Source organism: Patella vulgata, chromosome 4 (assembly GCF_932274485.2).
Source record: "Patella vulgata chromosome 4, xgPatVulg1.2, whole genome shotgun sequence".
NCBI lineage: Eukaryota > Metazoa > Mollusca > Gastropoda > Patellidae > Patella > Patella vulgata.
In genome coordinates, this window is record NC_065882.2 from 69714336 (window position 1) to 69858514 (window position 144179).

The window sequence follows — 144179 nt, forward strand, 5'->3', positions numbered from 1 at the left end:
TATTGACAAGAAGTGCTACTGGGTGTTCCAGAAAGAGTATATATACCCTTCCTGGGATCATCGGGGCCTGTACCCGTCACAACTAGTAGTTAAGAAACTACACAATTTTCAAAAGAAACTCTTCACCATTTCTAAAAGTTTAACTCGTATTCTGCACAGATAAATCCTTTTTGACAAATTTACCATCCTACAATGATCTATGGGTGATTGTATTTCTTAAATCGGGTTTTGCTGCGAAAGATTTGTTGATGTTTAGATTTGTAATATCGTTGCTATTATTCGTTAATAAGCTCCATATTATAGTCTATTTACTGTAACATATCGGAATACAGTATAAATATAGCTTCAGTGAATGAAGACCATCAATATTTATATCGACTAAACCAATTTTATCTAAATACTGGGATTATCTAGATAGTTGAACCGACTACCGTTATAACAAGATTACAGGATAATAGGAGACAACTGCATAAATCTTGGAGCCAATACGAGTTGCTTCCCTTTTTACTGACCAATTCAAGACATTCCAGGGAAACCGCAAAACACTAGTCAATACATGGATCCAAATACTATTTTAAGTTCTCCTTAATTTGAAGTCTCCAAATGACAATTCATATCTTAGCCTGCACAAATCTTTACTGATCTTTCAAAAACAATTTCCAGAGCTAGAACTAAACTCAAATTGCCAGAATCATTAAAGGTTTAGGTGCTTTCCGAAATGGCCGAATTGAAACGACCGTTTCTTTTCCAGTCCCGAAAACCGGTCTGAGTAGCATTGTTACGTAATGACATGTTCCAGCTACGGAGATTAATAGAGACAGTATCATTTTCAGGTGAATTGGCACATGTCTGTTTCTGAAATTCTCTTACAACTTTATCCAACTTTTTAGTGTTAGAATTGGATTCCAGAACATTCAATCAAGTATCCCCATATAGCACAAGTCACTTTATATGCAAAATATATATCATCAATCCAAACAATATCAATGACTGAGGAACAGAAGAAAATACTTATATCTTTTATCTGAGATATTATCAATTTAACATAACAATCACATGATTAATAGTTTAATTATTAGAGACATTTTAAATGTCTTTATATACAACAAAATATATAAACATGTACATTAGACTATAACTATTATAACAATTTACATGCTGTCACCTCTCAATATCATTTAGAGACTAAAATCATTTAGTCATTTGTGCTTAATTAACTTGAAGACTGGGCGGTGGGGTGGGGTTGGGGGGAATAAATTGTTAAAAGAGTGACTACTCATATCTAATGTTTAAATATTTAAACTACAGATGATTCAACTTGTGATTCCTTCAATATGTAAACATTCCAGTGTAAAATATGGTAGACATCTTGTTTCTATAGTTGTATCACCGACATGAACATTTCTTACCTCCAACTCTAAAATAATTCAAATATAATAATTATAAATAATAACCTTAGATAGCAGTCCAGAAACATAATAATTTCATTACTAGACCAACTTACTGTCCATGCTACTACAAAACATCAAGTTAAAAAGGAAATTTTAAAACATTTAACCCCGGATGCCTCTTCGCCACATTTTAATTTTAAAAATTAGTTGACTAGATAATTAATGGCCAGGATAGCAACATCATATGAAGTCCATATCACTAAGGGGGTTTGGGTGGCCGAATGGTTAACGCATGCATGTTGGATCAGAGTATCAGACAATCTGTCCTTGAGTCAAGTGACGTGGTTTCGATTCCTCGCTTGTACGTGAGAAGGAGTAGGGTCGCCTGTAAAACATTGAGGGTTTTCTCTGGGTCCTCCGGTTTCCCCCCACTGCTAAAGACCCCTACACGCAAGCGATTTATTGAAATAAAATTGAAACATTTTAGTCCCGAAATGACCTAGTTTTTGTCGAGTGGATGTTACACCACATTTCTCTCTCGGTCTCATCTCACTAATTTAAGTTCAATATCATTTACTATCAATTGAATCACAAGTTAAACATACATTATGCAAGAGCTAAATCTGTTTATTGCAGGTCTTTCTTTAGGCCTGAAATGTTATCTAAATTATTAATTAGACATTAATTAACCTATCAAGATCATAATCTTTAGTGGATTATGAGCCGATTTACTGCATAACTTTCCGTCACGATTTAACGATTAAATGGATAATAGAGACTATGCTGTTTATCATACTGACTTTAGTAATGATGATCGAGGCTAGGCGGAAATTTCAATCGCTCAGTTCTCGGTTCATAGTGGATCAATTTGAATGAAATTTTCAGCAAGTTGCCTTTACATTATCTAGTTTTTAACTATTATAGTCAGAACTGCCAACTCGTTATCGAATCTCCCATAATGTATCTTTAATGGGTGTATATTTAACAATATTGTAATACCTTCTAAAGATACGTGATTGTAGTTTTGGGTATAAAATGGTTTTAATGTTAAACACCAAAGTCTACTTGTAATATAACCATTACACAATCTTTGTACAAAGGTGGCAATATCAGTATCCTGATAGACGACTGAAAACTAATTAAAACACAGATAAATTCAACTATTCTACAATAGACAACTATAAAATATACAGAGATGCAATTAAAACATACCACAGATTTAACTGGAAGTGCTAAGGAGACTTAACGCAGCTGAGATTTGTAGCGTCATTGTAGGCAGGATATATTTACATACACAAGAAAGTCAACAACATCCTAGGGAAGCCAAAGAGAAATTACTCTGCATGGCTTGGATGGCTTGCAGCTTTCTACCGACATATTTTAGATTAGATTTTTCAAAACATAGTGAATTTTTGTAACTCATTTATCTCGCTTGATTTGAGTTTCAAGGGAGTGATAGGTGGTTTGTTTACAACTTAGAAGATTTTGTAATAAAATGTACCATAATGCAGACTTTTTTAAATTTATTTCCAAAGATCTTCCATATGTTCCAATTGAAAAGCAACTGAGTAGATATTTCTAGGTATTTAATTAACATATTGGGCTGAATTAAAAGAACTAACTACATATCACAGAAAAGATAAGTTGCCAGGCAACCAACATGTGGACAACAGCTGAGTCATTAGAATCCATGCACTTTATATCATAAGATCTGTCATTGAATCAAGTGGTGTGGTTTCGATTCACCCACATGTACGTAGCAATCAATAGGGTTCTCCAGGTTCTCTGGTTTACTCCCACTGTTAAAGATGCCTACGTGCAAGCGGCTTATTGAAATAAAATTCTTTCATATTAGTCCCGGAATGATCTAGTTTGTGTTGAATGGACTTTAAACCTCATCTCTCCCTCTCTATACATATTATTCAGAACTATATTCAACTAAAATATAAATTAAAAATAAACATTACTTACATTACTGATGTAAATTTCACCAATGTCTTGAATTTCATCTAAGAAACTTTCAATTTCCTCTTTATTTAAATTAAAAAAAGTCTGTACTTTTTCATCTTCAAGTGTTAGAAATGTCTTGGCAACTGTACTTCCATCATCAATCAGAAAGCTATAAAAATTATATATACTTGCCTGCCAGATTACAAAACAATTTGGGTTGTTTATCTAAATTCATAAAATCTACTTTCTGTTAACAAATGAAAGGGAGTTAAATGTCCTACCTTTCTGCACCAACTGGGATAATGAAGGACATGTGCTATGAAGTCGTTGCAAGTGACATTTTGACTGGGCAGAGGCGTTTCCTGTTTGCCCACTCTTTTACAAACTCCTGCAAATTAGGATGTTAAACCCCTCTTCATTTTTTCAAATTCCAATTACACCCAAATATGCCCCTGCTTCAATTAGATTGTGCTGATATGGAAGCCAGCCAGTGCCAATTCCTAAATCAATATGATTTTCTGCTATTAACTACAGACAATAAATAACCATGGTTTGACCGCTGCAAAATTTTACACAAGTTATATGCTTCTCTACAGCTATCGAGTGAGCATAAAAGTTCAATTTTGTCACCAAAAAAAATCTATGAATTTGAACTAAAATAACATATTTAGCATAATGACCACTCAAATAAAGAAACATGGTAGTAATGGTGATAGTCAGTGGTCTTCTAAAGATAATCAGCATGAAATGACACACCAGATTTTTTCTGAACCTAAGCAAATGAAATGAATTTCATTCGATGGAAAAACAAAAACAATTTCATCTGATTTTGAAGATCAAATATTTTTTTGATTGATGCCAGTGAGAAATGGGTTTAAGTGTTGACTTACCTGATTTTACCAGTAAGTTTATATGCTGTGTTTTTACAACAAGGATTAGAACATGTTGATTGTTGTACTCGACTACCACATATACAACATATACTCTCTAATCTCAAATTTAATATCTGATAAATACGACAGCAACATTTAAATACACACATATCTTTCTTGTTAATGACTTCTAGAAGATATTCATATCTTATACAATTTATATCATCGATGCATTGCTTTTTATCCTCAAACCTGAAATAAAACAAAACATCCTTATTATAACCACATCATAATAGCAATGAAGTTGTATTTTGCACACTGGCTCAGTGAGTAAGACATTGACTCACTAACCAGGAGGTCCTGGGTTTAATCAAAGTGTTGGCCGAGAAAGTGTCTTAGGATTTTCCAACCTGAATTCAACTTGTCAAGTGAAGTGGTGTAGGATGCAGGACAAGAACAAAGCTCTCGGTTGTTTGCATGGGGAAAAACCCAGATTCAACCATGTACTCGTACAGGTATATATCATTCCATTTGTGCCAATATGGGGGGGGGGGGCGAACGTGTCACCTGTGACGAAGGATACTGTCATCACTTTATAAAAAAAATAAAATATCTATGAATGTGAAAGGATATTTTTCTACTTTGATGTAAGGAAGTATATTTTCTGACCTAGAGCACCCCCACCCCCGCTTAGAAAAGTACAGGTCACAGGTGCAGGGATGCGAGGATGAACAGAAGGCACATTAAGGAAAAAAAGGTACATTGTGATTAATACACACCCCTGTGACCTGTGTACTCGTTGACATGTAAATAAAACCTTGACAGTTGGAATTAGATGACAAGTAGGGGGAATGTTAATCTCCGGACAAAATATATCCCCCATGGCCCAGTTGGTGCATGCATAGGTAAACATACCACTAACAAACTAAGCATGTATTTATTCTAAGTTTCATCATAGTTATACTTATGTTTGACACTGACATATTGCCCAACCACATGTTTCACTTCTGTTGGTGTAAAAGAGGATGTAGATGGCACAGGAAGGTAACTGAACATGAATGATATTTCTATATACTCAAATAAGGATTCACTATTATAGTTCCTGGCTTGCTGAACTGGAAGTGTTGACTGAGAAAGTGCTTCAACTTTTTCTAGCATAGTTTCTGGCAAGGCACAGTGTCTGTCTATTTGTTCGGATGAGACGACAAACTTAAAGAGAGAGAGAAATGGGGTGTAACATCCACGACAAAAACTAGGTCATTTCGGAACTAACATATGGTTCAATTTTATTTAATTAATTCGCTTCGGCATTGGGGTTTTTAGAAGTGGGAGGAAACCGGAGGACCCGGAGAAAACCCTACTCCTTGTCATGTAAAAGTGGGGAATCGAACACAAACTTAAGGTCCTGTGCATATAAAAGAACCTTTAAAAGTTGGAATGCAGTTGTCCAGGCAAAAATTCCGCGGCCTGGTGTATGCCCATTTTCATTCACCCAGTTGGAGCAAAACAGTAGGATGTTAACCCCATTTCATTTTATTTTCATAGTTTATACGTACCTTGTGTTATGTGATGTAGATCTAACAGACAGTATTTTATAACTTGATACCATGATATATTGACAATACACTATACCACGTTTAGATACTTTTCTTTCTAATCTCTCAAACTTTACTACAGTACCAGGTAATAATCCTAGTGGATAAGATGTCCGTTCTAGTTTTAAATAAACAGTTACATCCGAATCAGAATTTAATGATTTTATCTGTAGTTGTACACATTGGTTTCCTACCATCGAAACACCTATAAAATATTAGAACATAAAAAAAAATTTTGAACATAATTATAATTTTTTCTACCTTGTTTTCAAGAAAAATATCTCAAAATTAAACAAAATTACAAAAGTATTTTATGGTCCACATATGTTGATTCTCAGGCGGTTATTTCTTAAAATATCACAAAACAGGTAGAGGTGGAGATTTACCCAGTTCGGAAATCTTGCTAAGCCTCTGTCACAAGCATGTGTTAAAAAAGTATACCATTCAAACACCAAAAGTGATCGCTAGATTTACTTACTTGTATTGCGTAACTCAATTAAGGAATATAATTTTTCGATTGTATGAGTTTTCTAATAATTGTGAAGATCAATTACCTCTAAAACTTAGACAAGTATTATATAGACATGGCTATATCCACTTTGGGATCAAATGGAAATTCGGAACTTATTGCCAAACGCATATGGAAACTGAAAGTTTTAATTTCTGCAAAAGAGCAAGAGAGAAATGGAGTTTAACATCCACTTGACACAAACTAGGTCATATCCGGAACTAACTTATGTTTCAATTTTATTTCAATAATTCGCGGGGAATCAAAACCATGCCAAGTGACTCAATGACAGACTTTCTGATCTAACTGGCACACGTTTTAACCATTCAGTCACCCAAACCACCTTTAGGCAAAGAGGTACATTACTTAGATAAAGGTAGTTGCCGCTGTGGCTCAGCAAATATGGCAATAATTTACATAACAGATCCCAGGTTTGATCCTGGTGCTGGCAGAAAAAGTTCAGAAATGAAATTAAATGAAATGAAATGGAATGAAAGGGGTTTAACGTCCTACTGTTCTGCTCCGACTGGGATAATGAAGTCGGGCATACGCCATACATATGCTATGAGGGAAATTTTGCCCAGACAGCTGCACTACGGCCTACTCTTATATTCCAGCTGCCAATTGATTTTTACGTGCATGCCAATGTGTTCACGGGACCTCAGATTTTCCTCCCATCCGAACGACTAGACAGCTGTCCTTGTCAGACCCTTCGTCCTGCACCACTGATAAGAGAAAACCACACCGGAAAATCACGATGAACTTTCTCGGCCAACATCGAGAACCTTTTTAGAGAGGTCTATTTATTTCCATGCACATAAAAGAATCCTTGCCGACTACGAATTTAATGAAGAGTACATAGAAATGTTCTGTTCAGGCAAAACTTCCCTCATAGCACACTACACTACATAAACTGTTCTTCATTAGCCCAGAAAACTATGTAGGACATTAAATCAAATTTTATTTCAAGAGTCTTTCACATGGAATTAACACAGATCCAATTTCCTTTCATTTTTTATAGTTCAAATTTTGTTTTACTTGTCTTGACTACACTAGGATCTGGAAGAGTTGTTATATAATGCACGTTCTGGTTGATGTGAGGGATTAGCCAAAAACACAGTCTGTTGCAGCGAGTTCTTGGCGTTCAATGCACAGACATGTGAGTATCCTACTAGAAACATCAATGCTGATGTCATAGGGTCAAAAGCCGCTGGTATGACCCCTGACGTGACCTCCCAATACAAATGGTCAGATCTTCATGTACTTTTTTAATCGAAAGTTTAAAAAAACGAAACGAAATATAAATCTGTATTGTAATCAGATGGGAATTAACCAGTTGTATTCATTAAGATATACCTGGGACTACTCCTTTAAGGATCCATGATAGAAGATACTTACTAAGAAATCTCTGAGTTTCAGTCTTTAGCTTCTTGTCATTGAACCCAATACCTTTTGGTGGTAGACCAGAATCACAATGTTTTCTACCAGATATAATACCAACAACTGATACTAAAGCTTCTTTACAACTTTAATACAAATAAATAACATGTTACCTTTAGTGACAAAAAAACAATCTAATTTCAATTGCAAAGTGGGTATCTATTTACATTAAAACAATGAAAAGTCTAAATTCAATTGAAAAGTAGAAACCAGTATCGGATTGCATTAAAAAAAACATAGCCCTATGTTGTCTTAGTGGAGTATGGCACTGTCCTGTCACAGCGTTGGCTGAGAATGCTCTCCATAATTTATAAATGGTGCACTGAAAAACGAGCTCCATGTCCATACATAAATCAGAGGTTCTGACCCTTTCAACTGATTCGAAGTCAAAGATGGACACAAGATAGACTGAATACAGTAGCTAGGGTAATAAAAAACTTACCCACAAGACAAAACCTCCTCAATATTTTTAACACTATCTTTTTCAAGCTACAACATAAAAGTATATTATTAGTAAGCTTGAAATAAATTAGAATAATATTAAACTAAGAATTCATCATTTATATACTCTTCAAAAAAAGTAGGGGATATTGAAATGCAAATACCTATGCAAGAGAGAGAGAAATTGGGTTTAACGTCTACTCGACACAAATTAGGTCATTTCGGGACTAACATATGGTTTAATATTATTTCAATAATTCGCTTGCACGTAGGGGTATTTAGCAGTGGGAGGAAACCGGAGGACCCGGAGAAAACCAACGAGGTTGGACAGGAAATACCTATGCAGGTTGTGATATGACATGGACATTTGACATGCTTTGAGAGTATTTTCAGTTTATACACAGATAAAGAACTTATCGCCCTAACAGAACCACTGAACTGCACGTGCAACATGCAATAGTGCCATACAAATGGGAGGGGTTCGTTGTCAAATTTGACACTTTAGGGAAGGGTTGATGAAAACTGCCGTGTGCTGGTTTATCCTATCCATGTTTGCTTTCCTATCGGTTCTTGCATAAGATTTACTGTTTAGCGTATCTTTGCTTTAGTGTGTTACATTTAATTTGCAATGAGACGTCTTCAACCTGCTGTACGTCTACATGCTATTAGCATGCTTAAAATGGGTTCTACACAGCGAGCAGTAGCCAACATGCTTAATGTGTCACAGTCTGTGATCAGCAGACTGTCGAACCGTTACCAACAAACACACAATGTTGATGATAGACCTTGTTCAGGTTGTCCTAGAGCCACTACACAAGCCCAGGATCGATAAATTCGTACACAGGTCCTGTGAAATCGAGGACAAACAGCCAATCAGCTTTCTGTATACTTGTAACAAGTTACAGGAATTCGAGTTACACCCCAAACGATTAGAAATCAACTACATGCAGCCCATTTGCATGCGCGACGATCACGTGTTGTGCCTCCATTAACTCGCCAGCACATGGCAAACAGGCGTCAATGGTGTAGGCAGCATAGAAATTGGGGTAATCGTCGATGGGCGCATGTAATGTTCTCAGATGAGTCCAGATTTACTCTGGATTTCACCGATAGACGTGCTCACGTTTGGAGGCGTGTAAATGAGCGTCATGCTAACGTTAATGACAGATTCGGGTGTGGATCTGTTATGGTGTGGGGAGGAATCACCATGACTGGCAGAAAGAAAGAAAAACGCATTATAATGTATACCTCACGAGTAATCTTATCAAAGATTCTTATAAAATGGGCATCTGAAGGTACAGTAACTGTTAATCTGGCTTTAGAGTTCTTTATTGAATTCTTCACACGTCTACCCATAGCGGCGGGAACATTGTAATTGACATAATTTAGGTTACTAACTTCATACATTGATCCTGATTCCAAGATATTATACCATTTAACAGAAACATCTTGAAATATCAGTTCTACGGGTTCATACTTTGTATTAATATTATTTGTCGTGAGGTGATCGGAATTAATATTCTCGACAATACAACCCAGAATACTAAAACGTAAACTAAATTCTGTTTTCTTGGTCTCTGTTATTAACGATTCTTTATGACTAATCCATAAACATTTATGTCCATTCACAACTTTGTCTTCCTTTTTTCTCTTTGTTTCATCAGTTGAGTCTTCAGAATGACCAGAACTGCCTTGCACTTGGGAATGTTTGTTGGTTGGTGGCCCGTTTAGTTTATTTTGATTTTCATCTCTCAATTCACAACGTTCGTCTCCTATTCCTTTTTTGACTTCAGTAATTTGTTCAATACTTTCTGTAAGAAATTTACAGTCCATCATGGAAAATTGGAGATAAGCGAAGTGCTGAAATTCCTCAATGTTCTCTTTGCAAACAGATTCAATGTTTGAAAAGTGTCCTGTTAGAAATCGTTCGTTGACTATAGAATAAGAACAAATCGCTATAATCCGATTCAAGTTTTGTATTTGAACAAAAGGACAGTTTGACTTTGTTTGAGTTAAACACGTTTCATCACAGACATGAGTAGAAGTTTGTTCCGAGCTGGAAATAATAACATCTATTTTACTGCGATGATCTCTCAATAGCAGACGACCAGTTGTTTTACACAGATCTAGCCAACCAATAATTATCTATAAATAAACATGAAACATTTAGTGATATTCTTCATATAGAATATAGGACCATTTTACTACAGAGACTGAGCCAGCCTTGAGATTAGAGAGCCTAACTTGTGACAATATATTTTTGTTAAAGTAACAAAAATTATATCAATTCGGGACTAACATATGGTTCAATTATATTTCAATAATTCGCGTAGCAGTCTTTAGTTGTTGGACAGGTAACCATACTCCTCGCCATGTACAAGCGAGGAATCAAAACCACGCCACTTGACTCAATGACAGACCTGATTCAACATGCATACGTTAACCATTCGCTCCCGCTGCCCTCAGTGAACATGGCACTGACTTACTAACTAGAAGTTTAACATCCACTCGACACAAACTATGTCATTTTGGGACTAGCAAATTTTATTTCAATTATTCGAGTTTGTGTAGAGGGCCTTAATGGGAGGAAACTTGAGAACCCAAGTAAACCCTACTCCTTTTCATGTATAAGCGAGGAATAAAAACCATGCTACTTGACTTAGTTACAGACCTTATGATCTAAAGTGCACGCATTAAACCATTAAGCCACCCTACACCCGACTCAGTCTAAGAGACAAGTGCATATATCTAAAGCAGTTAAAAAATGATTGATGCATACAGCCCTTAAAATCATATTAAACATATATTATGCAAGAGCTAAATTATTAATTAGACATTAATTAATTTATCCAGGCTATAATCAACTCTCGATGGCATCAGATTTGTCCGATATTAAATAGATTAGAACAGTTTAGCCATATTTTGAAATTATTGCACATATCTTTTCAAACCTTCAAAGGCTAATATCTTCGCTCGCAATAGAGTAATTTGAATGAAATTTTCAAATTATTCATTTTACATCATCTATTTTCGAACTATTATAGCAAGAATGGCTAGTTCTTTATCTAAATCTTACATATTGTATCTTTAAGTTCAAAATATTAAAGAGTATAATAATTACCTGTTGATTGTTATTGGTTTGTTGATTATAATTCCAGTATAAGAGATCACCAAGATCTTTACCTATCAGATTACTACTTTTATATTTATCTTTTAATCTATCTAAATCACCTGCTTCTTCATAAGCTATTTCTATTAATCTCTCTACGGTTAAAATACATGCTATTCTATTTTCTTTACTCTACAAAAACATTGTAAAACTTTGATCAGAAATGAAATGAAATGAAATGAAATGAAATGGGGTTTAACGTCTTATAGGGATAATGAAGAAGCCATGCAGTCTGCTATGAGGGAAATTTTGCCCAGACAGTGTTGCTACGGACTACCCTTATTTCAAATTCCAACTGTCGAGGGTTCTTCTACGTGTACGCCAATGTGTACATAGTACCTCGGTTTTTCGTACTATCCGAACGATTATACATTGTCCCTTGCCAGGCCCTCCGTCCTACATCACTGACAAGAAGGAACCATGCCGGAAAATCCTGATGAACTTTCTCGGCCAACTCAAGGATCCAACATGGGACCTCCAGGTTAGCGAACCAACGTCCTACCCACTGATCCACCGTGGTTCCATGCAAGAGGATTAACACTATGAACACCATATATATGCTCCTGTATACTGCAGTGTACCAATTTTAATAAAATACCTCAAACTTCAATAAAAAGAAATTCCAGAACACAAAAATAACAGAAAACGAATGGTTGACACACTGGTGGGGGACGAATAATAAACGTTAATTGTTCGTCAGCCATTATTTGAGCAACTTGATCCAACCAGGCAACCACATTATGGTCACACAAGGTGTAAAAGAGATTAATTTGATCTTCAGTATTACAGAAAGTGATGTAATATTCCTAATTGTGAATATTGCTAGTTTTTCATAGCAAACTGAAACTAAGATGAATACTTACTGTCTGAGAATAAAAACAGGAATGAGGATCCACAAAAAACTCTTCGGTTATATTTCTAGGGGAGAACTTTATCCAAGGACAACATTCCTCAGACAATATGGCTTGTAATATTTGAACAATGTGACATCTTTCCCTAAGGAGAAGAACAATATGTGAATGTCAGTAATGAGAATGAAATGTATGAAATTTTTTTTTATGGTGATGGAGGGAGTAGAATTCACACTCTGTGTTTTGGTCAGAGGTTAGACAGAAATGACAATTAGGTACTTCATGTAAATAAACTTATAGAAAGAGAGATGGGGTTTAAAGTCAACTCAACACAAACTAGGTCATTTCGAGAAATAAAACTATTTAAAACTATGTCTAGGTTTAGTGAATTTACCCTTTGAATGCCTTCCAAACATTATAAACTGTTTCATATAACTGTTTTAGATGCTCTGTTTCTGTTTTCTGTAGATTATATGAATTAATCATATGACGAACCCAAGTTTTACAATCTTCAACTTGTTTTGACTAGATAGAAATATAAAATATAAATAGCAATGTAACAAACAGATATCAACATCCAGTGATATAAAAAGGGTTGAATATTTCGTACCTTTAAAGATAATAAGCCTTTACAAAATTATTCTCAACTTTACTTATAATGAATAATTCAGTTTTAAATATTGGTGAGATCTGAAGACAATACAAACGCTCTATTTACCGATTTATGGGCAATTGATAATGGCTGATCAACTATCTTCAACGTAGTCTTAGCACAGCAGTACAGACGAATTCTAGGAAACTGAAAATAACAATTGATTTATGTTGAAAGGTGTCAATACGTTTTTTTATCTCTATTATGTTTCTTTTTCACTTGCTCACAAAAATATTAAAATCTGAATTCAAAGGCTATTCAAACTGAATATTTAGTTTCTGGTATTCAATGTCAATTAAAATTAAAGGAATTTGTGTAAAATGAAATATATGCTACTACTCTGTATTAATTCAATAAAATCTATTAATATTCAAAACTGAACAAAGAAATAAAGAAAAATATCTTCATTTGAATGATTTAGTTTCTAAAAATGTTTAATATGCATTAAAAAGGCTCTATACAAACTGAAGCTAGGTTCCCACTATCAGGATTCGTGCTGCAACTGAAATCGTGATTTTAATCGTGGAGTAATTGTGGTGATCCCATCAGGACTTACCATATATTGAGGTCAGTCGTAGCAATCGTGGTGATCATATCGAAACGTATCCGAAAGTATCTGAATGTACTAGATCGTGGACTCAATAGGGACACTCCTATTGTAACACATCACACGACAATGGGAGAGAGAGAGAGAGAGAAATGGAGTTTAACATCCACTCGACACAAACTAGGTCATTTCGGGACTAACATATGGTTCAATTTTATTTCAATAATTATTTTGCGCGTAGGGGTCTTTAGCAGTGGGAGGAAACCGGAGGCCCCGGAGAAAACCCACGAGGTTGAACAGGCGACCCTACTGCTTGTCACGTACAACCGGGGAATTGAAACCACGCCAGTTGACTCAATGACAGGCTTTATGATACAGCGTGCATGTGCTAACCATTCGGCCATCCAACCCCCCTCACGACAGTGGGAACCTAGCTTTATGATTTTAATTGAATAGATTGACTGAATGCTTTTCGAATAATGCTTTAGAATAGTTTAATTTTCACTCAACACAAATGAGATCATTTCGGAACTAACATATGGTACAATTTTATTTCAATAATTATTTTGCACAAAGGGATCTTTAGCACTCGGAGTAAACTAGAGGATCCAAAGAAAACCCACAAGGTTATACAGGCGACCTTACTCCTTGTCAAGTACAAGTGTGGAATCGAAAAACTATGCCACTTAACTCAATGACAGACCTTATGATCTAAATATCTCATGTAGTTTAGGCCATTAAATAAGCCCCAACTCCAGTGAATAAGATAATGGGGTTACATATATATCCACACTAGTGGATGACCCGGTGCTGCACCCGGTTGAAAGTAGTATAAGTAATACTACCCGGTACAAGCTACCCTATACACCAAATTTCAGCCTCGGGACAGCCCTAGTGTAGCCACCAACCCTGAACAGACAGACAAACGACAGTCACAAATATTAGTATAGATTTACCTCTGTACCACCACCATGGTGTACATTATGTACCACTATTTTTGAACCAACTTGTAAAGAAGGTTTGTTTTCAGCAGATGGTAAATAGCTTGTATATAGCCTGAAAAAAAAAGTTTGAGAAATCACTGATGACATCTTAAAAAACTGTTACGAACAAAAAATGTACAGGGAGATCACAATATACACTTACAAATAATTCAACACAATAATTACATCCTACTGTTGTGAACCACCTAGGATAATACAGACATGCATACTCCATGCAGTGTACGATGAGGAAAAATTTGCCCAGATAGTAGCATTTCTAGCACTTGAACATGTACACAGGAGCTTGGTTTTGTCATACCATCCAAATGACAAGACACTGTACCTTGCCAGTCCTCCATCCTACACCACTGACAAGGACAGAAAGAGAGAAATGGGTTTTACCGTCCACTTGACACAAACTTGGTCACTTCGGGACTAACATAATATGGTTCAATTTTATTTCAATACTTCGGTTGTGCATAGGGGTCTTTAGCAATGGGAGGAAATCGGAGGACCTGGAGAAAACCCACGAGGCACCAACAAGGAGAAAACACGCTGAAAAAACCTAAGGAACCTAATCAACTTCAGGAATAAAATAAAGACTGTAGAGCACAACAGATAAATAATGCTTACAGAATATTGCCATCTAAATTATATATACCAAATTCAACACTTATAACAGTTTCTATCACTCCCTAGAAAATATAACAAAATTAAACAAATTAAAATGGGCTGAATTATGAAGCTAGTTTATTCATAAATATTGTAACTAATACTTTTTATTTTCATTTATATAATTTCAATATAATATTTTATTTTGTTTCATTATTTTATATTCCCAATTCAAGACTTTTGACAAAGAATAAAAAAGTTAAAAGACTTTTTCATATCAAATAATTATGTGAAGTGTAAAAGAAAAAAGTTCAATGATATTTGAAAACTATGAATTTCATGGTCATTCACACGAATCATTGTCAAATATAAGCGTAAAATTTTACTACGAGTTAAAATACTGACCTGATATGACACAAATTTACATGATGATGTTACTTCTGGAATTACAACCGATAACAATAACCTGTCTTCATCGACCAAGTTCTCTTTTAACCATTCCTATATATATGGAAATCAATAAATGTAATGAGGATTGTCTCCTTAATATGCCCACCAGCAGCAAAGTCATCTTTGCTAGCTCTATCATCATATACAATGAATCAACCAGGAGCTAAAAAAAAATTCCAGTCCAGTCCTGCACCACATTCACAAGTTTATGGAATCAAAACATAATCAATGATATAACTCTGCAGTTAACAATTCTGAATTTCGATCATAGCCTGGATTTCTTCCAGCAATTCACCTTCTATCACATTTACAAAAAATAAAATGAAAATCAAAAAACAGCACAGCAAAACTCTTTCATTTTCAATTCCTTATGCCCCTAATCACAATTGCATCGACAACTCTATCATGTATCTGGTTCACAAGATTTAATAAATTTGGGCGTAATGAGAGGGATAACTTGAAAGGATCAAAATATTTCTCTAGATTGGCATAAGATAAGTTTGCTCCTTATGCACGAACCAAACTACAGACCATATTAAAAATAATGACAATGCTCCCTTCCTCCGGATCAATCCATGTCTAACATCTATAACAACATTTTAATTACACAGGTTTATAACTTAAAGATACATTATGGGAGATTAGATAAAAAGCTGGCACTTCTCAATATAACAGTTAAAAACTAGATAATGTAAAGGGAATTTGCTAAATATTTTAGTCAAATTGATCTACTCTGAACCGAGAATTTAGCAGTTGAATTTTAGGCCTAGCCTTGATCATCATATTTTTTATTTAATCATCAATGAGCGTTGAGCAGCAGATCAGATTCCAATCCAGTAAATATCGCAGTTATGGTCTGGATAAGTTAATTAATGTCTAATTAATAATTTAGATAACATTTCAGGCCTAATGAAAGACCTGCAATAGGCAGATTTAGCTCTTGCATAATGTATGTTTAAATTACAGGTTTAAAATATAATATTTATCTTACTGTTAATTTGTATGTGCTGATATGTTCTTCAATTCTGTAAACATGACTTTTAGATGATGGAAGGTAAATATTAAATGGTATTTCAACACCCTATCATAAAATAAAAACAACCAGGATTATGTATTTTGTTTTATTTTATTATGGCTAAATATGCAATTTAGAAAAGGATTTTAGCCTTCTGTTCTCCACATTCTTTTACCTACACTGACGGAGTTTACAAAGATGATATTTTCTACTGTATCTAATCCAGACAATTAACATATCCTGTAAAGCTTGAAAATATTACAGGCAGGAGCAACATATGTTATAAATTTAAAGAAGCAAAAATAAAACCATAAATATACCTTCTTCAGTGATGCCGGCTTAAAAGAAATGAAGATATAATCATTACCAGGTATTAACCATTTATGACAATTTATAAGTTCTTCTCTCTGAAAATTAAAATTAAAAGTATATAAATTATTTACAAATCAAATTCCCATTTTAATCTAATATGTATATCTTATTGCAGTGTTCTCTGAATATAAATTTGATGAATTGTTAAGTAACACTTACCATTATCATTATCTTCAATATATCATCTAATAATATACAATAAAACTGATCTTTTCTTACCCTGAAAACAAAGAAAATAAATAATGTAAAGTGTAGTTTGTAGGTTACCTACAATAGTTTAATCAACATTTATTATAGTAATTAATAAACATTTATTATATTAAAGGGGAATTATGGAAGATTAGATAAAGAGCTGGCAGTTCTCAATAGGCCTGAAATGTTAAATAAACTATTAATTAGACTTTTATTAACATGAAAAAACTTTAATCAACTCTCGATGCCATTTTATGTGTCGGATTGTCACCGGATTTGAATCCGATCTGCTTCTCAACGCTCATTAATGATTAAATCAAAAAATGGATAATCAAGACTATGCTTTTTATCGTACTGACTTTAGAAATGCCTAAAATTCAATCATTAATATCTCGGTTCAGAGTGGAGCAATCTGACTAATCTTTCATAATGCCCCTGTAATGGTCTTTACTGCAAATAATGAACCTGATCTGAACGGTTTATACAAGTAAACAGATTTTTACAATCACTTTCACATAATTTCTTATCAAAGAAAAATAGATAATGTAGATCATGTATACTTTACCTGAATACTTCACTTAAAGATGTAATACAGCCTTTTATATTTACTGTTCCATGTTTGATATTGTGTCTGAAATAGAATATTTAAAGTCCGAAAAGAAATCTACAAACTACAGTTGTTGTTTCTTTTCTCATTTTAAAAATCAATCGTATCTGGTTCCCCATGACATTATTGCAGAGTGTAGACTGTCATGTCCAAATTAAGCTTATTTCTATTTTTTTTTTAGTTAATTTTCATAACTTTTTTTTACCTATTTTGTAACAGTATGTAGGCATCCTTAGCTGACAAAACATTTTTAGGGCAATTTGATAGTAAGTTTGAGTCAACCTCCATTTGAAAATTATGGTCTTTTTATCACAAATGAAGGAAAGGATCTTCAAGCTGTGAACCGGTCATTTATCCATTCTGAAAGAGAATTTAACAATTGGTGTAGCAAGATTTTTAAATGTTTAAAAACATTTATATTTATATGTTGGGCTCCATTAAGAAGTCCATCAATTGTAAAATTCTCTGCAACATATATAAATGGGTAAATTTTGAAACATAAAAATGTCTGTCAAAAGGGCCGACATAAATTATGTTTGATGCAGGTGTCTATTATTCATGGCTGTGTAGGCCTAGGTATAAAAATTAAGTTTGATTTCTTAATTGCTGTTTAAAACGTTTATTTATTTCGTGGCTGCATAAAAAGTTTGTCTTTTTAATGGCTGCATAAAAAGTTTGTCTTTTTAATGACTGTATAAAAAGTTTGTCTTTTTAATGACTGTATAAAAAGTTTGTTATTTATGTAATCACCGAAAGGTAATTAAATACTTTCATTACTTTTATTGTAATGGTGGTAATAATGGTACCATAAGTAATTAGGGCTGTGGTCATAACGGACATAAACCATATAATGGTCAAAATTCACTTTGGTCGAAACGATCATGATTTGGTCTTAACAGAAAATATTTTGTCGTAATTTGGTTATAACGGCCAAAAAATATTAATATATTGCTAAAACAATACATTTTACAAAGTCTTAATTTTTCTTTAAAGATACTTTCCCACGAATAGACTGGGTAATATAATGGTATATATGGACTAAAAACATATTTAAACTAATTAATTTGTCATAATTTTGCTTCAAATCCTTTTCAAACATTGTAATTGCGAAGGAATGCCCTGCTATAAAAATTCGATCAAACCAGGTCATGTTTACGTCACGTGACTTAGGCCTACCTCTCTTGGAAGTCAGAGGAGAATTCATTGAATACATAAGACGATGTTGTCTTTAATCACTTACTATTTATTACAAATATCGAATCCAATTAAATTATCGGATTATCCACTACCCACTTCTTTTTCCGTCATTTTTATCTCAGAAAGTGTTGTACGTCTAACTCTTCATAAAGTTTATCAACTTGTACATCAAGCGCTCAATGTTCGCGTGTGACCTTTCACATCACGCGTGCAGAAATTCCTAACCGTCGGGCTGTCGATTATGGGAACCCTTACATTTTTGTCCTGTATACGCTCCATGAGTGTTTTTCGGGGAATCCAGTATTGGATATCTCTACTTTCCATATATACCAAAATTGCCAAAGGGCCCACTTTTATTGGAAATAACCACCCGATAAATACTTTTCTGGGAACCCATCTTTAATAGAAATATCTAGATCCACTGACTCTTTATTATTTATTTCAACATTTGATAAAAATAACAATTTTGAATATGGTTTCAACTACTGTGTGAACCGTCATAAATTCTAAATGGATTTCTTTGATTATGAATGAACTGTATACTTAATAACAATAATCAAAAAGTTGTCTATGTGTTAAAATCACCTCCAGTTAAATAAAGTCCATTGTACAATCAAATATCCCAATGAATAAATAAGTTATCTCTTGAAAAGTCAATGTGTTTGCTTGTATTTTCGACGAGTTCATCAAAATATTGAATATGTTATGTGGTGAGCAAAACCATCGTAAGATGTTGAAGGAGGATAAAGGATGACACATTTTGACAAGTTCCATATATGTGTTGCAATCAAAACAAAACGTGATCATTTGATTTTTGGCAACAAAAAATATCAACTAAAGGCTATTAGGCCTACCGTACAATGGAGATTAATTTTGAAACAATTGATTGTCAGTCTACTAAATTTTATTGATACTTATGGTATCATGTCGTGATGTCGGGTTGTCGCCTTATGAAGGCATTATAACCCGACACCACGACAACCCGACCTCACAACTTGTTTAACCCGACACTACGACATTTTCACCTGACATCACGGCATTAAGAATGTCATAATGTCGTGTAAAAATGTTGTATTGTTGCTTAAAAATGTTGTGATGTCTGGTTGTCGTGGTGTCGTGATGTCGGGTTGTCGACTTTATTTATCAATGTTGAAGCGGCCACGAGATTAAGTCAGCCCTCACTATCTTATCCTTCACTAAGAATACTTACCCTTTACTAACTGCGAATCAAGCTGGCCCTCACTACCAAATTACGGGTCTTAATACGAAATTCAAGATATCATGCTACATATCAGTAGAAAGCACGTTCACCCTTCTTTTCAAATATATAAATAATTTTCTGGCACATTTATATGTACTTGCCTTGAGAGGTGATCAAAGAAGAATGGTACAAAAATCTATTAAATGATGGGGGCTAAGGGTATTCAAAGTAAAAATACGGGTCTTAATACGCAATTCCAAATATTATGTTATATATCACTGAAAAGCACCTTCATTTCTCTTTTCAAAGATATAAATAATTTTCTGGCACATTTATATTTACTTACCTTGACAAACTATCAAAATTGGATAATATTGAACGACATCATGACATGATACCAATCAGCCACTAATAGATACTGAATATATCACAGATAACTTACATGGATACTCGTATAATAATGCTTATCACATCATTATCATAGCATAATTGTACACACCCTGTATATTAAAGCAAGAATTTCAAATTTTCTAAGAAAGTCAAAACATAATTATTTCTATGTCTTTTGCTCAATAGGTTATCAAATCACTATTATACGATCATGGGCATTATTTCCCACCCTTAAATATCTATGACACAGAAAATAACAACACAATTACCTCCCCTGTTTTGCTATTGACATGGGGCAGCCATTTTCCAACGTTGGAATTTGAAGTTAAAAATGATATTTTTGCCAATTTTTCAGCTGGCAATAGCGAATTATAGGATTAATAGGATTATTCTTTAACAAGGTAGGACTGTTTATGGATACCATCTATTTTAAGGCTTTATTTTAATACATTTTAAAAATATAACTTGAAAATTTGCAATTTCCGCTTTAATAATATATATTATTATAAATATTACATCCCTGATTAATTAGGCTACTTTGTGGCTAAAAATTTGAAATAAACACACATTTCATAAATAAAGGTCCACAAACAAATTGTGGATGGACGAACGGACAGGGGCGACGACAATATATGTTCTCATGCAGGGGCGGATTGGGGCCGGGAACCGGCCCGGGCTCCCGTGTCGGAGAGGTCCCTTTTACCGACCGCGGAGCGATTTGGTGGCATATGCGATTTGGTGGCATATCTGATTATAATCTCTGTCAAATTCAGCCAGCAGACCAGCTATCACCAAAATTTGCTGGGGCCTTAAAATTGAATTTTTTGGGATATACGAACCATTGGTAGACGTTTCTGGCGTACCCGCCCAAACAGGGTGCAGGTGATTTAATAATTAGTAAATTTGCGAGCGACAGTGTCGGCTGAATCCGATGAAATTTTCGGATGAAATTCGGAATCCCCATTGCAGGATTCCGAATTTCGGCCCACACCCAGCAAACCCGGCCCAGAAAGTCTATTATACCAGCCCATTCTAGACTCCAGTGATGGCGTGGCGGCCCGTTAAAGCCACCGGCCACATACAACATGATCATCATCGCTCCATGGCCGGTCCACTACCCCCGCCCCCGCTCCCCCCCCCCCATAATGTTCAGCAGAAAAAGGATTTTTAGACGAATTGGGCTAAATTATTTTTTTCATTTTTTGTCCGATCGCCCTATGGCCCAATCCTCCCCTGTTCACATGAATGAAAAGAACCACAGGTACCGTTTCGATAGACATGCCCACATCCCGATTCTAACATGTCACATGGTAAAGAAAGGTTATGTCAGTTTAAATTAAAATAATTATAATAATGACATAATAATTAAGTAGTAATCAACACAATAAATTAAACAGCTCATTATTGAGATAACCCAGGGGTCAGAGGCAGAAAGTTGCATGCTGATTTGGTCAATGGTGCCAATTCTCATAGCATAAACTATAAAAATTGATAAATGTCAAAATATGGTTCTAGTTCTCAAAAAATATTTAATTTTACCGCCATCTTCAAATGACAGTTACCTCCCCTGCAAATTATTAAATTGTTTTATCTTTTATATTAATCGAGACTTCATACTTGACATTCAGGTCTATAAAACTACTTCCGGTTCCTGACGACGTGTTAATCTCGAAGGAAGAAGTAAACCACTAGGAGAAAACGAAGTTGATTATCGAGATAATTATGTGGTTATAGCAGCTGTTGCTTATTATTAATACCATACTGTCTACAAGTCTTTAATAATGAGGCTATTTATCGCTTTAAATTTGTGTTTATTTGTATGCTTTGGACACTTGTTTGTGCCTATAAATTCTGATTCACAATCACATTCACGTGATGACAACACGTTACCAGTCGTTGTAAAATCTATTGATAATGCTAATAACAAAGACGTAGCGGAAACAAAAACTGTTAAACCTGAAAATCCTACTGATAATTTGAATCTGATTAATGGCACGACTGACAATAACAAAAACTCAACAGTTGACTGTAAAAACGGTCAAACGAACTGTACTAATGACAAAAAAACATTATATGGTAAATTCATAACCAAGATTACCGAAAACAAAGGCATGTTATTAAGGACTATGTATGTGTTAATAGCACTCACGTCAATTGTTGTCATATATTTTATGGTAAGGTCATTTAGGTAAGTTTTGACTTTTTATATGCTTTTATTAGTCTCATGAAATATTTCCAGTTTTCATCCATATATGGAAATGATTTACTGAATTTAATAACAGATTCTTATCGGTTCTGGCCTCTGTCCGTTACTGCCTCATCCTATACACAACTAATATGAAAATAAGGCTCCGCCCCCCCACCCACCTCAGTTCTAAGACTCAACGTCTATTCTTCACTGTCAAAAGGAATCATTTCTAGCGACATGCGACACAAATTTATAATAATCCAACACTATTTGCATGTAGAATTTAGCAATCCAAAAACACAAACTAAGATTGGTTTGAATTGATCCAGCATTGTGAAACTCAAGGTGGGGGGGTGGCGGTATTTAGTCAGAGTTTGCAGCCAAAACTGTATATGGTGCAAACATTCTGCCGACGAAGATGTGTTTGGTCTCCATGGATCTATTTATTAAATATAAATTGGGTCATTTTTGATAAAAAGAAAGTGTTTTATGGATGGGACAAGAAATAATCTCAGATTGCCTGCCCATATCTCATTTATTTCTCAACGGTTCTTCGTCAGGTTTTGATTTTTGGATTCTTTGGACAAATCCCATGGGCTCTGACTGAGGCTTTTTCGAAATTCTGAAGTTTTATCTTCAAAGATTTGCAAATATTTTCCTCAGCATTTTTTCGATAGTATTTGAGGTACTCTCCGTTGAGGTAAGTTGAAACTTGGCAGGAATACGGAAAACATTGATCCCTTCAAAATGACATATTTATAACTTTTGTGGCTGCTTCCGTAAATGACCGCGGCCCTCCGATTTTTCACGAACATGAATAGTTTTCTCCATATTAAAAATATACTAATGACATATTATGGTGGTGTTAGCTCCAGATATTATCTTTCATTTTCAGAGACCTTGTTCCATAACATTTTTAACCACTTTACAAAAATCTTCAAATCGATATTCAACCGCCATTTTGATTCCGATTTTCGAAAAAAAAAATTGTTTTGAACCTACTCCAAATGGCAACAATTCTTAGTGAGCCGATTTTTTTATTTAATTTCGATTTTTGTTTAACTTCGAAATTTTTTCAACTTTTGGCCTATCTGGTGTCCTAATATTAACCATTCAATGACCCCTGACCTTAGCATATACATGTACATGGTAAATCTATGCCCCCCCCCCATACATAGTGTATCAGTGTATTTAATTGCATTTATTCTGACATATTTTCATATTTTACAAGCATTTTTGACCTTTAACGCTGGTAAAATATTATAGCAGGTTTTTTGGGGGTTTTTTGAACAGAATTTGTTTTTGTTTTGCATTTATATCATAAACTTGGGGAGCAACTTGGATATACATGTACTGGATAAAATATTCAATATTTTGATACACACTAAAAGACAATAATATTTGTAAATTTCTGGTACTTTTTCTGCTGGTTTTCTATTTAACTATGGTCCTCCTTCTCTTAATATTACAAAAACTGAGATTGGCATGGGCCAGTGTTACCTAATTTTCACATGGAGCATGTAGGAACCAAAATAGCCAAAGTTTTACATTGAAAATTAGTATGAACAGGAGTTAGTATTGGCGACAGGTACATTTAGGAACACACAAATTGGGTTACTTCATTAAACCCAAATAAATACAGTAACAGTTGTTGTTTGCATTTTAATGTGACTTGCAATATTCACTGCACACAACTGTGTTTATTGCAACAGGTGGTCCAGCATTTTTATAAACTGTTTAGTTACCCAAGCGTCTATAATGGACAATTGGTATAAATTACACATTTGAAAGGACACTCGTACTGATTAGGCTTTTATTTAATTCAGGTGTTAATTTGATTTGCTGTTATAGATAGAATGTGGATCTTTAATAGAATATTGAAATTTTACTCCAATACATGTAGGCGTACATTTAGCTTAAGCCATTGTTAGTGTGTACTTGTAGTCTTGTAATGCAAACTGTAAATAGTTTTTATTTAAAGAAAAAAAAACTGGAATTAGTGAAGAAACTTAAATCCTGTTATAGATAGAACATGTATCTTCAATATTCTTCAATACATGTAGACTCCAATAGTATAAGCCATTGTTGGTGTGTAGTCTTGCATTGCAAACTGTCATCAGTTTTTATGTAATGAAAAAAAAAATGCTGGAATTAGGGAAGAAACTTAAATCCTATTTACTATATCAAAATTGAAATTTGATCATACATAATGCAGAGTAATCTTAGTCACCGTGGTAAATCAAGTTATATATGGTACATAATATGTACAACATATGAACACAATTTCCAAGGTTATATGTTCCACTTCTTTTAAAAATATATCCTACATTTATTTACTTGGATCATTCGTTGTTATCCAGGCTGTTCAGTTAACATATTTTGAAGGTTAGCCCAGTGGACTGATTTAATGTCTTGTCTGAAAACAACCTATATTCTATTTCAGTTTAGAATATTTCATTATCTAATTTGTAGAAAAATTGTATCAGACATTTTCTTCAAGAAATATGCATGAGCCAGTTTATCTGCTAGTCCCTCAGAAATTTTATTGATGAGATTAATGAACTAATGGTAATTTAGAACAGTGTTACCTGTATTTATGCAAATATATATTATATTTTATAGATCGAGACATAAAAGGAATAAGTCTCGTAAATATGGTTTGATAACCACACCTAATGATTTGGAAATGGCACCATTGGATCAAGATGATGATGAAGATGATGATATGACAGTGTTTGAGATGAATGGAATGAAGAAATAGTTTATATGCATGTAAGTTGGGTATTACATGCAAGTAGAAATGGTTTTCAAAGGGTGATGTGTAAGAAATATTAAATGTCATTTTTTTTCACTGAACTGGATAGGTATGACTATGACATGTATGAGAATTCAATAAAAATAACAGATTACTTGCACAAAATGTTTTTTCATGTAGCCGTCAAATGCAGTGCCTCATTTTGTGCAAATGAATAAATATTCTGTCACTAAATTAGATTTGCAGAGCTGTGTTATCCCATTCTGTTAAAATTACGAGCACATGAAATTATGTATACATAAATAAATATTTTTGGTTTGATTATAATAAGGTGGGTAAAAAATTCGATCAAAGATTTAATGTCCTTTAAGTGTAAATTTACAGTAAAAAGTATTTGCCCTAGGCAGTAGGCACAGATCAGATACTTCGGATTTATCCATTGTTAGTATTTAGTGAGAAAAGACGAATGTGGCTTTTAATTGTATGGTAGAATAGATTTTGAAAACAGAAACATTTACAGTTGACTAATCATAGCATTAATGTGAACATTTCAGTGCATAAACATAATACAGTCAAATGATAGGTTGATAAGAAAAATGCTGAGCAGTTCAGGGTTGGTTTTTTTTCATGTCCGTACATGTATCTTAATCTTGTATTGTATAGTAAAGTGAAGAGGGCATGCATGATTTCATCTCCACAAAGAACACAAATATACCCACATACATTCATAAATAGTGCCTGGGGAAATGTTAAATCTTCACAAACAACTTCATTACAGGACACAGAAACTTTCATCTACGTGTCCCGTTATATCTAATATATTTCATATACACCCACATATTAATATTTATAATTTAATAATTAAAGATACATTATGTAAGATTTAGATAAATAGCTGTCTGTTCTTGCTACATGTATAATAGTTCAAAAATCATTAAATGGCCAAACCGTTCTTATCTAGTCAAAATTTCAAGTATTCGATGGCATCACAATTTGATTATGGTCTTGTCATGTTAATAAATGTCTAATAATTTATACAACTTTTAAGGCCTAAAGAAAGGCCTGCAATGTGCAAATTTAGTTCTTTAATAATGTATCTTTAATAGTAATTTATTCATATATACAGCCAAACAAAATCTAACCAATGGCTGCTCTAAGACGCCTTACAAAACTTTGACATGGAATTGTTATTTCATTAAAACATACTTTAAAATAATTAAGATAAATTGTGCATGCATACATGTATATAGAGAACATGAAAATAGATATCAATAAATCACAGATCTATATATGAAACAATTTTAAAAAAAGAGATCACCTTTTTTTCATCACTATGTAGAATGTAGGGCTCACTGGAGAGGAGTCAACAAAGGTCTAGCCTGTTCCCCAAACCATTTTCAAATGGAATAAAATATTGTTTATAAAAATGTAGAACTCAGACTATGTGGTAAATGTGGAATTGACCTCCAGAAGCCAAATTTTGTGTTTTGAAAGAAATTTATCAAGTTTGTACTGCGCATTTCAATGTGAATGGCAATCAATTGCTCCTTATTAGGTACCGTAAACCATGTTTTGGTGCAGGCATTGATATGTTTCCATTGTAGAATATTTACTACACCAAAAATCAACACTTGCATCCTTCCAATAAAATCTTATGAGAGCATTATATTTTAACAATTTCTTTCTCACACCACCACACAAAGACAGTAAAGTAAAAGTTAGACAGTGATTTTTCACCTTTACCCTTAAACACATTGGGAATGATGTATTCTATAAATTCATAAATTGTTATTATGAATGTGAAGCTACAATCAAAAACCATTAGACCCCAAAACATAAAGTTTTACAGTTTTATTTAAAAGCCATCACAGATTTTATCAGTGTAATCATTTAGATCAAAGCCATACTATATAATAGGGAAAAAAAACAGAATTTACACATCCTTGAATTGACCTTCTCCTGAAACTCATCAGCCCTAATGTCGCTTTATGTTAATCAGACCAATCTATTACTTATTAATGTAATATATTTGTTAATTATAAGTTTGGGAGATCACGTGGCTAAGTGGGTAAGACACTGGCTCGCTAACCTGGAGGTCGGGTGTTCAATCCCTGCATTGGCCGAGAAAGTTCATCCAGATTTTCCGCCGTGGTTTCCCCTTGTCAGTGATGCAGGACGGAGGGCCTGACAAGGACAGCTGTCTAGTCCTTCGGAATAATGCGAAAAACTGAGTTCCCATGTATACATCGGAATGCACGTAAAGATCCCTTGGCAGATGGAATTCATTATAAGAGTAGGCGATAGTGCCGCTGTCCGGGCAAAATTTCCCTCATAGCACACTGTATGGCGTATGTCCGTCTTCATTAGCCCAGTATAGGAGCAGAACAGTAGGACGTTAAACCCCATTTAATTTCATATTATAAGTTTAAAAAATGTGACAATATTTTTATTATAGGTTCAGTGTTGGGAGTGACAAGTAAAACAACAAGTTAACAGATATCATCAAGTACAGAGTGTCTTTATTTCTGTCTCTTAACTCCATATTCAGTGTGTTTCTAGGATTCAGAACTCTTCCTTTAAAAGCCTTTCTTTTACAATAGCATATTTATTTAAACCAATTCTTGTCCAAACTATTCCAAAATGTTCATCAAGATAAATTTATATTTTAACTTTATTCCACAATTATTTATTTCACTTCAATTTTAGGTGCTTCACAAACTCATCAGTGACTGTTTAACATGTCACTCACTTTAAATTGTCATTTGAGCATTCTTTACATTTACGTAAGTTAAGTATTTGATTTTAAAGTGTGCAAGAAATATGCCCTAAAAACAAATTGAAATCTGTATATAATATTCGTAACACTTATGAGCTTATATATCCGGTTTCATTTTATCTGTATTAAGAGATTGAATGGAAATATGCTTAAATTCAAATAAGAACCACGGATGCACATGTGTTTAGTCATCATCATAACGTCGAATGATCATCGATGCTCATTTTATCTCTTGATTAACAAAACTCATTGTCTCCTGCAATTTTATCTCGTCAGTCAGTCTGTCTCTCCTTTTTGGCAGCAATCAAACTAGAGCTAAAATGTTAAAACTTTGTGTTTGTGTTTATTAGGAGAATGCCTTGACTGAGTCTGATGTTTAGTACTTTCTGCTCAGGCAAAGCAGAGATAAGCAATTTCATTGATCGATGCTTTGATTCTATTTAAATGACAGTAATGCAACTTGGTGTAGAGATTCGTCACATCAACACCTTGACTAAGTTAGTGAAGTGTATTTTCTGCTTAGGCTAAGTAGAGACTTCAATCTGATTGGTTGAGACTTTAGAAATTAATATGTCTCCACCTAAGATTAAGCAGAGATAAATAATTTAAATGGTTGCGCTTGAGACCATGACTAAGGTCGATCATGAGAATTTTCTGCTAGGGTTAAGTAGGGATAAGCTTTACAAAAACAAAAATATACAATATGTGTCATCTATTTATTATGAGATTGAAGTAGGGGACATCAGACTCACTGCTGGCTTGTTTCATGATTAGTGAGGGAGTATTTTGTGACTCCCAGAAGATATCTGGACCATAATTTTCTGACTAATGCTGTAATTGTACTATAAGTAGGTGCACTGTAATTATTTAGAAAATGATTTAATCTCCTCCACCTTATTTAGAAAAATTAAGTGATATAATTGCTCTACCATAGTGATTGATATGGTTATTTCATTTATTCCTTTATATTTAAAAATGCTCAATTTATTATTTTGTTTTAAAATTGGGTTGTATTAATTGATATTTAATGTTATAACATATATAAGATGTGTATATTGAAGTAATTGATGTATCTATATATATATATGTAAAGATTTATTATATATGTATAAATCGACCTATTTTTCTAATCAACTCCTATTTCATTCCATTATGAATCATTAATTTCTATCATTTATAATCATTATTGTATTTAGAAATCCTTGGCCCTGCTAATTTAACTCTTGGTACCCTATTTGTGTTCTTTTAAATAGACCACAGCTTTAGGGGTGTGGAAGTGTGCCGGCATCACTATGTTAATAGTCCTTCACGTTTAAAGTGCGCTTTCGCTCCAGCTCCTTTCAACACATCTCGACTTTCCTTTGCTGAAGTCATTAAATGCTCCTGCAAATTAGCTAAATCGCTCTACTAAATAGTGAGATTAATAAACTACTTTCGGTTTTTGTTTATTTTTAAACTGCATATGTTGGAGCTATCAGTTTTCATGATGATAATTCTGTCCAACCATATTCACCAAATATTAAACAAGACTTAACCATAAATACAATTTGACTCTCCCTAATTCAAGAAAAAGTAGAAGTACTCTTGCCATATAAGTACAAAGAGTTTTTACGGTAGCTTTTTTCTCATTTTTGAAATTGACAACTTTTTATGGCTGGCACAATTTTATAAACGTGAAGGACTGTATCTATCCACTAGGTTAAGAGTTAATAAGCTGGGTCTATTAGTTGATAACTTAGATGTATTAACAGTATTCTAACAATTGCTTCCAGTAAATTATTGTACTTTTATTTATGTTTTATAATCTATATATTGGTGTACATGTATGCATGTTTATGATTATTTGCAATCGTCAAACATCTTCAAATTTTAAAAGAGTTATGTATTTTTGAAATGTGGTTGTGTTGTCACCCCTGGCCGTAGGAAAACAATTCTTTGTGGACACTAAAGCAAGACGAGAAAGCCTTTTGATTTTCAACGATTTCCAATAATTACATTCAGAGTTTTGGCCCTTGATCAGTTTAGAAATTTTTAAACTCCTAGATGGGCATCCCCTCAAGTATTAGTGATGGTCATATTTAACATAGTATTATTAATTAATAAGAGTTGTATAGGGTAAATTTTGTCTATACTACATATAGGCCTCCTAGTCTTATTACAAGCAGATATTATATTTGTAACCCGGTTTCCAACATTTTTAACCGGGAATGTCTTTCATTGATGAAAACCACAAATCTGGTTAGATAAACAAAAAGCACAAATCTGATTAGATTTACCACATAAATGAATAACTGGACTGTATTTATTATTAGAGAAATCCATAGCATAAAATCTTTAACATAAATTATTGGTGCATGATTAACTTATTTCTGCCCATATATATGAATGTAAAAATATGTAGATTAACAATCTGAAAAGCATTCCAATCCTTGGACCACGATTTAATTGTAGATTTCTATGTATTGATGAATTAATTTTATATAATTTCTTTGCATAATTATTAATATTTGGTAGTACCTGCCCAATTGTTACCTAAATACATGTGGCACAACTGTTAAGATTTTCAATTGAATTCGGTCCACCATAATTTTATATTTGTTAATTAATATTGTGTACTTTTGTTAATGACTTGTATTACCTTGTCTTTATTTTTTCTTTTTTCGTTTTGTGCAATACATTGTAATAAAATTTGGTTAATTTCATGAAAGTGTTCTCAGAGGTTTTTCCCACCAGATGACTATGCACACTTCCCGGTGGGTTAGGCATGAAAAATCCTAATAGTTCTTGCATATCCCATGCTGGGATCCGGCCCATTCGACCAATATTACAGATACCACTGCATTTGTCAGTTGTAATCTGATTAAAACACAGATCCTATTTTGTTTCTTTTTTATACACCCACATGGAAATCTGGACGTATATTGCTGTCGTCCACAATTTCTTGTAAATGCTCTAACGCCAAAAGTTATCATCCGATTGTTTTAAAATTGATATATACTATTCAAAAAAAGTAGGGGATATTTGATTTTTAAGTGTTATTAAAGTCACCTAATGAAACTGACGAAGAAACAAATGACAAAATGAAATGAAGTTCACATTCATCGATTTATTCCAAATGATCGTTAGACTAAGTAAGGCACAAACTGACCATTATAAGGGTAAAATGATACCCGGGGTCAAACAGCAAAGTTACCACAGCATCACAACCAAGTCAGTAACGGGTAAATCCTCCTCTGTTTGCCAAACAAGCATTGATCCGACGTGGCATACTCCTAATGAGACGTCTACGGTCATTTTGGTCCAGATTGTCCCATTCCTGTTGCAACGCAGCAGCAAGTTCTTGGACATTGGCAGGACGTTGTTGACGTTGACGTAACCTCTGTCCAAGCATGTCCCAGACATGCTCGATGGGGGAGAGGTCGGGACTCAGTGCTGGCCAAGGTAATGTGGTGATGTTCTGTTGTTGGAGGTAACCTGTAACGATCCTGGCCCTGTGACATCTTGCGTTGTCATCCTGGAAGATGAAACGGCGGCCATGACGTCGTGCGAACGGCACAACATGGACTGCCAAGATGTTGTCCCGGTAGTACTGGCCTGTAACACGCACCCTGCAACAACATGTAAAGCCGTTCTTCCAGCAACAGTAATGCCTCCCCACACCATAACAGAACCACCCCCAAATCGATCATGTCTGATGACGTTAACGTCTTGGAAGCGCTCGTTTCGACGACGCCACACCCTCCTACGTCTGTCCAAAAAATCAACAGTGAACCTTGACTCATCTGAAAACATCACATTGCTCCAGCGTCGATTATCCCAGTGTTGACGATCCCTACACCAACGACGTCTTGCCTGAATGTGATGATCTCTCAAACAAGGGATCACGCGAGGACGTCGGGCGCGAAGGTGACCCCTATGCAGTCGATTCCGAATCATTTGGCCACTCACTGTCACACCAGTGTCTGTTTGAAGACGAACGCTGATCTGATTTGCTGTGATGACACGATTTCTCAAGGCCAAGGTACGGATAAATCGATCCTGGGCTTGAGTTGTCGCCCTGAGCGTGGTCTGTCCTGTACAGATTGTGTATCACGGTATCTGGACCATAGCCTGCTTATGACAGACTGAGAAACATTCATCGTCCGTGCCACAACCGCCTGTGTTGTGCCGATCTGTAGCATGCCAAGGGCACGTAACCTTTCATTTTGGGTAAGCCGACGCATATCAAAATTTGTTTTCTGGTCACTAAAACAATTAAACTGATGTTTCCACCATGGAATTCAATGCCACAATGACTAACATTCAAAGTCAGAGTCGTGCAAATCTTGGGTTGGACCCCCATGATGATCCCAAGCATCACCTGCATTCCATGCGGTAGCTATTGGTGCGTTTGGGCGTCACATGTAACTGGAAATGTTTCTTCTGTTAAGTTCTATAGTGACTTTTTTCGTAGTCATTTGCATATTTTAGTATTATGCCCCCAAAATCAAATATCCCCTACTTTTTTTGAATAGTATATGTTGAATTTCAGCAATTCCCCTTAATTACTTATAGAGTTAGACCCTTGTTTCAATTTGTTGCACCTTGTAAACGCTCTAACATCCAAAGATATTTGCCGATCTGTATGAAATTTATATGCGTCATTTAAATTAGTGAAAAGTAGAATTCTATTGAACGTCAGCAATTTCTGTTAATAACTTCTAATAACCCTTGTGAATGCCGATCTGTATGACATTTGTATGCATCATTTAAGTTAGTAAAAAAGAAATATCCTATTGAATTTCAGAAATTTCCGTTAATTTCATCTAGAGTTCTGGCCTTGTTTCACTTTGTTGAATGCTCCAACGCCTAAAGTTATCATCCCATCTTCGTGAAATTTATACACATTTAAATTAGTGAAACGAAGAATCCTATTGGATTTCATCAATTTCTGTTGATTACTTCTAGAGTTATGGCCCTTGCTTCACTTTCTTGCACCTTGCGAATGCTCTATCATCAAAAGTTATTTACCGATCTGTATGAAATTTATATGCAGCATTTAAATTAGTAAAAGGAAGAATCCTATTGAATTTCAGCAAGTTGAGAACGGCAAGAGGAACTTGTCGAAACTAGTGTGAAATAAACCCAGTGATTGTTTTCCATATAAATTTGTGTTTTATATCATGCTCAATTACTAAATGCCGTATAAGGATTTAATTATCTTTCTGTCACTGGAACTTGTATCAACCACACCTACAGATCTGAACCCCATTTGCACAGTTAAGTTGTCAGTGTTTTCCGCCGTATAGTAGTTTGCCCTTATTAGTGGCACAGGACAGGGCTTTGCAAGGAAAACCTGTACGCATTTGACAGCATGTAAAATGATCTCGGGATTACCGTCCTACATCAACTGGGATTATGAAGAGAGACATACGTCATAGAGAGAGAAATGGGGTTTAACGTCCACTTGACACAAACTATGTCATTTCGGGACTAACATATGGTTTAATTTTATTTCAATAATTTGTTTGCGCGTAGGGGTCTTTAGCAGTGGGAGGAAACTGGAGAACCCAAAGAAAACCCACGAGGTTGGACAGGCGACCCTACTCCTTGTCACATACAACCGGTTAATTGAAACCCCACCAGTTGACTCATTACAGAATTGTATGATACAGCGCGCACATGCTAACCCATTCAGCCATCCAACACCCCCCCCCCCCCAATACGTCATAGAATGTGCTATGAGGAAAGATTTGCCCCGACAACGGCGCTACAGCCTACTCTTATATTGAATTCCAACTGTCAATGTTTCTTTCACGTGTGCAGGACCTCAGTTCTCCATCTCATCCAAATGACTATATGTTGTCCCTTGCCAGGCTCATTATCTATTTTGTAACTATTTAAGGGAGAACTGTGAGCTCTTTATCTAAATCTTACATAATGCATTTTGAAGCAAACGTTACTTAAGTTCCAGGATCATTTCAATTCAAAGGAAAAGACAACTGCATCTTTCCAAAAGGCTTTTATTTAGAAGTCAAATGTAATCAGACATCTATTTTTTTCCTTTAGCAGGTGCTGCTTTTTTGGCGGGTGCCTTCTTGGCTGCCTTCTTTACTGGCTTCTTGGCCTTTGGAGCTTTTGGCTTTTTCAAACCCTTCTTTGCCAAAAATGCCTTTCTTTTAGCAGCATTCTTCTGAATCTTCTTGGATTTAGGGGCCTCTTCCACTGGTGGTAACTGTAACAAAATGAAATTCTATTCAACAACAGATCTATTATATCCATTAACTGATCTTATAAATATAAAATTCTATCTTTAGTTAATCAATTCAATACTATTTAAGATCAAGATATACTTACACCACGTTTCTTATTCAAGATATTGGTTCTTTCACGTTCACGTTTTTCTTCTATTTTCATCTGGACTTTAGCATAAGGATTAAGACGAATCATAACAGAACGATTTTTCAAAGGATTCTTTTTCAAAACTCGTCTTCTACGATTATGACTGAAATGAAGCAATAGAATAAAAGTTCTAGATCTGATATTAAACTGGAGTCTAAATATTTGAAAATATATAATAAACAAAATTGAAATATTTAAAAGACATTCCTTTCAGAATATATCTAAATGGTCAGAATTTTGATCCTTCAGGGCAGAATTGTTTAATAATATGGTTTAAATAGCTATATCATTGTATTGGTCATATAAATATTCAAATGTGAATAAATTTTCAAGGCTATGCAGACATGTCTTCTTCAATATCAATTAAAACTGATGGAATTCAATCTATTTTTGTCTATGAAATATTTATTAATACTAATTAAATGAAATAAACAGTATTAAAATATACTGATTTGAAACATTTATGTTTCTAGAAACATAATCCAGAAATTGATAATTTGAATAATATCTGAGAAGTAAAACCATTATCATGTTTGACCACCAAGTAACTGGTTTTGACAAATTCGAATAACATTTAGAACTTGTTCAGTGTAAGACTTTGTTTATGCTCATTTCATGAAAGGAATTAGATTTGCAGAGATGGATGACCTAACTACCCTCAAAAGGGATATATCTTTAAAGTTAAAATAAAACTTACATTGCTGGTCGTACAACTGATGTTATTTCATCACTCCTCAATAATCGCATAAGATCAGTATTTGTCATTTTAGTTGATGGTAAACTGAAATGCATTAAAACAGAAAACATAAATTGTTTGTTCTATTTCGAAATATATTTTGATCTGCATTAATAACTACCGCACATAGAATTATATTTTGTTGTAAATGCCAAGATTTGCATTAATAATTATATCATTTTAATGCAAGCAAAGAAACCTACTTAAAATGTTTTTTCTCGGTTGATGATTTTTTCCATGTTCCATATATATTATCTAAAGCTCTGAATGCTCCTTCTGTCCAAATAGTGAAACGACCAACATGTCCACCAGGAGCAACTTTTAAAAGATTTAGTCTAGAAACATCAAGTAATGTGACACCTGCAATAGATAATTTATATTGTTAAACCATACACTTTTTGATAAAGATAGCATCAACAAGCATAAATTTAATGACCTACAAAATTAGAATTTCTTTTGCTATGGCACCAACAATCAGAAAATGCTGGGCGCAACAACATGAAAAGACCATAACTGAAATTTCTTCAATAAGGCCAATATTTTCAAAACTGAGCCTTTGTCAAAATGTGTATGAAATACCAAATTATAAAGGTAAACAACTATAAGGGTTTTGCCATAGATCGTTAATTCCGCGAACTGTATCCCATTAAAATCAAACAATGAAACTTTGGCAACGTCCAAATTTAACAAAGATCAAAAGCAATTTTGATCTGTGGCATAATTCAACCAATTTACTAACCTGGAACATTTCTAAATGCGCGACAGATACCATTATTTTTATTAAAAACTACAAGTGGACCTTTTCTCATAAGTTGACGTCTGTTCCTCAATTTACCTTTACCTGGTCGCATACGTTTGGATGCATAAACCTTTAAGATAAAATTAGACAATCATTAACTAACAATTTATAAGAGAGAGAGAGAGAAATGGGGTTTAACGTCCACTCGACACAAACTAGGTCATTTCGGGACTAACATGGTTCAATTTTATTTCCATAATTCGCTTGCGCGTAGGGGTATTTAGCGGTGGGAGGAAACCGGAGGACCCGGAGAAAACCCACAAGGTTGGAAAGGCGACCCTACTCCTTGTCACGTACAACCGGGGATTCGAAACCACGCCAGTTGACTCAATGACAGACTTAATGATACAGTGCGCACATGTTTACCACTAAGCCATCCAACCCCCCTACAATTTATAAGCTTTTTTAAAATACATACAACACAATTTATCAAACTACTTCAGTAAAACTTATAACAAAAAGTTATTGCAAGTTTAATTTTTTAGATAATATTTTTATTTCCAAGACAAAAACTTGTCTGTTTGAATGCAAACTAAAAGTAAGCAGTAGTATCGCTGTCAATGCGAAATTTCCCTGTAGGTCAAAGCATTGTGTATGCCCATTTTCATTAGCCTGGATGATGCATAAACCCCACTTTATTTCATGTAATACAAATGTCTTCACGTATTATATTGTGTCCTGTCCACAGGTTTCTCTTGTGTAACTGTTAATGTGTGTTGCAGTCCTCCTGCAATTACTATTTATTAAGACATTAGAATTACACTAGAGAAATCAATGTACATTAATATACCTTTTGAATGTCAACCCAGGCCTTGAGTTTTTTCATCAGTTGAACTGCTTCTTTTGTTCTCTTGAATTCTTCAATTTTGTCAGAAATAACAAGTGGTACTTCAGAAATCTCTTCAATTCTGTGACCTGAAATGTTTTATCAGAAGAAATAAGAGATTATCCCTATTACTTCTATATGTAGATCTGTTAACACTGGCTTTTTTTTATGATTAATTCCTTTTTAGAAATTTCAAAATGGGTTATGTTTAAATGACGTGAAAAGTATTCTTTGGACAAAATTAAGTAAACTGTACCTTTAGACATAACAAGAGCTGGAATTCCAGTAGCAGCAACAGCAGAACAGATGGCATATCTTTTCTGTGTCACATTGATTTTACGGTGCCATCTTCTCCATGTCTTGGTAGGAGCAAACATTCTACCACCTCGGCACATGTTTCCAAATGCTCCCTGACCTGAACGGTGAGTACCACCTCCACGGACACGAGGAATACGAGCGACGGCTCTACCAGTACCCCAAGATTCAGCAGATGTTTGATGACCTGCAAAATACGTAAACACAGCAAATGTTAATGAAACATTAAAAATAAAACAATTAGCTCAAGTATGAAATATTCAGAACTTTATTATACTGACAATTAAAATTGATCTTTTACCTGCTTTCTGGGAGACGGCATATGGTTGCCTTGTGTTCTTCAGCATTTCAAAATGCACAAAGTTGACAACATCTGGCCTTATAGGAGCTCGGAACACAGCTGGGAGAGCAATATTGGTACCAGTTCTCTCTCCCTTTTCATTGTAAACAGACACTAAAGGTCTTGCCGCCGACTGAAATACAGAAATATTCATTGTTAAGTAAACTTTCTGTCAATTACAAGGGGAAGAATTTTCACGCTGCTAACTTCCATGCTGCTGCTAATTTGAGAGGTCAGTGCAGACATTGTTTGTTACAGACTAAGTCCCAGACATCCTGCCTTAGATGGACCAATCAGAGAGAAGTTTTAGCATCCACTCAACATCCTAGGCAGAGGTCACAGTGGATCAATTTCGAGTTCCATAAAAATATGAAGACATTCCAAAATTTTGCGTTTTTGCCCTCTACATATGCTGGACTTGCAGCCCCTCAAAATACTCAATATAAGTAAGTTTAAGTATTGAATGTCTGGATAAAAATACCTATTGACTGATTGAGACTACAGTAGCAGTGTGTAAATGCCGCATAAAGCAATTAGATTGATGATGTGTAGCATACATGTACCTACATGTACAACAAAGATATAAATTATAATAATAATAGAATAACTTTATCGGTAATCTACTTAGGCCACCTAAAAAAAAATAGTTGGTGATCGTCCTTTTTTTCAAAAAATGTGGGAGGGAGGGAGGTTTTTATTTCTTTCTTTTTTTAATGAATATACAGAATAAGCAATATACTTCAGGAATATTAACCTTTTATTTCATGTCAACACATAACTCATCTGCATATAAAGCCGCTGATCGTCATTTGAATTGTTCAGATTAATTATTTAAACTTTAGATATTCCGGCTTGGGTTTAATATCAGATAATATAAAGAGATTTATAACTGAATAGTGTTGTCACGATTACAAAATTCTTGAATCGGTTAATCGGCCAGCCAAATATCGTATCGGTGTCGATTAATCGGATGTCGTATAAATCTATAATGGCATTATGTCTGTACTGCGCTCCGTGGTTTTTTTCTTGTGATTTTTTTTTAATAAGTAAATTATAAAATGGCGCATGAACACTGAATAGCTGATTGTATATCAATGTAGTACATTTCGTTGAGTTTGTCCTAAATAGATGTTGGAATAAATTGTTTAAATTGGCAATAAACAACATTTACTAAGTCATTAGTTTTGATATTTAATTACGCGATTGAGATGAGTAAGACAGTCCTGTGTTCTGACTTACCCCCACAGCTTTAACTACTAATTAAATATCCAATACTGGCAATAGATTACAATTCACTAGTACAACAATTCCCGTACATAATATTTTAACATATATAGCGATAATCATATTGACGAAAAACAACAAGAGAAGCCGCGGAAGACAGCAAAAATAGAAAAGAACACGTGTCATTTAAAAAGACGGCAACATATGCCGAGGGGGGCGAATAGAAGATCCTCGTACACAGGATAGAGGAGTCTCGTACACAGCAACGGCACATTCTGATTGTGAATTAAATAATAAATTACAGCTGGATTTAAAATTAATTTATACTGGAGCAGTGTTTTCTTCTTTATAAAACGGTATTTTATTAAAATTACATTGGCAGTTTATCACTCATAAAAAGGCATAGCCAACTTCCCTGTCTCGAGCGGCATGCATTCAGTCCATGTATTATAATGCCAATGATTATCATGTCCGTTGTTGACAGCTATTTCGTGCCAAAATCAACCATTTTACACATTTCGTAGTAAGATATGCCTAATATGGTAGGCGAAGAATTCCATGCGACATTGAGATCGTGCCACTGTAAATGGGAATTTCTGTATAGTCTCAAACGACGTACTTACGTAGGGCCCTACTTTCTATACGGTTTTAATAGGCAGCAATTTAGCAGTGTGTTTAGCAGACAGTAAAAGTCAAACATTATATGTAATTGTATAAATATAAATTGGATGAAACGACAAACGATTTTTCAAAATGTGAATTGGTTTGAGCTAGAAACCGAATCGACTACGACTAAACCAATTAATCGTGACAACCCTATAACTGAACACTTAGGCCTATAGGTGGTGCTGACTGGTTTAATGTTGCAGGATATCAAATGTTGCAAAATTTTCAATTCATATCATGTCTTTGGACTGATATTCTTTGTAGACATTCAACTTTCATAATATTGTATTTTGTGAAAAGTAAGACCAGACGAACCCGTAAAGTGTGTGAAAAAAAAAACTGAAAAAACAAGCCAACAGTGAGGCTGATGTCCCCCGCCAAAATACCAAAATAAATAGATGACACATTAATTTATCGCACATTTATTTTTTTTAAAGTATCAAGCAATCAAACTGATTATCAACTATACACTTAAGTTTCATCACTCTCTATCAAAGTTATCTTGTCCTAAAGCATCAACCAACAAGGCATTGACCTAAGGCTGACCTTAAAAATATCTTTGTTTCGCCTAACGCGACCGACTAACTAAAACCACCCCCGACTTAAATTATTTTATTGCACTTTTCCACGATCTTTTTATTTTATTTTGTGTGTCAACCTGAAATATATCACGAGAGTTATTTCCCTTTACTATGGCTATGGTTTGATTCATTATTGAAACTGGTTGATCAAGACGAAAGCGTCATAGGTGTCGCTTCTCAACAAAATGGTTGCAGACGAATACACGTCCATTCCCACGAAATGATTCTGCTTCTATGTCTGTGGTGCGTAGTTTTAAACATGACGACGATATTTTCAATATCCGTTTTCGAGAAAAATGAAGGCACAACCCGCAGTATCGTTAAAAACGTGTTGAAGGAGTTTCACACTTCAAGTTCGTGGCAAATCGTTTGCGAGTCGGGCATCACGAAAAATTCCCGATGTCATTCACTCATTTATTTTTTTGCCAATTGAATAAAGAAGACGAATGTTTCCACCCGGAAAATTATTAAGTTCGTTACTTTTTACGTCAGACCCCAAATTCATTAAACAAAATTAATGAATCTGTAGTATACAGCTAATAAGTTTTCTGTATTGATTTTACTAACTTTAAAAAAAAAATCTGAAAAAAAACCGACCTACCGACCCTTCTCCTCGATTGTGGGTCGGGTTTGGTGAAACAAAGATATTTTTAAGGTCAGCCTAATCAACACATACACCAAGTTTGAACATTCTAGCTCAATTAGGAAGAGAGTTATCGTGCCCCAAAGTATCAACCAATCAAATTGCTTATCTCTGCTTACCCTAAGCGGAAAATGCTCATCTAATCAAATTGCTTATCTCTGCTTACCCTAAGCGGAAAATGCTCATCTTCGAACTCCATCAAGGCATTGACCTAATCAACACATACACCAAGTTTGAACATTCTAGCTCAATTAGGAAGAGAGTTATCGTGCCCCAAAGTATCAACCAATCAAATTGCTTATCTCTGCTTACCCTAAGCGGAAAATGCTCATCTTCGAACTCCATCAAGGCATTGACCTAATAAACACATACACCAAGTTTGAACATTCTAGCTCAATTAAAAGTTATCGTGTCCCAAAGCATCAACCAATCAAATTGCTTATCTCTGCTTACCCTAAGCGGAAAATGCTCATCTTCGAACTCCATCAAGGCATTGACCTAATCAACACATACACCAAGTTTGAACATTCTAGCCCAATTAGGAAGAGAGTTATCGTGTCCCAAAGCATCAACCAATCAAATTGCTTATCTCTGCTTACCCTAAGCGGAAAATGCTCATCTTCGAACTCCATCAAGGCATTGACCTAATAAACACATACACCAAGTTTGAACATTCTAGCTCAATTAGGGGGATCACGTGGCTAAGTGGGTAAGGCGCTAGCTCGCTAGCCTGGAGGTCGGGTGTTCGATCCCTGCATTGGCCGAGAAAGTTCATCCAGATTTTCCGGCGTGATTCTCCCTTGTCAGTGATGCAGGACGGAGGGGCTGACAAGGAAAGCTGTCTAGTCGTTCGGATGGGACGAAAAACCGAGGTCCCGTGTACACATTGGCGTGCACGTAAAAGATCCCTTGGCAGTTGGAATTCGATATAAGAGTAGGCCGTAGTGCCGCTGTCCGGGCAAAATTCCCCTCATAGCACACTGTATGGCGTATGCCCGTCTTCATTAGCCCAGGTTAGGAGCAGAACAGTAGGACGTTAAACCCCATTTCATTTCATTTCATTTCATAGCTCAATTAGGAAGAGAGTTATTGTGTCCCAAAAAGTGTGACGGACAGACAGACGGACAGACGAACCCATTTTAATAGTCCCCTGCTTTCTTCGAAAGGCGGGGGACAAAAAACATTTTGCATAATGACTTACGATCACTAGATCTAATGATCAGTCGATTTAGTCATTCATACCACCAATGGCCATTCCTAAAAATCTGTTACATTTATTCGAGAGACTGTTCCATGTCATTCAGAATCGGCGAGACGTATTCCCATCTTAACATATAGTTCCAGGTTGTATTGTATTCAAATTATTTTATTTGGTGCTGTACGCGTGCAAACGAAAATGTCGGCCATTTCATTCAGTCCTACGCATTTGAACACGTGTCAATAATTATATCCACTTCATTAATTCTTGCGCTTAGGAATTTCTTAGTCTGGCTACATTTTGTAACTTTAACCATTGGTTTTAACCATCGTAAGAAGGTAAATTTTGAAAATAAAAAAAAATTCTGGTCGGGTAGAATTTTCTGGGCGGGCGGGGACGATCACCAACTAATTCATTTTAATATCGCCTTATCTAAACATGATTATTCTCATATTGGGGAAATTTTCTCTGCATGTGAATTATGCAGCATCCCCAACAATATTTGTGTTTATTTGGAAGAAATTGCACGAAAAACACATATTACTATTAGTATTAACGCGACTGTGACCTGGTCCTAGGTCATTTTGGGACTAACAACACATAATTTGGTTGCACGTCAGTGAAACCGGAGAAAATCCCAGAGGTCGTTCATGCGACCACAGACCTTGTCCCTTACAAGCTTGGGCCTGGAACCATCACACCTGACTCAATGACAGGCCCTGTGATCTAAAGCCATGGCGCGGACACACATTCTCTTAATCCGCCCTGCCAACCACGACCCACGTGCCAAGGAGTTTGCTGAACTGTTACAGAGAAGCAATCAGTGTCGATAAATAAGCAATTACCTACACCGAAACGGGCTATATTCATAAATATTTATTTATTAAAGAATACGAGTTATTATTAACCTCACCATTATTAATTTTGCGTGTTGCTTTATTCAACACGTTGTGTTTCAATGGCCAATAATATGTAAAAGGACGTGTTTGAGGATGGTGGCGGATGAATTTAAAATATAACACAATCCTGATTATATTTAATTTAAAAATAATAGTTTGAATTTTCCATTAAATATAAGTTGAAATCAATGACCTTAATACTTTTATTTGTATCGAACATATCATTTTATCAGTTTTGAAGATTCAATATATTGAATCTACTTTTGAAGCGAATGTATAATTTTAAGGCGTAAACCGTTTGGTCGGTTCACATAATATTTACTACCCATACAATATTATCCGGTGCCGCATCATTCCCATTTTGCCTCCATTCCATTTTATATTTTTAGCTCTAGTGAAAGCAAACCAGATATTTATCTATTTGGTTCTCTGTTTTCATACGGTACCTATTGTCTAACAGCCAAGAATCATTTTATGAAGATTTATTTATTTTTTTATTTTATTTTTGTCATTGATATCGTTCTAGTGGAGTAGATATAGACCTATGCTTATTCATTACTACGTCGTCTATAAGTTCTTTTGAGTCCCGTATTGAATATAGATATGCATTCCCGTCGACGCGGATACAGTAGGGATCAGGGGTGACGGTTCTTTCACTAATGGGGACGAATCTTGGCATTAACATTGTTTACGATATTATGTTTAAATAGATTAGTTTGTCAATTCTCTTTAAACTTGCTATATCCCTATTCTTCAATTATATTTATCCTTTTTTGGTTCTCGTAGGCCTAATACTACACTTGCCTAACTTTTCTGTAGTGGTGGAACCATGGACCTTATAATACATTTATAAGGTCCATGGTGGAACAAAGGTGTTGAGATTTGTGGTTTTGATTTTTCTAGTTTGGGCCTTTCTTTGGGGGTTGGAAAATTAAAATGTAACTATTATTTTGGGAAATTAATTTTGTCCTTTATTCACATTTACATATATTGTGCAAACATATGAAGCGGAGATAAGAAACTCTCTTAATGTTACATGTAACAAATTGTAGGCTACCCTTCTATGCCGTATTTTTTTTGGGGTTTTTTTTTTTGGGGGGGGGGGGGGTATTCTCCGAATAATCAGAAGCAAAGTTCAAAAATAGTGTTTTCTTCACTGCCTGTCATTGTTACATAATTACAAAAATATAAAGTCGCATTTTATGTTTTTAAATTGTAAAAAAGAACAAATTAATACGGTGCGGTGTTTAATGATGAACTTTGCCATTATTAAGTATAATTTACAATGTGGATGCATGTATCTTACCATAGTAGAACAATTTCATTTTTACCAGCCACCTTAAGTGACTGACCCTATCAATTAAGATAAGGCTGTTGTATCTAAGGTATGTAACTCCCCAGAAATCTTATTGTAATTGAATGTACCCCCCCCCCCCCCTCCTGATCCACCTGTCCCCTGGGTTATTTTTATGAGGTATCCATTGTTCTCGTCACCGTTTCGTAGAAGATGGCAGATAACTCTAATATTTAGCGCCATAAACAAACTACGGTAACTTGTCATGTTTTACAAAAGTGAATAATTTGTTTAACGTCCCACAGAAAACAAAATGTACCATGAAATTTTATTAGCACTGTCTGGCAACACCGGTGGTATATTTAGAGACAAAGGAGACGGCATCAAGGTTACCTTTATCCTTTATTAGTAAATATTTATTAGCGTGGAAACTGAAACTTCGTCGACTTGTTTATTTTACTTTACAATAACAATTTCGACATACCGGTAACAGAAATGAAATGAAATGGCGTTTAAAGTTCTTTTCTGAATCAAATGCAGATGGGTAGGCTCCGTGCAGTGCCAGGATAGCGACATTTCCGCATACCAGTATATATACTGTCTGTCATTGAGTCAACTGGCGTGGTTTCGATTCCCCGGTTGAACGTGACAAGGAGTAGGGTTGCCTGCCCAACATTGTGAGTTTTCTCCGCGCATGTGAATTATTGAAATAAAATTGAACCATATGACGATATGTTAGTCCTGAAATGACCTAGTATGTGTCAGAGTGGATGATAAACTCCATTTGGCATTTTTCTCTCTCTTTGGGTGCAAGTCAAGTTGTCCACAAGCAAAGCCGTCCACAGTTAGTTAAGTTGTCCACGCCCGTTGGTGGAGTCGTCCACAAGGCATTGGTGATGTCGTCCACAAGTAATACTAAGACTCAAACACAATTTAATTGTATGGAAGAAATAGCTAGTACTCGTTGACTGTTTTGTTATTTGATTTTAGATCGAATCACCAATGTTTTAGTAATAAACTCAATCGGATTGTTTGTTAATTGTATGGAAGGAATAACTTTTTCTCATGCCAACGAGTAGCCTACACGGCACTTCAGTTTTTCGTCTCATCTGAAAGGCCCCTTGTCCTGCACAACTGACAAGGGGAAAACACACTGAGAAATCAAGTGGAAGTTTCTCTGCCAACATTTGGATCAATCCTATGACCTCCTCATTAGTGAGAAACAGTACCATATAATATATAATACTCATAGTTTCTCTTGTTACCCTAGGACATGTTCATCTTCTTGTCCTATTTAATGACCAAATTTTGTAGATACTTATTTGTGCACTTAAATCAGCCATTTTCGTATTTTAATCTGACTTATCTACAGATAATAGACACTATTTTCATCATTGTTATATTTATCTTGCAGGTTATAGCTGATCTTCCATTCATTAATCCTTCAGAAATCAGCATCTTGAATGAATTGGGTAAACTAGGAACATATTACAAACACTTTCAACAATTTATTGCAAAATATAGCAATGCATTATCAGTACATCACAGAAGTAAGTATAATTTATTTTGTTAAAGATGCGTTATGTAAGAGCTAAATCTGCCTAATGCAGATCTTTCATTTGGCCTCAAATGTTATATAAATTATTAATTAGACATTTATTCACATGCCAAGCCCATAATCAACTCTATAGACCAATGAATCAGTGGCAATGTTAGCCGCTGGTGGATGGAGGGGCACAGTCGAATCTTGAGAGCACCAGTGGTGCGAGCCCCAACAGGGAGGTATGGGGCGTCTGTTAATAATTTAATTAAAAAATGGATAATCAAGATGTTGTTTATTATCACAGTAGCAATGGCAATCAAGACTACACTGTTCTTCAAATGGTCATAACTCCGCTGAAAATGAAGCAATTATAGTGAGAACTGTCATTTCTTTAATCTTACTTGCATCATTAAGGAATGCTAGCTTAATACTGATTTTCAAGGGCTAATTTTTTTTATCATGATGGCCTGCTACCAGCTAGACCCACTTGCCTGGAAAAGAACTGGCTAAGGTACTTACATATCTGCCTTGTATTTTTTAGCACTGAAATCGGAGGAGGATCTGCATGGATTATATTTGAAAGCAGCATGTCATGGTATTGATATTGTGTTACAAGATTATCGTCAGTCTCTGTTGAGTTTAGAAAAAGATTTTATACAAGACCCATATCTGCCTGTTTCACATCTTTTATGTACTTTAAAAGAGGTATGTACCACCTTGACAACACAAATTATATTTAAATCAAGCAAACTATTCCATACACTGCACAGCAAAAGAAAGATGGCACAGACAGTACAAATTAAGAAAGAAAACAAAAAAAAGCAAAGTGCACACACTAGGTCCAAATGTCAAAGTGAATGAGGCAAGTGGTATCAGTTGTTTCAGAAAGTGTAATGGAATATATACTACCTCCGATCAAGCATCAAGAAATTATTTCATGCACAATATAAAACAATATATTATAAGTACTTTACTTTCAGTTTTGTCATATTTTCAGTATGAGTTGTTGTTTCCAGAATTATCTGCAGTTATTGAACAAATCAAATCACACAAGGTAATTATTTATAGATTTTATTACTATCTGTATTTGTTATAATTTCTTCAATAACCAACATAATGCCTGCACCCCCCAAAAAAAACATGCTGAATAAATAGATAATGCTAATTATGGTATGTTTATCATTTTATAAAGCATCAATCAATCAATTTGCTTATCACTCTGCTTAAAGATAAAGTATTCAAGAGCTAAATCTACCTATTGTAGGTCTTTCTTTAGGCCTTAAATGTTATATAAATTATTGATTAGATATTTATTAACGTGACAAGACTATAATCAACTCTCCAGGCCATCGGATGACTCAAATTTTAAGTAGATTAGAACAGGTTGGCCATTTAATGATTCAGTTTAAAAATGGAGAAGCGAGGCTAAGTCTTGAATATACCAGTACCATGGTACAGTGATAACTTGACTCAGAATAAAGTATAAAGTAATTTGAATGAAATTTTCAATATACCGTATTTTTCGGTGTATAAGGCGCACTTTTTTTACCAGGTATTTTATTTTCTAGAGGGGGTGCGCCTTATACATAGTATTAAGCAAATCTTGGCTTTTCTGTGTGTCAACATCGAGGTCTGAAGTTGATCATATCGACAACAGCAATAAAGATGGCGGCCATTTCCCATACCGATATCCCGTATACCGTTAGTCATAGACGACAGTGGCAACAATATGGGTCAATAGCGGTTTAGTGTTATTAAAATATCTGCAAAGATATCGTAAATAATTAGATGACATATTTTTCTGCTATTCCGACATTCCGATGTCGTCTTTTCTCGTGCAATAAATATGGCGGCCATTTAAGATACGGTATCGGCTTTTCCGTATACCGTTAGTCATATTTCTATTATTCCGGCTTTTCCGTATACCGTTAGTCATAAACGACAGTGCTAACAATATCTGCAAAATTCTCGTTAATATTTCTATTATTCCTGCGTATTTGATGACATATAATTCTGCTAATCCGTTTACCGGTACAGTTAGCCACTGTCGGCAATCCAAACAGTGTGTCGTCAACGGTGATATCAGTCAAGTTGACGAAAAGGCGGGGCTTTCGACAGACAAAGAGTTTTCATTGGCTATTAGAAGGGTAATTTCCATTGAGCACACGCTCATTATACCATAGGCTATGGGTATTGTCTGTTACAATGACAGCGTTAATGGGCGGGATTACAGTTAAACTGGCAGAATATATCGAAGAACAGAACAAATTTAAGCCATCGACTAAAATATATTTTAACACAAGTATAATAAAAACATATAATAAAAACAAACAGGTTCACCAGTATAGCACAGCATAGTTATAGGCACAGTATAGATATAATAAAATATGGATATAAGAAAAACAAAACGTCTCACGTTTGACTCCCCCAAACTAAATTCACGACCCGCGGCCCTATTACCGTGTGCTTCAGCGTAACTAATTACCCTCAACTTCTCCTTAGCGGTATAAGCGGTTCGTCTCGTAGCCATTCTGAATAATTAATTTTTAAGAATGATGGAATGTTCACTGGTGTTTTATATACATCGGGGTGTTTTCTTTGAGCAAGACTGTCTTTTAGTAACCGTTTTAAGTTACCGACGGTTTTCATTCAACATGGATTCAGTGATTGGCCCATTGTTATAATTTACCGGTATAGTTAATTATCTACCAGTGAGTTGTTATCGTTTTCTTTATGAAGTCGTTTGTAGTTGACAAAATCATTGTTTCTTTGATTGGTATTAAAAATGCTATTGTATTATTTTACCGGTATAGTTAATTATCTACCAGTGAGTTGTTACCGTTTTCTTTATGAAGTTGTTTGTAGTTGACAAAATCATTGTTTTTTTGATTGGTATTAAAAATGCTATTGTATTATTTTACTGATAGATCTAAATGGCTACAATCTGGGTATTGTCATGACGCGTGGAGTGGGCGGGGCAACAGCTGACGCTATCGTTTGATTGTCAGTTGTTTGCATAACTTGGAGTAAACTGGAATTGTTGTTTCTCTTTTACCGGTAGTCAGGATTTAAGTTGTGAGTAACTGATCATGATATATTATTTCTACAGGTATTATTTAATTTGTTTATCATCAAAACCGATTCATTTATCACAGACAATTACTCACGAATTTAACACGATGTAATAGACGGCCATGTTTGTTGTGGGCGGGCTTTGAATGACAATTTCACTACCGTACGAGCAACAGAATTACAGCTGAAAGTTATGCAATAATGCAATTGCGTGTTATAATTAATATAAACAAATGTAACAAAAGCAATTTATTTCATAAAGAAATATAATTATATAAAGCTTGATACGGCTAAATATCGGTAATTATTATAACTGTAAACAATAGAGTTTGACCTAGTTACTGGAGATCGCAGGTGGATTTGAGTCACATATGCTATGGCACGAGTTTCACACGCGCTGGGAAAGGGTGCGCCTAAACCACGCATATTTTTTTTTTCCTGAAACACCTCTGCCAAAGTCGCCCTGCGCCTTATCTACGCATGCGCCTTATACACCGAAAAATACGGTATTCATTTTGCACTATCTTTTTTTTGAACTATAATATACTATTCAAAAAAAGTAGGGGATATTTGATTTTTAAGTGTTATTAAAGTCACCTAATGAAACTGACGAAGAAACAAATGACAAAATGAAATGAAGTTCACATTCATCGATTTATTCCAAATGATCGTTAGACTAAGTAAGGCACAGACTGACCATTATAAGGGTAAAATGATACCCGGGGTCAAACAGCAAAGTTACCACAGCATCACAACCAAGTCAGTAACGGGTAAATCCTCCTCTGTTTGCCAAACAAGCATTGATCCGACGTGGCATACTCCTAATGAGACGTCTAAGGTCATTTTGGTCCAGATTGTCCCATTCCTGTTGCAACGCAGCAGCAAGTTCTTGGACATTGGCAGGACGTTGTTGACGTTGACGTTACCTCTGTCCAAGCATGTCCCAGACATGCTCGATGGGGGACTCAGTGCTGGCCAAGGTAATGTGGTGATGTTCTGTTGTTGGAGGTAACCTGTAACGATCCTGGCCCTGTGACATCTTGCGTTGTCATCCTGGAAGATGAAACGGCGGCCATGACGTCGTGCGAACGGCACAACATGGACTGCCAAGATGTTGTCCCGGTAGTACTGGCCTGTAACACGCCCTGCAACAACATGTAAAGCCGTTCTTCCAGCAACAGTGATGCCTCCCCACACCATAACAGAACCACCCCCAAATCGATCATGTCTGATGACGTTAACGTCTTGGAAGCGCTCGTTTCGACGACGCCACACCCTCCTACGTCTGTCCAAAAAATCAACAGTGAACCTTGACTCATCTGAAAACATCACATTGCTCCAGCGTCGATTATCCCAGTGTTGACGATCCCTACACCAACGACGTCTTGCCTGAATGTGATGATCTCTCAAACAAGGGATCACGCGAGGACGTCGGGCGCGAAGGTGACCCCTATGCAGTCGATTCCGAATCGTCTGGCCACTCACTCTCACACCAGTGTCTGTTTGAAGACGAGCGCTGATCTGATTTGCTGTGATGACACGATTTCTCAAGGCCAAGGTACGGATAAATAAATCCTGGGCTTGAGTTGTCGCCCTTGGTCGACCTGAGCGTGGTCTGTCCTGTACAGATTGTGTATCACGGTATCTGGACCATAGCCTGCTTATGACAGACTGAGAAACATTCATCGTCCGCGCCACAACCGCCTGTGTTCTGCCGATCTGTAGCATGCCAAGGGCACGTAACCTTTCATTTTGGGTAAGCCGACGCATATCAAAATTTGTTTTCTGGTCACTAAAACAATTAAACTGATGTTTCCACCCTGGAATTCAATGCCACAATGACTGTAACATTCAAAGTCAGAGTCGTGCAAATCTTGGGTTGGACCCCCATGATGATCCCAAGCATCACCTGCATTCCATGCGGTAGCTATTGGTGCGTTTGGGCGTTACATGTAACTGGAAATGTTTCTTCTGTTAGGTTCTATAGTGACTTTTTTCGTAGTCATTTGCATATTTTAGTATTATGCCCCCAAAATCAAATATCCCCTACTTTTTTTAAATAGTATAGCAAGAACGACGACCAGCTCTTTATCTATATCTTACATAATACCCCTTTAATATGAGCAAAATATACTCATTATAGAATTTAGTCCAGGTACTGATGTAATGAAACTATACACTCTTATGTATACAGGCTCATGGATGTTATATATTAGATATTGTACAGAAACGTTCTATTTGTGGATTACCAGTGGTAAAACAGGCTTTTAAAAGGTAAAATTTATACTATAACTATTATTTCTTTAATAAACTACATGTTTTAGAATTAAACTTGCCGAAGAAAAAAAGTTAATATCAAGGGCTAATTAAATTAACTCACGCAGATGACATCCCTATCAGTCATATTGGCAGCCAATCGAATATTTACTGCTGATCAGTTTGGTCGGTGATGTGCAGCCATTTTGGAGGCATTGGTTAACTGTAAAGTAAGACCTGTCCCCAAGTACACAAAGCATTTTCAGGCTTTATTTAAGAATTTACTCTACTTTTAATCACTGTATAGAGGTAATATCTTTGATCCAGAAACACAAACTTTGCACATAGTTTCTTATTGATGTATTTGATACATTAAGACAACAATAATTTTATAAAGGGCTATATTTTAGTTAAAATAAGGCAACAGTTTTGAGAATCCTTTGTGAACTCGGGGCCTGGACCACCAAAACTTGAGTAACTCATATTCATCACAATTTGAAATACATTCTCAGATTGGTCTGTGTAGTTGTGAAGTATTTTAGTTGTTGTATATTACAGAATTCTACATGTGTGTCACAATGTGTTTTATAAACAGCTTTGTGCCTGGTTATTACATGGTACGTTAGTTGACTCCTACAATGAATTCATTATACAGAAAATAGATGAAAACTCACAAACACTGACTTTATCTAAAACAGAACAAGAGGAAGATGATTTAGGTATAATGGGTATTACTGGTCGTCAGATGAAGGTTAGCAATATTACTACATTCTGTAGACGATTTCTTCACATATTGAAGTAAAACATTAAACAACATAAAACTTTAGTAAATGTTTACTTACTGTACTGAGGATATCTGGACAACTCTTATACAAGCCTGGAAATAAGGCACCTGTCACAAATTCTGTTCTTTAGGCACATGTTGTTTTTGATATTAGTAATACATGTCTGTCACAAAATTAGTTCATTAGTGAATGACATTTTGTCAGATACATCTTAAAGATACATTCCCACGTACAAAGTGGGTGATTTGATGATATATTTGGACTCAAAACATATTCAAACTAATAAATGTACCAAAAATTTGCTTCAAATGCCTCTTAAAACATTGTAATACCCCAAGATATAAAAAATATATTTTTAGAAGCCATGCTTGTCATGTAACTTGATTCAGGGAGGGCCCATTTTCAGAATGTATTTGTCAATACTTAGCGTCCTTTTGCCATACATTTTGAAACCTAAGTAAATTGTTGGATTATCCTCTGCCAACTACTTTTTCGGTCGTTTAATTGCTGTCTTCTGTACGTTTAAACCCTCAATGTTTCCAAAACCACATAACCAGTCGATCAAGAAATAATAACCACTCCCTAAGTTACACTGGCAGACAATATTTTCCATATATACCAAATTTGCCATTCTTTTATTGGAAATAACTACCCTATAAATCCTTTGGGACAACGTATCTTTAAATTATTATTTCCAGGCCTTGGTAAAATTTCTATAAAATTTACAGTTACACATCCATATTTAAATAGTGTATACCCACGTTCATTTTCTTATTGGTATATTCAAAATGTTTTATTACTTTGCTAAGATGATATCTTCATTTGGCTGTATGACCAATACCTTTCTTATTTGATTAGACTCTATGACATATTTTTTTTTTCAGAAAGCAATGACTATATCTACACCTAAATATGTTCAACCAAAAGAACATTTATATGGTATACAAGCTAATTTACTCCCTGCTTACATTCCTATTAGAGTAGCGTCTAAAATACTGTTTGTGGGCGAATCAGTTCAGATGTTTGAAAACGAAAAACAGAATTCAAAGAATATAGTATCCGGTAAATTTCTGATATTTACGATTTTTCACATAATTTCTGTCCTTAGTTTTAATGCTTCATATGTTAGTCTCACATTCGAGTTCGTTAATGCTTAATATGAAATTTTATGAATATGGCCAGCATTATTAATAAACATTCTTTATTATGAAAGAATTCACAAAAATATTGTAGCCCAATATGTTAATTATGTTGATATCATAAATAACATTATTTTGAAAGAGAAATTGACTTTTGTTGGAATCGTATAAATTGGTTTTAGATTCTTTACATAAAGAATGGTATTTATGCAATGCTAGTCTGATTATTAATTAGTTCTTATTTCATATATACTTTATATTTAAGATCCAATATTATTAGTTAAAGACGCATTGTGTAAGAGTTAAAGATGCATTGTGTAAGAGCTAAATCTGAATATTGCAGGTCTTTATTTTGGCTTAAAATGTTATATAAACTTTTATTTAGGCATTTATAAATATGATAAGCCCATAATCAACTCTGTAGATGGCAGATATTTATAAGGATTAGGTATTACAATGCCCACTAGATTTTAAAGTTAAACGATGAAATGGACAAACAAGACTAAGTCATGATTGTCCAATACCGTTGCTATGATAATAAACAATCTGCGATATATCTTCCAACACCCATAACTTGATTTGAATGAAATTTTCAATATATTCATTTTCTACTTTTTAACTATTATAGTAAGAACGACCAGCTCTTTAATCTAAATTTTACATAATGCATCTTTAATTCTTAATTTATATATTTATAAGTTAATTCTTAATTCACATACTTTATATTTAAGATCCAATATTATTTGTTCATTCTTATTTACTGTATATTTAAGATCCAATATTAAGAAGCCGAGTTGAAGAATTTACTAAAGATCTACATGAATTATCTAAGCAAGAAGAATTTAATCTCATGGTGTTCGATAAAATTATTGATAAAATTAGAACATTTGTCGCTGAGGTAAATACAGCTTATTTAATTATATAGTATTTGTTTGGTACTGGACATTGAACATGAATCTGTCATGATGGATTTTCCCCGGGCATTTGGATAATGTCTAGTTATTTGGATGGTACAAAATATTGATTAGAAATTAAACTAGATCATTCTATTCTATACCCCTTATTCACTATTATGTCTGTTAATCAGCTAGACTGAAAATGTAATGAAAGCATACAGTATATAAATGATTTTATAATAATTATAATAACTTTTCTAGAATTTATATCATTACTCATCCATTTTGTTTTTTCTGTGCTGGCGGCACCATCTATTATTATACTATGTTTTGCTATCATGATATATGTTGGTTTTTTTTAGCGGTTATGGGTGTTAATAGTAGAAGAATCTGATTTACGGAACCAACTAAAAGTTATAAAAGATTTTTTTCTGCTGGGAAGAGGAGAATTATATTTAGCCTTTATAGACCAAGCTCAGCATTTATTATCTGGTCCAGTTACGTCAACAACACAACATGGTAAATATAACATGTAATTTCACTTTTATCATAAAATATCAAATGTCTTGTTGATTGATAAAACACAATCTGATTAAAATACAGATCTATATTTCGTTCCGTTTTTTTTATACTTTCGATGGCCTCTACTACATGGAAATCTGACCGGTTGTAGTGGAGGGTCGCGTCAGAGGTCATACGAGCAGATTTTTACCCTATGACATCAGACATTTGATTAATCAATCAGCCTTAATGTTTCTAGTGGGTTACCCACAGTTCTGTGCATGGCACGCCAAGAAGTCGCCGTAACAGACCGTTTCATTGGCTTATCCCTCACTTCAACCAAAACGCTGGTTATATAAAAACTCTTCCAGATCCTAGTGTAGTTAAGACAAGTAAAACGAAATTTTGAACTATAAAAAAACCAAACGAAAAAGGATCTGTGTTTTAATCAGATTGGACAGAACACAAGAGAACTTCACAAGAAATCAGTATAATAGTATCAGGACTGGATAGATTAGGTTATATTATTGTATAGATTTACTGAGTGTGTTATTATATATGTTAATTACAGATATAAATATGGCGTTTCAACAGGCTGCTAGAAATGTTCTCCTACAGAATGAATCTCTTTTGCAGAAGTTCCAATTGACAATAACTCGAAGTAAGTATCCTTACATTACAATATCCAAGTTCTTTTAGTTACATGAAGTCAGATTACACAATTGTTAGGAATGGTGTAGAGTTTGATAAATTATAATGAAATGGTGTTATAAGATCTACTTTTCTGAACCAACAGTATGCAGCTAATGTTCTATGAGGAAATTTCCGGCATGTTTTCCCCTTGTCATTGATGCAGGACGAAGGGCCTGACAAGGACAGCTGTCTAGGCGTTCAGATGGGATGAAAAACTGAGGTCCCGTGTACATATTGGCGTGCACGTAAAACATCCCTTGGCAGTTGGAATTTTATATAAGAGAAGGCCATAGCGCCGCTGTATGGCGTATGCCCGTCTTCATTAGCCCAGTTTAGGAGCAGAACAGTAGGACGTTAAACCCCATTACATTACATTTCATTTCATTTCTATGAGGATATTTTGCTCAGACTTTCTTGACCAACACCAAGAGTAAACTTGTGACCTTCTAGTTAGTAAGTCAGTGCCATGTTAACTGAGACTGGGGAGGGGAGGGGGAATGTTTAACATATGCATGTTGAATCAGGTCTATCATTGAGTCAAATGGCGTGGCTTTGATTCCCCGCATGTACATGACCAGTCCAACTAAAGACCGCTACAGCAAGCGAATTATTGAAATAAAATTGAACCATATGTTAGTCCCGAATTGACCTAATTTGTGTTGAGTGGATGTTAAACTCTCTCCATGTTCATTCATTTGTAAAACTTCATCTGAGATAAAGAAAATAAATGTTTTCAATATGAAGAATTATTAATGTGATATAATATATTGGTGAATTGTTTATTTATTACTAGAGAGTGGAAGTGGTCCGACAGGTTCGGCTGTAGAAAATGGTTGGAATTGTCTAGGATTACAACACACGATACACTGGCCTTTACATATATTCTTTACTTCAGCCATGTTAGAAAAGTTAGTATTTTATACCGTGTCCGTTAAACTTTAAAGATACCAATCGTCATTTTTATTTTTGAGATAATACTTAATTTTTTGGGACTTGTACCCAAATCTAACATTTAATTAAGAAAAACAAAATAGCAGTGGTAAATAATCTGCCTGCTTGGATTCAGTCGGATTAAAATGAGGCCCATCAAAAGATTTATACAACTTTTATAAGTGGCACTAGCTTGTTTATATCGCCTGTAAATATTTGGACTGATATTCCTTCTAGAGTTTCAATTTTCACAATATTGTACTTTTCAAGGACAAAACACCCCGAAATTAGAATGAGCAGCTTTAATACTGAAATTTCTACTTTAGGTACAATAGAATATTCACGTTTTTATTGGCTATTAAAAGAGCACAACTTGATATTCAGTCATGCTGGACAATACAGATGATACATAAACAAAAACCATCACATCAAGAAGAAATGGCTAAATGGCAGCTTAGAACACATATGGGATTCTTAGTTGATAATTTACAATATTACCTACAGGTAATTGATATCTCTTTATCATTGTTTATAACAGGGATCTTCAACGCGTCCCGCTACCCCATCCCCGCATGGGGGGTTGGATGGCCGAATGGTTAGCACGCGCGCACTGTATCATACGGTCTGTCATTGAGTCAACTTGCAGGGTTTCGATTCCCTAGTTGTGCGTGACAAGGAGTAGGGTCGCCTGTCCAACCTCATGGGTTTTCTCTGTCTCCTCCGGTTTCCTCCCACTGCTAAAGACCCCTACGCACAAGCGAATTATTGAAATAAAAATCAACCATGTGTTAGTCTCGAAATGACCTAGTTTGTGTCTAGTGGACGTTAAACCCCATTTCTCTCTCTCTCTCCATCCCCGCATAGCAGTGTGTTCCGGCCCACTAGAACCTGTTGTGTTTTGAGTTTGTTCGTTCAGAGTCATTAATATTGATGTGCTCTTTATGTCTGCCTCTTCCTCTAGCCGTGATATTACATCCCCTTGTGTTTTTTTTTGTTCATTTAAGGTTGTGACCCCCGGGCCCTCCTTAGATAAGTTTGTGGTCATCGGGTTTATAAGATAATCATACTTCTAATTGCATTTACAGTTTCATAAAATGTTTAGAATTAAATATCATTTCTGCAAAAACAAAGATGTTTTGATTACCTTATGAAATATTTAGAATTATTTTTGATGTATATATATATAACAGGTTGATGTTATAGAATCACAGTATGGTATATTACTAGATAAAATCAATTCAACCAGAGATTTTGAAGCAGTTAAAGTAGCACATGAAAACTTTCTTTCTGCTTTGTTAGCACAGAGTTTTGTTCATATGAAATCTGTAAGTATTAAGATGAATATATTACCTTTATCCATTATTGTCAATATATTTTGGGGTTATTCAAATAAACCATGAAATGAACAGTGTAATCTGTGATAACCACGAAATACCCACCAGAGAACTTTTCAATGTCCTTGAGTAATAAACGTAAACAGTAATTCCAGTTGACAAAACGTTATTTTTTAAGTTAATTAAGTTTTGATTATTTTACCAATAACAAGCCTGTCTTCATTAGCCCTGTCAGAGCAGAACAGTAGGACGTTAAACCCCATTTCATTTCATTTCTAAAGACAGGTAGGCTACACCCAACCATACTTGGGTCATTATTTAAATGTGTGTGTGTGTACCTTTATATATTATTTGAAGGTATATATATGTATATTGTAGGTATCCCATTGTTTAAGAGAAATATTAGATTTATGTACAGCTTATAGTCAACTGATGACATCATCTGACATTCAATTACTTCCACAACAACTTCAACAATTAACAGACATAGCACAGGTAAATTATACTGTATTTATATATTTAAATTATTGTATAACACAAATTTTTTATACCAATAGCAACATCCAAAATTCAACATCTTGCATTGATTTAAGAAATGTACATGTGAACTGTGAAATTTTTTTTATTAATATGAAAACATAAATTCTTCTAAATTTATCTTTCAGAAATTTCAGCGTCAATTTAATCTTTTGTTCAAGATATTATCCAGCGTAAAACATCATAATGCCAGTCCATATTTAGCCCAGTTATTATTACGACTTGATTATAATAAATATTTTACTTGTACTGGTGGACAAATAGGGTAAATATTTAAAACTGTTTTTACATTTGGGAATGAACTAAAGTTTTAATTTTAAGTTCTCCAAAGAGATTAGCAGCATGTAGTGTAAGGGGAGATAATATTGCATTCAGGAACTTTCAATCCAGTTACCTCCCTTTATATTAAACAACTTGCTACCATTTTGTAAAGTTTAACCAAATGGCACCAGAAACTGTATTGCCAATTCATTTTGATCTCTTTATATAACGAAAGTATGAACTGACTAAGACCATTAAAATGGTCAAATGAAAAACAAACATAAGATGGCCATAACTCATGTTTTAATGTTTGGACCAAATTTGCTTTTTGATAAGACTGCTTATCAAAATATGCCATTTAGTCAGAAATATTGGTATCTTATTGATAGCAACAAATAGCATTTAACATCCACTGACAATAATCAGGTCATATAGGGACTAAGATATGATATTTTTTATTTTGATAATTAGTATGTGTATAGCGGAGCAAACTGGAATACCCAGAGAAACCCCACAAGGTTAGGCATGCAACCCTATTCCTTACTTACTGTCCGCGAGATCAAACCCATGACTTGCATAGATAACAGGCCTTATCATCTACTGCATGTTTATTAGACCACTTGGCCACCACTGTTTTATTAATAATCTGCGCACTTAAGATTTATTGAAAATGTATTTTATTTTTTCTTTCAGGATTTGAGAAATCATGATTAAAGTGCTATGTATAAAATGTAGTCATGATATTTGTTTTGTACAGTGTATTAAATTATATTATATTTAAAGTTTTAGTTATTTATATATTGTACTTAAACGTGGGTGAGGTGGTGGCTCAGTGAGTAAGGTGCTAGTTCACAAACCAGGAGGTTCTGGGTTTGATCCCAGTGTTGGCTGATAAAAGTCAGTGGTCCGTGACTTCAGGCCTGTCACAGAAAAGCCTCTAAAAAAACCTTTGACGTTGGAAATTGATATAAGAGTAGGCCGTAGTGCTGCTATTCGGGCAAAATTTCTATTGTAGCACACTGCACACTGACAGAGCAGAAAAGTAGGATGTTAAACCCTATTTCATTTATGGTAGTTGAACTCAAGACTGTCCAGACATATATATGCAACTGATTAAGACAGATTCAGTGTTTTCCTAACAGTGCTTTCTACCTCAGATGTATATAACACATATTTAGCTGCTTCGATTGCTATATTTCCTTGCTACATTTTTCACCCAAAACTCAATATACTTCTACCTTAAATTTATCCTTCTTCTGGAAAATTCTGCTTTGAAAGTGTACAAGATAAAGAAGGTTAGAGAAATAATTTATCAACTTACAATTCATAATGAAGACAAATCAGACAAGAAATGGAACTCCAGTATATTTGGGGCAACATTCCTGGTAAATGAGTATGGAATGGGACCACTATCAAGTTTCAGTTATGTTTTTTAAAGCATTGAGAGAAAAAAAGGGGAAAATTATTTGCACCCATAAAAAGTCAAATGATCAATGTGAAATTAAATCATTATTGTTGAGCAAGGGAGGTAACTACAGCTGTGTTCCCCAACACACTATTATCTCCCCTTAGACCACAAATTGTTTCTCTTCAGAAGACTATAATTAAAAATATTATGAAGGAGTACAAACCATAATATAAATACAGTAGAAACACGTTCATAACTCCTCTCTCATGTCTGCTTATTAGTTTATCAAATGTCTTAATTGACATTTAGTAAGGCAACAATACAAAACCAACAAATGATTAAAATTTATTTCTTTTTAAAATAACCAAGAATACCATTAGTCTTTTTCTGTTTATCTGAATTCAGTGATATTTTAGGTTTATTAGTATGTTTCCATTCATTAACTAATTCTTGTTGAATGTCACTAGGTAAGTTTATAAAAACACTCTTGTCTATATTCGGGGGTATAAAATTATTACACTCATCAACATTTGTGTCACAAAATTCAGTGGATAATGATGATGATGATGATGATGATGGGATAATTATAGATGACACACAGAGTTCTTTATCACTTTCCTCTGAATTAGCTGAATGTTTATTTTGGATAGGAGATTTAGTCACTTTAGATTTTGTTTCAAATAGCTTCGGTGGTGTGGTCTTTAATTTATTAGTCATACTGCCCTTACCACTGAAGAAAGATTCTAAAGAACGTTTTCTCTTTGATTCAGTATGTATAGATTTTGAAGTGCTTTTTGATGAATTGGAATGACTTGTATGGCTTTGTAAAATTTCTTTCTTAATGTCTTCTGGCAACTGGTTATAAACGTCTAAATCCACATCCAGATCAACAAGTCTTTTATCAGTCTCTTGTTCTAACGAAAAACTTGTATTTGTAGACACACTATTTCTATCCAATTTTGATCTTTTATTAACTAATTCAGATGGAGATGTTCCTTTCCGTTTCGAAGAACTAGTTCCGAAAAAATCTTGTATTCCTTTAGTGGGTGATGTCAACGACATGTTCAATGCAGGGCTACTTTGGTTTTGAACTTTAGTTTCCACAGGCTTCATATCTGAAATAACTTGTTTTTCATCTTGCCATGTTTTGTGTTGAAAGAAGGAAGAGATATCCTCACCAATAACTTTAGTAAATTTAGTAACACAGATATTAATAAGAGTTAAATGGAATGATTTAGTGATGTCCACCATTTTCTTGAAAAGAGTCAATGACATGTCGACTAATGAGTTTATCACAACAGATTTATCTGAAAAAACAAAACAAACAATAATACGATATTGACATTGCATAAAGAGTGAGAGAAATGGGATTAACGTCCACTTGACAAAAACTATGTCATTTCGGGACTAACATATGGTTCAATTTTATTTCCATTAATCGCTTGTGCATATGGGTCTTCAGGACACAGAGAAAACCCACGACTTTGGATAGGCAACCCAACTCCTTGTCACGTACAAGCGAGGAATCAAAACCACGACTTTTGACTCAATGACAAACCATGTGATAACCCATATGCCCCCGCACCCCTTTTCCTCATTGCATCAAGAATAAAAATCTTAATATGTTGTGCACAAGAACCAGGTAAGATAGAAACCCAATTACAATAGCATATCCACATGGGGGGGGGGAGTGGAGAGACACACAATGGTTAGCGAGCTAGATCTGTAACACTACTGCTGCATGTTCAATCTTCACAAGGGACCACTGTGGCTCATTGAGTATTTTCCAACCTAGTGTTCCCTTAACAGTGGTGTAGGACGGATAGGCCTGGCAGGTAAAAGTATCTAGTAGTGGGGTAGACAAATTTTCCTTAAAGCACACTACACAGCATATGCATGATTTCAATAGCCAAGTTCAATTTAATCCTCACTCTAGCTGTGCCCTTGAATAAGACACTGGATTCAGTCTACCCAGCTGTAAATTGGGCACCAGCAGGATAGTGTAAAGAGGCATGAAAATTCTGTATGTTGTAGAGAAATAACCTATCAATGGGGTAAGGATATCACAGTACATGACATCATTATATGGAATACCAAGATACCTAAAAGTTTACTTCTGGAGATAAATAGACCATTTGTTAAAGTACACTAAGGTGAGTGTGATCAATAATGAGTCGATTAAGATTCCTGGTGTGACGTCACTACTCAGTCTGTCAAAAGATAATTTGACATTCTTTTTTTAAAGTCTAATCATGTCAATAGTATCTGAGTGGTGGATCTGTAACTTTGAGTGAAGATGTCAAACATCTATATTGTTTGACAAGTTTGAATGATATAGGTTAAACACTTTTTAAATCATTCCACCTTAAAGATACATTATGGGAGATAAGATAAAGAGATGGCAGTTCTCGCTATAATAGTTAACAAGCGGTTGCCATGCAAGATACACCCACATTTTGCAAGAGATGGACAGAGAACAAGCTCAAAAAAAGAAGTGATTTTTTCGTACAATCAAGGGCCATAATTCAGGAAGTTACAATCCGATATGCATGAATACCGAAAGGAACCAAGATCTTTGGGCTATAAACATGTATTTCAAGTTACATCAAAATCGGATCAAAATTGTGTCCACTCTCTAGAGGGTCCAAAACCTTGATATACAATATATTTAAAATATTTGCGTACGAGGGGCAGCCATTTTGTCCGGCAGTTTTGGTGCGATTTGTACGAAATGACCTCTATAGGGTCCACAAGCTAAAAAAGCGATTTTTCGTACAATCAGGGGCCATAATTCCGGAAATTACGGTCCGTTATGTGCGAATATCGAAAGGAACCGAGATCTTTGGGTTATAAACTTACATTTCAAGTTTCAACAAAATCGGATAAAAATTGTGACCTCTATAGGGTCTACAACCTTGATATACCATATTTTTATGCTATTTGAGAACGAACGGCAGCCATTTTGTCTGTCAATTTTGGGCTGATTTTCACGCAATTCAAACTCAGTCGTCCTTAGGGTGTAACGGTGATATAATAATACGGTTTTTTAAATCGGATAAAAATTATGACCTCTATAGGGTCCACAAGCTAAAAACGCGATTTTTCGTACAATCAGGGGCCATAATTCAGGAAGTTACAGTCCGATATGCGCGAATATCGAAAGGAACCGAGATTTTTGGGTTATAAACTTACATTTCAAGTTTCAACAAAATCGGATAAAAATTGTGACCTCTATAGGGTCCACAAGCTAAAAACGTGATTTTTCGTACAAACAGGGGCCATAATCCATGAAGTTTCGATCCGATACATGCCAATATCGAAAGCAGCCGAGATCTTTTGGGGATAAACCTATATTTCAAGTTTCGTAAAAATCGGACAAGAATTGTGACCTGTAGAGAGTCCACAAACAAATTGTGGACGGACGGACGGACGTCCGGACGGACAGGGGCGACGACAATATACGTCCACATGAAAATGTGGGCGTATAAAAACTTGATAGTGTAAAGGTAATTTGCTGAAAATTTCAGTCAAATTGATCCACTATGAGCCGAGAACGAAGCGGGTGAAATTTTCGCATAGTCTCGGTCATCATTACTAAAATCATTAATATAAACAGCATAGTCTTGATTATCCACTGTTTTGATTTAATTATCAATGGCCGTTAAGCGGCATATAGGAATCTAATCCAGCCAACATCGAAGGCTAGCCTTGACATCGAGAGTTTATTATGGTCTGGTTAAGTTAATTAAAGTCTAATTGATAATGTAGATAACATTTCAGGCCTAAAGAAAGACTTGTAATAAGCAGATTTTGCTCTTGCATAATGCATGTTTAAATAGTGTACTCATTTTTTTCTGGACCCCCCAATATACACCAAACACAGAAAATACATAAACATCTACACCAAACACATAAAAACTACAAACTAAATGTTAAAACCTACCTTTATTAATATGTTGAAACAAAGATGTGGATATAGGACATTGTCTACTTTCTCGACCACCATTAGAATAATCTTGTCTAGGTGTAAACTTCCTTATTGTAACTCGTAATGTTTGGGGATATCTACCATCTTCTTCAACTCTAGAAACAAAATTTAAACACAACTAAAATCAAAATAGATCTTCTTCAATTCTTATAAACAAAATTTACAACACATCTGGCTGTTTGGCTGTTTATGAGCTTGTATGTATACTGTTTACATTTATGATTCATCTTTCAATTATTTCTATATACTGAGTGACATTGAAATATAGTTCTACCAACCTTTTAACAACATTAGTTACAAGTCCTTTTATTTCTTTTTCAACTTCTGACATTAAACTTAGTTTTCTATGTGAATCTTCATCTGATATTGACTGAAAAAAAAATATGTTGTTTGTATGTAATATTAAAAGAATTTCAGACAGGACATGGCTAGAAGAATATGTTTAATTTTAAATAACAGTAATCACAGGATAGGTCTTATTTCAAGTTCTTATTATCTTTCATTTGTATTGCTTTTGTTGCACAGTTAATGTTGCCCTGTCCCTGTAAATACATTGACTCTGACGCTTTTGGATATAATACAAAAAAGATTAACAAAATGTATTAATTATGTGAACTTTACAATAAGTGTGTAGTGTTATCAGGTGTTTTAGAACTTGTAAGCATAAGCATACCCTGTCTAGTGTACAATGCCAATCACTACATATTGTTAAATAGATATACATGTATGTATATTAGTTCTTGATTGCACATATTACATACCCTAAGTAAAACCTGCTCTATACCTGTACATCTATACCCTGACTGCATAAGCTGTCTTGTATGCAGGGGGGTTGGATGGCAGAATGGTTAGCATGTGTGCGCTATATCATAAGATCTGTCATTGAGTCCACTGGCGTGGTTTTGATTGCCCAGTTGTACGTGACAAGGAGTAAGGTTGCCTGTCCAACCTTGTTGGTTTTCTCCTGGTCCTCTGGTTTCCTCCCACTGCTAAAAACCCCTACGCGCAAGCAAATTATTGAAATAAAATTGAACCATGTGTTATTCCCGAAATGACCCAGTTTGTGTCAAGTCAACATTAAACTCATTTCTCTCTCTTTCTTTCTGTCTTGAATGCCAGAAACGTTCCAGCAACTCTTCCAGATTACATGACCTAACACAGTACATAAGTTTGGTCCTGGATTTCAGAACCAAAGAAGCTACTTGAGGGGTATTAAAAAAAAAGTTATTTTGAATGTAGTATATTACCTGTGGTAGTCCATATTGTATTACAGGTGTATTATCTATACCAGCTGATAAATGTTGTAATAATATAGCTGTTTGTTCTCCTACTTCACTAACTAGTTTATCTTTACTACAGTTAAATAGATCACACACAGAATTAACACCAATACCAGCTAATCTCTTAGCCATTCCATATCCTATACCTAAAATAATACATACATTTATACATTTACCCAATACTAATTAAATACTACCTCATTATTGTGAAACACTAACATAATACTTCAATTATATAAACAAAATTGAGTTTTTTAGACATAAAGCATCATACTTAACAACATTTGCCAACTTTAAACCACAATTAGTAAATAAGCTAACTTTCACTTAATCATTCCAAATAAAATTTAAAAGTACTGTTAAGTCTTTATTTTGATCTAAACCAAAGTGGTTTAGCTTTTTTAACGTATTTAAAATAAGATTCATTCAAATTTTGAAATAACGTCTATGTGTTGATTACCTGGTATATTTTGAGCTTTAGGTAGAGAGTTTACTAATTGAAATGACTGATCAGGAAAGAGTGTAGTTTGTTGATTAGGTTTATGTATACCAGCAACAAGTTTAGCTAATAGTTTATTATATGATATACCAGCACAACATGTTATTCCTAGTTCTTGTAATAAACTCTGTCGTATTTCACTAGCTATCTGTGATCCTACAGTAAGTCTCAGATTACATCCACATGAACATTGTTTATATTCTGTAAAATATAATATCATAATACATGTATACAGTCTCTCTAGATGGATTAAATATCACTGTTTTCTTCTCTGTTAAACAATCATTAAACATATAATGTTATTGAGTATAGCACTGGATCATGAGGTCCCACCCATGTTTCTTTGGAATTTTTTCAGTCTGGTTTACCCTTGTCAGTGGTGTCGGACAGACCGTTTAACAAGTAAAAAGCATCTAGTCTTTTAGATGGGCTAAAAAACCATGTCTCACCTGTGTAAAAGAACCTTTGATATTTGTCATTTGATGAAGAGTAGACTGAAATGTTACTGCCTGTGGTGCATTGGTGCCAGACATTGTGCCGGTATCAAGGACATTCGGATAGCAATTTTGTGAACAACCAAACCCTTAAAGCTTTGGCTATCCAGACAAGATATATTTAGTGCACCCTTTTTGGAAGATATGGCACAAGTATACTTTTAAGATGTTATAAAGAAATAGTGAGTTATTCTTGTTTTGATTTAATATCAGTATTACCATTAATATTGACATCTTTATCATCTGATCCATAGGTATATCCAGATACCAGATGAAGTGTTTTCTCCTTCATTCTTGTCCCTACTAGATCGGATACATCTAAAAAATTCTCATCAAAACCTAGACGTTCAACTTTCTTAGTATATTTCAACAGATGTTCTAAAAAGAAAAAATATAAACTTGATAATTTGAAAATTCCAAAGTATAAAAAACACAAGACTTGAATTAATAAATAATAAAGAAATCAGAACACAGCATCTTTAACGTTTTTTCAAACTAGAATCAATTATCATCTTTTTAAAAAAAATCATTAAAGTTTATAGTTTTACTGTCCAATATGCAAAAGTTAGCTATTAAAAAACATTAGATGAAATGAAATGGGGTTTAATGTCCTACTGTTCTGCTCCTAACCTGGGCTAATGAAGACGGGCAAAAGCCATACAGTGTGCTATGAGGGAAATTTTGCCCGGGCGGCGGCGCTACGGCCTACTCTTATATCATATTCCAACTGCCAAGGGATCTTTTACGTGCACGCCAATGTGTACACGGGACATCGGTTTTTCGTCCCATCCGAAAATGACTAGACAGCTGTCCTTGTCAGGCCCTCCGTCCTGCATCAATGACAAGGGGAAACCACGCTGGAAAATCGGAATGAACTTTCTCGGCCGATGCAGGGATCGAACACCCGACCTCCAGGCTAGCGAGCCAGCCTCTTAGCCACGTGATGAAAAAAACAAAAAAAAAAAAAAACATTAGAAATCTATGATTTCTCTCATGTTTTAGGATATGTGTGCTGACAAAAAAAACCCCAATGAACACAATAAAAAGAACCAACCAGATATCCTATAGGACATTTTACGATAATCTGTTAAATCTTCTCCACTAACTAATACCAATGATGGACATTTAGCCCTGGCATCTTTAATGGACATCAACTTATTAACACCTAGAGCTCTAGCTGGATAATTACATGTGACTATAATATACTTCTGCTGAATACCTAAACAAAAAATCATTGAATTTTAAAGAGGGAAAATAGCATTTGTTAGCAAATGGTTGCAATCTAAATTATGCGTCAAGTTCTTGTTTGTGTCCTAGAATAAGATAATTCATCTCTGTAATTCTACCCAGCTGTAAATAGGTACTGGTAGGATGGTGCCATCCTCGGTTACCCAGTGTACTCATTCCGTTCTACTCCACTATACCCTGAGTTAATCCATAGGGTTTCCACGATTTCAAATTATCTGCCCTGGCCTAGAATGTAGCTACAGTCTACGAACCAATCAGAAAACAGTTTACAAACCAATCGTTTAGCCTTCGTTTTTATAAGGGTAGATAACCATATTCATGTCCATTTACTGAATGATTTATGTAAATGATGTATATATTTATAATTTATTTGATAAACACTAACTTGTCAACGATTACGTGGACATAAAATCCCAAGAACGAATGAAGGATTCTCAATAAAACTAATGACCCTACATTGTTATATGTACCTCTGGTCTTCATTAACATAATATATAGTGGGTTGTTAATAATTACGCATTTAGAATAGGCCAACTCCTAACATTGTCCGATGAGAGTAACTTCCCTTTGCCAACTTCCTTTTCAAATAATAATTTATTGAATTGGTCGATAAAAATAGCACAATCATCAGGGGCGGATAACTTGAAAACATGTCTCCCCCATAGATTAACCCAGGGTATAGTGGAGTAGAACGGAATGAGTTCAAGGGTAAAGCAATCTGATGAAAATACAGATCTATATTTTGTTTTGTTTTTTATACTTTCGATAACCTACACTACATGAAGATCTGACCCTGTGACGTCAGACATTGATTTATCAATCAGGTGTGACGTTTGTAGTGGTTTACCCACAGTTCTGTACATTGCACGCCTAGAAGTCTCTGTAACAGATGGTTTCATTGGCTAATATCCCTCACGCCATCTAGAACGCAGGTGACATAACAACTCATCCAGATCCTAGTGTAGTCAAGACAAGTAAAACGAAATTTTGAACTCTAAAAAACAAAACGAAATAGGATCTGTGTTTTAATCAGGTTAATGGTAAAGGCTTTACCTGTACGATATCTTAGAGATTGGGATATTAATTGTATCACACTTTGACCACAACCCTTGTAGATAAAGTGCATTACAAATATATATACACATATTATTATAAAACAGGATTTCTTGAAATGTACTGCATCTGCTAAAAACATGGAATACTGAAGTCATACTTCAGTCACACCCTCACAGCCACAGGCTAATGGTTTCCATGTTTTGGTAATAAGTCTCGAATTACTTGCATAAGTTAATAGTGGTAAGTGATAATTGAACAGTGGAATCCCTTAAGGGTTATGTAACCCTAAGCTATCTGACCTATTTCTTCCCAATATGGCATTTCATTTGTATACTTATACCCTGATTTGTCAACAGTAACATTGTGAAATCTGGGACTACCTTAATACATGAAACCTCACTTTATCATTTATCAACTGAATTTTACACTTGCCAGAAGTAACAAAATGAAAACTCACCAAGAGGTATATTAGCAAGGTTTGGATTTTTAATCATTTCTACTTGAGCATAAAAACAATCCATATCAATATGTATGATGGTTCGGAGGTGTTGTGCTTCAATGTTTGCATGTTCTGAAACAGATCAAGATAATTCTGATTAATTAAAAATTGGAAATTGACAATTTGCAATAGTTTATACTTAGGGTTGTAAAAATAAATCAATATATTGCAACGCAATCTACAAATGTATACACGTTTTGTGGATTTGATGCTATATTTATATACAGAGTTTTCCCAATATGTTTTTCAAAACTGCATTTGGCATATCAATGTTTTCACCTTTTTTTAAAAATAGACTGTTTGATTTTTAAAAATAATTTAATTGTATGGAAACACACATTCCTACATGTACAATACCATAATAAAAGGATTTTTGTGCATTGGATTTTTTTTTTTTTTTTTACTGTATTGAAATTTTCCTTTAAAGTAGCTAAGTCTCTAATTCAATATCATCCAAAATCTTCAACATTGCAAACACGATTCATTTGTCAAATTAAATCAACATTCATGTTGTGATCTTACCGGAAAAAGATGGGCTTTTGATATCCAATATTTAAGACAAAATAAACATTTTACCATTGGTACACGAATCGTGTACCATAATGCGCTTCAGCCCCAGTTGTATCAAGAGACTCGAGGGACGAGGCTAGACACATTGCACCAAATCAAACGGCGTATGTAGACTGGAATAACCAGACGCTAGAAATTTGCACTCGCTTGAGACTGCTGGCTTATTTCGCCGAACATAACTGATTTGAAATTGGAGTAAAAATGGAAACCATTGAATGTAAATCAGTTTATATACATTTATACTACAGTATTATATGTGTTGCGACCTACTCTTGTCAATTTCTAGGTCCCAAATGTTAGCGATTTAGCTCCTTTAAATGTCTTTAAATGAAATGCACCAACCAAACTAATAAAGAGGGTTATACGCTATCATTGCTATGTGGGAAATTGTGCCCGGAGAGGAGCCACACTACAGCTTACCCCATCTCTCTCTCTCTCTCTCTCTCTCTCTCTCTCTCTCTCTCTCGTTGAAACAAGGTAGTGCAGCTTTATGGTTGTTTATATGGAGTTGTGTCTTGCTATTTTTCCAACAGAGCTTGGATCGTCTAAAACCACAGGCTGTAAATAGTGCTCCTTAGAACGCACATTTTACCATTGGTACACTAATCGTGTACCATAATGCGCTTCAGTCCCAGTTGTATCAAGAGACTCGAGGGACGAGGCTAGACACATTGCACCAAATCAAACGGCGTATGTAGACTGGAATAACCAGACGCTAGAAATTTGCACTCGCTTGAGACTGCTGGCTTATTTCGCCGAACATAACTCATTTGAAATTGGAGTAAAAATGGAAACCATTGGATGTAAATCAGTTTATATACATTCATACTACACTATTATATGTGTTGCGACCTACTCTTGTCAATTTCTAGGTCCCAAATGTTAGCGATTTAGCTCCTTTAAATGTCTTTAAATGAAATGCACCAACCAAACTAATAAAGAGGGTTATACGCTATCATTGCTATGTGGGAAATTGTGCCCAGAGAGGAGCGACACTACAGCCTACCTTAAACTTGATTTCAAACCGTTTGTGGGCGATATTTAACATTTTATAACAATGATATACACAATTATATAGATGCCTTTCCTTTTCAGCGTCTGCCTATACACCACTGACAAGTTGAAACTAGACTGGAAATTCCTGGGTAACTTTCACAGTCAACACCTGGATTGAAATAAGACCGTCTGGTTCCTGAGACATCCCCCGTTTATGATGTAAAGAAAAAAACGGAAGTACCCAAGTGGTTGTGGTGGGAGATTTAGGCTACTTACTGTTAGTTACACTTGTAGTACCGGTACCGGTACTTGGTTTAGGTGATGTATAAACCTCTGATTTACTACCATCATCAGATAAACTAACTGGTTTGCTCCAATCTTCCTCTCCATCACTATAATCATCATTGTCATCTTTCATTTTATCCTGGCAGGTAGCCCACTACAGGCCTAGTAGAGCAATCTGTAACAGTGAACGATTTGGTGATTTAATTAAACCCAAGTGCATTTTATCATAAAGAGAGGTAGCTCTGGGGCGGGGGATGGGGGAATGTATCCTTAAATAAGGACACACCTTATCCCTGTGCTCATGATTGATATTGACATGGTTCCAGGCTACATAATTTAAAGGGAACAGCGCAATTTTTCCCTTGGTGTTGGGCTCATCTCATTCTCAGTTATAGACTACCGGTACCCTATTTGGCCTGGGTTATACTTAATCTTATAGGCTATAATTATATAGTATAATATTATTTATTATTATACTACTACTAATAGGCTTTCTTTTAGTTTCAATAAAACTAATGATTTTTGTCGATGTTATCAACACTAGAAGATGCTACACTGATTGTCAAGCTGTATTTATTAACTGGTCGATGATATAGACCTACTTTGAAAGTCTACCGTTACTAAACTAGAAAATGCAATAATATTATGCCCGTTTGCCGTTTAGCTGTCAAAAAAGAGTTTCCTTTCCCCCGCGAGTTGAAGAAGTTGGTTTGTTGTTAGAAGTTAGTTATTCGTTAAATGTATTGAAAGACCACAAATAGGACAGGGTTCATTTAAAAGGCATACCCAAATGACGTATGGGTGTAAATTAAAAAATAAATTATATGACTAATATCTTAAAGTTTTTAATGTTGTGTATGAATAAATTATTGGTAAAATGCAGGCTTTCGCAATACCTCTGTGAAACAGATTGGGTAGTAGAATATTCAAAAACGGAGTTAACTCCCTTTAATTGGACATGAAATTAGTTTGCGGTTAGTCATTTTGTTCTGTATTCACCGAACGAGAGAGAGAGAGAGATAGAGAAATGGGGTTTAACGTTCACTAGACACAAATTAGGTCATTTTGGGACTAACATATGTTTTTGGGGTTTTTTTTAATTTTATTTCAATAATTCGCTTGCGCGTAGGGGTCTTTAGCAGTGGGAGGAAACCGGAGGACCCGGAGAAAACCCCCGAGGTTGGACAGGCGACCCTACTCCTTGTCACGTACAACCGGGGATTCGAAACCACGCCAGTTGACTCAATGACAGGCCTTATGATACAGCACGCACGTGCTAACCATTCGGCCATCCACCCCCTTCACCGAACGAAGTGTACGTGACTGAAATATTTTAGACTTGGCTATAGCCTACAAATCAAACCCGTCTTTTGATGCTTTCTTTATAAACTGCTTTTATCTGTGGGCGCCTATAGATCGACGTAAGAAATAATATGATTCTTCGCGGCGCACCCCCAATTTAGCTCACCCCCACCAGTTTGATTCCAGGAAGTGTGGACCGTTCTGGATATGGACACGCGGGATGTGAGTGCGGTTAAGGCTAAAAGCTAAGAACCATTGAAGATTTCGTCATAGCTTACGAGATGTTAGCCTATTAGGGTTAGGGCACGGGTTGGGATTACGGATAGCCCACAATCACGTGTCCTAACCCTATTTACACCCCGTGACCTATGAAGAAATCTACAATGTTTCTTAGCTTTTAGCATGGCTTTACTTTTAGCCTTAAGCGAGCCTAAAGAGTAGCCCGAATAGATACTGAATCAGTCATAATCATATATATAGTATTAGTAATAGGCGAAGCAGTAAAAGTACATGAATTACTAAGCCAAAATTATCATTTATATTGATTATTCGGATTAAATAGTGGATGCATGCTTTGATATCTACTTCCAAAAGACTATATTAGATGGTATACTCAGACGAACCTTTCATTATGATCTAGAAAATTGGGAAGCGGGGTGGTTCTTTATGGGTTTAACACATGGCCCTGAAACTAATCAGCGAACAGACCCAAATGGACACATGCTTTCGCATGAACTAGGCCTACCTGGCTGATATGATCATTTTTTTTCAGAAAAATGTTTTGCCTTGAATGGGGGCTGCATTTTACGAATATTTCCCCCGAACACCCGAACAACGGCATTCATGGTTGATGTCACTCCCATTTTTGTGTGAAAAGATTAGTTCTTTCATGTGTGAGGGTCTGGCGAGATACAACGCATAGTCTTTCGGATGTACGAAAAACCGACACCCCTGGTACACATTGGCGTGCACTTAAAAGATCCCATACCAGCTGGAATTCGATATAAGAATTCAGTAGTTCCGCTGTCCGAGCAAGCTTTCCCTCGTATAGCACAATGTATAGCGTATTTTCGTCTTCAACCCAGCTGGAGCAGAACAGTGGGACATTAAACCCCATTTCATTTCATTTATTATATCATGTTCAGTAAATCAAAACTAAACGTAACCTCGAGGTCATGACGTCTGTCAGTGTTGCCGAACGACCAGCCAGATTTTCTTCCATGTCGGAAACATATTTTTTGGGCAAAAACAAATTCACTTTGACGTAGAGCAATGGGACCCCCGAAAATGTTTCATCACAAAAATTGAGAGAGAGAGAGAGAGAGAGAGAGAGAGAGAGAGAGAGAAATGGGGTTTAACGTCCACTCGAAACAAACTAGGTCATTTCGGGACTAACATATGGTTTAATTTTATTTCAATAATTCGCTTGCGCGTAGGGGTCTTTAGCAGTGGGAGGAAACCGGAGGACCCGGAGAAAAATCCACGAGGTTGGACAGGCGACCCTACTCCTTGCCACGTACAACCGGTGATTCGAAACCACGCCAGTTGACTCAATGACAGGCTTTATGGTACAGCGCGCACGTGCTAACCATTCAGCCACCCACAAAAATTGAGATTTAAAACCCCGTTTTCAACTAAGAAATATAGTTTCATGGTTCTATTTTAGTTTGTGCCCGCCTTGCAGTCTACACAGCGTTCTTCCCAATACTGTCAGAAACGCATTCGCTTCAGTGAAAGTTGGATGACAAGATTTAGGTCTCTAACAGCAAATTTATGTCTCTCATACAAATCAACAAAAATTGACCTCAGAAATCTTCGGTGACGTGCGAAACCCGCAAATCATCACATTCAGTGTTTTTCTTCTCTTCCAGACGCAGTAAAATGGGTTTATTTTTTTAAATCAATCAGCCCGCATTCTACGACGGACTACCAAAGAGTGGTCCCAACACGTTTCAACTCATTTATGTTTGTCGATTTTGGAACAAGTGTTCTGTTGTGGTAATCTACACGTGCCTATGTTCCTTTCTGTGTCTCGAAAATCCCCAGCTACGGGACAGACATTACTTGAACAAATAAAAATGTTTACTAACTTGCGGATGTTTCCGGTGGATGAACGTAACGCAAATTGTACTCTTGGTAATTATTGACTAGGGATCAAAGGTCTTCGTCGCGCGCATTTGGTGATTGGGATACCGGTTCGGCCAAATAATTGATCATGCAATGACATCGGGGTATTAGGCACTTCACCCTAAACTAAGGACACAACGATTTTTTGACAGGACAAGCACTGATCACTCCTGAACTTTGTCCACTTTAACAAAAAACATACAGTATTTGGCACTATATAAAAGTCTTTGTTATACCTGTGGAATTAATCTTTCTTGAAGATAGTCTAGTGAGGTTCTATTCGATATTTAATCAACTTTAGCCATAACATGGCTACGAAAAGTTTAATCTTATTATTGGTTTGTTTGATAAGTTTGTACTTAGCATGTTGCCAAGAAGATATGTTCGATGACACGTTTGGCGCTGATCCCGGCTGTAAAGATCCTTGGTCAACGGAATGGACGCGCGATGGTGCAGACTGCACGAAGGTTCATTTCTGTGTCCAAGGAAAGAAATACTGGACCATCACTTGTAACGATACACGGGTGTGGTCTAATACTGGGCATGCCTGTGTTTTGCCATTCTCACAATGGGATGATTGTAACCAAGTTATGACGACCCCAACTATAAGTAAGTATGCTTTTATTTTGACTGTTCCAACTGTCAATGATTCTTTTACGTGCACATACGGGTGCACATATATGAAGACTAGATCTATTTGTTACGGCCAACTCATTTTTCGTCAAGGTCGCTGAGATAAAAATAAGGTTAGAGCACGTAATTGTCGGCGAGATTGTAGGCAAGAGTTAGGGAAAGCGTTAGAGTTAGGTCCAGACTTAGGGCTAGGGTTGGGATTATCGCTAGCCCTGTTTACATCTCGTGACCTTTGAACAAACTTGAAGTTGACCTTAACAAATAGATCTAACCATATATGAACTTGAAACATGTTCTGACATGACAACAGGGACGGATTGGGGACGGGAAAGGGCCATCACCCTAGAAGGGAATCCGGTGTGGTTTCTCTATCCCGGCTGCGATTAAATCATTGAACAGATGACTGTAAATGGTGCCCTCTTCTAGAGTATTTTATGATGTTTCCGGGTTATGCACAAATTAAGCAATCTTACCAATTCATCCAAAATTTAAGATCAAAAAGGTCTCCCAGACTTAAACAAAATGACGCCAAAACTAGGTGAGATCATTCATTTCTTTAGGGGAAACCGAGCCTACCTTATTCGCAAGCTCCTTCTCTGTCCATCTCTGCACAATAGAGTCTTATAACATTTTATTCTTTCGATTTTAATGAATGCTTGATATTGGAACTATCTTTCATCGCGCCTACTACCGCCTGTGTTTACGATCCAGGTGAGTGTTCAAAAGGACACAAGGCTCACTTACCTTTGGACATAAGCATAAGTGTATTACGAATTGTCTTGGCGTTTGATCGATACGGATTGCTCTCACTATTGTAATTATATTGGGTATTGATTAGAATCCGGAATTATTCAGTTTACTTTTACTTTTTAGATGACGAAAGATGTATAGAACCAAGTGGAATGAACCCTGATCCAGACAACTGTGCCCAATTTTTGGCATGTACCAACAGAACTGTAGTAGCTACCATGTCCTGTCCTGAAAATACTCTATTCTCTACCAGAAATAATACATGCGAACTTAGTTACATGGTTGCAGATGAATGTCGTACCAGAAGTATTCCTAGTCACATCTCCGTCAGTAAGTACACCTTTGGTTTTAATAGTAGGCGTAGGGAGAGGGGTGGGGTGGGGAAAATATCTGTTTTGGTGGTGGAGATGGTGGTGGTAGCGATACTTTTCGGACCGCGAATAAAACCAATTTTATAGACATTCCAGATAACAACATACTAATATGTTGAATGTAACACGGTTATTTTCCACTATTCGTATTTATATTGATTCTTATAAACGGCGTTTTAAGCCAAGCTTACAACTCGCCGTACGTCCTACTACGGGCAGTCTACTTGGGGAATTTTAGTAAACCCGTGCGTGAGACTTACGCGTCAGTCGTCTGTGTTCGGCACCGTAGAAGAACGCAGACTGGCCGTAGAGACCTTTGGTCCTGCACATACAAAATGTTCACCTGGTGTCTTGCGGCTGGTCTGCGAGCTACCAAACCCTACGACCCGTGCGTGTCAAAACACTTAAGGCGGGTTGTGAGCTAGGCTTAAGTGATTTAGGCGTTGGTTCACTAACAATAAAGTCCCGGGTTCGACCTCGCTGTTAGCTCAGACAGTTCCTCTGAATTTACGAGCGTGGCTTCCTCATACCAGTTGTACAGGAAGGGGGTCTGGCAAGAAACAGCCTCTACTCCTTCGGAAGTGAGCGAACGCTGAGATGCCGTTCACATAAAAGTACCCCTGACGCAGATTTGAAGAAAACGCCGTTTCCTGGCCAAAATGCCCCCATACAGCACACTTCATGGCGTATGTCCATATTCATTATCCCGGTTGATGCAGAAAAGTAGGACGTTAAAACCCATTTCATTTCCGTAGAGCCCCAGCGTCTCGTCGTTGACGGTTGGAATTCGAATAAGAAAAATGCCGCTGCCCGGACAAAAATGCCTTCATGGCGTATGCTGTATTTGTACGGTTGGAGCAGAAAAGAAGGACATTAAACCCCATATCCTTTCCGTGATGGACTTATCAAACTATCAATCTGTTGTCATGATGTTCATTCGACAATATTTTGTGTTCCTTATATATAGTTGTATAAGTTTGCCGTTATAAAATACATCATCACCTTCGGTTCGTCGTTATTGATTTAATGATTGTCATAATTCTGTTTCCAGCAACTGCCAGTCCTATTATTGATAAACCATGTGAAGGAACAAAGAACGGTGATGTAGCTGATCCACGGAACTGTGCCAGATTCTACAAATGTAACTATGGTCGTGTAGTAGCTAGAGTCAAGTGTCCCAGTAACAGCCATTTTTCAGATATTAAACACAAGTGTGACTGGAGAGCTAATGTTGAATGCGGCAGCCGACCCGAGGCATAAAATAAAACTGTTTTAGAATGCGGAAGTCAACCCGAGGCATTAAACAAAACAGTTGCAATTGCTATGACGTTCTCGGTGAATAAAACTTGCTCAAGTTAAAATTTGCAGATTAATGAAAAGCATCCATAATTGAGCACACACTTTATAAACAAGACGAGTCCATTGCGAGGAACAATGGCCTAGTTTCTATTTATTAAAGGAACAATAAAACATATGGTTCTTTTTTTTAATTTAAAAACTGTTATTACAATCTAATTTTAACAATTATTTTATAAACCTCAGATAAATAAAGAAGACCGTGGGTTCTAATGTAAAGATAAATCCTCCATAACTTATACATTAGAATTGAAAAATCTGCATGATTTGCACAAATGTTTGAAGTCTTTATTCAGATACGATGCCCCTTTAATATAATTTAAATTCAAACTAACAGTATTACTTTTTACTAATGTTACCCTGTATATACATTTATATATTTCAAGTATTAAAGTTTTTTGTTTATTTCAATGTTTTCATGTAGATCTCAAAAACTATCCTTTCTTACTCTTCCCTTTCGTCGGTGTTCACTAGGATAATAGGTGATAGAAAATGTGTTTGATGTATATTTGTGAAATGTTTTTTAATAAATACACTGAATACAATTGTTGTGTTCGACCAAACTAAAGAGCGTAGTATTATCGGGGTGGTTCTCCTTCCTTTGGCGCCAAGAGGCGCGGTTCGAGCGGTCCGAATCCCGGTTGGGAGCCAGAAGAACCTTCGGTCGTGTCCATAGCAGAGAGAGGGGTGGCTTATAGTCCACTCGACACAAACTATGTCATTTCGGGACTGACATATGGTACAATTTTTATTTCAATAATTAGTTGCGCACAGGGGATTTAGCTGTGGGTGGAAACCAGAAGTTCCGGAGAAAGTTAGGCAGACAACCCTAATCACAAACAAGTTTGACAGAATGACAGAGCGAGCTTAATGATGTAAAAATCACGCATGAGACCATTCGGCCATCCCAACCCAAATCTGCCACTGGTAAACATTGTCATTCTTAGAAGCCCACATCACATATCAAGCTGGTTACATTGCCTTTCGACCTGTATCTAGAGTTTGTTTCAAAATGTTTGCTCCTTAGGCTACTTCACTCGTCTGATGTTTTCCTGCTAAATCCTAATTTTAAACGTTTGATGTGTACACCAATGAATATACCGGGGTTTGGTTTTGTTATTTTTTGTCCCATCGACCACTAGGCAGCATTACCCCTGACAAATGGGAAGTGAGCCCTTGTTCTTACTAAAACACACGTAATACACCGATCAAAGGTGTAATTATTACCTCTCCAAATAGGTGTCCCTAAGGTCTGGTCTCAAAACCTCCCGTACCATCGAAAGTTAGTGGGGTGGGGAGGACAACTGGGTCTTATATTATGCTTTCTAACTTACTCTTGGTGATTAACTATCATGATATCAACAACGCCAATAACGACACAGCTAGATGTCCATATGGAGACAAACAACAAACCCTCCCTCTATCTCTCTCTCTCTCTCTCTCTCTCTCCTTAGTCTTTTTTTTTGCATTGATATGGTTGTTGACATTTTGTTCTATAATTTGAAAAAGAGGGGTTGCAATGACATTTTGGGTCAGGTTATTGTAAATATTCAGCCTTCAAGATCTATCGCATTATTTCTGTTACGTCTTTCTTGTAAATCTTTTTTTCTTTTTTTTAAAATTTTGAATGAAGCTTGTTTATATCATTACAGGCCCAGGGACCGTACAGCTCTGTGGACGCTTACTGCCACTTGATAGGTGTTGATTACGGTGTTAGTGTATCACAAAATCTGTAGTGGAAATCGTTCAGTCCAACAAAAATGTGGGGAAAAGTAGGAGGCGGACAAAGAGACGAGAATTAAAGGAGCCAAGTCTCTAAATCAATATTTTTCATAATATTCGAAATTAAAACACAAATTAGAATTCAATATTGTTCCATTTCTATCCATATTGATGTTTTGATGTTGCCGTGAAATTGTGAGATCCTAATATCCAATATCTAAGACACAATGAACGTTTTAAAATATGGTACACGACTCGTGTACCATATCGTTTCGGACGCAAAATCAATGAACAAAGAAAAACATATCCTAAATTACAATACGACAGTAACAGTAATGGCTGATTCAGAAATGATAAAAGAATAATAAAAAAGAAACATTTAGAACATTTAGGCGTAAACACTGTCGTTTAGTTTGGGCTGTTCAAGTATTTCATAGAGAGAGGGAAAGAGAAATGGGGTTTAACGTCCACTCGACACAAACTAGGTCATTTCGGGACTAACATATGGTTTAATTTTATTTACACAATTCCCTTGCGCGTAGGGGTCTTTAGCAGTGGGAGGAAACCGGAGTATTTCATAGAACATAATTGATTAGAAATTACATTTTTTTTTAAAAAAAAAAAGTATAAAAATCACTTTATATACATTCATATTACATTAATATGTGCTTTTAGACCCATTTATGGTTCCAAAAAATAGAGCCTATGGGGGAAATAAATTGTGGTCTGTACCCATATGCGGTTATTCGTTTAATCGGTTATCGTTACCCCCACCTTCTTATATTGTCATCCAAGCCCGCGACCAACACCAGTTTTAAATAGAAAAAAAAATGACCGAGTATGTGGTTTGGAAGTTTGACCAAGTGTCAAGGGTGTTTGTCGAGGAATTGTATGCCGGATTTAATAAATTCATTAATGTATAAAATAATATTAAATGATAAATTTTGATACATAATGAAAGACACCGATGCCATTTAAGCAAAATGATTTGTACATAATTTTGACGAGTGGCTGCATCATAGCATCTCGCTTGAAAATTCTAGAGGATGTACAGTGATGCTTATGCCTCCATCCATGGCCGGTTAGGCAGGGACGCACAACAGCCCCTCCCCCCCCCCCCGGAGCTTAGTCCAGATATACAAATGGGCCGATTTTTTGGCCGAGTGGGCTAGGGTTTTTTGTTGTTTTTATTTTTGTTTTGTTTTGTTTTGTTTTTTTGTTGTTTTTTTTTGGGGGGGGGGGGGGGGTAATGGGCCGGTTTGTCGGAGTTTCTTACACATTCAATCAAACAAAAATCTGGCCTACAAATCAATATTCTATGGAGTCATTTAAAAATTACATAATGCTATACTTACTAACTACTATTCGACCTAACTGGGGGTAATAATTGATTTTCTAATCCTGAGTGGGCCGAATTTTTATGAGTTGGCCGTAAGGCTCAAAGTAAGTAAATCCGGCCCTGCACCCACGCTACTGACTGACTGAAAAGATGTTTTAAACTAAATGACATTTCTTACACGGTCGTTCTCTTCACTTGTCGATTTCGGTGTGAAATTGGTTTAGTCGCACTTTCCACTTTTTTTTTTAACAATGTCAAATATCACTCGACAACCTCTGTCCACGTTTCTGTCATCATCATTTGGACACAGTCACGTGACATATGTGTGACATTTGATCAGTCGTAAAATCGTGCAGAGCGAAGAAACTGTCCCGAAAAGTAGAACAGGAACAACTATTAGCAGCCTGTAAAATATCAGTTTTATCCAGTTGTAAGAGTGCGTTGACCGACTGTTGGTAGCCCCCAGTTGCACCCTGCAATCACTCACAAATTTCTTGCACCTACATAATATACCCTTTCGGAAGCTCGGTCTACGCAAGTATTAATTCATAACAATAATGGATCCATATTTGAGGGTCCATAGCCGAGGGTCCTGATCCTTGAATTTTACTTGAGAAAAAGGTCATTCGACTAAACGTGGAGGATTGGATGGCCGAATGGTTAAAACGTGCGCGCTGTATCATAAAGCCTGTCATTGGGTCGACTGGCGTTGTTTCGAATCCCCGGTTGTACGTGACAAGGAGTAGGGTCGCCTGTCCAACCTCGTGGGTTTTCCCCGGGTCCTCCGGTTTCCTCCCACTGCTAAAGACCCCTACGCGCAAGCGAATTATGGAAATAAAATTAAACCATATGTTAGTCCCGAAATTACCTAGTTTGTGTCGAGTGGACTTTAAACCCCATCTCTCTCACTCTCTCTCTCTCTCCTAAACGTTGTTTTAATTACTCCCGTAGAAATATACATATTCATATTTTTTAAAACATTTTGTTGTGTTGATATTTATTTGTCTTATCACATCGTACATGCCAAAATCATACTTATATTAGATGGGGTTTAACGTCCTAGTCTTCTGCACCAATCAGTCTACTCGGGTTTGTTACGCCAACTCAACGACTAGACGTTTCTTTTTTCCTGGCCAGGCCTCCCATCCCGTACAATCGACAAGTGGTAACCAAGCTAGAAAATCCCTAAGACTTTCTCGGCTAATACCGGGACCTCTTCGCCTGTCCAACCTCGTGGGTTTTCTTCGGGTCCTCTGGTTTCCTCCCACCGCTAAAGACCCCTACGCGCAAGCGAATTATTGAAATAAAATTACACCATATGTTAGTCCCGAAATGACCTAGTTTGTGTCGAGTAGACGTTAAACCCCATTTCAGGTTCATCCAGATTTTCCAGCGTGGTTCCCCCTTGTGAGTAATGCAGGACGAAGGGCCTGACAAGGACAGCTGTCTAGTCCTTCGGATGAGACGAAAAACCGAGGTCCCGTGTATACATTGGAATGCACGTAAAAGACCCCTTGGCAGTTGGAATTCGATATAAGAGTAGGCGATAGTGCTGCTGCCCGGGCAAAATTTCTCTCATAGCACACTGTATGGTGTATGCCCGTCTTCATTAGCCCAGCATAGGAACAGAACAGTAGGACGTTAAACCCCATTTTATTTCATTTCATTTAAATCCCATTTATCTCTCTCTCTCTCCCCCGGGACCTCTTGATTAGTGAACAAACGCCATACTTATACTGGGTTCCCACTGTCATGCGATGCGTTACGATAGGATTGCCCCTATTAGAGACTTTTGGCAAGCGGATTTTTCCCATCCGTATCCCGTATCCGTATCGTATACGTGATACGCTGCGTCAATGTAGTTTTAGAGTTTTGGCAGATTTTAGAAATTTTTGGTTTCACTAATGTATCATTTCAGAAAGTTTAGCCCGTAGATCAACCAGTATGCAGACAGGCGGGAAAAATATGAAAATTTCGAGAACAACCCATCGAAAATAATGATTAAATTGCAGTCGTTATCACTGTTAAAATCACATCAAATATACACCTTCGTGTTCTAGGATACACAAAGATTCATAAAAACGCTATGATGCAACATTTCAGAGTCTAAAAGTAGCAAAAACGACGGTAAAAAGACGACAGTGTTATACGGACCATTTCCGTATGAAAGCCGTTCCATACGTGCTGCCGTATCCGTGTGCCGTATCACGTTTGAGAAATACACAGACATTGATGACGTCACACGCAAAATCCATACGGATACGCGATACGGACCAGGAAATTACGCTTGCCAAAAGTCTCTATTGAGTCCACGATCTGGTACGTCTAGATATGTTCGGATACGTTTCGATCAACACTATTGCTACGACTGACCTCAATGTATAATAAGACTGATAGGATCATCATTATTACTCCACGATTAAAACCACGATTTCAATCGTAGCGGGAATCGTGATAGTGGGAACCTAGCATTACTAAAGTTTCATATTAGGGAAGAAATCCAAAGATAAGCTTGGATGAGATTTGAAAGTTTTTTGGGTATGTTTTTCAATTACTTGTCAAATGTTCAGAGAGAAAAAAAATAACGGTTCGAAATCATTATTTTCTTAGATGTCACGATTAACAAAAGTCCTCAAAATGTCATTTGTCAAGTAGTTGATCCGCGCGTGCTATAATCGAGGCTTACAACAGGCAACTTGTTTTAACATCATCAAGCGTGTTTACTGTAATGGCAGTGACAAGTCACAAATAATCGTGGCTTTAACAACTTGTTTAATTTTTTCTTAGTTAAATCAACATATTTTTAAACACGGGGTATCATTTTCGATTACCAATGAATCCACAACATAGGGATTGTGTAGTAAATTCGCCTTTTAATGCCAAAACCGCTGACACAGCGTAAAACTGGCTTTTGGTGGGATAAGGAATATGGTTTTATGTAAAGTAAACTTTATCCAATCCCAGGTGCCGTTCCATTGCAGTATTTGTACTATTGGTGTATTTCCTTCTCATTGCTGACTTTGCTTAACATTATTGATAACATTGTCTCTACTTATCATCCATGGTGTCTGCTTGTCATGCATGTCTCTGCTGATCGACAATGGTGTCTGATTATCATCGATGTCTCTGCGTATCATCGATGTCTCTGCATGTCATCAATGTCTCTACTTGTCATCGATCTCTATGCTTGTCATCAATGTCTCTGCTTATCACCAATATCTCTATTTATTAACGGTGTCACGGTTTGTCATCGATGTCTCTGCTTGTCATCAATACCCCTGTTAATCATCGATGCCTCTGCTTATCACCAATGTCCCTGTTTATTAACGATGTCACGGCTTGTCATCGATGCCTCTGCTTGTAATCGATGTCTCTGTTTATCAACGATGACTCTATTCATCATCAATGTCATTGATTATCATTTATCATGGCTACCCTTGTTTGTCAGCGCTCGTTATGCTGATCACTAGTGCATTGGACATTATCGATGCTCATGCGTATCACTGTATTATCATATACGTCTTGGCGGATTATTAGCGAATTTGGCGATAATTGATATTTCCTCTGTAGTATAATTAGCGCCTGTGCTGTAGATTGGAGTCGCACATGCCAACTCCCTTTTCATCTGCTAAAAACAAGAAAATAATCTTTACATTGTTAAATCTTGTCAAATCATCACACGTGTTTATTAAACGCCTTCCAAATGAATTAACAAACATCTAGCAAAACTCGTAAAAGCAGTCTACGGGGTATTTCTTTGGTGTATACATTTATCCAAAGTGTGAATATTGTGTATATACAAATATATTCCAATTTAAAGAGACAATTTATACAATGTATTGTATCACAAAGGTTGCCTTATTTTAGAGTACGATAACGTAATGTAATTCAATGTAATGTAATGTAATTGAATGCATTGAAATGTAATAAGACTATTGATTGAATAATTTTATGGCAGAGGGTGCTTTTTTTTATAAGACTGTAATATAATAATTTTATGACAAAAGTTGCCTTATTTTATAATACTGTAATGTATTGTCATAATACTATTAATCTTGTAATATAATGTAATAATTCTAATATTACTGTCATAATTCTAATACTACTGTAATAATTTTAATATTACTGTAATAATTCTAATATTACTGTAATTATTCTAATATTACTTTAATTATTCTAATATTACTGTAATAATTTTAATACTACTGTAATAATTCTAATATTACTGTAATAATTCTAATATTACTGTAATAATTCTAATATTACTGTAATAATTCTAATATTACTGTAATAATTCTAATATTACTGTAATAATTCTAATAATACTGTAATAATTCTAATATAACTGTAATAATTCTAATATTACTGTAATAATTCTTATAATACCATAATATAGTTAATGTAATACTACTATTAACACGATAATATAATAATACTGAATAATTCGAATGGCGAGTTAAGGGTTTATAAAGGTTAAAAGTTTCAATGTGGTTATACAGAATCCAACCTTTCACGTTTTTCACCTTTGGCACTTATAGTATAAAATTAGTGGTGATATATCGGCACTCCTATTACTCCTTCGACTTAATTCTCCACCAGAATTTCTTCAATCTCAGTTTTTGTCAATGAAGTATGTACATTTCACTGATCTGGATAATATTTACTTACATTGTATACGTGTTAAGATGAAAATCTACTTTCTTGTACTTATATAAATTTACTCTTGTAAATTGACGCCATTGCAACGCCTATTAAGGGAATATAAAATCATTTTGCGTTCCTCTCTTTCCTTGGATTCCATTACTTACCATGTTGTTCCTGGTGATATCAGTTCTGCTTCTGGGAGCAACTACTGCTCAGTCTGGTATCTGTAGTTCTCCCAACACTGTTGGAAGAATATATATGGACCCTGGTGATTGCACTTATTATTATCAGTGTGCTAATGGTAAAGATCACAGAATCTACCCATGTTCTGCAGAAGAAGTATTTGATCCATGGCGGTGGGTTTGCGTCCCTAATACGGAACCAATTAACTGCACCTTAAACTACAATTACTGTAAGTTTCGAGTAATTTTTAAAATAGCAATAAAATGTACGAGGATGTTTTCTGTTTTCAGCCGATTTTTTCTCTCTTTTTAAAGTCAGTTTTAGAAAAAAAAACTTGAGAAACTTTTGCAAGATTTGCAGCTTTACAAATCCGATCTAAAACCTATATGTATATGTTATTAGATGCAGAGACTTCTGATTCTTTTCGAAAAACCCTATATTATTTTGTTCTTGGAAAGCCAATTGATTTCAATGTGTTACCGTGATAAAGAACTGCCACTTTGTGTTTATGGAACTTGAATACCCGTAACATTTGCACATTTGTTATTATATTTTTCTGTATAATCGCCTCACATTTGCTGTTATATTTTCTGTATAATCGCCTCACATTTGTTGTTTTTTCTGTATACTTTCCTCACATTTTTTAGTACTGTATTAGCTTGATAATGTCGCCCAAATAAATAAGTAGTTCCTTTTCCATAAGTGCATGCGTGTTGTAGTTTATATTTTATCAGTTTATTTATATATATAAACTATATTTTATATTATGCATTTCAGTCGATCAGTTATGTAGTGACACGGTTGCCGGAACAGTGGCTTACCCGGACGATTGTGCCAAATATTTGTCCTGTTGGGAAAGGTTTTTTATATTTCCACCAAGGATATGTGGCCATGGAACTTTATATAATGAAGTTGAACAAAGATGTGACAATATTAATGATGATAGTGGACAGTGTGGTAATAGGCCTTTCAGCGCTAGAACTTACAACACGGAACGTGAGTATACTTAAAAGGAATTTCATTAAAAAATACTCTTTCACATTGTCAGTGTTGGAAGTGGTAAGCATTATGTAAGATTAAGATACAAAGCTGGCTGGCCGTTCTACTAGCTATATTGGTTCAAAAATAGATAATGAAAAATGAATATTTTGATACTTTCGTTCAATTTACTTTATTCGGAGCGAAGATATAGCGCAGATTGTTTATTATCTTTACAATTTTTTAATCTAGAGAGTTGATTATGGGCTTGCCATGTTAAAGATGCATTATGTAAGAGTTAAATCGGCCTATTACATGGTTTTATTTTGATTTCAAATGATATGTAAATTATTATTTAAACATTTATTGATATGACAAGTCTATAATCAACCCTCTAGTTCATCGGATGGCGCATACGTAAACAGATCAAAATACGATCGCCATTTAATGATTTAATTTAAAAATGGAGGAGCGATGCTGAGTCTCGATTAACAAGTAACGTTGCTGCGATAGTAAACAATTTAAATCAAAACTTTAAATTGTGATAATGTCGCTAGAATAAAGTAATCTGAATGAAATTTTCAATATATTAATTTTGAATTATCTATTTTGGAACTATTATAGCATTTTATTTAAATCTTACATAATCCATCTTTAACCGTAAAAATGGATAATCGAGACTTTGTTTACTATCGTAACAACGGTAACAATGACAATCGAGGCTACAGTGTGATTAAAATAAGGATTTCTCGGTTCTAAGTGAAGTAATTTTACTGATATTTTCAGCATATTCCCTTTACATTATCTCTTTTTTTACTACTATAGCGAGAATTGTCAGCTCTTTATCTACTCTTCCATAATGCTGCTTTAATTAGCTCACAAAATTAACTTATTTCGTCTTCAAATTAATTCTATAACAATTCTTTAAATTATTAAGAAAAATATGTTGGAAATATAAAAAATGATTTCTTATTTAGTGTTAAATAGTACGCGAAGGCGTAAAATGAGTAATAGGCACCAATTCTGCCCAGATTAGTTTGTGTTGCTATTACGCACTATGTAAACAAAGCACGCGCTATGTGACATCTCAGTACGGTCTACTCATATCGAATTCCAACTGCCAAGGGTTCTTTTACTTGCACGCCAAGTTTTTCGTCCCATGTCCCATCCGAACGATTATACGTTGTCCCTTGCGATGCCCCCATCCTGGTATCAGAAGACATACACGGAATTCTGGCTTCTTACATTTTAATGTTCATTATCCTTTATTATTACCTTCTCTTTTTCAGCATGTGTGTATAGACCAATGCCAGGTGACTGTAACAAATACTGTGACTGTAAAAACAAAGATGACTGTCGAGCTTGTGGTAAAGGTACTTACATGTCCGAATCTAAAAATGCATGTGTTTTGCGTTCAGGTCTTACTTATAGTGAGAAAGAATATTGTAATTTAACATAATAAGCATCACAGTTTGTTTATTTAATGGTTGTAAACTTTTAATTTTGTCATTTAATAAAATAATGTGCCCGAGACGTCTTTCTAAATGCTGTATAAGAAACGATCGAAATGCCTAATCAATATCTATGTTCATTTCTAAAAATCTATACTGATAATAAAATTGACTGATAAATAAGTATGGTTGTATTTTTTTTAGAAAGGCTAATCTTTATTTTAACAATAACGGCATTCCATTAATGGATTCTACAATACAGATCATTGCCGCTGCTGTTGCCTCTGCTGGTTCTGCTGTTGTTGTTTTCTGCTATACTATGGGACTAAAAGCCGTGTTTATAGTGTCGACGAACATTTGAACCCCATGTCATAGATTTATGCATGGGAGAATCCTATCGATATTTATCGTTTCGTGACTTTTCGTTCTGGAGTTACCCCCACCCCTTCTGAATTCTGAAAATCTTGTTAAATTGTTAATGCGATTGAGCTTACGGTGTTTAAAGGATTATATTTCAAATTTGGTGTGAAGCATTTGGGTCACTAGAGGACAAACGCTATCGATATTCAACGTTTCTTGACCTTCCTTTCCGGAGTTACCACCCTTTTCTGGGGCCTTTGTTACTATCTTACGGTAGACTCCTGATCTTTGCCAATTACATAGCCGGAAACAAATTCGGGTTCAGGGCACAACAAAACGTTTTAAATTCCAGGATTTTCTCAATTTACTTGGCGAAATGACTTCCTTGGCTGGGCCGAAGGTTATTTACAAGCAAACATGCATGGTTGATGTCTATTGCGTCAGACGATTCTGGGCATTTAAATATTTATGTTTACAGTCCGTCGTTCTTTTTCCCAATTACAGCATCTTCGTTGTGGATTTATTAGGGTCAGTACGGCAGTAATATGTCCTCAATGACCTTCCGTCTGACCAAATATCCGGCCGTAACCTAAAAAAGACACGTTTTGTTGCTAAATACTGATCAGTGGCCTACACTTATACCATGGGTTAAGCTAATAGTATATAAACAAGTAACAATTGACTTCCATTTATATATCTATATAAACATTTGCCAGGAAATATATAAAAGATGTTTGAGAAGCCAATCACATTTCTTTGTTCATGCCCTCGACCATAGAATCGAGCTTTAATAAGCCACACACCTCTTACCTGTATGTGTTGTTGCATTATTTTTACTTTGGGCAAATGGGAATTCCTTTCTGTCAAGTGGGCAAGCAGTGCTTGTCAGTAAATGAAATGAAATGAAATGAAATGGGGTTTAACGTCCTACTGTTCTGCTCCTATGCTGGGCTAATGAAGACGGGCATACGCCATACAGTGTGCTATGAGGGAAATTTTGCCCGGGCAGCGGCACTATCACCTACTCTTATATCGAATTCCAACTGCCAAGGGATCTTTTACGTGCATTCTAATGTATACACGGGACCTAGGTTTTTCGTCTCATCCGAAGGACTAGACAGCTGTCCTTGTCAGGCCCTCCGTCCTGCATCACTGACAAATCGGAACCACGCCGGAAAATCTCGATGAACTTTCTCTGCCAATGCAGGGATCAGACACCCGACCTCCAGGCTAGCTAGCCAGCGTCTTACCCACTTAGCCACGCGATCCCCAGTGCTTGTCAGGTGACCCCCTCAGAATATTATAAAAACAATATATGTTATGGTACATACAAACTTATATAAAACTGCAAAGTTATATGACTCTAGCATTAATATTGCCTTTTAAATCGGGGTTTTCGCAAGTTTCGAAACTACTTTTCTATGACTCGATTTTGGTGTTCTGATTTTTTATCTTCTAGTTATACAATATTCTTGAAATTATGGGGTTATTATACAGCTTAAGAATTAACGATCAAATTTTACAGAACAAGAACCGTCTGCTGTGTACGGTGTGCCTTAAGTGCCAAACATTGATATTTCCGAGAAAAAAAATCAGTATTTCATTACAGTGAAGAAATTTACTACGCTATATTTGAAGTTGTTACTTATCACATGCATAATGTATCAATGGGTATTGTTAGAAAAAGCATTGTTGAAAACCATATCTCTGTCGATTTCTTGTAAAATTAGCTTTGAAAATTAGTTTTGAAAATTGCTAAAATCACTCTCTTTCAAACGCTAAATATGTATGTAGGAGCTTTCCATGAAAGTTGCATGTACACGTGTCGATGATGAAAGGTGCATCTTTGATATTTTAATCCTTCATTTCTTTTTTTCATTAAATTTGAACAGTAAATTATTATTTTATATCATCTTATGCCGATTGGAAAGGATTGATCTAAATACGTCTAACTGCCTGGTCATTATGAAACAAGACCTTCTTAGAAAAGTTTGTGCGTAGTTAACAATTATGCATCAATAACAGACCGGAGGGGTGGGTTGAGAGAGGGGAGGGGTACCATTAATTTATCATTAAATATCAAATACATGGAAAATTCAAGATTTTTAATATATTCGTATATTTACATTTTTCGCCCATTTGAAAGGATATCACTTCCAATATTTTAATTATCATAAAATCACATCCTGTTAGAGCCAGATCGTGGGGAATCACGTGGCTAAGTGGGTAAGACGCTGGCTTGCTAGCCTGGAGGTCGGGTGTTCGATCCTTGCATTGGCCGAGAAAGTTCATCCAGATTTTCTGGCGTGGTTCCCCCTTGTCAGTGATACAGGACAGAGGGCCTGACAAGGACAGTTGTCTAGCCGTTTGGATGGGACGAAAAACCGAGGTCCCGTGTACAAATTGGCGTGCACGTAAAATATCCCTTGGCAGTTGGAATTCGATATAAGAGTAGGCCGTAGCGTCGCTGCCCGGGCAAAATTTTCCTCATAGCAGACTGTATGGTGTATGACCGTCTTCATTGGCCCAGTATAGGAGCAAAACAGTAGGACGTTAAACTCCATTTCATTACAATAGAGACACAAAGGGGCTATAATGGTACAAAGTGTGCTATTACGTAACGACTGGACACTAGCCATTGACCACCGGAAGTCACTGACCAAGCGGTTTAGAATTAAAGTATCACAAAATTAACTAGTAAGCATACCCAATGCATACACAAAATTCATCACTATTAATGATCGGCAGTTTTCTTTTATATTTAACTTTTGTGATTTATCTTGCTTTATGTCATTTCGGTTTTGTTTGTTTCCAAAGATGTGTTACATCCTAGGTAACTAAAAGAATCTTCTCTTTTTTAAAAAATGAATTGGCTTGTTTGTTTTCAAACTGGGATATGTCTAGCCTTAAGAGAAGCGATGGTTTGAGTCAGTGTACCAGATGTTTCCTTAATACCACCTGTATTAACTGCAGATTACAAAGTCAAATACAGTCACACACAAAAACAAGATGGCTGACTGTTTAATTGTGGCAGAAGATAGCTAAAACACGACAAATAAACAAAAACAAACATTAAAACACACGGATCGAGTAACAACGAGAACGAATCCTTTTTTTAATATTTCTCTTCATTGATGGGGAGTCCCTGTGTACCCAATTTCCTGGCATCTTATGCAATCTTTAAGTCTCTGAATTACGGTCAAGTCCTGTAAACGAGTTAATAAAACTCATCAAAATTTTTTTCAACAATATATGATCAATTGGTGTCTGTCATAACAAGTTCAGCCAAATGGCAACGAAAATGTCAGTGTTAGAATTTTCTCAACCTCAGTACCACTCTTTTGTAGAATCACATATTTACAATAGGGAGGATTTTTTAAAATCCTTCATTAGAAATGATACAGAGAGGCGCAATGGTCAGCTACAATAAACCACGTATAAAAAGATGCTTTTGGTTGAATATTTAGCTAAGTGTTGTGCAATTGCTCAGCCCAAGATCAAATTTTCGCCACATTTCTTTCCTCGCACCATGATGAAATGTTATTTAGTTTTGTTGGTTACTCGATGTATGATTTGCTTGTTATGTTATTTTTAGAAAATGTTCACAGAACTACAAACCAGACAATAAACACGTGTCTTGGTCTATTGGGTGATATACAATAGAGAAGTTAACAAACACCAATAATCCATGGCTAGTGGCAATTGTCTTGCAAATTGCATGTTTGCATTATGCATCAACAAAACCCCATTCTAGCACCCATATTCAAATTCTTATGTAATTTACATGTTGAAGTTGTCCATTTGTTTAATCTGACCTCAATATTGGGATCAACGGATCTTCGACTCTACACCGGAAGCCGGCTGGTAAAGTGGGCTAGGGCAAATACGAAAGTGAATCCCCCTTGATGCCTTCTAACCGTGTTCAACTTTTCATCATCCCCTGCGACATGAGCGAAGAGGCACAACTTCTATCTCGACGACAAACAAACACGTTTGTTTAAACACAGACGAATATAAATTCATACACGGCCCTGGAAGCAGCAGCATTTTAGATTTTTACTTTAACAAGCTTAAACTCCAACAAGTGAAACATGGCAAGGAATCTCCTTGTCTCTCTGGCTGGAGCTTTGGCTATTGCCTCCTGTATCTTGGCGGCGGATTACTATTATGATGAAATCGTTTGTCAGAACGTACAGCCCGGTCTTTGGGCGAGAGATGACAGAGATTGCATGGTAGCACATCAGTGTGGTTTTGATGGAGAAGTTATTCAATCGATCCGATGTAATGCATCTCAGGTTTGGTCTAAACTAGCATCTGCCTGTGTATGGGAATGGGATCCAGACCGAGATGATTGCAATGGGTCACCACAAGTACCTCTACCCAGTAAGTTTCATTTTTTTATAGAATATTATAATTACATGTTTATTTTCATTAGTCAGGTACCACAATTCGGACGTTAGCTGATACTGATTTCAAGGGTTGGGTTGAGTTAAATTTGAAACCCTGATGGACAGATTCTGAAGTCGTTCTTATTGCTTTTATTTATGTTAATACACGAACTAATAATCTTTTAGGGGATAAATCAAATTCTGGTATTAATTTATATATTGATTACCAATGGTTTATCTTTTTAAATATAACCAACATTTTTTTCCCATAAACCTAGCTTTCGTTTTAATATAATATTTTTAGTGCCTTCTTGTAGTATACAGTAGTTTTATATATATAAAAAGATTTATACTAAGCGTAACCATGTCATACCAGGTATAGTCTTAACGTTTTGGGAAAACAGTTGTGAATGTATTCCATTAGTATTAACATTTAAAAAAAAAACAATCTCTTATACTTGTCTTGCAGATGATAACCGATGTGTTAACCCAACCGGAAACAACCCAGATCCAGATGATTGTTCCAGATTTGTCTCATGTTCAAACGGCACTCTAATCGCCATCCAAAGATGTGGAGATGGTACCCTGTTTTATCCCAAAAATAATTCTTGTGAATTCGCACATTCCATCGTTCATGAATGTGGAAGCCGGGCTATACCAGAAACAATTGTTATTCGTAAGTAAATCTAAAACTTTAGTAATTTAATATATCTAATGATTAACATGTTCTTGCCTCCCAAATATGATACATATCACAGAATCTTAATATCCAGAGAGCGTGTTGATGACGGGCTCATGGACGTTCACAATGTAGGTCTACATTGAGATATGCACATTAAATGAATGTTGAGAATTGTTGAAAACTGTTAAGAATTGATGAATGAAATAGGACTAATGAAGACGGGTATATCAGTGTGCTATTAGGGGCAATTGTCCGGGCAGTAATTGAATTCCAACGGTAACTCGAATTTCCATATCATCCGGACGACTAGACACCGTTTATTGTCAGGCCCTACGCCCTGCACCACTAACATGGGGAAATCATGGAGGAAAGTTAGGATGGGGGATTGTGGTGCCTAGTCTAGCGCTCTCTTCAACGAAATTCGACAGCCACGGTGGCTAAGTGGGTAAGACGCTGGCTCGCTAGCCTGGAGGTCGCGTGTTCGATCCTTGCATTGGCCTAGAAGGTTCATCGGGATTTTCCGATGTGGTTTCCCCTTGTCAGTGGTGCAGGAAAGAAGGTCTAACGAGGACAGTTGTCTAGTCATTCGAATGGGAAGAAAAATCGAGGTCCAGCGTATATATTGGCGTGCAAGTAAAAGATCCCTTGACAGTTGGAATTCGATATAAGAGTAGGCCATAACCCAGTCGGAACAGAACAGTAGGACGTTAAACCTCATTTCATTTCATCGAAATCCGGCAATGGTTATGGGGTGATTCATGGGAGGCCATGTGTTCAGATATTGTGTTCCAATCATAACAATGTTTTGTTTTCTTTCTGATTTAGGTCAAGATGATCCTATTTGTATCCATGAAGGTCAAGTCGCTGATCCTGAGAGTTGTGTTCATTTCATCTTATGCCAAAATGGACGCCGAACACAGCGTATCCAATGTCCACATGGTACAGCATTTGCCCCCCACAGTGGTCAGTGTGAATGGAAAACAGAAGTGGATTGTGGTCAACGTGGTGTGCGATAAATGCAAATCTATTCGCCCCATTGACATTTAATTCTATTGTTGCTAATAATTAAGTTGATCATGTAGCGTCAGAAGAATCTTGTTCATCTGTAAGATGCTGCAAGTCGTTCGTTTTTCATCTGCAGTGGCTTTTAATTGTGAAGAAAATATTGAAAAATATTTTTGAAGCTTTCTTTTTTTATCTTATGTCAAAGGTTAACTACATCAAAACATTTAATTTCATTGACATTACATACATTAATCGATTAATTGATCCATTGAGATATGCACATTAATATGTAATCACTTATAGCTACTGTTTCAAAATTTCATTTTTTTGTCATTTTAATATTTCTTATACTATGAAATATTTTATTTTTAATTTCAATGCTGCGTTTGAATTTGTTTGCAATCATTTAATATTGATGTGATGGAAGGAGAGTGAAGTCTAGTCGTTCAAATTATATATATTTTTGCCAAGTTGTGTCATGTGCCCCATGTAAATGTATTTTATATTAACAATGGGAGTGTCGTTTGCTCGTTGTTGTTGAAAAATAAAGGTGTACTACCTGTACTAAATGTGCTTTTGTTCATGCTGTATTGGCAATTCGCGAGCGCGGAAGGTATGAAAAGCACACGACGTGGGATCTGAGTGCCCGGAATATTTGGAAGAAAGAAACGCTGTAGTTACCATTTCCGACTGTTTTTTGGCCCCGGATCTCCTAAATTGAGGCTGATCGTGGGGTGGGGGGCTTTGGATCCGCGCCCGGAAATGCCAATCTTTTAACTGATCTAGTATCTAATTCAATAGAGATTAAATTGGTTCCAGATTCTGGGTGATCTTAAAATATAACAACCCATGCTGACTCGGCAATATTATTATCTAATTCAATGCAGATTCCAGGTTGAGTTTACTTCTCTAGTTTTACTTTTTGATTGGCCAATCAAATTCATGTAAAGCGAAATCTTCTTAGGAGACATCGCAGTAGATTATGAAATTTATCACACAAGCGATATCTACTGTAGAATGTATTATTGGGTGATAAAGATTGGTTTATATGGCACAGACATACAACATAAAATCATATGATTAATTATAAAACTTTTTTAGAACGGATTTAATATTGGGGACCCTAACTGCAGCCGATTCAGCATCCCCGCTTTCCCCCACCTCCCCAACCTTAACCCGGCCCTGATTCAGGCTTATTGTGTTATAATCTGTTCAATAGCTTTTGGGGTTTTTTTTTAGGTGGGGGGCGATGGCCGAATGGTTAGCACGTGCGCACCGTATCATAAGGCCTGTCATTGAGTCAACTGGCGTGGTTTCGAATCCCTGGTTGTAGGCTACGTGCCAAGGAGTAGGGTCGCCTGTCCAACCTCATGCGTTTTCTCCGAGTCCTCCGGTTTTCTGTCGATTGGACGTTAAACCCCATTTATCTCTCTCTCTCTCTCCCAATAGTTTTGACCGAACAGAAGGGGGATAACTCATTTATAGCTAATTGGATGCAGGCTCCAACGTTTCCTCAAATTTTAGTTGGGTTGAATGCTTTTCACTGAAGACAGAGCAATAATGATCACGTCTTTGCTCCAGATTTTGTATGAAGTTGACCAATGAGATTTTGAGATAAAATCTTGAAGTAGCATACTAAAAACTTGCTACTATTCGCCGTACATATCACAGTAACCAACCACTTAACTGTGTTATTCTTCCGCCTCTGAATATTTACCGAAATCTGGCAGGAAATGTTAATTGAAACTCTCCTATCCCATTCTAGACCAAAAAAAATAAATAAACAAAAACGGCCACGCATATGGAGGGGGGGGGGTTGCTCTAAATAGACGAACTGGGAACGAGATGGCGAAATTCAATGGTTGTCTGCCTCCAATTTATGGTGGAATAACTGCAAATAATAACGCTGCTGCATGTATCACAAATTTTGAGAGGAATTCATATTTATGGTACTTAACGGTACTTGTCATTCTCTGAATATCGTTGCCAAGATTTTAGACTATATACGCATTGCTAACTGCGAAACATCATGTCAGACCTTTGATCATTCGTTGCAAATGATCTACCTGCTTTTCCATTTGGGCGTGATATTATTTTCATTCTCAAGGCCTGGTTTTTTTTTATATACAGCTATCCAACGGAATACATCCAAAATTTAGGTTGTTCAAGATACACGCTACAGAATTATTTTTCAGGTGCCGGAGCTAACGGAAAATAAATTCACCGCCAACAAGATAATTCAGATGTTGGATTTTTTAATTGATAATATCTTTGTTGAATTTGGAGGGGAAATTTATCAGCAAGTGGTAGTTATCCCCATGGGCACCAACTGTGCACCTTTACTTGCTGATTTGTTTCTCTATTCCTACGAAGCCGATTACATACAGGCACTCGTAAAATCAAATAAACGATTAATCAGACATTTTAATTTCACTTTTCGATATATCGATGATGTTCTATCACTGAATAATCCCAAAATTATTGATTATGTAGAATTCATATATCCTGATGAGCTCGAAATTAAAAACACTACTGACAGTGACAATTACGCTTCCTACTTGGATCTGCGTCTCGATTTTGACAATTGACATAAACTTAGTGTTAAATTGTACGATAGACGTGATGACTTTGACTTTCCGATTGTTAACTTCCCATTTATCAGTAGCAACATTCCAATATCACCAGCTTATGAAGTGTTTGTGTCTCAGCTAATTCGTTACGCGAGAGTTTGTTCATTTTATTCTGATTTTTTAAGTAGATCGAGGCATTTGTCATCTAAGCTTCAACTACAGGGTAACTTGCTAACTAAACTTATTAAAACCTTTAAAAAGTTTTATGGCCGTCATATTGACTTGATTGGTAAGTATAACATGTCTCTCTCGGCTATTATTCTAGATATATTTAATTGACGCGTATACTATCTCCCGGATTATGTCTACTACATCGTTAACACTGTTCATCACGTGCATTTTGCATACCGATAGTCCATTGGCCAATCACACTATTTTACCGAGATTTCGTCTAATAGTTTGGATGCAGCTATGGTGGGTGTGGCGCCAGGCAGGGTAAGCTTACTCTTCCGGACACCTGTTACTACTGTTTGTCGTGTATTGTGTACACGGTGAACAGTCCATATGCTGATTACACTATTTTGTATTTTGCCTTATTACACTATTTTGCCTTATTACACTATTTTGCCTATACCGTTTTTTTTTTAGGACTTCGAATTTTGTCTAATGGTTTGGATTGTTCGTACTTGGTTTTATTTTATTTACTCAAATTTTGAAATTTAGAAAAAAGCATGGGACTATTAAAATGTCAGAATGTTCAATTAATTATAGTAATTCACTGTTTTCGATGATGAGACTTTTCTGGTTAGTTTACGCAGATATGACCAATTGGGGTAGAATGTTCAAACTTGGTGTTGATGTTCATGAGGTGAATGTCGTGACTGAGTTCAGTGATGAGCATTTTCTGCTTGGGCTAAGCAGCTGTCTGTCCGTCACTCCTTATGGAACACAATAACCATACTTTTCATTGTTGTATCAATAATCAGTTGCATTTTCTTTTCAAAAGGAATTCATGCGCACAAGATTTCCACTAATTTGTTTTGTTTGTTTTTGGGTGTTTTATTTATTTTACGGCACATCTAGTTATTTTTTTTTTTTTTTTTTTTTTTTTTGGGGGGGGGGGGGGTATCTAGTTTCTGACACAGAGGATTCCGCCGTTAAGTGTGTCTATTGTGTGCGAAATGTCCAAGAGTAGTATAAAAGTGCTATCGTGGTAAGAAACCACCCTTAAAGCTTACAAAACGTCTTCAATCAGTACTGTCACAAATGCTGCGTCTGGACAAACGCGACTATTCTTGGCTAAATGGACACAGATCACTATAGATTTCCCCATTGACTCCAATGTTAATTCTCGTATCTTAGACCGGCTCTAACTTTTTCCCAAATTTTCGTTGGGTAGAACGCTTTCTACTACAGATGGAGCAACATGTGGCAACCACTTGCCCAAAAGCACGTATGAGGTTCTTCATGAAAAACTTGAGATACACAAGCTGGAAGTAGAGACAAATAAACATGCAATTTCAGGCCCTACATTTCAACGTAACCAACCTCTCAACTCTTGTATCCTTCCGCATCAAAATTATGAATATTCACCAAAACCTGGCAGAAAATGTATTTTCAAACCCTTTTCCTCAATTCTACGCCATGCAAAAGGGGTAAAAAGGAAAAGGGAGAGGAAGACTAAAAATAGCTTTGGCCCTTGTTTCGTCGTAGGAATATTTGGTGATCTGTGTCCAAATGTAAACAATGGCAGTCAGTCAGTACTCTTGGCAAGTTTTATCAATGTCTTGAAATTACGCAAATTCTAGAAAGATGTTGGGTATATGCTCATCACAGGTATGTTCTTTTCATAGAATTAATGATTATTGCATTTAAAAACATTACAGCAACCAAACAAAGCACTGGCAAGCAATCGCCCCACTTTTTACTTGGCTGATTGTCACTGTTTACTACTTCACTGATTCCTGAACTTCATTTCAACTTCTCCAAATATAAATATCGATTGATAGTGACATTATAATTTACATACTGCCTGTCATCTTTTTCTTTCTCCTTCTATTAGTAATAGAAAATGTTTTTATAGTCTCGACCTATATCTCGACCTTGTCTTTATATGTTTGGGCATTCTCATATTCATTGCCATTGGTGTACACACAATACATGTATTTATTAATATATTTATAAATGTGGGCCAGCTGACTTGATTCTATTTTTAAAACTTGTGTCATTGTATCATGCATTTATATGTGCGATCAGATTTAGTTAGTCACTGTCAATTATATTTTCTTCAAACTTTTATTTGGATTATATAAGCTTCCATTATAAGATTGACAGCATGCATAGGCTACATTAAATTACATACTATATTAGACTGAATATTTAGGTCAGGCATATAATGTTAGCATGTTAAATTCCTGGTCCGCCATCCATTAAAGGCTTATGTATGGCTCAAGCTCTTTTCTTTAATAATAATAATAATAATAATAATCTTTTTTCGAAATCTTCATCAGAAGATACATGAATATACATAATAAATGCAGTCGAACATGACGATGATTCTTTTTAAACATTTACCTACAGGTATTTGCATATAATTTATCGTGCCTTTAACATTAAATAAATCTTTCATTTTATAGGTTGAGGGAGATCTGTCATAAAACGAGTTAAACAAGCCAACAGTGAGACTCATGTTCCCTGTCGAAATCCCAAAAAAAGCAGATGACACATATTAATTAATTGCACATTTATCTTTTTCAAAAGTATTCAGTAAACAAACTGATTATATATGCTTAGTCTAAGCATAAAATGTTCACGATAATCAAAATCAGTCAGATTTTGAAGTATCTGGTAGTGAAACTATACAATAATTTTTAGCCCTCTCCATCAGTTGAAATCAAAGTGATATAATGAATCCATACTCAGAGTTTCATTGCTCTGACTCAATTAGAATGAAAGTTTTACTAACTAATATGGGTCACTTCCTTGTCAGCCCAACAAGTTCAGCAGGGCTTAAAAAATCCTGAAGGTTCTTATTGACACACACCAGTATTCGAACCCCAGATATTCTAGATAAAAAACCTTATCTCTGCATCAGAGAACTTCACTAAGTAAAACTTTCAATTTTTTCATTAAAACAATGATTGATTATTGTTATTTATTACATTTCTGCGACATCCAACTACAATTAAGCATATGACCCTTTCTTTTAAATCAAAACGATAATAGCTGGCTTTTTCCGATATTTTAAAACGGAATAGGTTTGACGTCTAAATGTATGTCATGTACAAAAGCGAATCAAAATATGCGAGAAGTAAAGAACATTTACCAGTCGTGCATGACTAATGCACCGTAATTATGATTTGTTAACTTTACTGACAATATTTGCAGATAAACAACAGTTTTACTACATTAAACTGGGTATGTTTAATAAGTCTCAATAATATAAAATTAACTTATTTTAAAAATGTTACATGCATTAATATAGAAATTAAATTTGCCAGGTGAAACTAAAGGAAACCAAACGTACATGTAGCCAAAAACAAACACATCGGGAGACATCTCAACATTTTAAGCTACGGTGTACGTTCTTTTGGCTAGGGACAATCTAGTGAAGAGTCTAGTACCCATATTGAACAGATTTGGTTTCAGTGGCTGTTATATTTTTCATTAGATATTAGAATAAAACCATGAATGATGTATTGAATGACCATTTTGTTGTATTTTAGCTAGCTTGTTGCTGTGGACCAGCATCATGTAGTTTATGCTGTAGTTGTCTTCCACCAGTTAAAGAATCAACAGGAACCCGAATAATGTACACAGTTTTCTTGGTATTAGCTTTCACTATAGCTTGTTTAATGTTATCACCAGAATTACATGACATCATACAACAATCTGTAAGTATATAAGATAAAACTAGATTAACTTACTCTCTACTCCATTTCTTATCGGATATGAGTTAAATGAAAACATTTAAAGATGCATTTTATAAGAGCTGAATCTGTCTTTTTTCTGGACTCAAATGTTAAATGAATTATTATTTAGGCATTTATTCACTCTCGCACATCTTTCCAGTCCAGTCTTTTATATGGACAAATTACAGCTTAATTTCCTATTTTTAAAAAACATTGCATCTGTCTGTTTTAGACATACTACAGTTTATCTATCACGCCTGTCGGAAGAAAATTGACCCCCCCCAACACACACACATTCACCCTCAAGTTAGCCTCAATCCAAGCATTCAAATAGCCCAGTATATTATAACTACCAGTACTTTGTTTTATGTTATGGCAAGAAGGGCCATGGAAGCCAATTCCGCTTTATTACAATGTACAGGAAAACTGCACAAAAGCAGACAGATTTACTGATGGAGTTATTACCCTTGCTTCAAAAACCTTATAGACCAGCTGATCAGCTGGAGTTAATATTTTCATTGATGTAAACACCATGTATATGTGTTTGTTTTATGACAGGATGTCTGATATATCGCACATACAATATCAATAGTGCAGGATATCAGAACCATTAAATACTTAAAGGGTGTCTCATAACAGGACAAATGATCAAATTCAATGTACAACATTTATGGCATGGTATTCCCATTACTACATTATTTATCTCATTAGTATTCACTGAATCTTACTGATAATAGACTGTTAGTCCTTCACTTTTACGACTTGATCGTAATTAGAGATAAACAAAAAAATCTATATTAGACGACAGTAAATTTTCTCATTCTTGATAAGAAGTTCTGTCGGTGTTAATGACATAGAAATGAAGAGAAACCTCCCGGTGCTTACTAATGGAGATGGTCCACATATTTATATATTTTAAAGATAGATAGAATCAACACTTAAACAAGTCATTCAAATGCCATACTATAACACATTATTTAATTAAGGGTATGGTCAGGGCCGTAACTAGCTCAGAGCAACAAAGGGGGCGGGTAGTGTTCTCAGGGTTGCTGTAAAATTGACGGACAATGTATATCTATTGTTTTTATGGTCGAAAATTTTATCACTTGGGAGGGGGGGGGGGCGAAACTTTTTGCAGTGTGTGGGTTTTCGGGCCTGGGTATGGTATCAATTATAGAGCTCATCTTGGTCTATTTTTTGTTAGAATTTAGAAAGGGATCGATCATCTGCTGTTAAACGATAGAGCATAACTAGGTGCTATCTGATGATAATAGAAAATGAAATGGGGGTTTGACATCCTGCTGCTCTACTCTGGTCTGGGCTAATGAAGACAGGATGCTACTAATAGAAGTTAACTGGCTAGCATTAAACATGTCTGTGGCCAAAATATTTTTCATACCCTGTAAACACAATAATGTGGCGTACAGAGGTTTGTGCATATCTAGTAGTGCTGGATCGATATATATCATTAAATCAATGTATCACAATTCACCTTCTCACGATGCATTTTTTATGGGTTATTTTGCCGCTTCAGCCATTAGCCTGTCACTCTTATCCAGGTCACACATTATCCATCGGTACACAAACACTCTTAAATTGTTTTAGTCCTTATTTTGATCCACATCAATATCGTGATAAAAAAAAAGTTTTATTTCTTCGACATCGGCAGAACTAAAAATATCAATTATACATTTATCCTGTTGTTTTCTTGGTATATATTGACCTGGTTATGAATAGTGATACGAATCATATCGTAGCATCTGAATCGAAATGCAGTGGCAATACCCAGCACTAATGTCTAGGACCAACTCTTAATCGTATGCATCTAAGACTAAAGTAGAGGTCAGTACTGAGAAATGTGAGAAAGGAAGACATTTTTAATATAGTAAAAACGTATAAAAAATAAATTTTTTATTCAAATTTAATATAAATCTTCTGTCCAAAACCACTTAAACTACGATCAGATTTAAAAGGTTCTCTACTCTAGACTTGCCACATTCACATAAGGTTCTGACTTCTGAGACTGTAGGGCAGCTTATAGGAGCTGTCAACCCCACTCGCCCTGCCTGCCACTAATGAGGCATGCAGAAATGGTAATAAAATGTATATTACACCCTCTTATCAATGCAGCTAACAAAAGTTCCTGTTGAGATACATGTACCATTATCTACAACTTTTTTTTCATTTTATTCTGAATTTATCTAATTTTTGACCTTTTATATTTTTCAGGGTTTTAATGAAACATGTGTAATGTTAGCAGCTGGTGAGAACTGTAGTCGTTTAATAGGATATAAAGCTGTATATAGAGTTGGGCTAGGTATCATTGTCTTTCATTTTATACTCATGATATTAACACCATGTGTTCCTAACAGTAACCACTGGAGAGCATCTATACACAATGGGTAAGAAAAAAAAAAAAATTATTATACATAAACATAATTTAATTTCATCATTTAATATTATTTTATAGTGTAAATAAAGCTGCTGAACTTCATTGACATCTAATTTTTTTTTAGTCTTAATCCGGGGGTCACGGTGGCTAAGTGGGTAAGACGCTAGCCTGAAGGTCGGGTGTTCTATTCTGCATTGGCCGAGAAAGTCCATCCAGGTTTCCCGGCGTGGTTCCCCCTTGTCAGTGATGTAGGATGGAGGGCCTGACAAGGACAGCTGTCTAGTCTTTCGAATGAGACGAAAAACCGAGGTCCCGTGTACACATTGGCGTGCACTTAAAAGATCCCTTGACAATTAGAATTCGATATAAGAGTAGGCCATAGTGCCGCTGTCTGGGCAAAATTCCCTCATAGCACACTGTATGGCATATGCCCGTCTTCATTAGCCCAGTCGGAGCAGAACAGTGGGATGTTAAACCCCTTTCATTTCATTTCATTTTAGTCTTAATCCACACTAAAATGTACTCAGATTAATTGATTTTTTTAACATTAAATCAAGAAAACAAAATCAAAATATCAAGGGTAGATAATCTCCCGGCTTGAAATAGACAGATTTAGCTCTTACATAACACCTGTTTAACAGAATTGAACCATTATAATATACAAGGGATTAAAAATCCTTCAATTGACAATCCAAGACTTTTTTATACCATATTAGCAGATTTGTTTCTTCATTGTTACAAAGAGAGGGTGGGAGAGTTGTCTACTGCGGCACTTTCGATCATAAGGTCACTTGACATAGTTTTGATCCTAAACTTGTACATTTCTAACCTCGTGGGTTTTCTCTCCAGTCTTCCGGTTTCCACCCACTGCTAAAGACCCCTATGCGCAAGGGAAGTATTGAAATAAAATTGTACCACATGATGGTCCCACAATGACTTGGCTTGTTTTGAGTGAATATGAAACCCCATATTTCTCTCTCATTGTTTCAGTTATTGGTTTATAAAGTTTTTGATATTATGTGGTCTTTGTGCTGGTGCATTCTTTATACCTCCTGGTTATAGTCTGTGTGAGTATATGTTCATTTAATTTCTCTTAGTTATAGGAGTATATAACTGAGTATATGAGTATTGAGTATACATGTATGTTCATTTTATTTCACATAAAGGGGGGTGGGGTGATCGAAGTGTCTGCGTTGCATGATAAGGTCTGTCATTGAGTCAAGTGGCCTGGTTTCAATTCCCTGCTTGTACATGACAAGGAGTAAAGTCACCTGTCAAACCTCGTAGGTTTTCTCCAGGGTCTCTGGTTTTCTCATACTTCTAAAGATACCTACGATCAAGCAAATTAATGAAATAAAATTGAACCATGTGTTAGTCCCAAAATGACCTGGTTTGTGTTGAGTGGACATTAAACCCCATTTCTCCCTCTTTCTCTATTTCACATTACAACTCTTTCTTTATTACAACTAATTTTTGTAATAAAAATTCTGCTTCTTATTTCTTCAGGATAAAAAAATAATTAACAATTTTTATTTGTTCGAAAAAATATCACAGAGCTGCATATAGTTACAGTGGACATGGATAAAGGTTTCTAGAATGATTAATCATTTTTATTCCCCAAAATATACCCGGAATACCTCTTTTAAATAATTCATTATATTATCAAAGAGATAGAATAGTCCTTTAATCAGTTGTATTGTTTGGGTTGTTTTTTTCGTAGATTGGATGTATGCTGGAATGGTTGGAGGTTTTCTGTTTATATTGTTACAATTGATTTTACTGGTGGAATTTACACATTCATGGAATGCTAGATGGTAAATATTATTAGTAATAAATTCTTCTTCCTTTGTCAACCAGGTTTATAATATAAAGAAAGTTTCATTATTTAGTTGAAGTCCAGGTGGGCAAATGATCTGTGACGTAACAATGCTGTCATAAATCTGTCATCTATTCAACCCAATTTCAATCTAGGGATTTAAATTCAAAATTTTGCCAGCCAATCAACAGGATATAACAATAGAAACTCTATACTTATGGCAAGTAAATTGACTTACAGGTCAGTTTTCCAGTCATTCACTTTCACTATTAATCAGTCAAGACTGGTTAATATCACTGAAACAAAAGCCCTGATTGAATCCCTTGAATATATATGACAAGGAATAGGATACCCGTCTAACCTCATCAATTCTCCTCCTGTCCCTTTTTTCTTGTTGTGTTAATTTGTTTTTATTTCTTTAGGTTGAAAAGAGAAGGTAGACAAAAGAGTAACTGTGGTTATGCAGGTAAAAATGATTTATAATTGTGTACGTACAGTAGCCTTATACAATGTGTATTTACCATTATAGTAGAATATATCTTAATGGAGAAATACACAAAACTTGTATTTATAAGTTAAAAATGAGTTATATAACTCTTTCCAGTAGCCTTCACGTAAAAGGAGCGTGATCGCTCTCGCTCTCCTGGACGCGCCTGGTGAGGTGCGCTTTTTATAGCTCTCCTCAATGCCTAATTTGACTCCCCTCAAAGAAAATAATCAGGAAAAATATACTGGTAATATCATATCGACAATCAACTTGCTTGTCGGCTACAATAACAGCATACCTTAGTGAGCATCCGCCATCCGTTTCATAATCCGAGTAATTAGCACATTTAACGGTAATTTTGATAATTCGGCAAAAATAACCCCAACAAGCCTGCTGGTTATTCATAACAGGTCCACTAAGTTTCCTTTGTAATAATAAACCACGTGGCGAAGGAAGACATCTCGCTCCGCATGGATTGTGAATCTCGTGCTTCGCGCCCCGTCTTCGACTCTCGATCCGTATGAATTCTAGGTAGATATGAAAATAATAATTGGATAATGCATTTTATGGTTTCACTGACCCGTTGTTAGTTAAATTTAAATATTCATTGAATAATCCCTGGGGGGTTGGGATGGCCTAGTGGTCTAGAGTGTCACGCTTCGACCTCTAGTTGGCCGGTCACCTCTGGCTTGCGGCTGTGGTTTCGATCCCAGGTGTGAGCGTATGTGGCTTGGAGATAGGGGCGCCTTCTCAACCTCGTGGGTTTACTCCGGGTACTCTGGTTTCCTCCCACAGCAAAGACCCCTGCGCGTGCGCTAAGATCATTAAAATGAACTTGTCTGCGATATCACCTTCGGTGGAAGCGGACGTTAAACGCTAAGAACAACAACAACGAATAATCCCTGATAGAACACCGGATATCCGGAGAAACAAATATTAATAACTAATATATTTTTCCGTCAAGATCTTAAATGCTTTCAGATTCCCGATAACACGTGACATGCATTGGTTGGAATTAGGTCAATAATGATGATAAACGAAGACAGTAGTCTATTCAGGAATATTACTGACTTGAACTTGTTGAAGTCAGATATTAAAGTTAACGGGAGCTTCGAATTACCCTGTTTCTTACCGGGACCTCACTTGACCCAATTCTGGCCGGTTGGTTTCGAAATAGATTAAAATCTCTGGACTTTATCACAAATGCTAACAAAGCTCTCCTCAAGAGATTCAGGAGAGCTTTCTCAGGAGAGCGATTTCCTCTTTTTTCAATTTCAGGAGAGCTTTTTTTGACTCCCCAGGAATTTATTCACGTGAAGGCCTGCTTATACAGTCTATATTTAGTGTATATTATATACTACTGAACTATATATTAATAAAGATATACATAAAACTTATACTTACATACTACTATTGCAACCATACTAGTGGTATTTCATTAACTATAGCCAGTTATTACAAATTGCTGAGAGTTGGATGGCCGAATGGTTAGCATGTGCGCGCTGTGTCATAAGGGTTGTCATTGCGTCAACTGACATGGTTTCGAATCCCCCGTTGTACGTGGCAAGGAGTAGGGTTGCCTGTCCAACCTCGTGGGTTTTCTCCGAGCCCTCCGGTTTCCTCCTACTGCTAAAGAACCCTACACCCAAGCGAATTATTGAAATAAAATTTAACCAAATGTTAGTCCCGAAATGACTTAATTTGTGTCCAGTGGACGTTAAACCCCTCTCTTTATTACTAATTGCTAGATTTAAATGTAGACATTGTGGTAGTGTAAACAGAACTTAAGTTAAAACCAACTCAATTTGCAATTCTTCAGAATGTTGATAAATAAACAGCCAATCTAGACTCACAACTTTTGATTTGTTTGAAATTTGGAACTAAGCTTTTTAATGGTAGGGTGAGGGTGGGAGCTAATAAATAAAATGAGGTTTAACGTCCTACTATTCTGTTCCGAACTGGGCTAATGAAGATGAGGGGAGGCTAATAAACTTAATTCCCAATATGTGGTGTAGTTCCAAACCTCGCAATAAAAGGGACTTTTTGTTTAATGTAAGGGCAGTAGTAAGTTGTTCCCTTCGTGTTCAAAATTTAGCTGGTTTGTTGCCCAATTATTTCTTTATGTTACTTAATAACGACTTGTGAAATCTTGTTAAAATGCTGCAGTGAAATTAACCATAGTAATTGTGTTCAAAATTTAGCTGGTTTGTTGCCCAATTATTTCTTTATGTTACTTAATAACGACTTGTGAAATCTTGTTAAAATGCTGCAGTGAAATTAACCATAGTAATTGTGTTCAAAATTTAGCTGGTTTGTTGCCCAATTATTTCTTTATGTTACTTAATAACGACTTGTGAAATCTTGTTAAAATGCTGCAGTGAAATTAACCATAGTAATTGTTATCCATAAATTATGTTTTATTTGATTATGTTCCGATTACTAAATGCCATTCAAATAACATATTGGTCATGCTTTTTTTTTTATTATTTTCCAGCAACCCTGTTTTGTGCCTTTCTATTCTTTATGTTGGTAGTAGCAGGACTTGTTTGTTTATATATATTTTATGCGTTTGAGAATTGTAATACCAACAAGATATTTATAGCCGTCAACACCAGTCTCTGTTTATTGCTTACAGTTATGACACTTTTACCATGTACATCAAAACGTAAGTATACAGTTGTATATTCTATCAAAGTTATACATTTGATTTTCTTCTGGTACATGTATTTGTGACCTGTGTGTGTCGTAGATGGAAAGTAATAATACAACCTTTCCTTAAAACTGTTGATCATCATTGAAAGGTTTTTAAATCACTTGCAAACTGTAATGGTTCAATTTATTCAGTATTTATAAAGATCTGATAAACTGTTATAAACAATCTAGTGTCATCTATAAGTGGATCTATTTTTAATCTGATTGAATCCACGACAAGACATTTTCTTAATTAAATGTGAAATAATCAATTTGAATACATTCTAGTGTGGATTAAGATATGCCTTGAACAATTAGATATTCCCTGAAAATTAATAATATATTTCACTATCAAAATTGCAATCAATCATTGTTTGATTGAGGCAAGATTACAAATCTCAATGATTTAGACATTTTGCTAAGCCAAAGGACTAAACATATTTTCTGAAAAATTATTGTAACCTAACTGGTAAAATGAATGTGTAAATATAATGTACATGTATAGGTAATATTATAGGTTATGGTTACTACAGGCATCAGTTCTATAGTATGACTTTTAGTATTTTATGTGTATAAGTAATGTTAATTCAAGGATACTACAGGCATTAGTTCTATAGTCTCACTTGTAGTATTTTATGTGAATAGCTAATGTCCCAGTTAACGTTGATGGTTAGATTTACGTAAAGTTTACATCATTATGGTTAGATTTTGGTTAGCGTTCAATAATGGTAAAATTCTTTGGTTAAATTTATGTTACTTTTACGTCATAATGGTTATGGTTACTTTTACGTCAGAAAATGACGTAAATGTAACGTAAACTTTATGCAGGGATACTACAGGCATTAATTAGTTCTATAGTCTGACTTGTACTATTTTATGGGTATAAGTATTGTTTAATAGTCAAGAGCGGCATTAGGTAAGATATTGTAACAACAAGAGGCCGTAGGCCCAAGTGTCTTTATAATATATTACGCAATGTCTTAAGCTCAAGACCATTAAACGACTTAAAATACAGACACTCCGCACATGCTTTTACAGTGAAATGTGTCACGCGAGTCCAATATTTCACTAGTATAAATAATGTACGATTTGCAAGTTGCCCGTACGATTATTTGAAATAGTGGTAGGCCAACATCAAAGGGTGATGTCACATCTGTATTTTAAGTAATGTTAATGCAGGGATACTACATGCATCAGTTATATAGTATGACTTGTAGTATTTTATGTGTATAGGTAAAGTTAACACTGGTTTACAACAGACATCAGTTATATAGTAGTATTTTATGTGTATATTATAGGTAATGTTAATGCAGGGTTACTACAAGCATCAGTTATATCTCTATATGTGGTATATTTAACATGGTCAGCTTTATCTAGTGAACCACCAGAAGAAAGTAAGTACCTGAATTTTGTAACAAGGCTCTTATTTCAGTCATCTTTGCCAGATTACATTGAACCCCATTTCATTTCATATTTGCCTGTGTTGGTGGACTTATTACATTTAGCCCCATTTTATTTCATATTTGCCTGTGTTGGTGGACTGATTACATTTAGCCCCATTTTATTTCATTTTTGCCTGTGTTGGTGGACTGATTACATTTAGCCCCATTTCATTTCATATTTGCCTGTGTTGGTGGACTGATTACATCTAGCCCCATGTCATTTCATATTTGCCTGTGTTGGTGGACTGATTACATTTAGCTCCATTTATTTCATATTTGCCTGTGTTGGTGGACTGATTACATCTAGCCCCATTTCATTTCATATTTGCCTGTGTTGGTGGACTGATTACATCTAGTCCCATTTCATTACATATTTGACTGTGTTGGTGGACTGATTACATTTGGCCCCATTTCATTTCTTATATATTACCGAGGGATATGGTGGTATCATTTAAACTTTCTAAACCTCAGGTTTTTATTTTATTTTTTTCAGTTGACATTTTAGAAACTGTTGCTTTAAAAGCTGCACAAAAGGGTGATCCTAAAACTGGTGAGAAAGCAACAAAAGGAAGAGTAGGTTTTGTTTCCAGTGTTGGACAGACATTCGTACAGAATATAACTTCTACCAGTTTTCATCTTTGTAGACCTAGTTCTACCTTTCCACAAGCTGATCTCATCTCTGCCTACGCGGGTCTATTAATTATGTTAATTATGGCAGTATATTCCAGGTAACCATGATCTTATGAGATAATAGATAAACTTCATCCAAACCAACTGACTTAGCATTCCCCAGAGCTGTGACAATTGTCTGATTTCAGTGGCAATATGACATTGTGACATGAACTGGGTCTGTACCAGGGTTCTTAATCCATAATGAAAAGAATTAGGACAAGGCCATAAATTGACCATCAAATGTGGTGTGGTTTCCCCTTCTCAGTGGTGCAGGACGGAGAGCCTGACAAGGACAGCTTCAATCAGAAGAGATCCCATGTACACATTGTCGCACACATAAAAGATCCCTTGGCAGTTGGAATTCGATATAAGAGTAGGCCGTAGCATCATTAGCCCAGTCGGAGCAAAACAGTAGGATGTTAAACCCCAATTCATTTCAGAAAAATCCGTCTTCATTAGCCCAGTATAGGAGCAGAACAGTAGGACGTTAAACCCCATTTCATTTCATTCATTTCAGAAAATAGAGACAATAAGCTTCTATTCTTTTTTACATTAAAAGTCTTCAACAAAAATATTTCTTGATTATTTGTTCTGTAGCATGTCGTATTCTGAATAATATTTCTCATTACCAGAAAAAAAGGATGAAAACTAGGTACACCTACATGTAAATAAGCAGGTTGATAGACTGGTTTAAAAGCCTAATATCCCAGAGTAAATAAAACCATAAGGAATTTATTCAGCCCATATAGAATTTTAAAAAAATATAATGGTAATCCTCTATTTATATATTGCGATACTCTAAACAGAAGTTTCTATTGCACTTTTTCAAGTTTTCTCTGTTGAACTATTGAAGACGCCTCTCACCCAGAAATTATTCTAATTTAGTAAAGTATGAGAAAATTTGACAGAGCTCTATCCAGCAGCTAATAATCAAGATAATGCTAAATATAACGAAACTAATCAGTGCTTATATTTAAAATAAAGAAAATGCCTTCTGTCACAGTGGGTCTTTTATTACAAATTGTTGTTTCAATATAATATTTTTATTTCAGTATCAGAACATCTCATCAAGAACATAAATTTGGAGTTAGGGCAACTACAGTAAGTTCAGATTTTTGGCATGATTTATCTATATATATATTTGTGACTGTCGTTTGTCTGTCTGTCTGTCTGTCTGTTTGGGGTTGGCGGCTACACTAGGTTTGCCCCGAGTCTGAAATTTGGGGTATAGGAGTAACTTGGACCAAGGAGTAACATAGGCCAGGTGGCGTTAGTCTACCACTTCCGGTTTCGGAGTTATGACCCCCGAGCGAAGCCGGTCTGTTCGGGGTTGGCGGCTATACTAGGTCTGCCCCGAGTCTGAAATTTGGGGTATAGGGGTAGCTCGGACCGGGGAGTAACATAGGCCAGGTGGCGTTAGTCTACCACTTCCGGTTTCGGAGTTATGACCCCCGAGCGAAGTCTGTCTGTTCGGGGTTGGCGGCTACACTAGGTCTGCCCCGAGTCTGAAATTTGGGGTATAGGGGTAGCTCGGACCGGGGAGTAACATAGGCCAGGTGGCGTTAGTCTACCACTTCCGGTTTCGGAGTTATGACCCCCGAGCGAAGCCGGTCTGTTCGGGGTTGGCGGCTACACTAGGTCTGCCCCGAGTCTGAAATTTGGGGTATAGGGGTAGCTCGGACCGGGGAGTAACATAGGCCAGGTGGCGTTAGTCTACCACTTCCGGTTTCGGAGTTATGACCCCTGAGCGAAGTCGGGTATCCTGCTAGTAGCATATATTATGTAAAAAATTTTATCCTTTGCTGAACAAGGATAGTGAGGGATATTGAAATGAGCTTTGTTCGTCCGTCCGTCTAGAGCATATCACATAATAGTCTTCTTGTTGGGCAATTAATCTAATCATGGGTTTTATTTGTTATGAAATATAAAATTACATTTCAGTTTAAGATTTTAAAAAAACGGCAAATCACATAAAGTTTTACCATTTTTGAATTCCTGATGACTTATGAAATATAAAAATTACATTTCAGTTTAAGATTTAAAAAAAACCAAAAAACGGCAAATCACATAAAGTTTTACCATTTTTTAATGCCTGATGACTTGTTACGGTTTTTTTATGTTATTTTTTTTAGGAAATTAGAGCATGTTGTTGTTGTGTTATTGAAAATAGTAAGTACTTATTTTTTTTTAGATTCAAGATTTGTAGTTTACTGTATATTGTAAACATTTGTTAATATTCATGATAAAATAGATAATTCCAGACAGTCATAGTCTATGTTGCATTCATTTAGCAATTATTAATTATTCATGAAAATGACACCCGCAATTCTTATTAATTATTCATGAAAATAGAACCAGTTATTATTCTTATAGATTATTCATGAAAATAGAACCAGTTATTAATCTTGTTCTTATTGATCATGCATACAAATGAGACCAGTTATTCTTATATTCATGCATACAAATGAGACCAGTTATTCTTATATTCATGAAAATAGAACCAGTTATTAATCTTATGGATTAATCATGAAAATAGAACCAGTTATTAATCTTATATATCAATCATGAAAATAGAACTAGTTATTAATTATTCATGAAAATAGAACCAGTTTTTAATCTTATAAAACTATAAGATATATTTATGAATTTGTTACCTTTTAGGAGACAACCCATCTGAATTTGGGGGTCAAAAGGTTATACACAATGAAGTTGGAGGACTGGAGTATAATTATTGGTTCTTTCATCTTATGTTTTGTTTAGCTGCTCTGTATATTATGATGCAGTTGACTAATTGGTACAGGTCAGTAGTAAAATATATCTCCTTATTTTACGACAATAGCAACTAAGTGTCTTTTAATTCATCTTGTTTTATAACAGCAGCAACTAAGTGTCTTTTGATTCATCATCTTTTATAACAGCGGCAACAGAGTGTCTTTTAATTCATCTTGTTTTACAACAGTAGCAACTAAGTGTCTTTTAATTCATCATGTTTTTCACAACAGTAGCAACTTAGTGTCATTTAATTCATCATTCCGTTAAAACAGCAGCAACTAAGTGTCATTTAATTCATCATTTCTTTAAAACAGCAGCCACTTAGTGTCATTTAATTCATCGGTAAAAAATTATAGGCAATATTCCCCAAGCAACAAACTTGACAAGACTGTCAAATGCTCGAAATTCGAAACGTGTCCTGGATTAATACTACTTCTAATACAGTCAGGTTCATTGCTTGGGGAATGTTACCTATACTTTTAATTAGTGATCCCCAATTGCATCAATAAGATCTAATTTGTCCTGCACTGTACAGGGATTCTTCCATCCATCAGCAGTACTTTCAGTCTTGGATTTAATTCATTATTATTTAAGAAAATAACCTTTCACTTAAAACTCATATCAAGGCTTAGATAGGGAACCAAACTCCATCACTTTGGGCAAGAGTTAAGAATTTGGCCAAAGAAACACTCTGTGTTTTCTCCTTCATACAGTACATTTGTAGGTATTGTCATAATGAGCAAGATCAGATAATTATTGAATACAAGATTATGGACTAAACATAATTCCTGCAGTATGCCATCTTAGCATCCTGTGAAAGACTCGTTTACTTATCCTGGTATTATATAAAAATACAGAGAATAATTCTGCATACTGTTTCATGCTTTCAGCTGAGTTTAAGTACCAAAGACCAAATAATAGATATATATATTCCAGTACATGATGAAATTAAATCATAATTATTTTCTATTCTTGTTCTGTAGACCTGAAGAGACAGATATCAACAAATTTGGATTAAATTGGTCGGCGGTGTGGGTTAAAATGACGTCAAGTTGGACATGTATACTTATATATCTATGGACCTTGTATTTTCCACAATGTTGCCCAGGAAAACATTTAGCAATTATTAGAGAACTGGATTTGGTAGAAGATAGTCCTGATAATGCTGCTCTACAGGATTCTGTTATAACTCAGCCCCCTTCTGCTCAAAGTGCTTCACGAGGTGATTCTAGAGTATCTCTTCGTGATATATCATCAGAAGTTTAAAATGGCTAAAATCTCTTCTGATTTTCTGTTCTCGAATTGTCTGAATATTTAATTTAACCATATAGATACCCTGTTATAGTATAATTGTCCACTCCCATTCAGAGAAAGAAAGAGACTATTAAAATGGGTTCGTCTGTCTGTCTGTTCATCACACAGTTGAGGTAGAATGTTCAAACATGGTAGGTGAATGTCTTGTCTGAGTTGATGATGTGCATGGTCTAAGTATAGATAAGCAGTTTGACTTGTTAATGCTTTGATTCTAATTAAGTAAGAGTGATGAAACTTTGTGTGTAGTTTTATAGGTTTATTACATCAATACCTTGGCCTTTGATAATGAGCATTGATGACTTTGATAATGAGCATTTTCTGCTTCGGTTAAGCAGATTGAAAAGTAGTTTGATTGTTAGATGCTTGATAAAGCTGTAATTCTACGAGTATCATCTATTTATTTTAGGGGACATCAGCTTCACCGTGGATTGTTATGAGTTTCTATGTTTTTATATTTTATTATGTGTAATATTTGTTGGGTTTTTTTCTGTGATAATGGAACTATAGGCTTATCAAATCTTACTAGATGAAATTTGACATTGATCTCTAGTTTTTTGGCATTACTTAATACAAAAAAGTTTATTTTACCTCATATTTAAGGTTGATTGGTATAAATTTTATTATTGTATAATATAACTAAACTGTGTCAAGGAACACATTATATTTTCAATATTTAATAGGTTTTAAGTAACAATTGATGCGATGATATACTTATTTAAGTGGTAAGTGATACAATCACAACCTTAATGATTAAGTTCTAAGATGTGGTAAGTGATGCTATCAGTCAAAGCCTTATTTAATAAGTTCTGAAATGTCATAAGTGATGGTATCACAGGCACAGCCTTATTTAATAAGATCTAAGATGTGGTAAGTGATGCTATCAGTCACAGCCTTATTTAACAAGTTCTAAGATGTCATACGTGATGGTATCACATCCTTATTTAATAAGTTCTAAGATGTGGTAAGTGATGGTATCACAGCCTTATTGAATAAGTTTTATGGTGTGGTAAGTGATGGTATCACAGCCTTATTGAATAAGTTCTAAGATGTGGAGAATGATGGTATAACAGCCTTATCTTAAACAAATTGTTGTTTTGCTTTGATCATAATTTGTTTTGTTTTTCATTTTACCCCTATTTAAGGTTGGTGGGTATGTTTTTTCTAACTAATTCTATAAATGTAATTAAGCCAGACAACATGAAGAAACATGTTCATTTTTGATATTTATTTTTGGTAATTTACAAATTTCACTTGTTAAATGTCACTTATATTCATTATGCTTTTATCTTAACAATGCTCATCATAAACAAAAATGGCATACGATCTCCTGGATAGAGATGATCATTATAAATCTATATTTTGTATTACATTTGGCTCAGGTGAAATTTTGAACAAAACTATATTATATATATTAAAGTATGATTTTGGTTTGACACAGATTGGATCTTGTTGATATAGCAATAGTTAATAAAGATAATCATTAATGCCTTATATTTGATGACAGCAGATTTGATAGAATCTCGTTTATGGTCTTACTATGCATCTCTTTTTATATTGTTAATTACTTGTTATATTTCGGAACAATTGTTTATCACTTTGAAATTAATGAAACAATTGTTTATTTCTTTGAACATCATGGAACAATTGTTTATAACTTGGAATATTATGGAACATTTGTTTATTTATTGGAATATGATGGAACATTTTTTAAAATGATAGATGTAGTTTTGTCTTTTTATATAATTTTAATATTTTGTAACTTAAAAAGCAATAATGTAGTTTTTGTAGTGTTTATTATGATGTTTTAGACTTAGACTCTGATTTGGTGTGGAATTGAATTGATCTGATATGTTACAGTTCAATTTTCATATGGAAAGATTGTACAGTTGTTGCTTTGTTGCCAACTTTATTTTGGCTCACAACACTGTCAACTGTTGAACGCATAATCAGTCATATATCAATATTGACCTTATCTACAGACCTGGGAACGAAAACAGATTGTCAACACAAAACACAATCAACACATAAAATGATATCAAATCAATGAGGAAGTATTGTTATAATGTTGTGATTATATTTTATTACCTCCTAACGCAAAGTTTTTATCTTTGCTTAAACTACACATTCAACAATTTAGTCCCAATGTTTATGCTATTTATGTGCATGTCTGTAATGTTTGCTTGTTTAATAGTGTATATAATATTTATTGAATCACACTTCTTTATTGTGTATTTTTTCTATCAAAGTTTTCATGTATTTTTCTGTCAAATTTTTTGTGTATTTTTCTGTCAACTTTTTCATGTATTATTCTGTCAACTTTCAATGAGCTCACCCCTGTAATTTTTTGTCTACAACAATGCAATTGGTGTTGGGATATTCCATAATGCGTGATTTTCTAATCACATTTCCTTTGTTTTGTGGAGGTTTGTCAATGATAATCACAGATGACATGGTCTGCTAATCTAAGTTGAAATAAGACATTGAGATTTTATTTACTGTTTTCATCTCATATACCAGGTAGTACCGGTAATACTGGTAATTGTTATTTTAAGGCTTGTTGTGTTAAATTATACAAGTTTATCTTATCTCAGTCAAAATATAAATATTTTTTACATTGTTTTGTTAAATATTTTCAGCATTAAGGAGCAATTTAAATGTTGACCTTTTTGCGTAGTGTTTATAATGTTTTGTGTTAAACAGTATATTTGGACAGTTTTAATAACCATGTTATTATATAGCAATTATAATAATTACTATACAATTAAAATAAATGCTAAAAATTGACATTCTGAACAATATGTCACAATAAATGGTAAGTTTGATAAGAATACCACAATTTAAATGTTGACATTTTTAAATACCGTTTCTTATAATGTTTTGTGTTAAACACTATATTTGGACGGTTTTAATAACTATGTTATTATAGCAATTATATTAATTACTACGCAATTCAAATAAATGCTAATAAACTAAATTCTAAACAATATGTCACAAAAAAATGTCAATTAAATGTTGACAAATTTCCATAGCGTTTATAATGTTTTGTGTTACTATAATTGGACGGTTTTAATAACCATAAATTAAAAGTTCACCACATATTCATCAAATTTATGTAATCATTTATCTATAAGATAAATTATAAGAACACCACATATTTATCAATTTTATGTAATCATTTATCTACAATACAAATTATAAGAACACCACATTTTTTTTTTATATTGCACTCTTATCAACATTAACTTATATTCCATATTATAAGGGTAATCAAAACAGTGATAAGTAATATATTTCTATTATATATTGTAGTATATTTTGATTTATTTATAATAATTGTAGTACAATATATAATCTTTGTGATAATCTATATTTGTGATGTCTTTATGTAATGCAATTCTGTATATATTATTATTAAGTGCCAAATTCAGACAATTATCATTGCAGATCTGTTCTCCGAGAAAATGTTTTTAGAGGTTTAGCTTTTGTCTGTCTTAAAGATTATTGGATATTTTTCATTGTGGAGATTATTCTACGTATTAAGACAGGGTGTTTTAATTTTCTGAGAACAGAATACCAAATGAAATAATGAGTGTCTTTGAAAATAAAATTACAAGAATTTAGGAGAGTTTGAAAATGCTCAATGTAAAGCTTGATAAAGTTTTATTTAGATCTTTTTCTGCTTAATTCAAAATATAGGTAGATTTTATGATGCAATAAGAACTATTGGGCAATGCATGTCAAGTTGAACTCAGGGTGGTATCTCTAAAGAGACTTTGACTGCCTAGTTCTTCTTTTTGGGAAGGGTTTCATATGGAGGATATATTCTGGTACCTTGACATTCAATGCTAAATGGTTTAAATTGTAAAGATCTATAAAACTATAATTTATTAAAGATGCATTATGTAAGAGCTAAATCTGCCTATTGCAGGTAGTTCTGCTGGCTTTAAATTTTATATCAATTATTATTTCACATGATAAGCCGAAAATCAACTCTCTAGAACATCGGATAGCTGAGATTTAAATGGATTTGAACACTCACGAGATTTAAAAATTTAATGATAAAATGGATAATCTAGGCCTAGTCTTGGTTGTCAATTACCGTTGCTACAATAATAAATAATCTATGCTACATCTTCAAACAGTCATAATGTAGCCTAGAATAAAAAAAATTGAAGGAAATTTTCAATATATTGATTTTTCACTATCTTGTTTTTTTTTTAACTATTAAAGCAAGAACAGACAGCTCTTTATCAAGTCTTACATAATGTATCTTTAAGGAGTGCAATATTATATGATGACAATATACTTAGTTTTATTTAGTATTCTTAGTAATAAAATTGTCCCTTGTTTATTCTTAATAGGAAGTGTTTTATTCTGTCCCAGGCATTTTTATGCCTATAATTTTGAAGGCTGAATTTTCACTGGACCACAATCATAAAACACCATTTATTGATATCGTATGGCAACGAAAATTCATTAATATCGGTACTTGGTAGATGATTTAGATGTATTGTTCGATAAATATGTTACACAAATATCAAAGATGCATCTGCAAACATCTAAATGTTTGAGATAAAAGATGGTACTACATGTACTTAGTTTTACCTGATAAAATCACGACGCGAATCAGATCGGGCTTTAAGGAGCAAAACTGTCAACTCTTTCTTCAAACCAACGATTGATTATTGTTATTTATAACAATTCTGGCACATCCGATGACTACAATTAAGCATATAATCCTACCTGACACGGGTACAAATCATCTCTTTTAAATCGAAGCGATAATAGCTGGCTTTACCCGGCATTTTAAATTTGACATCTATACGTCTTGAAGGCGGTCCTAAAAATATGTCATGTAACTACAGCAAATCAAATACGCAAAAAGTAGGATAAACTTTATAAGTCGCAAGAATGTCCTTGATAATTCTACTGACAATAGTTACCGAAAGTGGCAGACTGCATCTGAAAATATTGGTTGCCAGGAGACAAAGGGGGCCCACCCACCAATACAATTCTATCATTTAATTTTTAAAATAAATTACATTTTAAAAAAATATGTAACTAATAACTTTTTATACGCCCACATTTTCATGTGGACGTATATTGTCGTCGCCCCTGTTTGTCCGCCCGTCCACAATTTGTTTGTGGACACTCTACAAGTCACAATTTTTATCCGATTTCAACGAAACTTGAAATATAGCTTTATCTCCCTAAGATCTCGATTCCTTTCGATATGTGCATGTATCGGACCATAACTTATGGCCCCTGATTGTACGAAAAATCGCGTTTTTAGCTTGTGGACACTCTAGAGGTCACAATTTTGATCCGATTTTGATGACACTTGAAATGCATGTTTATAACCCAAAGATCTTGGTTCCTTTCGATATTCGCGCATATCGGATCGTAACTTCTTGAATTATGGCCCCTGATTGTACGAAAAATCACGTTTTTGGCTTGTGGCCCCTCCAGAGGTCACAATTTTTATCCAATTTAAAAAAACGTTTGATTATATCACCGTTACACCGTAATGAAGGTTGAGTTCGAATTTCGTAAAAATCGGACCAAAACTGACCGACTAAACGGCCGCCCCTCGTACGCAAATAGTGTAAATATCTGGTATATCAAGGTTGTGGACCCTCTGGAGGTCACAATTTTGTGCCGATTTTGATGAAGCTTGAAATGCTTGTTTATAACCAAAGATCTTGGCTGTTTTTGATATTCGCGCATATTGGATCGAAACTTGATGAACTATGGCCCCTGATTGTACAAAAAATCACATTTTTAGCTTGTGGACACACTAGAGGTTACAATTAAGATCCGATTTTGATCAAACTTGAAATGCATGTTTATAACCCAAAGATCTTGGTTCCTTTCGATATTCGCGCATATCGGTTTGTAACTTCCAGGATTATGGTCCCTGATTGGTCGAAAAATCACATTTTTAGCTTGTGGATTCTCTAGAGGTCACAATTTTTTTTTCGATTTTAAAAACCGTTTAGATCACTATTCCACCATAATGAAGGTTGAATTGGAATTTTGGGAAAATCGAAATGAAACTGCCGACAAAACTCTTTGTATGCAAATTGTATATAAGTATGTAATTCAAAGGTTATGGGCCTCTAGAGGTCAAAGTTTTTATCCAATTTTGATGGAATTTAAAACATATCTTTATATCCCAAAAATCTCAGTCCCTTTTAATATTTGCGCATTTTAGACCATAACTTTCTGGATTATGACCCCTGATTGTATAAAAACTCGTTTTTGTTTTTAGCTCCTTCTCTATTCATCTTTTGCAAAATGTGGGCGTATCCTGCCCGGCAGCCGCTGGTTTCTAATACATGTAATTATATATTTTTTGATAATTTGGGCAAGCTGACAACCTGGCCAGTCCGCCACTGTTTCCCGATAAATGAAAGTTGTTTCACTACATTGGGCTGGATATGTTTAACGCGTCCCAATAGTATAAAATTAACTTATATTTAAGATCTTAAATGCATTAATAAAGAAATTGAGTTTGCCAGGTGAAACTAAAGGTATCCAATCGTAGCTAAAAACAAGTACATCAGTATATATCTCTATATTTTTAGCCACGTTGTCGTGGCTACAAACCCCTGGGAACACCTTTCTTGGAGCTAAATATAATATCAGCAATATTTTGAGATATATGTACCCAAGGTTTTGTGAAGCCATTTCTTGTCGTGTAATCAAAATGACAAACTATACTGAACTTACCATCCTTTTGGGCCAAGCACTATGCTGAAAGGGGTGGTGGGGATCATTTTTAGGCATATTGAAATTTAATAACTGAGCAGATACATTTATGTAGGCCTGCCTGTCAGCAATCTGTTTAAAACACAGATCCTATTTCGTTTGTTTTGTTTTTTTATAGTTCAAAATTTCGCTTTACTTGTCTTTACAAAACTAGAATCTGGAAGAGTTGTTATACACTCTTCAAAAAAAGTAGGGGATATTGAAATGCAAATACCTATGCAGGTTGTGATCTGATAAATAGTCATGGACACTTGACATGCTTTGTGAGTATGTTCACAGATGAAGAACTTATCGCCCTGATGAAAACTGTCGCGTGCTGGTTTATCTATCCATGTAAGCATTCCTATCGGTTCTTGCATAATATTTACTGTTTAGCGTATCTTTGCTTTAGTGTGTTACGACGAATTGCTGAATGTCTGAGGATTGGTGGAACAATTACTCATTATTAAGACAAAAATCCAAAACGTCCATTTTCTCTTTTGACGGTGTATCTCTTTGCGAGTGAAATGGGACCGTCAGACAAGCTGCCCATATGAACTGTTTATGTTCATGTGTAGGCAATTGGCCCGTTATTAACATACAATGGTTACCTCTAATAAAAACAGCAGTGCATTTCAGCAGTTTTGTATTGTTTCTGAATATCCCCTACTTTTTTTTTTGAAGAGTATATAACAGGCGTTCTAGTTGATTTGAGGAATGAGCCAATGAAACGGTTTGTTATGGCGACACTGATTGATTAATCAATGCCTGACATCATAGGGTCAAAAGTCGCTTCTCTGACCCCCGACGCGGCTTTCCACTACAACTGGTCAGATCTTCATGTAGTAGAGGCCATGGAAAGTATAAAAAAAACGAAACGAAATATAGATCTGTATTTTAATCAGATTGCCCTTTCAGACAATTATGGGGGCACATAGGACAATACATACTATAATAAATACCCCAGTATGGCTGTCCTGAAATAAGTTCGAATTTTGTGTAGATGACATGCTGCCAGAAAAGGTTCCCCGACCGTCTTCTATTTTTCTATGTCATAATATATCTTGACACCAATCTTAAAACTACCGCGATGGGTTGGATTGTACGAAAGCCCAGAAGCCTCATTCCAAATTCCAAATTCCAAATGCGAAATTCCAAATTCATGTCTTACCAATCAAATAGCAAATTGGCAGCCCCCCCCCCTTCAATTAAACAAATTAGAATTTAAATAAATTGCAATTTTATACAACTAATTAGTGCTATCTGATGCCTGGGCCGATTCAAATTACTAGATTCGACATTCCAAATGAGAAATTGCAAATTCCAAATAATCACGTGACATTTCAATCATCATGGCTGCTGCAGAGAAGATAATACGACAACAGCAGCTAAATCGTCCGGTCAGTCAACAAGAGTTGTCACATATTAATTTTACTTTTCATTTATAATGCACTAAAATCTGATTAAGAGTAACAACTCATTAATTAATTATCAGAAAATCATTAGAATTTGTTTGGTTTTTATAACGTTTTTGCTAACGTTAAGTATACGAAACATTTAATATCATGGATTTAGCTGTTCAAGTTATCAAAATTCAATGAAAAGCAATATGCTTGTACGTCTCAAGACCTTAAACTCTGAATATCAATCTGAAGTCAAGCGGATGATAACTTTAGCCTCTAGAGCGCCACAAGATTTTTCAAAGTGATCAAGGGCCATAACTTTGGCAGTAATTATTGGAAATCGTTGAAAATCAATAGGCTTCTTTGTTTCATGACCTTAAACACTGTGTATAAATCTAAAGTCAATCGGATATTCACTTTAGCCTCCAGAGCGTCCACACGATTTTTTGAAGTGATGAAGGGCCATAACTCTGGCAGTAATTATCGGAAATCATTGAAAATCAATAGGCTTCTTCGTCTCCTGACCTGAAACACTGTGTATAAATTTAAAGTCAATCGGATATTAACTTTAGCCTCTAGAGCGTCCACAAGCATGGACGCCGGACGGACGGGGGCGACAATATACGACCACATTATACGATCGCATTTAGAATTTGGAATGAGCCTTCTGGGCTTTCGTAGGCCCAGGCATCAGATAGGTAAACTAGCACTAATTAGTTGTGTAAAATTACAATTTATTTTAAATTTTAATTTGTTTAATTGTGGGGGGGGGGGGGCATTTGCTATTTTATTGGTAAGACATGAATTTGGAATTTGGAATGAGCCTTTTGGGCTTTCGTAGGATTGTGATAATTGATATATTTAACGTGGCTATTCTAGTAATTTTGTAATAAAAAAAATGGTTGTGAAGACTTCTGCCGACTTTTCAAACTCTGGAAATGCAATTGTAAATATTTTATTACCCACAGACCACCTACAGAATTGTTTACGTTCATCTCAAATACTTTTATCGTTTCCCTTTCCAAAATAAAAATAATTACCCACTAATACACAATTGTTGATAATTTACAGCCATATAAAAATATATTTACCAGACATAACACATGTCATTTATACAAACATTTAGAATTGTATAGCTAGTATATTCATAAATATAACTGTATTGACAGTATAAACCCAAATAGAAATATAATGATATTACTATAAAAAGAACCATTCCTTTATGTCATTCATTTACCAGCAACATTACGATAACAAAAGCCAAACAACAAAAATACCCTTTCCCTAAATCTCGCCCCAAGAAATATGGTTGTAAACGCTATAGCCGATGGTCATTTTGGGGATTTTTAATAGCTTGCAACCTACAATATTGTGAAAATATATAAAAGGAATATCAGTTTTGAAACCGGCAAGAAAATGTAATATGTGCCAGTATTTTTGGGATTAAAAATATATATCCCCGGCTTCATTAGCGCAGTCGGCGCAGAACAGTAGAACGTTAAAACCCTATTTCATTTCATTTCAAAAATATGAATTAGTCATCCATTCAATCATGGCTAATATGAAATCCTTACGGCTGTATAGGATAATAAATTATTATCGACTTTCCTCATAATCTAAACATAACATGTCAATGTCAATTGGCATACATCAACTGGTATAAAATACAGCGTCAACTGGTATAAAATACAGTATCAAATACAGTATCAACTGGTAAATACAGTAAAAACTGGTATAAAATAAAGTATCAACTGGTATAAAATATCAGTGTCAACTGGTAAAACATATCAGTGTACATCAAATTATCTTAAATGGAATAAAGTAATGTATCATGAGGTATGTGGGGGATTCAACCGAAGTTGAAAGTGCAACATGTAATAAATCTTCTTTGGAAAATATAAATATTGAATTTTATTAAATATGTATATAATACCTAAGTTCATAGCTTAAATTCAAAATATAATGAACAGAAAAAAACGTCCATTGAAAAGTTACCCGACCTGGACGCAGAAAATACATTTATGTCTTTGTACAAATTTGAAAAGCTTTGACTATACAAATGAAGGGCAAAATAAATACTGTATGTCTAATTAGAAAGCCTCGGAACTATATGAATAATAATGAATGGATATCCATTAATCCTGTAAATAGAACTAAGTTTTATATACACTAAAATATGAATGTTTCTTGGTAAAACATGCTAAAATAGAGATGAAATATGTAGGCAATCATAAATAATTAAATATCTTATTTAAGAATTATCAGATCTATTGAAATGGAATTGCCTAACCATTTAGCGCCCGAAGAGTTCGGCAATCTTGATTGAACTTCTATTTTTGTGTTTTAAATCATGGATTACATGATTTCAAATCAATATATAATTATAGCTTTCTATAAGAGGCATTATTCCGTCATGTTTCTTACTTCAAATGTTTTATAAATTATTAGTATTTAGGCTATAATCAACACTCTAGACCAATGAATCGAATCAGAATTAGACAATGTCCGTCAAATTTGCGTTAAACGGTTATATGGCCATAGACTGCAGATAATACGACTGACAAAAAAAACTTTGTTTATTATCATTGCTGACAATATGACTATTTCTTTTTAAAAAATTCAAACAATCATAACTTCGCTCCAGAATAAAAGAATTTCACTGAAATTTTCAAGATTTTCGTTTTTGATTATTATCGAAAGATTAACCAGATCTTTCTCTACATTTTGCTAATGTCTCCTTAAAATTGGTTATTTACTTAAAAATTTACAAATTATGGAACATAATGATTGAACTGCCATTTTTGTGTTTCACTGCTGGGGTCACATGTGTTCATGATTGGTTCATCATTTTTCAGATCGAGACATAACTTACTGTCTGCATGCTGTATATATCCATCCTGGAATAAAACAATATCATAATCAAATCTTGTATATATCCATCCTACAATATAATAATCAAATGTTGTATTTATCCATCCCAGAATAAAACAATATCAAATCTTATTCATTCTAAGAGTTATTATTAAAGGAGCTAAATCGCTAACATTTGGGACCTAGAAATTAACAAAAGTGGGTCGCAACGCATATAATACTGTAATATGAATGTATATAAACTGATTTACATTCAATGGTTTCCGTTTTTACTCCAATTTCAAATCAGTTATGTTCGGCGAAATAAGCCAGCAGTCTCAAGCGAGTGCAAATTTCTAGCGTCTGGTTATTCCAGTCTACATACGCCGTTTGATTTGGTACAACGTGTCTAGCCTCGTCCCTCGAGTCTCTTGATACAACTGGGGCTGAAGCGCATTATGGTACACGATTCGTGTACCAATGGTAAAATGTTTATTTTTTTTAAATATTGGATATCAGAAGCCCATCTTTCCCCGGTAAGATCACAACATCAATGTTGATTTAAATTGACAAATAATTCGTGTTTTCAATGTTGAAGATTTTGGATGATATTGAGTCTGGTCGAGATAGAAAATTTGTGGGAAGAAATTCCTACCCAATTGATTTCTTCATTTTCTGAAACAACTATGTCCCTAGTGTTCCAGAAAAATTTTCCCCGCCGATCGGTGTTGAGCAAATTTTTTTACAGCATTTTGAAATTTTGACCCCCTGGGTCAACATAATGAAACTGAAAACCATTGATAACTTCAAAAATATCAATTTTACACCCTAGAAATGTATTATCAACATATAGGAAAGTGATATCAAGGATTCCAGAAATGATGTCAAAAGTAACGTATGACGTCACCGTGACGTCAGAATACAAAATGGCGGAACTATGACGTCACTGTGATGTCAAAATTCAAAATGGCGGAGACGTGTTGTGAATAACAGCAAGCAAATAGACAAGAGGAACATTCTGGACACCATAAAATATTCATTCGGGTCATCATCAATAAAATCATCAAAATATTCTTCAGTTCTGATTTGTTCTGCCCCGTACCAAATGCATCTTCTAAATCGATGCTGATTTGTTGGCTATTCAGACAACCCTCCCCATGGCATCCTCCACGCGCTTCAACACATTTCAAACCATTCTTTGTACAAGAACGTGACGAGCATTGGTTTTTCAACGATTTACATTTACACCGGATGAAATTCAGAACGTTTTCTGGTGCTGATGGAAGAACAGTCGCGATGGGAACGTGTCTATTCTCTATCACTTGCCAACCCCAATTCACAGGATCGACGCCATCGTCTAGTTCATCCCAAATTCTAACCTGAACATGGACGCGGTGAGCATGCTGCTCGGCCGCGGCAGCTGTTGGAGGAAGTCTACTGATTTGAATGGAAATTTTTTTCAGCGATCATAGCTTTGTACCTTAGGTACCAGACTTTAGTCAGAGGTATCTCATTTTTGTTACCATACATTACACAGAATAACCTTTCTCCAGCTTCAGATACTTCGGACTGGGAACTTCCAGGTGAAGCTATTGTCTTGCTAGCTTCCCGAAAGATGTCACTGTTCGTATGTTTAAGAAGTCTCAATTTACAGAATCCGAAACAACCAGAAGTGGTATCACACCCAGACCAGGCGTGAATGAACAATAAATTGTCTAATACAGTTTTCAGTGTTGGCCAGAAACTGGCCTTGACTATAGATAACTGTGGTGTCCGATTTCCCTCGCCAATCGTCGTGGTCGACGGCTATGAACCATACACGACGATTGGCGAGGGAAATCTTTTTACAAATGACCGATAGTTTTCTAAGATGATAGAGATATTCATCGTGTTCGACGGCTATGAACCAAATATTAAGGATAATGAGCACGAGCGCCAAGCTGCTACGTCTAAATGGTGGTGGGTGGTGTTCTTTTCTTAAATAAGTAGACAATATATATTCTGACTTTGCCCCTGTTATAAAACCTAACCTAACCATTTCACCTGTGTCAATAAATAATTCGATATATTCAACCAATCAAACAAACCTATATTTATTCAGCTAATCAACAAAAGATAAAACAATAATTCACACCCCGGGATTGCAAAATCCACGAAGATATACCTGAAGTAAGGGGGAACACGTGAAAGAGTGAAAAGATAATTGGGGCATATTTTAATAGTTTGTGAATCATACTATATCTAGAACCCACAGAGAAACATATTTCAAGTTCAGTACAAAATTCTGGAACTCCTAGTACTTTCCGCACTGTCAGTTAAGCTGTCCATCACAACCCTGTGAGTTTTGTTCGGCAAGAACTCGGACTATATAGAGAATCTCCTACGAGTCCTTTTCAATATTTTTTGATATAAGAAAAGACGAGTAAAAGATTTTATTTATCACCCATACTTTTCTTACACTCACAAATAAATAAATGTGAAATATGAAAGTTATCACACAAGCGATATCAACTGTAGAATGCGTTATTGGGTGATAAGGGGATCTTTTTAAAAATATTTTATTTAAAACATGAAAGGGATCGAGGAACGGGCATGCTCCATATGACCTCTCTCCTAAATTCAAGAATGAATATGAATATATACTCTTAAAAAAAGTAGGGGATATTGAAATGCAAATACCTATGCAGGTTGCGATATGACAAATAGTCATGGACATTTGACATGCTTTGGGAGTATGTTCACAGACCAAGAACTTATTGCCCCAACAGAACAACTGAGCTGCACATGCGACATGCAATAGCGCCATACACGTGAGAGGGGTTCATTGTAAAATTTGACACTTCAAGGAAGGGTTAATGAAAACTGCCGTGTGCTGGTTTATCTATCCATGTTTGCTTTCCTATCGGTTCTTGCATAAGATTTACTGTTTAGCGTATCTTTGCTTTAGTGTGTTACGTTTAATTTGACAGGGAGACGTGTTCGTCGACGTCAACGTCAACCGACAACACTGCAAGAATTGGCCGTGGCACTGCAAGAGGGGTGGATCAGATTGCCCCAAATCGTGATTGGACGGTTGATTAGGAGCATGCCACGACGAATTGCTAAATGCCTGAGGATTGTTGGAACAATTACTCATTATTAAGACAAAAATCAAAAACGTCCATTTTCACTTTTGACGGTGTATCTCTTTGCGTCAGATAAGCCGCCCATATGAACTATTTATGTTCATGTGTAGACAATTGGCTTGTTATTAACATACACTGGTTACCTCTAATAAAACAGCAGTGCATTTCCGCAGTTATGTATTGTTTCTGAATATCCCCTACTTTTTTTGAAGAGTATATATAGGAAATGGGCGAATAAACAACAAAACAATAAATACTTTATCAACAACATTTGTTCCTGTCTGCATGCGGGGGGGGGGGGGTCATAAGGTTTGTCATTGAGTCAAGTAGCGTGATTTCAATTCCACGCTTGTACGTGACAAGGAGTGGGGTTGCCTGCCCATCCTCGCGAGTTTTCTCTGGGTCCTCCGGTTTCCTCCCAATTCTAAAGACCCATACACGCAAGCGCATAGTTGAAATTAAATTTGAACCATATGTTTGTCCCGAAATGACCTAGGTTGTGTCGAGTGGACGTTAAACCCCATTTCTCTCTCATCTTTTTCTTGGGGCGACACTCTTCAAAAAAAAAAGCTTAAGGCTCCATCAATCCAAGCACGATCAACATGCTTGTTCCTTGGACAATTGCGCATCGATGATGGGATCGATCGATGCTGCGATGATGCCATACTCTGTTCCTGATCTATATAGTGCGTTCGTACTTGTTTCGTGGGGGGGGGGGTAAAAAAGAGGAAGTTTGAATAAAACTACACTGGAAATACCTTGACATGAGTCCATTTATCTCTTGGTCCAATTATACAATCTTCTAACATGGGCTGTGTTACTTTTGCCACAACACATTGTAAACTTGTTTTAAATAAATTATCTTTAGTTAATGAGAATCCCTGTAAATCAATAGGACGAAATGTTGACATACAATTGCATGGGCTCTATTAGACTGGAGCGGGTTTTTTTCAACGAGGAAATTTTTCGTGTGTTCACATGTATCTTCTCCAGTAATAAAATGTAATTTTGTAGAACAAGGGTCGTTATTAATATATACTCTTCAAAAAAAGTAGGGGATATTGAAATGCAAATACCTATGCAGGTTGTCATATGATAGATAGTCATGGACACTTGACATGCTTTGAGAGTATTGTTCACGGCCAATGCGACACGCAATAGCCTCATACACGTGGGAGTGGTTCATTGTCAAATTTGACACTTCAACTGCTTGCTGGTTTATTCTATCCATGTTTGCTTTCCTATCGGTTCTTGCATAAGATTTACTGTTTAGCGTATCTTTGCTTTAGTGTGTTACGTTTAATTTGATCGGGAGACGTGTTCGTCGACGTCAACGTCAACCGACAACACTGCAAGAATTGGCCGTGGCACTGCAAGAGGAGTGGGTCAGATTGCCCCAATTCGTGATTGGACGGTTGATTAGGAGCATGCCACGACGAATTGCTGAATGTCTGAGGATTGGTGGAGCAATTACCCATTATTAAGACAAAGAACAAAAACGTCCATTTTCACTTCCGACAGTGTATCTCTTTGCGAATGAAATGGGGCCGTCAGATAAGCCGCCCATATGAACTGTTTATGTGCATGTTTAGGCAATTTGCCTGTTATTAACATACACTGGTTACCTCTAATAAAAACAGCAGTGCATTTCCGCAGTTTTGTATTGTTTCTGAATATCCCCTACTTTTTTTGAAGAGTATATTACACAAACTGTTTTACTTAAATCAAAGAATAGTATTTAAAGACAAATATTCCCGTGTCTAATTCAATAGTACATAATTTTATAAGAAATAAAGCGATGTATTACCTGAGTACCAAGTTGAAAGTGACATGGATGTACATATAGTTTATCAGGTGCTTGAAACAGGTAGTTGTGATTATCAAGGCATGTTCCGGTTCCTAAATTTTTCGCCTACAATAAAGAGTTGCAAGCCTATTAGTTTGGATAATCTATTAAAAGTAAAACTGCACTTCGTCACTTCCTCTCGTTCCCATCGGATCGGATCCCAAATTTCAACAAACTATTCTTGTATCTTAACAGAAATGAAATCTTTTTGGTCATTGACAATTAAATTGAAAATCAATCACATGAGAGAGTGATACCAGGTGTTCCGATAAGGGTGAACACATTCTTGATCGTAGACAAGAGATGATACCATGGCAGAGTCCGATGTGGATTACATAGTACTTCAATATGCAAAACTATCATTTTTTTAAAAAAAAAAAAACAACGATGGATTAATATATTTCTGCATATAATCCTACCTGACACGGGTACAAATCATCTCTCTTAAATCGAAGCCGTAAAAACTTGCTTTTCCCGACAATAATTGTTTTAAATTATTTAAAACGGAATAGGTTTGGCGTCTTAACGTCATGCAGGTGGGGCTAAATATATGTCGTGTTCAATAGCCAATCAAAATACACGACTAAAAATCACAAGTATGGGTAGCGCATGACTAATGCACCGTAATTAAGAACGGCCGATCCAATTTTGATTAACGCTTGACTAACATTGCATATAAACGAAAGTTGTTTTACTACATTGAGCCGGGTATGTTAGATTAGTAATAGTATAAAATTAACTTATTTTGAGATTTTACATGCATTAATAAAGAATTTAAGTTTGTCAGGTGAAATTAACGGCATCCAATCGTAGCTAAAAACAAGCACATAAGTATATCTCAACGTTTTAGCTACGTTCTCGTAGCTATCTTGACTCCAGCACGTCATCTGCTATTGAGCAGGATAAAAACTTAAACATTTAGTAGGACGAAACATGAATGTGGATGAATTAATGATAGATAATTGAAAATATTCGCTAGAAATAATACTTACAGAACCCCACGCCTGTACGTTCTCATTATATATAGCTAATTCGGGCCATATATTGTGTAGAAACCAGGTAATATTTTTACAATGTAACTTTTCTTTTAGCGCCAATCTTTCACTTATATCACCAACATCTATATTCTGTAAAATATGATTATTCTATCAAGCTGTAGTAAGAAGTTTTATTTTAATCCTTTCAAGTGCCTGTGATGATAACAGAGAGTGGGGTATATTATGAAGTTACAGGGTTCAAATTAAAATGTGTTATGCCGAGCGCTATTCAATGCAAACATTTTTAGGACATGTGCTAACAGCCGAGGAGCAGTTGTAGAAGTTGCATTACATTACTTTAAAAGACAGGACTTCGGCAAACCATTCTAAAATATATTGGTACATGTCATTGAGCTTCTGGTTGCAAGATAATTCATGATCGGCGAGAGATCGAAGCAATTTAACGCAAGCTGATAAAAATTCAAATCTAAATTTCGTTTCGCAATTTTTTCTTAAAGATTCCGCCGGATTCAGTCACCTTTGGGTCATACAAATGTACTTTTACTGTAGGACATAAACAATTTAGATTTAACAAAACTATACAGTTATATGGGACAACAATCACTGGTTTATTATACACAAGCACGACGTTTCGATAAGTATTCTCTTATCGTTATCAAGCACAATGACATTTAGTAAACTTGAGGGTCTATATATGTGTGGGGGGTTGGATGGCTGAATGGTTAGCGTGCGCGCGCTGTATCATAAAGTCTGTCATTGAGTCGACTGGTGTGGTTTCGAATCCCCGGTTGTACGTGACAAGGAGTAGGGTCGCCTGTCCAACCTCGTGGGTTTTCTCCGGGTCCTCCGGTTTCCTCCCACTGCTAAAGACCCCTATGCGCAAGCGAATTATTGAAATAAAATTATTCCATATGTTAGTCCCGAAATGACCTAGTTTGTGTCGAGTGGACGTTAAACCCCATTTCTCTCTCTCTCTATATATATGTGTACAACGCGAAACCATTCTTATTACTAATCATTAGAAGAGTTCAACCAATTAACAGACATATTTAACATCAAAGACCTGAAAAGAACCGTGTGATGACAAGGATATAGTTGTACATGAACCTTAAAACCACCCTGATATTGAAAAAGAAAAATGATTAGGGGGAAACCATACATTAAACAAACAGTATATAACAGATAGAGCTTATAAACACACGGTCTTGTAAATAAGACCACATTCACAAAATGTTATGAAAACAAAGCATAATAGCACTAAGATAACACAATAAACTGATCCAAGGGTTTGAAGGATCTAATATAGGCTAATAATAATATACTAAGTTAACATAGTAATCACGATTCAACTGTATAGTTTTGTTATGTTTCCAATTGCTAAATGCCACTAAAGGATTGAATTTAGATTTAGTTTTCTTTTTTTGTTGGTTTTTTTTTTGTTGTTTTGTTTACTGCTGTTATAGCTATCTTCCGAAAATACAGTGCTCAGATCGCGTAAATTTCGACTAAACACATCATTGCATTGATTAATTAATGACCCACATCAAACAGAACGCGGTTATTTAAAATGAATAATAATAAACGAAACGAAAAAGAATATGTGTTAAAATCAAATCGAATTTGTCATGAAGTACAACGAAAGATGCCAAACTGACCTTGATATCTGGTAAAGCTTGGTATATGAATTCCTTATATGGTCCCATCCAAACTTCAGCAGCTCGTTTATAGTTAAATAATTCCACTTGTCTTCTGCCACCAGGAAAAGTGTATGGCTGGCTTCTGGCAATGTGTCCGAAATGTGAGCAAGGAAGATGGACTAGTTTGCCACCACAAGACCAAACCTTATAATAATGTAAACAGTTATGTTGTAGATATCCCACTGGGTAAAGGAAATATGATAATAATAATAATAATAATAATAATAGTTTATTCAAAACTACGTGTACAAGCATGAGTGACATTGTGATGCATTATAATATCTGATTTAAAATCTTACAAAATAACTTTAGTTTTCAAAACAAGAGTGGTAAGTCACATAGAAGAATTTAATGGCATACACAAAAACTAAAGGTTGATGTGATCGTCAATATTTAATGTCATAATTTATCACCTAGCTAGGCAATATTTGTATTCATCTTTTATTGAAGGCATTAAGTACTAAGCTCCCAACATTTTCTATACACTCTTCATTATTCATAAGTATATTAGTTGAACTGGATCTGTTGGGGTTTGATAAATGGAGAAAGATATCGTTGACGCCTTATCATAAAAAGAGCAATATAACAATCAGGGGCGGATTCAGAGGGAGGTCGAGAGGTCTCCCCTCGCCCTGCTCAGCTAAAAAAAAAATTATAAAACAAAACTTTTATGAGAAATGTGTCACGGTCGTGTGCTTTATCTATAATCTTCAGATGGCGGGATGGGATGGGCATTCAAATCGCGAGATAATGGTATAGGCATAATTATGTGATATCACAATTAATGCTTTGCATCAATGAAATTGAAAAACACTGCCATCGTATTAATTCATAATAAAAATTGACGCCAAACGGGGTGCTGGATTCCTCTCTTTAAACAGCTCAGTGTGTATGGATACATTGTCTTAAGTATACCGGACAAATCCCCTCCTGCAAAAATTCCTGGATCCACACCTGTACAATAAATGTTTCTCATCTACTAATTGATAAATCATGTCAGTGACTTTCTTTTCAGACGATTGAGTCTCCAGTACAAAATCGTATTTAGTCTCCCGCACTATTACAATTGACGATTCCAACAAGATAAATATCTTATCCAATGGCGTACAATGACAAAAAATGAATGAAATATAAATAATCTGCAAATGGGGAACTTCGCCTTTAATGTTATAAGGTTAGGTCAAACTGTAATCCGTTTACTGTGTGCTGGTCAAGAGTCAATTATAGTTCTAATATGAGACTTATTTCACAATATAAACACGACGGTTTTAAATGAAATGAAATGAAATGGGGTTTAACGTCCTACTGTTTTGCTCCGAACTGGGCTAATGAAGACGGGCATACGCCATACAGTGTGCTATGAGGGTAATTTTGCCCGGACAGCGGCACTACGGCCTACTCTTATATCGAATTCCAACTGTCATGGGATCTTTTACGTGCACGCCAATGTGTACACGGGACATCGGTTTTTCGTCTCATCCGAATGACTAGACAGCTGTCCTTGTCAGGCCCTCGACGGTTTTAAAAGGTTTAGGTTTAAGAAATGGATAATAAATGGCATCGTAAATACACCAATCTAATTAAAATACAAATCTATATTTCGTTTCGTTTTTTTTATACTTTCGATAGCCTAGACTACATGTAAAGACAAGTAAAACGAAATTTTGAAGTATAAAGAACGAAACGAAATAGGTAATCAGATTGGTAAATACACATGACAGACTGACAGTCGGAGGGATGAGACCCTTGCAAGAATATTGTACTCACTCGCCACGATAGTTCTAAATTTTCGCCACCCCACACTTTCATGCCTTCGTCATAGGTCCCTATTTCCCCAAAATATAATTTATCTATAGCAAATGCAGCACCAACCATAACTGTGCCTCTATAAAGAAACAAGTGGTTGCCATGCAAGATACGCCCACATTTTGCAAGAGATGGACAGAGAACAAGCTAAAAAAAAAAGTGAGTTTTCGTACAATCAGGGGGCATAATCCAGGATGTTACGGTCCGATATGCGACAATATCAAGAGGAACCAAGATCATTGGGATATAAACAAAAACTTTAAATATCATCAAAATCGGATAGAATTGTGACCTCTTGGGATCCACACGCTAAAAACGCGATTTTTCGTACAATAAGCGGCCAAATTCCAGGAAGTTACGATCCGCGTTGCGTGAATATTGACAGGAACCGAGATCTTTAGGATATAAACATGTATATATTTTAAGTTTAATCAAAATCGGATAAAAATTGTGAACTCCAGAGGGTCCACAACCTTGGTATTACATACTTTTACACTATTTGCGTATAAGGAGCGGCCATTTGGTTGAGTACTTTCAGTCCTATTTTCACGACATTCGAACTCAACCATCATTAGGGTGTAACAGTGATATATTAAAACGTTTTTTTTTTTAAATCCGATAAAAATTGTGACCTTTAGAGTGTCCACAAGCTAAAAATGTGATTTTTCGTACTCAGGGGCCATAATCCGCGAAGTTACGGTCAGAAATATGTCAATATCGAACGAACTGAGACCTTGGGAGATAAACCTATATTTTAAGTTCCGTCAAAATTGGAGAAAATTGTGACCTGTAGAGTCGGACGGATAGGGGCGACGACAACATACGTCCACATGAAAATGTGGACGTATTAAATTATAATTGCTTTTATTTACACTCATTTGGAAGCTAAAGAAGAGGGTCTAACTTATGACTGAAAGAGAGCAGTGAATGGGTTATACTTGTAGTGTCCAGTATGCCATAGATTTGAACGGATATATAATATAATACTATTTCCCATTTGTGTAGATCAATCATTGGGTTGTGAAGCTGGCAAGGAAGAGTCTAGAGTTCTTCGGATGGTACAGAAGACCGAGGTCCCGTGTACATGTTGAAATTAGATTAATGCTTAAAGCATTTTAAATTTTCTGCAATTCTAGTTACCTCCATCAAAGTCAAAGGACAGTTTATATAAAATTTATCATTTTTAAAAAAAAAAATATATATATATATATAAACTCACGGTCTTGGACTGTAATCTTTAGGACCGATTTGATCCTGGCGGAAAAAAGTTTCAAAAAACACCATATTCCAATCAAATCCATATCTAGTTAAGTAGCCTCTATTGTAAAAATATTCCAGAGATCTCGCATTTATGTAATCTAAAACTCCCATAGCAACGGTTTTTCTATCTTTTTTTATTTCTGTTAATAGAGGTTGTAGCCTGAAAAATGAACATGCGCAGATTTATAACTTTGCTTATATTCTGTGTCCATAATTCTGAGGACGTATAGGGACGGGGAATTCAACCAGTCATGGCACCGGAATCTCGACCAGAACGTCACTAGTTTGAACAACAAATAGTGCTTTCTAGAGTATATCCTGATATCTTTGTAGCTTATGCACAACATTAGCATGTGCCAGTCTTATTACTAATGAATCAAAAACGACGTAAATGCAAAAATAACAAATACGAGCGTACTGTGGACCAGAAACTGGCCATATGATGTTTAAGAATATGGTACATTCTGTCCCCTCTCATTCGGGTACATGCAGTTTTAACATACAGGTATTGTTCTCAAAATATACACAGGTAAAATTCGAAAAGCTATCTTTAATAAAGGCTGACACAGTTATGACGTTGTTATGAGAATGAAATTCAAAAATCTAATTCACCAAATCGATGGTTTAAAGAAGAAGCGTGATAATTTTCATGTCTATCGGACTTGAATTGACGGAGCCTTATGCTTTTGTGAAGAGCGCCACCCCAAGAAAAAGAACAAGAAGAACAAGGTGAGTAGCGGTTAGCGACCAGTTCCTGGTCCAAAAAAGGGCCCATAAACTGTGTGAGAATATTAACTTCCTTAGAGTCCTCCGAGCTTAGTCAGATGGAGACTACCATACTCGCAGGCTCCTTCTCAGTCCACCCCTGTCATATTGAAGAAATATATTAAGCGACACATACACGCACAAACTTTTTTATCAATAGTATTGACGGTTTGACGTTTGCCCTGCACGCTCAATATATATTGTGCAATATGTAGTTTAAGCCCAACTGTCACAATGGACGGAACAACTGCGTTGGCTCTTGCTCTAGCCTTGAAGCAAAAAGCACTGAAAAAGAAACTGAAATTGTTGAAAAAAGTGAAGTTTGCGCAAAATATTGATGGGGCCGCTTAAATCTAAAAGTGGTCCATATAACTGCAAACATAAAGAACTGGATCGGGGTTGGGGGTTTGGGGAGTTTTGTTTTCTGTTTTGATTATGTGTTTTGTATTATAGCTTACCAATCCACGTTGACTTCCATATGACTATCAAATATAACAATAACATCTCCTGTAGACTGTTGCCATGCTTTAATACGAGCTTGTATTAATCCTACACGTGTTGGTAAGTGTGTTATACGAACTAAACCTTTCGGGAAATGATTCTCAATATACTCATCCAATGGGTCTTTCAATATTTCTTTAAACAAAAATATAGATATATACATATATGTGGATAATTGAGCAATGGTCAGCCTCTAAGCGATTTTCATTCCACACACATACAACTATCTACTTCGATAATAGAACTCTGCCCTGAATGACCACCATATCTAATAATTAGTATACTATTTTGTAATGCGGTTCTGCCCCATTTCACATTTGTCATGCCTAAATCAACCTTTCCGATTTTATTAAATGAAATCGGGATAAATACTTCGCGAAGTAAACTTAGTGTTTTCGACTAAAATCGTCGGTCAACTAGCCGAGTGTCTGTTCTCAAGCGAAGCTAACTATAGACAGACAGCGTAAAGCGTACTGTGTAGTATGTGATTTGAGCTTACTATATTGTAACACTTATTTGTCCAATGGAAATTTTATTGGAATTCCTGTAGTAAGCTCATGCGATGTTAGTTCAGCTCTGAACGTAGGTCTTATTACACTCGCCCTGTACGTTCAGGGACTGTCCTATTGAATCCTTGTCGAAAATCTAATCGCTTCCCAGTCAATTTTACTGGGCAACTTTTTACTGCTAACCGGTCGCGTGTCAGTCCCTGTGAACGCCTGAACAATATAAATGAACATCTTAGGGAGAAAATAAGACCTTGCTTACCTGGCTAGAGTCAGTATGAGCGACACAACACGCTGTTAAAAAATACGTCTCCGTCTTCTAACTGACTTGGCGGACATCATTGAAAGGGTAACGCACAAATTTAAGAACTCGCCCATATAAGATGAAACGAAATTTAGGTAAGCCTGGTGCGAAAAAATTGGGATTTTTGAAAGAATTTGATTGTAAATTATTGTAATTTAATCATTGAAGATTCTCAACTTTTCAAAGATTTCATTTTTTTTCTCCCAGGCTTACCTAAATTTCGTTTCATCTTATATGGCCGAGTTCTTAAATTTGTGCGTTACCCTTTCAATGATGTCCGCCAAGGAGACGTATTTTTTAACAGCGTGTTGTGTCGCTCATACTGACTCTAGCCAGGTAAGCAAGGTCTTATTTTCTCCCTAAGATGTTCATTTATATTGTTCAGACGTTCACAGGGACTGACACGCGACCGGTTAGCAGTAAAAAGTTGCCCAGTAAAATTGACTGGGAAGCGATTAGATTTTCGACAAGGATTCAATAGGACAGTCCCTGAACGTAGAGGTCGAGTGTAAAATGAGACCTACGTTCAGAGCTGAACTAATGCGATGTATGAATAACATGGTAAACTCTTCCTACAGGAAACAATGAAATTTGGGTTTATTTCCCGTTTTCTTTCCTTTTATTAAATTAAAGTAATTTTAGTTTGAAAAGTTTACCCTCTGTACTAGCATCATCTATTAGTAGGATTTCTTGAAGTAGATGTCTTGGTGTTCGGTTAATAACACTGTAAACTGTTCTCAATAAGGTTGATGGCCATTCATTATAAAAGGGAATTATGATGCTGGCGTTTGGCAAATCATGTTCATATTTTACACCTTGACATCTAAAAAATAACAACAAAACAATACGCAACAAAAAATTGAAAGAGGGTTGAGACGCTTTTGATTAAAAGAAAAACAAATCCCTTTGCATATATTATTCTCCAGATTATCTTAAATTCAAGCGTTTGAGTAGCCGAGTGGTTAAGGAGTGTCATTGAATGGCGTGGTTTCGATTCCCCGCGTGTACGTGACAAGGAGTTGGGTCGCCTGCCCAAACTCTTGATTTTCTCCGGGTCCCCCGGCTTGGGTTAGGGTTAGAGTTAGGAAACCGGAGGACCCGGAGAAAACCCACGAGGTTGAACCGGTGACCCTACTACCTGTCACGTACAACCGGGGAATCGAAACCACGTCAGCTGAATCAATGACCAACCTCATGATACAACGCGCACGCGCTAACCATTCGCCCCCCCCCCCCCAAAAAAAACGTATGCTATAAATAGACAGAGCTACATTTATAATTATAACAGATAACTAGACTTGCTTGCAAGACTGAAGGCTTTCACCGTGCCAAGGCGTCACACGATCACCAGATGCATGACATAAGACTATCCCCACCTCTCACCCCCTAAACAAACACACACTCCCCCACCCCCCAAATAAAAACACACATTTGCATAACTCAGATATTGACATGTTCTTTGCATGCGCATTACGTTATAAGGGAATCGAAAAATAAAGTTGATCTACGCGAAATGGAAAAAGAACAGTTTCACGAAATGGACGGAAAGCAATTTCGCAATAGATATTAATATCAAAGTAAAATGAAATGGGGTTTAACAACATTCTGCTCGGAATGGACCATGAGGAATGTTTCGAACGTACAGCGACGCTAGTCTACTCTTATATACAATTCCAACTGCCAAGGGAACTTTTTTGCGGGACTTCGGAATCGTGTTCATGTCAGCTACTGAAATATGTAACTGGTTCAAAAATTAAATATCGCCAATTTTCTGGTTTCGTGCACGTTAAAGATTTGAAGTCACTAACATGTAAAAGTTTACTATTAATTACAGACAGAGTCCAGGATCAAACAACTGAAGCAGTCAAGAACCAGGATGTTCGCGACTACTTTGTTTTTTTATATTTACTGATACTATCATATTTCATTATTTGTTAGCGTAGGACATTTTCATTTATATATATATTAAACATGTATTATATGTCTTATCATAGAAGTCTTATCATTTGATATATATATATATTAAACATGTATTATATGTCTTATCATAGAAGTCTATAGTGTTATGTTCTTTCGTAACCATTTGTTTAAATACCTTAATTGTTCGTACCTTTCTAACCAGGGTAATTATATAACTGTTAAATTAAACAATGGATAACTCCTACCTCTTAAATAAATTATATAATTAGTAAACAATTATTATTATCTAATGATTGTTGTTTTGTGACATATATAGTATAACCAATATATACATTGTACTTTTATAATCAATATGATACTGCGCATTAGTCGTGTTTATGTTCTTATGATTTGAATTTCTTCATGCAATATTTGTAAATCGCCAGTAGGAACAAATGTCTCTTATATAGATAGATACGTTATGCTGGCTGGAATTTGCACGGTTAGCTATAGCCTTTTGGACAGCGCTGTATCATACGGTCTGTTATTGAGTCAACTGGCTGGGTTTCGATTCCCGGTTGAACGTGACAAGGAGAATGTCGCCTGTCTAAACTCGTGTGTTTTCTCCGGGTCCTCCGGTTTCCTCCCACTGCTAAAGACCCCTACGCGCAAGCGAATTATTGAAATAAATAAAAAATACACCATATGTTAGTCCCGAAATGATCTCTAAACATGCTCGTACAGCGGCGCTAGTCTTCTTTTATATAGAATTCCAACCGCCAAGGGATGTTTTACGGTCACACCAATGTGTACACGGGACTTCGGAATCGCGTTCATGTCAGCTACTAAAATATGTAACTGGTTCAAAAATTGATTGAATATTCAATGAAATATCGCCAATTTTCTGGTTTCGTGCACGTTAAAGATTTGACGTCACTAATAAAAAATTTAATATTAATTACAGATAGAGTCCATGCTCAAACAACGTCATGCCTTTTATCACAGGTGCAATATTCGATACCACTGTGTGATACTACTGCAAACGATTCATAAATTGGACTTTCTTATAAACAGCGCGAGCCGTCGATTTCTGTCCAGATGATTACCGGTATAAGATAATTTTGACACAGAAGCAACAATATTAATTCAAAGGCTAATTATTACACACAGCAATAAACTATTTCTGTTACAGGGTCACTAAACCCATATTTTGGAAAGAAGAAAACATTCATAGTTGAAATAATTTCAGTTCAATTATCATCACTGATAAAAGCACTCTTGAATAGACTCTATACGTTGACAAAACGTACAGATTGTATCCCCCACTTATGTTTCGCTTAACAATGAAAGGTGCCGTGTTCAATTTTCGATCCCTTTGTTCTGCTACTCCTGAAAGTTGGGACTATTGTACAATCGTTTTATGTATAGCACTACCGATAGGCCTCTCTGTAGAAGAAGTTCCAAAAAAGAATTAAAAATGCTCCAAATCGTAAAAATACGACGTTTTCGATCTCTTTTTTTTGGCTATCCATGACATTTCAAAAAATGATACAGTGGTTTCACACAACAAGCAATCCATTAGTCTCTAAATTGAGAAAGTTTTTAAAAAATCGTTGGGGACGTTTCCGAGAAACATGCGTCTAAAGTTACTCGAAATCGCAAAATACCTTACTTTTCAAAGTCACATAACTTTTTTATTTTTTGAAGTACCATCTGATAGACAATTCAATTAGCTATTAAACGATATAATACTTTTACTAATCAGCAAAAACACAATTGATACATCGCAATTTCCGCACAGGTACCCATTTTTCAAAATTTTGTCAAAGTTCGGATACATTTCGTGACTACTTCAGGGGTTTCAATTGTTTTCATTTATAGTTTAAGGACTGGATTAGACCTTCGACTTCATATTCCTGAGGTTTCAGAAAAATCGTTTGAGCCGTTTTAAAAAAATAAGAACTCTACGATTTGACCAAAATGCGAAAAAAAGTGAAAAATCAAAGTTAACATTTCAGATATTTTTTTATATCGTTGGAATCGGATCGACGCTAGCTATCTAAAAATGTAATCATAATGTAAAAATTCCAAAAAAGTTTTGAACTACTATCTGCCCAGATATGTAACCAGCTATCCAAAAATGTAAATATCGGAAATATCGGTTGAGAATTCCCAGTTATGACCAGTTTTCGTTTTTCGTATTTAACGTCACTTCCGGTATGCGAACAAATTTCAAAATAGTTTTAAGCAGTAGCTGCACACCACTTTTCCGACAGAAAATCAAATTTCAAACCTCTATCTCTTATAGTTGCTGAGATCTAGCTTCCCCCAATAAAAAAAAATAATATTAATCTTAGTAATAACAATAGTGTAATTGATATAATAACAATTAATGCCTAGCTATAATAGAGCAGTTAATAGACCTGGTCTGTGTTATTTATGATGAAATGAATAAAGATTAGGATGGTCCAATTCGTTATCTTTCATGGTCTAAATCTTGTTTAATATGCTTAAAACAAACGCCGTGACTCGGCGATCATTTACGACCATGGAGACCGCGGCACGATATTTTGCGTTTCCACCACGCTTTTACCGCGCTTATGGCGATCTTGACGCGGATCAAGCATTTTAAACCCATTACGTTTATTTTAAGGTTCTAAAAAATAGAGCCATACACCCATTAAAATTATTAAATAACTAAATACACCCATTAAAATTATTAAATAAAATTATTAAATAACTAAATACACCCATTAAAATTATTAAATAACTAAATATACTGGAATATTTTATAAAAAGATCGGTTGTTTAAAAGAGTTCGATTTGTCAAGTGTCTCATGCAGAAAGCATGTTGTATAAAGGAGCTAAATCGCTAATATTTGGGAACTAGAAATGTAGTAATGTAATATGAATGTATATGAACTGAATGTATATGAACTGATCTACATTCAATCGTTTCCGTTTTTTACTCTAATGTAAATCAAATATGTTCGGCGATTTACGTTCAATCGTTTCTATTTTTACTCTAATTTCAAATCAGTTATCTTCGGCGAAATACGCCATAAGTCTCAATCGAATGGCAATCTCTAGCGTCTGCAACGATGCCGCATAAAGTCAAAGATCTAGAGGAAGATCCAATATCTCATTTTAGCAACTACCATACAGCGATCCCGTTTAGATTCTCTGTGATATAGGGCGATGAATTTGCCTACTAGATATAAGATAACATTCATAATTTATATTAACACAAATAATTCGTCTTTTCAATGTATTATTAACGCTCGATCACCATAAGCTCGAGGTGGCTGACAAGGGAGAGCAGAGTAAACAAACTTTGGGTTATCACGATTTCGAATTTTACGAACAAGTTGATCAGCTGGAGGGCACCAACACGAGCGCAATCAAAATGATGGATCAGTCTGAAAATTATGCACAAAACTTCCAATTTTAATGGCGCCCCAATGGCAACAATTGGAGTTCCTGTAGGATTCCTAACACTTACTACCAAATACAAACCGCAATTTGAATATGTTAAAGCTTCTTGGACTAGTAAAATAATCCCATATTATTAGTGAAAATATTCATAATGTAGATATTCTACAGTTTCTACATTTGACCCCCTAAAGACAAATAGTATGTTATCTAATTTTTAAATTTTGAATAATTTATCTTGGTGAATTAAATCTTATGGAGATAGATATTATATTCAAAGTTTCGAAGGTCTGTAGTTAGACATAAAATATCTATTATCGTAAATGTATTTTATACGTCAAGATCGGTTAACTCCGTATCTGGAAGTTGGATGGCTGGCTGTATCATACGGCCTGTCATTGGGTCAACTGGCGTGGTTTCGCATCCCCGGTTGTACGTGACAAGGAGTATAGTCGCCTGGGTTTTCTCCGGGTTCTCCGGTTTCCTCCCACTGCTAAAGACCCCTACGCGCAAGCGAATTAATGAAATAAAATTAAACCATATATTAGTCCCGAAATGACCTAGTTTGTGTCGAGTGGACGTTAAACCCCATTTCTCTCTCTCTCTCCCGTATCTGGAATGTGTTCCCACTTGTCAGGTGCTATTGTCCTGTAGAACCTATGGTTGTCATAAAAAGAGAATAACTGTCTGGATAATAAGGATATTTATAGATGCATCGTAGAGTTAGAAATGAAATTAAATGAAACGGGGTTAACTTTCTACTTTTCTGCACTGAACGGACTAATGAAGACGGGCATACACCACAGAGTGTGCTATGGGTGAACTTTTGAACGTACAGCGGCGCGACGACCTACTCTTATAATTCCAACTGTCAAGGGTTCTTTTACGTGCATGGCAATGTGTACACAGAACCTATATGTGTTTCGTCTTATCCGAACGACTATCCATTGTCCCATGCTAGGCCCCCAATCTTGCACCACTAACAAGGACCGGAAAAACAGGATGGACTTTAGACGCATTTTAGTGTTCAAGTTGTAAAGTTAAATTGTTTCAATGACATTTGGTAATTGAACTGGAATATACAGGTCACAATTCTATACAATACAATTACTGATTATTACTGAGCGACGTTTCGACTAGGCTTCTCTTGTCGTTATCATTGCATAGAATTGTGACCTGTATGTTAGTAAAGTTACATTACTTTGTCAAGTACAGTATAGTGTAAAATACACCTACGCCTGCACTTTAAATTGTGTATGTGAACTCGACCTGTTCGTATCAAAACATTTTTGTTTGCAATCTGAGTTCATTATCTGTTGTCCTAATCTATTCTAGTTACTGTGTTATCTTTCT

General features: G+C 35.5%; 7 protein-coding genes and 2 long non-coding RNA genes across 11 annotated transcripts in view; 5 read left to right on the forward strand and 4 right to left on the reverse strand.

Moving 5' to 3' along the window:
* Positions 1-1052: 1052 nt before the first annotated feature.
* On the reverse strand, positions 1053-20667 carry LOC126818186 (CST complex subunit CTC1). Its single transcript, XM_050545444.2, has 21 exons — positions 20392-20667; positions 17853-18007; positions 17606-17671; positions 17008-17068; positions 16797-16883; positions 16453-16542; positions 15417-15512; positions 15033-15094; positions 14373-14472; positions 12936-13016; positions 12612-12742; positions 12230-12362; positions 11319-11498; positions 9446-10342; positions 8199-8245; positions 7715-7842; positions 5770-6013; positions 4232-4465; positions 3363-3510; positions 2391-2526; positions 1053-1417 (listed from the first exon to the last, which is right to left on the reverse strand). Exons 2-21 carry the CDS (start codon positions 17933-17935, stop codon positions 1314-1316), a joined length of 3108 nt encoding a protein of 1035 aa, XP_050401401.2. The 5' UTR covers positions 17936-18007; positions 20392-20667; the 3' UTR covers positions 1053-1313.
* Positions 20668-34139: 13472 nt separating this feature from the next.
* LOC126818194 (60S ribosomal protein L4) lies at positions 34140-42865 on the reverse strand. Its single transcript, XM_050545463.2, has 9 exons — positions 42777-42865; positions 37513-37684; positions 37153-37398; positions 36861-36985; positions 36011-36140; positions 35475-35631; positions 35233-35316; positions 34491-34638; positions 34140-34368 (listed from the first exon to the last, which is right to left on the reverse strand). Exons 1-9 carry the CDS (start codon positions 42777-42779, stop codon positions 34186-34188), a joined length of 1248 nt encoding a protein of 415 aa, XP_050401420.1. The 5' UTR covers positions 42780-42865; the 3' UTR covers positions 34140-34185.
* Positions 42866-44267: 1402 nt separating this feature from the next.
* On the forward strand, positions 44268-58771 carry LOC126818187 (gamma-tubulin complex component 4). The gene is made up of 16 exons (XM_050545446.2): positions 44268-44444; positions 45471-45606; positions 46141-46304; positions 46597-46653; positions 50866-50945; positions 51486-51678; positions 52597-52774; positions 53625-53749; positions 54110-54266; positions 54820-54909; positions 55735-55849; positions 56198-56375; positions 57062-57196; positions 57584-57700; positions 57871-58007; positions 58697-58771. The coding sequence occupies exons 1-16, from the start codon at positions 44370-44372 to the stop codon at positions 58701-58703; spliced, it is 1944 nt and encodes a 647-aa protein (XP_050401403.2). The 5' UTR covers positions 44268-44369; the 3' UTR covers positions 58704-58771.
* A 973-nt stretch (positions 58772-59744) lies between these two features.
* LOC126818202 (DNA polymerase iota) lies at positions 59745-71056 on the reverse strand. Of its 2 annotated transcripts, none has more exons than XM_050545471.2 (10): positions 70929-71056; positions 70318-70501; positions 68434-68547; positions 66727-66891; positions 65892-66050; positions 65140-65379; positions 64647-64825; positions 63678-63769; positions 63355-63494; positions 59745-60718 (listed from the first exon to the last, which is right to left on the reverse strand). In XM_050545471.2, the coding sequence occupies exons 2-10, from the start codon at positions 70457-70459 to the stop codon at positions 59757-59759; spliced, it is 2193 nt and encodes a 730-aa protein (XP_050401428.2). In that variant the 5' UTR covers positions 70460-70501; positions 70929-71056; the 3' UTR covers positions 59745-59756. The 2 variants fall into 2 exon arrangements, with proteins under 2 accessions (XP_050401428.2, XP_055956711.1); XM_056100736.1 differs by having other exon boundaries at positions 70925-71056.
* Positions 71057-73867: 2811 nt separating this feature from the next.
* LOC126818203 (peritrophin-1) lies at positions 73868-77433 on the forward strand. The gene is made up of 3 exons (XM_050545472.2): positions 73868-74364; positions 75262-75468; positions 76561-77433. Exons 1-3 carry the CDS (start codon positions 74064-74066, stop codon positions 76767-76769), a joined length of 717 nt encoding a protein of 238 aa, XP_050401429.2. The 5' UTR covers positions 73868-74063; the 3' UTR covers positions 76770-77433.
* Positions 77434-84646: 7213 nt separating this feature from the next.
* Positions 84647-87334, forward strand: LOC126817485 (uncharacterized). Its single transcript, XR_007679027.2, has 3 exons — positions 84647-84982; positions 85531-85749; positions 87021-87334. It is a non-coding gene; the product is annotated as an uncharacterized LOC126817485 (long non-coding RNA).
* A 4243-nt stretch (positions 87335-91577) lies between these two features.
* On the forward strand, positions 91578-94186 carry LOC130012439 (uncharacterized). The gene is made up of 3 exons (XR_008787857.1): positions 91578-91925; positions 92400-92606; positions 93438-94186. It is a non-coding gene; the product is annotated as an uncharacterized LOC130012439 (long non-coding RNA).
* Positions 94187-97448: 3262 nt separating this feature from the next.
* On the forward strand, positions 97449-118033 carry LOC126817078 (probable serine incorporator). Its single transcript, XM_056100395.1, has 13 exons — positions 97449-98023; positions 99913-100080; positions 102328-102500; positions 103481-103557; positions 104211-104304; positions 104729-104772; positions 107288-107458; positions 108783-108878; positions 109420-109654; positions 110651-110699; positions 111731-111767; positions 112260-112398; positions 113354-118033. Exons 1-13 carry the CDS (start codon positions 98000-98002, stop codon positions 113634-113636), a joined length of 1590 nt encoding a protein of 529 aa, XP_055956370.1. The 5' UTR covers positions 97449-97999; the 3' UTR covers positions 113637-118033.
* A 4580-nt stretch (positions 118034-122613) lies between these two features.
* Positions 122614-144179, reverse strand: part of LOC126817076 (polypeptide N-acetylgalactosaminyltransferase 2) — a 22760-nt gene continuing 1194 nt past the window's right edge. Inside the window, exons 1-9 of one of the 2 annotated variants that reach the window (XM_050543864.2) lie at positions 137454-137606; positions 136643-136820; positions 135379-135579; positions 134121-134238; positions 132312-132497; positions 130651-130785; positions 129620-129724; positions 128571-128693; positions 122614-124734 (exon numbers count right to left, since the gene is read on the reverse strand). In XM_050543864.2, the coding sequence (XP_050399821.1) occupies positions 124609-124734; positions 128571-128693; positions 129620-129724; positions 130651-130785; positions 132312-132497; positions 134121-134238; positions 135379-135579; positions 136643-136662 (1014 nt within the window). In that variant the 5' untranslated portion in view covers positions 136663-136820; positions 137454-137606 and the 3' untranslated portion in view covers positions 122614-124608. Of the gene's footprint in view, positions 124735-128570; positions 128694-129619; positions 129725-130650; positions 130786-132311; positions 132498-134120; positions 134239-135378; positions 135580-136642; positions 136821-137453; positions 137607-138151; positions 138319-144179 lie in introns of those variants that run through there. The other variant, XM_050543863.2, reaches the window with a different exon arrangement.

Excerpts from the sequence above, each read along its gene's own strand:
- LOC126817078 (XM_056100395.1), top strand. The coding sequence starts at position 98,000 with ATGTTGGGTATATGCTCATCACAG. Across the intron at positions 107,459-108,782 it reads TTTACCATGTACATCAAAAC|GTAATGTTAATGCAGGGTTA; the intron begins GTAAGTATACAG and ends TGTATATTATAG. Across the intron at positions 110,700-111,730 it reads TTGGAGTTAGGGCAACTACA|GAAATTAGAGCATGTTGTTG; the intron begins GTAAGTTCAGAT and ends TATTTTTTTTAG.
- LOC126818187 (XM_050545446.2), top strand. The coding sequence starts at position 44,370 with ATGTACCATGAAATTTTATTAGCACTGTCTGGCAACACCGGTGGTATA. Across the intron at positions 45,607-46,140 it reads ATTATCAGTACATCACAGAA|CACTGAAATCGGAGGAGGAT; the intron begins GTAAGTATAATT and ends TGTATTTTTTAG. Across the intron at positions 57,701-57,870 it reads AATTAACAGACATAGCACAG|AAATTTCAGCGTCAATTTAA; the intron begins GTAAATTATACT and ends TTTATCTTTCAG.
- LOC126818202 (XM_050545471.2), bottom strand. The coding sequence starts at position 70,459 with ATGAAAGATGACAATGATGATTATAGTGATGGAGAGGAAGATTGGAGC. Across the intron at positions 66,892-68,433 it reads CCTTGCTAATATACCTCTTG|GTATTCAGCAGAAGTATATT; the intron begins GTGAGTTTTCAT and ends TTTTTTGTTTAG. Across the intron at positions 64,826-65,139 it reads TAAAGCTCAAAATATACCAG|GTATAGGATATGGAATGGCT; the intron begins GTAATCAACACA and ends GTATTATTTTAG.
- LOC126818203 (XM_050545472.2), top strand. The coding sequence starts at position 74,064 with ATGGCTACGAAAAGTTTAATCTTATTATTGGTTTGTTTGATAAGTTTG. Across the intron at positions 74,365-75,261 it reads TATGACGACCCCAACTATAA|ATGACGAAAGATGTATAGAA; the intron begins GTAAGTATGCTT and ends TTTACTTTTTAG. Across the intron at positions 75,469-76,560 it reads TCCTAGTCACATCTCCGTCA|CAACTGCCAGTCCTATTATT; the intron begins GTAAGTACACCT and ends TTCTGTTTCCAG.
- LOC126818186 (XM_050545444.2), bottom strand. The coding sequence starts at position 17,935 with ATGGAGGTTGACTCAAACTTACTATCAAATTGCCCTAAAAATGTTTTG. Across the intron at positions 14,473-15,032 it reads AATTTAGATGGCAATATTCT|GCTATATACAAGCTATTTAC; the intron begins GTAAGCATTATT and ends TTTTTTTTTCAG. Across the intron at positions 8,246-9,445 it reads TTGATAAGATTACTCGTGAG|CTTGAAAAAGATAGTGTTAA; the intron begins GTATACATTATA and ends TTTATGTTGTAG.
- LOC126818194 (XM_050545463.2), bottom strand. Across the intron at positions 35,317-35,474 it reads ACCGAGAAAAAACATTTTAA|TTTACCATCAACTAAAATGA; the intron begins GTAGGTTTCTTT and ends AATGCATTTCAG. Across the intron at positions 34,639-35,232 it reads TCAGTTGTACGACCAGCAAT|TCATAATCGTAGAAGACGAG; the intron begins GTAAGTTTTATT and ends GCTTCATTTCAG.